Below are 144179 nucleotides of genomic sequence, written 5' to 3'. Positions count from 1 at the left end.
CTTCAGCAGGTCGATGAACTCCCTCCTATCAGCTTTCTCCGCCAGCATGTCCATCCCCTCCAGGTGAGACGAGAGGTTGACCTGCATCAGGAGGTGGAAGGAACAAGTGATGCAACAGGATGGAAGTGGTGAGGTTGAATGAAGGGTGAAGCTACTGCTAAAGACACTGAGCTGAGGTCCGTTCTGGCTGCCACCTCGGGCCGGGTCTGCCACCTCGGGCCGGGTCTGCCACCTCGGGCCGGGTCTGCCACCTCGGGCCGGGTCTGCCACCTCGGGCCGGGCTGCCACCTGCCTACCTAGCATCACCATATAGCCTACCTAGCTGCACCATGTAGCCTACCTACCTGCACCATGTAGCCTACCTAGCTGCACCATGTAGCCTACCTAGCTGGAACATGTAGCCTAACTAGCAGCACCATGTAGCCTACCTAGCAGCACCATGTAGCCTACCTAGCAGCACCATGTAGCCTACCTACCTGCACCATGTAGCCTACCTAGCAGCACCATGTAGCCTACCTAGCAGCACCATGTAGCCTACCTAGCAGCACCATGTAGCCTACCTAGCAGCACCATGTAGCCTACCTAGCTGCACCATGTAGCCTACCTACCTGCACCATGTAGCCTACCTACCTGCACCATGTAGCCTACCTACCAGCACCATGTAGCCTACCTAGCTGCACCATGTAGCCTACCTAGCTGCACCATGTAGCCTACCTACCTGCACCATGTAGCCTACCTACCTGCACCATGTAGCCTACCTACCAGCACCATGTAGCCTACCTAGCTGCACCATGTAGCCTACCTAGCTGCACCATGTAGCCTACCTACCTGCACCATGTAGCCTACCTACCAGCACCATGTAGCCTACCTACCAGCACCATGTAGCCTACCTAGCTGCACCATGTAGCCTACCTAGCTGCACCATGTAGCCTACCTACCTGCACCATGTAGCCTACCTAGCTGCACCATGTAGCCTACCTAGCTGCACCATGTAGCCTACCTACCTGCACCATGTAGCCTACCTACCTGCACCATGTAGCCTACCTAGCTGCACCATGTAGCCTACCTACCTACACCATGTCATCCAGACAGTTGAAGATGTATTTCCTGGCCTCCTTAGACTTGATGCCCATCTCAGCCTCGTGCTCTGAAGGAGTCTATTAAACACAGAAAATATTTATGTTACACTCCTCATATTCACAAGGCTCAATGTGTACCTTTATTAAACTTTATTTAACCTTTACTAAACTTTGCAAGTCAGTTAAGAACAAATTCTTATTTACAATGACGGCCTACCAGGGAACAGTGGGTTAACTGCCTTTTTCAGGGGTAGAACAACAGATTTTTTACCTTGTAACCACTAGGCTACCTACCGCCTCTCCCCTCTAACCACTAGGCTACCTGCCGCCTCTCCCCTCTAATCACTAGGCTACCTGCCGCCTCTCCCCTCTAACCACTAGGCTACCTGCCGCCTCTCCCCTCTAACCACTAGGCTACCTGCCGCCTCTCCCCTCTAACCACTAGGCTACCTGCCGCCTCTCCCCTCTAACCACTAGGCTACCTGCCGCCTCTCCCCTCTAACCACTAGGCTACCTGCCGCCTCTCCCCTCTAACCACTAGGCTACCTGCCGCCTCTCCCCTCTAACCACTAGGCTACCTGCCGCCTCTCCCCTCTAACCACTAGGCTACCTGCCGCCTCTCCCCCTCTAACCACTAGGCTACCTGCCGCCTCTCCCCTCTAACCACTAGGCTACCTGCCGCCTCTCCCCTCTAACCACTAGGCTACCTGCCGCCTCTCCTCTAACCACTAGGCTACCTGCCGCCTCTCCCCTCTAACCACTAGGCTACCTGCCGCCTCTCCCCTCTAATCACTAGGCTACCTGCCGCCTCTCCACTCTAACCACTAGGCTACCTGCCGCCTCCACTCTAACCACTAGGCTACCTGCCGCCTCTCCCTCTAACCACTAGGCTACCTGCCGCCTCTCCACTCTAACCACTAGGCTACCTGCCGCCTCTCCCTCTAACCACTAGGCTACCTGCCGCCTCTCCACTCTAACCACTAGGCTACCTGCCGCCTCTCCCTCTAACCACTAGGCTACCTGCCGCCTCTCCACTCTAACCACTAGGCTACCTGCCGCCTCTCCCACTCTAACCACTAGGCTACCTGCCGCCTCTCCCTCTAACCACTAGGCTACCTGCCGCCTCTCCCTCTAACCACTAGGCTACCTGCCGCCTCTCCACTCTAACCACTAGGCTACCTGCCGCCTCTCCCACTCTAACCACTAGGCTACCTGCCGCCTCTCCACTCAAACCACTAGGCTACCTGCCGCCTCTCCCTCTCTAACCACTAGGCTACCTGCCGCCTCCCCCTCTAACCACTAGGCTACCTGCCGCCTCTCCCCTCTAACCAATAGGCTACCTGCCGCCTCTCCCCTCTAACCAATAGGCTACCTGCCGCCTCTCCCCTCTAACCAATAGGCTACCTGCCGCCTCTCCCCTCTAACCAATAGGCTACCTGCCGCCTCTCCCTTCTAACCAATAGGCTAGGCTGTGTGTCTGGGAGATGTACCGGATCTAGTGGAGGAGGAAAGGAAGGAAGGAAGGAAGCAAGGAAGCAAGAAAGCAAGAAAGAAAGAAAGAAAGAAAGAAAGAAAGAAAGAAAGAAAGGAAGGAAGCAAGGAAGAAAGCAAGGAAGCAAGGAAGGAAGCAAGGAAGCAAGGAAGAAAGAAAGGAAGGAAGGAATTACACAATCGACTATCAACAGTTTGATATAGCTTGGTATATTACCATCATAACAGTTGAGGATAAAATAACAATGTGTTTGTTTGTGTGTCTGTAGCAGTACTAACCTGGTCGTACTCTGATGCACAGGGATAGAGGGGCCAGCCCAGGAACAGCTCAGCTATAACACAGCCCAGAGACCACATGTCTATAGCCTCACAGAACGGCAAGCCCAGGATAATCTCTGGAGCCCTGAGGAAGAAAACATAGAATTTATTATACCAAGACTGTAGTGGAATAACCACCTGGACTCATTATACCAAGACTGTTGTGGAATAACCACCTGGACTCACTATACCAAGACTGTAGTGGAATATCCACCTGGACTCACTATACCAAGACTGTAGTGGAATACCCACCTGGACTCACTATACCAAGACTGTAGTGGAATAACCACCTGGACTCACTATACCAAGACTGTTGTGGAATAACCACCTGGACTCACTATACCAAGACTGTTGTGGAATAACCACCTGGACTCATTATACCAAGACTGTAGTGGAATACCCACCTGGACTCACTATACCAAGACTGTTGTGGAATAACCACCTGGACTCACTATACCAAGACTGTTGTGGAATAACCACCTGGACTCATTATACCAAGACTGTAGTGGAATAACCACCTGGACTCATTATACCAAGACTGTTGTGGAATAACCACCTGGACTCATTATACCAAGACTGTAGTGGAATACCCACCTGGACTCACTATACCAAGACTGTTGTGGAATAACCACCTGGACTCATTATACCAAGACTGTAGTGGAATAACCACCTGGACTCACTATACCAAGACTGTTGTGGAATAACCACATGGATTCATTATACCAAGACTGTTGTGGAATAACCACCTGGACTCACTATACCAAGACTGTAGTGGAATAACCACATGGACTCACTATACCAAGACTGTTGTGGAATAACCACCTGGACTCACTATACCAAGACTGTTGTGGAATAACCACATGGACTCATTATATCAAGACTGTTGTGGAATAACCACCTGGACTCACTATACCAAGACTGTTGTGGAATAACCACCTGGACTCACTATACCAATACTGTTGTGGAATAACCACCTGGACTCACTATACCAAGACTGTTGTGGAATAACCACATGGACTCACTATACCAAGACTGTAGTGGAATAACCACCTGGACTCACTATACCAAGACTGTAGTGGAATAACCACCTGGACTCACTATACCAAGACTGTAGTGGAATAACCACCTGGACTCATTATACCAAGACTGTTGTGGAATAACCACATGGACTCACTATACCAAGACTGTTGTGGAATAAACACCTGGATATTTTGCAGTCTCAGATTCTCAAAAGGGGTGGGATAATTTACTTTTTATATGTGATTCACCTGTATATACACCAATGTCAGTCAAAATGTCAGAGATACCTGTACCATAATGTCAGATATACCTGTACCATAATGTCAGATATACCTGTACCATAATGTCAGATATACCTGTAATACCTGTACCATAATGTCAGATATACCTGTACCATAATGTCAGATATACCTGTACCATAATGTCAGATATACCTGTACCATAATGTCAGATATACCTGTAATACCTATACCATAATGTCAGATATACCTGTACCATAATGTCAGATATACCTCAAATCAAATCAAATCAAATTTATTTATATAGCCCTTCGTACATCAGCTGATATCTCAAAGTGCTGTACAGAAACCCAGCCTAAAACCCCAAACAGCAAGCAATGCAGGTGTAGAAGCACGGTGGCTAGGAAAAACTCCCTAGAAAGGCCAAAACCTAGGAAGAAACCTAGAGAGGAACCAGGCTATGTGGGGTGGCCAGTCCTCTTCTGGCTGTGCCGGTGGAGATTATAACAGAACATGGCCAAGATGTTCAAATGTTCATAAATGACCAGCATGGTCGAATAATAATAAGGCAGAACAGTTGAAACTGGAGCAGCAGCACAGTCAGGTGGAAGTTGAAACTGGAGCAGCAGCATGGCCAGGTGGACTGGGGACAGCAAGGAGTCATCATGTCAGGTAGTCCTGGGGCATGGTCCTAGGGCTCAGGTCAGTTGAAACTGGAACAGCAGCATGGCCAGGTGGACTGGGGACAGCAAGGAGTCATCATGTCAGGTAGTCCTGGAGCTCAGGTCCTAGGGCTCAGGTCCTCCGAGAGAGAGAAAGAAAGAGAGAAGGAGAGAATTAGAGAACGCACACTTAGATTCACACAGGACACCGAATAGGACAGGAGAAGTACTCCAGATATAACAAACTGACCCCAGCCCCCGACACATAAACAACTGCAGCATAAATACTGGAGGCTGAGACAGGAGGGGTCAGGAGACACTGTGGCCCCATCCGAGGTCACCCCGGACAGGGCCAAACAGGAAGGATATAACCCCACCCACTTTGCCAAAGCACAGCCCCCACACCACTAGAGGGATATCTTCAACCACCAACTTACCATCCTGAGACAAGGCTGAGTATAGCCCACAAAGATCTCCGCCACGGCACAACCCAAGGGGGCGCCAACCCAGACAGGATGACCACAACAGTGAATCAACCCACTCAGGTGACGCACCCCCTCCAGGGACGGCATGAGAGAGCCCCAGTAAGCCAGTGACCCAGCCCCTGTAATAGGGTTAGAGGCAGAGAATCCCAGTGGAAAGAGGGGAACCGGCCAGGCAGAGACAGCAAGGGCGGTTCGTTGCTCCAGAGCCTTTCCGTTCACCTTCCCACTCCTGGGCCAGACTACACTCAATCATATGACCTACTGAAGAGATGAGTCTTCAGTAAAGACTTAAAGGTTGAGACACCTAGAACAAGCATCTCTGTTTTGTCCGAGTTTAATAGTAGAAAGTTTGCAGCCATCCACTTCCTTATGTCTGAAACACATGCTTCTAGCGAGGGCAATTTTGAGGCTTCACCATGTTTCATTGAAATGTACAGCTGTGTGTCATCCGCATAGCAGTGACAGTTTACATTATGTTTTTGAATAACATCCTCAAGAGGTAAAATATATAGTGAGAACAATAGTGGTCCTAAAACGGAACCTTGAGGAACACCGAAATTTACAGTTGATTTGTCAGAGGACAAACCATTCACAGAGACAAACTGATATCTTTCCGACAGATAAGATCTAAACCAGGCCAGAACTTGTCCGTGTAGACCAATTTGGGTTTCCAATCTCTCCAAAAGAATGTGGTGATCGATATACCTGTACCATAATGTCAGATATACCTGTACCATAATGTCAGATATACCTGTACCATAATGTCAGATATACCTGTACCATAATGTCAGATATACCTATACCATAATGTCAGATATACCTGTACCATAATGTCAGATATACCTGTACCATAATGTCAGATATACCTGTACCATAATGTCAGATATACCTGTACCATAATGTCAGATATACCTGTACCATAATGTCAGATATACCTATTATACCTGTACCATAATGTCAGATATACCTGTACCATAATGTCAGATATACCTGTACCATAATGTCAGATATACCTGTACCATAATGTCAGATATACCTGTACCATAATGTCAGATATACCTGTAATACCTGTACCATAATGTCAGATATACCTGTACCATAATGTCAGATATACCTATACCATAATGTCAGATATACCTGTACCATAATGTCAGATATACCTGTACCATAATGTCAGATATACCTGTACCATAATGTCAGATATACCTGTACCATAATGTCAGATATACCTATACCATAATGTCAGATATACCTATACCATAATGTCAGATATACCTGTACCATAATGTCAGATATACCTGTACCATAATGTCAGATATACCTGTACCATAATGTCAGATATACCTGTACCATAATGTCAGATATACCTGTAATACCTGTACCATAATGTCAGATATACCTGTACCATAATGTCAGATATACCTGTAATACCTGTACCATAATGTCAGATATACCTGTACCATAATGTCAGATATACCTGTACCATAATGTCAGATATACCTGTAATACCTGTACCATAATGTCAGATATACCTGTACCATAATGTCAGATATACCTGTACCATAATGTCAGATATACCTGTACCATAATGTCAGATATACCTGTAATACCTGTACCATAATGTCAGATATACCTGTACCATAATGTCAGATATACCTGTACCATAATGTCAGATATACCTGTACCATAATGTCAGATATACCTATACCATAATGTCAGATATACCTGTACCATAATGTCAGATATACCTGTACCATAATGTCAGATATACAGTGCATTCAGAAACCTTGACTTTTTCCACATTTTGTTACGTTACAGCCTTATTCTAAAATGTATTAAATATAATATGCTCACCCATCCATACACAATACTCCATAACGACAAAGCAAAAAACAAGTTTGGATTTTTTTTGCAAATTTATTAAAAATAAACAGATGTAGTATCACATTTACATAAGTAAAAAAATAAATTACATGTTCATTCATTCATTAAAATTAATGTAATATCACATTTACATAAGTATACAGACTCTTTACTCAGTACTTTGTTGAAGCACCTTCGGCAGCGATTACAGCCTCGAGTCTTGTTGGGTTTGACCCCATCAATCTACACACAATATCTCATCTGGACAAACAGTCTTGTTGGGTTTGACCCCATCAATCTACACACAATATCTCATCTGGACAAACAGTCTTGTTGGGTTTGACCCCATCAATCTACACACAATACCTCATTTGGACAAAGAGTCTTGTTGGGTTTGACCCCATCAATCTACACACAATACCTCATCTGGACAAAGAGTCTTGTTAGGTTTGACCCCATCAATCTACACACAATACCTCATTTGGACAAAGAGTCTTGTTGGGTTTGACCCCATCAATCTACACACAATACCTCATCTGGACAAATAGTCTTGTTGGGTTTGATCCCATCAATCTACACACAATATCTTATCTGGACAAAGAGACTTGTTGGGTTTGACCCCATCAATCTACACACACTATCTCATCTGGACAAAGAGTCTTGTTGGGTTTGACCCCATCAATCTACACACAATACCTCATCTGGACAAAGAGTCTTGTTGGGTTTGACCCCATCAATCTACACACAATACCTCATCTGGACAAAGAGTCTCGTTGGGTTTGACCCCATCAATCTACACACAATACCTCATTTGGACAAAGAGTCTTGTTGGGTTTGACCCCATCAATCTACACACAACACCTCATTTGGACAAAGAGTCTTGTTGGGTTTGACCCCATCAATCTACACACAATACCTCATTTGGACAAAGAGTCTTGTTGGGTTTGACCCCATCAATCTACACACAATACCTCATCTGGACAAAGAGTCTTGTTGGGTTTGACCCCATCAATCTACACACAATACCTCATCTGGACAAAGCGAAAACAGGTTTTTAGAAATGTTTGCATATTCATTTAAAAAAATGTAAATAGAAAATATATACCTTATTTACATAAGTATTCAGACCCTTTGCTATGAGACTCGAAATTGAACTCAGGATTGTGTTGAAACACAGATCTGGGGAAGGGTATATTTCTGCAGCACTGAAGGTCCAAGAACACAGTGACCACCATCTGTCTTAAACGGGTTTAGAACCACCAAGACCTATAGCTGAATGTACAGAGCAAAGTACAGAGATCCTTGATGAAAACCTGCTCCAGAGCGCTCAGGACCTCAGACTGGGGCGAAGGTTCACCTTCCAACAAGTCAAGGACCCTGAGCACACAGCCAAGACAACGCAGGAGTGGCTTTGGGACAAGTCTCTGAATGTCCTTGAGTGGCCCAGCCAGAGCCCGGACTTGAATCCGATCGAACATCTCTGGAGAGACCTGAAAATAGCTGTGCAGCGACGCTCCCCATCCAACCTGACAGAGCTTGAGAGGATCTGCAGAGAAGAATGAGAGAAACTCCCCAAATACAGGTGTGCCAAGCTTGTAGCGTCATACCTGAGAAGACTTGAGGCTGTAATCGCTGCCAAAGGTGCTTCAACAAAGTACAGAGTAAAGGGTCTGAAGACTCATGTAAATGTGATATATACAGTACCAGTCAAAAGTTTGGACACACAGTAGTTATATCAGATGGTGTGTATAGACCATATGGACAAGGACAAGTGTGTGAAGTGGAAGTGGAGTTAGAAGGCCAGTAGGAGGAACCCTGTCCTCAGGCCTAAAAAACATATCCCAATTCCCCAGGGCAATGATTGGGAACATATGCCAGCAGCATACCACCCTGCATACCATGGCACTTATCGTAAGAGTAGGGTGTTAACCCGGTGTCTGGCTAAATTCCCAATCTGACCCTCAAACCATCACGGTCACCTAATAATCCCCAGTTTACAATTGACTCATTCATCCCCCTCGTCTCCCCTGTAACTATTCCCCAGGTCGTTGCTGCAAATGAGAACTTGTTCTCAGTCAATTTACCTGGTAAAATAACAGATAAATATTTTTAAAACTATTTTGTTAAGATTGTTTTTCCACTTTGACAGAGTATTGTGTAGATTGTTAACATCAACAACAAACAAACAAATTAAATCCGACTTTATAACAACAAAATGTAGAAAAAGTCCAGGCGTGTTTACACTTTCTGAAGGCACTGTAGACAGCTAGCTGAATCTGGTGTTAGGGCCGAATCCGGTGTTAGGGCTGAATCCGATGTTAGGGCTGAATCCGGTGTTAGGGCTGAATCCGGTGTTAGGGCTGAATCCGGTGTTAGGGCTGAATCCGGTGTTAGGGCTGAATCCGGTGTTAGGGCTGAATCTGGCGTTAGGGCTGAATCCGGTGTTAGGGCTGAATCTGGCGTTAGGGCTAATCAGGTGTTAGGGCTGAATCCGGTGTTAGGGCTGAATCCGGTGTTAGGGCTGAATCCGGTGTTAGGGCTGAATCCGGTGTTAGGGCTGAATCCGGTGTTAGGGCTGAATCCGGTGTTAGGGCTGAATCCGGTGTTAGGGCTGAATCCGTGTTAGGGGCTGAATCTGGTGTTAGGGCTGAATCCGGTGTTAGGGCTGAATCCGGTGTTAGGGCTGAATCCGGTGTTAGGGCTGAATCTGGCGTTAGGGCCTAATCAGGTGAACAGGCCACCCCCCTGACCTGTTCTCTGTATTGTTGTTTTGATAACAGCTAGCTAGTGTCCTCAAGATACCGGCACCTATCAACATAGTAAACATGCTGCATATACCGTTAGGATAGCCATCTATGATAGCCATCTATGATAGCCATCTATGATAGCCATCTATGATAGCCATCTATGATAGCCATCTATGATAGCCACAACAAACAATAAGGATATTCTCCATCCAAAACAGCTGCTCATCAGCTAGACCACCATTGCAATGTTTAGGCCAAGACAGTGAAACTTTCCAGAGGCAAATGTGAAACCAGCTTCTCTAACAAATCAAATAGTGTGATACTCTTTTAAGGGGGACATGATGTTGCGTTTTATATTTTAGTAAATTTAGCAGACACTCGCCTCCTATCTGAGCGACTTATAGTTAAATCAACATTTCACATTCATATAATAATGACATGATCTATGTGAATAGTAGTTAGCTTCTATTTCCATTCCTGCCTTACAATATAACTATAATAGTTGAAATGTAGATCAGAGCTAGTCAAGGCAGGCCGGTCATTTATATCGACATAGACATCTTGCTAACAGGTTTAGCTAAATGAACTACTTATCCCATTACAAACCTACTGTAACTTAGTTAGCTTGCTTGCTCGCTAGAAACGTAAACCTAGGAAAAACATCGTGTTTTAAAACAATCAACATACCTGATTTTTAATTCACAGTGTAATGTCAAAGATCAATACAGTAATGGGTTGAAATCCCACAGAGGAGAGTTGATGATCCATATTTAACATTAATAAGTATCTAGGCCTTCATTGTTGTCAACAAAACAGACACACACACACACACACACACACACACACTTAGGGAGGCGGTTCCGGTCGGGAAACAGTCAACTCGGGTTGTGATAACAAAATGAAATCAAAAGTAGTTACATAATTTTTAAAAATACAAATAAACGTATTTTCTTTCAACAAGAAATACTTTCTCCAAAAGCTACGGGAACAAACTGCGTAGTTTATCAGCTGCTAACGTGATGTATCAGGCGTAGAAAGCACTGTCATGGCTAGAAGGGATGAATATTTTGTGACCATGTATTTTTTCCTAGCGGGTTAGGATAATACCGAGGTAAAGCGAGTTTCAGGTTGGATATTCGACGGATATTCGCCTGTAGTTTTCTTCACGTCCACCAACAGGGACCGTCAACAAAGTGCCAAATCGAAATTTTTCACATTTCAATAGCTCTTTAACGATTACTCCTATAACTTTCAAAACTGGTTGTAGCTAACCCGATGGACACACATTGAACACACTTTTTTTTGTCGATTTACATCTCACACTATTTTAAATTATTGATTTACATTTCTGAATTTCAATAGCTCTTTGGTCATATGACCTACTGACTTCAAACAAGGTTCAGAATGTACACTCAGTGGGCCTACACATTGCACACCCTTTAGTTTGTCCATTTTCATTTCACACATTTTACATTAATTTATCAAACGTTCAAATTCCCATAGCTCCTTGGTCATGTGACCTACTGACTTCAAACAAGGTGCAGAATGTCGACTGACAACCCTTATATAGTCAGTGGACTATAGTTATTCCATTGTACTGGATCTTTTATATATTAGCATTTTACATACATTCACAAGTGTAATAATTTTTTATGACATACTGTGAAAAACTCTTGGCGTTTGGCTCTGTCACTTTCAGACATGTGCAGTGCAGACTGAAAGGGGAAGGGTAGCTCTTGACTTGAACCACAGGGGTTCTCTGTAAGGAGAGAGTAATCCAAAGGCACAGACACACCCTTGACTTTCAATGGGCACCGTTGACCTGTATGTATTCTCTCTGATTGGTCTCCGTGGTGCTTAGTCAATGGGAACTCCGTCTCTCCTGATTGGTCTCCGTGGTGCTTAGTCAATGGGAACTCCGTCTCCTGATTGGTCTCCGTGGTGCTTAGTCAATGTTAACTCCGTCTCTCCTGATTGGTCTCCGTGGTGCTTAGTCAATGGGAACTCCGTCTCTCCTGATTGGTCTCCTTGGTGCTTAGTCAATGGGAACTCCGTCTCTCCTGATTGGTCTCCGTGGTGCTTAGTCAATGGGAACTCCGTCTCTCCTGATTGGTCTCCGTGGTGCTTAGTCAATGGGAACTCCGTCTCTCCTGATTGGTCTCCGTGGTGCTTAGTCAATGGGAACTCCGTCTCTCCTGATTGGTCTCCTTGGTGCTTAGTCAATGGGAACTCCGTCTCTCCTGATTGGTCTCCTTGGTGCTTAGTCAATGGGAACTCCGTCTCTCCTGATTGGTCTCCATGGTGCTTAGTCAATGGGAACTCCGTCTCTCCTGATTGGTCTCCGTGGTGCTTGGTCAATGGGAACTCCATTGCCGGCCCCGTCATAAAGTTTTTACACAGTCTGGCAGCCTGACTAAAGTGCCAGAGGTATGATGAGAGACATCCTCCTTTTTATCTAAACCAGCCCCTTTTTTTACTGGAGTACACTAACCCCTAATTGGGGCTATTTTCTTAACACACAGTAGCAGTTTACCACATAAGAAGTCAAGAAGATCAAAAAGTAGAGTGTTGTAAGGGTGTATTACGTCCTGTGCTGGCCCCATTGTCATATCCATTCTGGATTCTGAGTGGTAAAATCACAGCTGAAAAATGCCTCTATGTATGTGGAATGTCCGTTCTACATGTAGTGTTGGTACATGGAATATTCCTCAACTGCATATATCATAAATTGCTATTGCAAATAGAAGTATAATGTTCAACAACTGACATTTTCAGATAATATTTTGACAATTCATTCTCTATTGTCATAGATTTGATGGAGCACTGTGATAGACAAATTTGTATGTTTAAGATAATGACTAAAGTATTCCACCCTGAAACCATACACAGTGGGGAGAACAAGTATTTGATGCACTGCCGATTTTGCAGGTTTTCCTACATACAAAGCATGTAGAGGTCTGTAATTTGTATCACAGGTACACTTCAACTGTGAGAGACGGAATCTAAAACAAAAATACAGAAAATCACATTGTGTACTTCATTTGCATTTTATTGCATGACATAAGTATTTGATACATCAGAAAAGCAGAACTTAATATTTAGTACAGAAACCTTTGTTTGCAATTACAGAGATCATACGTTTCCTGTAGTTCTTGACCAGGTTTGCACACACTGCAGCAGGGATTGTGGCCCACTCCTCCATACAGACCTTCTCCAGATCCTTCAGGTTTCGGGGCTGTCGCTGGACAAGCGCTCTACATGTATTCACTCTGTGATAGGGATCCTATTTGCTACTCTTATTATTCTCCTGTAAATGGTTCCGTACCTATAATTAAGGCTGTGTGTAGAACAGGGCATACAGGAAATGACTTCTACTAGATTATGGTGATAAGAAAATCAGCATACAGTTTTGGCCTGTGTATTTATTTGCCTATAAACTAATCAGAATTCCTTTATGTTTACATAAATAAAAGAGAATACTACAAAATGAGAAGATCCTGCCATGGAAAAGACGACTGGGTGGACATAAATTTAGCCCAAACAACTACCTCTTTCCCTACTGTATTTATTTATTTTGCTCCTTTGCACCTCATTATTTCTATCTCTACTTGCTATATTGTATTTACTTCGCCACCATGGCCTTTTTTTGCCTTTACCTCCCTTATCTCACCTCACTTGCTCACAATGTATATAGACTTATTTTTATACTGTATTATTGACTGTATGTTTGTTTTACTCCATGTGTAACTCTGTGTTGTTGTATGTGTCGAACTGCTTTGCTTTATCTTGGCCAGGTCGCAGTTGTAAATGAGAACTTATTCTCAACTGGCCTACCTGGTTAAATAAAGGTGAAATAAAGAAAGAAAGAAAGAAAGAAAGAAAGAAAGGGGAAAGGAGGGAAATAACTCCACCATGCAGCAGGACACCTTCAGCTGTGGGGTCTTTGTCATGTAGGTTTGATAGTTATATTTTCAATAATGAATGGTTACCTGTTATGGGACAATTAGGTCAAAAGCTATATTTTATTTTTTGGTGTAAATGGCCAAGGAAGATGCAAAACATCCTCAACATCCCCTCCCAAATTGATATGGAACCTTCAAAAACACATGGAGCAACTGCGAAAAGAAATGGCTGAGGATATACTAAAAATGTCTGGTATGTAACGACATTTAATTAATTCAAAGTAAATGTAAATTCTTTATTTTGATGTAGTTGTGGGATGTTCAGTTCAGGCCTATGATTCCAGAGTTCAGCAAACCCAACAACTGCTTCATGTGTGCCACTGATAAAGAACACAGATGTGACCCAAAGACTGTCTGTGTTTGTAACTTTATTTAACATGTTTATAATCTTTTTCAGACAATTTATTATATAACACAATGGATGGCTAATTCGTCATACGTCATACTGCGTTGATATTTGATATTATTTGAACGTTTTAAAAATGTATGTAAAATAGAGTGAGATGAAAATGGACAAACTCAAGGGTGTGCAATGTGTAGGCCCACTGAGAGAACATTCTGAACCTTGATTGAAGTCAGGTCACATGACCAAAGAGCTATTGAAATTAGAATGTTTGAACAATTCTTGTAAAAAAACGTGAGATGAATATGAACAAAATAGAAGGGTAGTCAGTGGACATTCGGAACCTTGTTAGAGTCAAGCAGGTCACATGACCAAGAAACTGGAAATTCAAATGTAAAAAGTTTTGTTTACGCTCCCTAACTAATTCAACGAGAATACAAAATTCTGCTCACATTTCCACATGTTTATTAGCTTTGAAAGCAAATTAATGTCCAAATCATGAAAATAAGACCTGTGCAATGTTATGCGCAAAATTTCCATCATGACACTTATTTGGAGTTCTGTGGCTTTATCAAACAAAACATACATGTATTGTGTAACATGAAGTCCTATGAGTGTCATCTGATGAAGATCATTAAAGGTTAGTGATTCATTTTATCTCTTTGTGCTTTTGTGACTCCTCTCTTTGGCTGGAAAAATGGCAGAGTTTTCTTTGGCTTGGTGGTGACCTAACATAATCGTTTGTGGTGATTTCGCTGTAAAGCCTATTTGAAATCGGATACTGTGGTGGGATTAACAACAAGATTACTTTTGAAACGGTATAAGATACATGTATGTTTGCAGAATTTTAATTATGAGATTTCTGTTTTGAATTTGGCTCTGCACTTTCACTGGCTGTTGTCATATCGATCCCGATTAACGGGATTGCAGCCCTAAGAAGTTTAACACTGATCACACTCTACGTTTTGAGTGTAGATATAAGTGTAGATATGAGTGTCCTTGTTCGATAGAGCCATTGTACGTCTTTTAGCAATGTTCCTGTTAGCGGATTCATTGCTAAATATACAAGCTGACTTATTTTTTCCCAGTGTCTGAAAGACTACATCTCATGTGAGGTGTTGCTTTGCGCTCTGGGCCACATCCCTCAAGGCAACACAATCCTTTGAGCAAAACTGAAAGAACTGACCAGACCACAATGACTTCAAGTGATTCCTCTCATCAACACCAATTTGACAATGGAGTTATTTTTTTGATGTTCTGTTTAGCTCCATGGTGACATTCAACCATAGATGCTTCAACCTGAATATAGCGAAGAGGATTCTAAACAAAGAGTTTGATTCAGCTAGAAGCTAAAGCTACAGCCGATGCCAGCACTCAAGACACCATATGACACATTTATTTTATTTAACTAGATAAATAAGTTAAGAACAAATTCTCATTTACAATGACAGCCCTACCCAATTACAGTGTTACAGTGGGGGAAATCTAATTATTTTTCTGTTTGCTAAATTAGGTAAGTATCTAGCTAACTAGCTAGCTAAGTTAGTTGAACAGCTACAGGTAGCCATATCTACGACAGAAAATAGAAGCGGTTTTACAAATCAGTGATCTTTTGTATCTTGATTGTTAAACCTTTTCTCTTTTTAGTTGTAGATATGGCTACTAAAAGATGCAATACAATGCTAGGTTTACCAGCAAACATTAGCACATGCCCGGAGTTGGCTAGCTAGTTAGCCTGCCACCTGCTAACTTGTCAAACACCACACCTCGCATTTGTAACTTGTTAGCAAACGTAAACATCAGCAACTGTAAATACTTTTACTAGCTAGCTATGTAGGGTTGCCATTGGTTATGGTTATGACCGTGGATGCATTTAATCTCACAAAATTATAGGCATAACGCAAGATAGGATTCAAAATAGACGTAAATAACAACTATTCGCTATCCAGCTAGCTCACCAACTTTACTCGCTAACAGTGAGGAGAAACAATAATAGAACAATTTACTGTTGTAAATCTGTCAAATTTATAAGTTGGTTTTACTATTAAAAAAATGGCCTAATAAGCAATGATCATACTATAAGGCCTGATAGACATGGCTGTAGTGAGATACTGTCTACCTACCTAAGTATATTTGTATGTTCTGGTCACTGTGCAAAGGTTGAAGGTTATGCCATATTTCTTTCTATTCGACAAGATATTGTTGTAAATGTAATCTCTGTCACTGTCACAGGAGGTTGGTGGCACCTTAATTGGGGAGGACGGGCTCGTGGTAATGGCCGAGCGGAATCAGTATGATGACATCATTTACATCAAACACCTCACCACGTCACAGCCCCCTCCTCACCACGTCACAGCCTCTTCCCCCACCACGTCACAGCTTCTTCCCCCTCCTCACCATGTCACAGCCTCTCCCCCTCACCATGTCACAGTCCCCCCCTCCTCACCACGTCACAGCCTCTTCCCCCACCACGTCACAGCCTCTTCCCCTCCTCACCACGTCATAGTCTCTCCCCCTACCACAACTATATAGACCATAATGAGGAGACAACAGTCTATATAGACCATAATGAGAGACAACAGTCTATATAGACCCTAATGAGGAGACAACAGTCTATATAGACCCTAATGAGGAGACAACAGTCTATATAGACCTAGTGAGGGACAACAGTCTATATAGACCATAATGAGGAGACAACAGTCTATATAGGCCTAATGAGGAGACAACAGTCTATATAGACCCTAATAAGGAGACAACAGTCTATATAGACCCTAATGAGACAACAGTCTATATAGACCCTAATGAGGAGACAACAGTCTATATAGACCTAATGAGGGGACAACAGTCTATAGACCTAATAAGGAGACAACAGTCTATATAGACCCTAATGAGACAACAGTCTATATAGACCCTAATGAGGAGACAACAGTCTATATAGACCCTAATGAGGAGACAACAGTCTATATAGACCCTATATAATCTTTGTGTTTAATATGTCTATTTTATGGCTCCTTTTTGGTTTGTTTTTCTTAACTTTTCTTGATAATTTTAGCCTTGAGGTGTCTGTCAGAGAAATAGGCAGCTCTGTTGTCCTGTGTGTGTCCCAATTGCTATCCTATTCCATAGATAGTGCACTGCTTTTGACCAGAGCCTTTGCCTTTAGAGTAGTGTACTATCAAATCAAATCAAAATCAAATCAAATCAAATCAAATTTTATTTGTCACATACACATGGTTAGCAGATGTTAATGCGAGTGTAGCGAAATGCTTGTGCTTCTAGTTCCGACAATGCAGTAATAACGAGCAAGTAATCTAACTAACAATTCCAAAAAAAACTACTGTCATACACAGTGTAAGGGGATAAAGAATATGTACATAAGGATATATGAATGAGTGATGGTACAGAGCAGCATAGGCAAGATACAGTAGATGATATCGAGTACAGTATATACATATGAGATAAGTATGTAAACCAAGTGGCATAGTTAAAGTGGCTAGTGATACATGTATTACATAAGGATGCAGTCGATGATATAGAGTACAGTATCAACGTATGCATATGAGATGAACAATGTAGGGTAAGTAACATTATATAAGGTAGCATTGTTTAAAGTGGCTAGTGATATATTTACATCATTTCCCATCGATTCCCATGATTAAAGTGGCTGGAGTAGAGTCAGTGTCATTGACAGTGTGTTGGCAGTAGCCACTCAATGTTAGTGGTGGCTGTTTAACAGTCTGATGGCCTTGAGATAGAAGCTGTTTTTCAGTCTCTCGGTCCCAGCTTTGATGCACCTGTACTGACCTCGCCTTCTGGATGGCAGCGGGGTGAACAGGCAGTGGCTCGGTGGTTGATGTCCTTGATGATCTTTATGGCCTTCCTGTAGCATCGGGTGGTGTAGGTGTCCTGGAGGGCAGGTAGTTTGCCCCCGGTGATGCGTTGTGCAGACCTCACTACCCTCTGGAGAGCCTTACGGTTGAGGGCGGTGCAGTTGCCATACCAGGCGGTGATACAGCCCGCCAGGATGCTCTCGATTGTGCATCTGTAGAAGTTTGTGAGTGCTTTTGGTGACAAGCCGAATTTCTTCAGCCTCCTGAGGTTGAAGAGGCGCTGCTGCGCCTTCCTCACGATGCTGTCTGTGTGAGTGGACCAATTCAGTTTGTCTGTGATGTGTATGCCGAGGAACTTAAAACTTGCTACCCTCTCCACTACTGTTCCATCGATGTGGATGGGGGTGTTCCCTCTGCTGTTTCCTGAAGTCCACAATCATCTCCTTAGTTTTGTTGACGTTGAGTGTGAGGTTATTTTCCTGACACCACACTCCGAGGGCCCTCACCTCCTCCCTGTAGGCCGTCTCGTCGTTGTTGGTAATCAAGCCTACCACTGTTGTGTCGTCCGCAAACTTGATGATTGAGTTGGAGGCGTGCATGGCCACGCAGTCGTGGGTGAACAGGGAGTACAGGAGAGGGCTCAGAACGCACCCTTGTGGGGCCCCAGTGTTGAGGATCAGCGGGGAGGAGATGTTGTTGCCTACCCTCACCACCTGGGGGCGGCCCGTCAGGAAGTCCAGTACCCAGTTGCACAGGGCGGGGTCGAGACCCAGGGTCTCGAGCTTGATGACGAGCTTGGAGGGTACTATGGTGTTGAATGCCGAGCTGTAGTCGATGAACAGCATTCTCACATAGGTATTCCTCTTGTCCAGATGGGTTAGGGCAGTGTGCAGTGTGGTTGAGATTGCATCGTCTGTGGACCTATTTGGGCGGTAAGCAAATTGGAGTGGGTCAAGGGTGTCAGGTAGGGTGGAGGTGATATGGTCCTTGACTAGTCTCTCAAAGCACTTCATGATGACGGATGTGAGTGCTACGGGGCGGTAGTCGTTTAGCTCAGTTACCTTAGCTTTCTTGGGAACAGGAACAATGGTGGCCCTCTTGAAGCATGTGGGAACAGCAGACTGGTATAGGGATTGATTGAATATGTCCGTAAACACACCGGCCAGCTGGTCTGCGCATGCTCTGAGGGCGCGGCTGGGGATGCCGTCTGGGCCTGCAGCCTTGCGAGGGTTAACACGTTTAAATGTCTTACTCACTTCGGCTGCAGTGAAGGAGAGACCGCATGTTTCCGTTGCAGGCCGTGTCAGTGGCACTGTATTGTCCTCAAAGCGGGCAAAAAGTTATTTAGTCTGCCTGGGAGCAAGACATCCTGGTCCGTGACTGGGCTGGGTTTCTTCCTGTAGTCCGTGATTGACTGTAGACCCTGCCACATACCTCTTGTGTCTGAGCCGTTGAATTGAGATTCTACTTTGTCTCTGTACTGGCGCTTAGCTTGTTTGATAGCCTTGCGGAGGGAATAGCTGCACTGTTTGTATTCAGCCATGTTACCAGACACCTTGCCCTGATTAAAAGCAGTGGTTCGTGCCTTCAGTTTCACACGAATGCTGCCATCAATCCACGGTTTCTGGTTAGGGAATGTTTTAATCGTTGCTATGGGAACGACATCTTCAACGCACGTTCTAATGAACTCGCACACCGTATCAGCGTATTCGTCAATGTTGTTGTCTGACGCAATACGAAACATCTCCCAGTCCACGTGATGGAAGCAGTCTTGGAGTGTGGAGTCAGCTTGGTCGGACCAGCGTTGGACAGACCTCAGCGTGGGAGCTTCTTGTTTTAGTTTCTGTCTGTAGGCAGGGATCAACAAAATGGAGTCGTGGTCAGCTTTTCCGAAAGGGGGCGGGGCAGGGCCTTATATGCGTCGCGGAAGTTAGAGTAACAATGATCCAGGGTCTTTCCACCCCTGGTTGCGCAATCGATATGCTGATAAAATTTAGGGCTGTGATTATAATCGAAGAGAATTCTCTTGGTAGATAATGCGGTCTACATTTGATTGTGAGGAATTCTAAATCAGGTGAACAGAAGGATTTGAGTTCCTGTATGTTTCTTTCATCACACCATGTCACGTTGGCCATAAGACATACGCCCCGCCCCTCTTCTTACCAGAAAGATGTTTGTTTCTGTCGGCGCGATGCGTGAGAAACCCGCTGGCTGCACCGCTTCGGATTGCGTCTCCCAGTTAGCCATGTTTCCGTGAAGCAGAGAACGTTACAGTCTCTGATGTCCTCTGGAATGCTACCCTTGCTCGGATTTCATCAACCTTGTTGTCAAGAGACTGGACATTGGCAAGAAGAATGCTAGGGAGTGGTGCACGATGTGCCCGTCTCCGGAGTCTGACCAGAAGACCGCTTCGTTTCCCTCTTTTTCTGAGTCGTTTTTTTTTTTGGTCGCTGCATGTGATCCACTCGGTTACACTGGTTGTAAGGCAGAACACAGGATCCGCGTCGCGAAAAACATATTCTTGGTCGTACTGATGGTGAGTTGACGCTGATCTTATATTCAGTAGTTCTTGTCGGCTGTATGTAAAGAAACCTAAGATGACCTGGGGTACTAGTGTAAGAAATAACACGTAAAAAAACAAAAAACTGCATAGTTTCCTAGAACGCGCAGAAAAATAACCATTAGAAACCAGCAGAAGACTTTGACAAAGATCCATCAGTCTCTTGTTCTGGTCCTTTAATGATAGGAATTCATTTGTGAGATACACCCACATTTCCTGCTTAATTATTTCACGTGAAATTGTATGTTTCGTTCATGGAATATATTAACCTGCTTCGCAGGCGATTTTAAAGAACACATGTTTGGTGGTTCTTTATACTTAGTGTTTGTTTGTGTGTGTCTGTTGTGCGTGCGTGGCACTTAGCTGACATGGTGAATAGACAAGCCTGTTTCACCTGGAATTTCCAGTTGAACAAAAAGTAGAGCCGTCATAAGTTGTCAATTGAAAAACAATCCGGTTTCAACAGGAGACTGTTCTCTAATTGACTGGTTAGGTGGGTTGTTGACAAGGTTTCCACTGAACTTGTGACTTGATTTTATTAGAAACACGTGACTTTAAAGTTAAAACAACACAGCAGCCTGAAACTCTCCTGATTGGTGTTTCATTCATCCATCAATTCATCAGATGTTTATGGTAAAACAACTGGACAGCCCACTCACTCATTAACACCTGACAATTCCATGGAGTCCTGGGATCCATATACACTATAAAAACCTCATTCACAATATACAGGTAAACAATATACTGTAAGATAAGTGAGTCATTAAAGGGTCATAGGAGAAGTTCAAAAAATTTCTTCCATTGAACTGTGTCTCTTATCTAGAAGAGATAACGCTCCATTGAACTGATTCTGTACATTAACACTACAATAACCAGGCACGTACACAGAGAGGGATCTACAAGTACACAGAGGGTTCTAAAGTCCACAGAGGTTCTAACAGTCCACAGAGAGGGTTCTATTAAAGCGTTCCACAAGGACACAGAGGGTTCTACAAGTACAAGTACACAGAGAGGTTCTACAAGTCCACAGAGAGGTTCTACAAGTCCCAGAGGGTTCTATTAAGCGTTCCACAAGGATCCTTGCCCGTTCATGCCAAAGTTGTGTCTAGTTGGCTGGATGTCCTTTGGGTGGTGGACCATTCATGATACACGGGAAACTGTTGAGGCGTGAAAAAGCAGCATTGCAGTTCTTGCACAAACCGGTGTGCTTGGCACCTACTACCATATCCGTTCAAAGGCACTTAACCTCCGTGGTCCTGGTACTGTGTCTAGTCCCAGCGTCCTCCGGGTCACCCTGTCCCGTCCTGGCTAAAGGCCCAATGTGCGCAAGTGTGACAGTAGGCGTGTGAACAGCCTTTGCAGATGTATTTCTTACCTGCAGCACACCGTGTGTGTCTTGAGTCCTTCTTGGGTGGGCAGAGCTGACACCTCTTCCTCTTACTTGCCCCGGTGGTGGCAGGGGCACGGGCGGGGCCTGGCTCTGTTGATCAGGAGCGCCGCCGCACTCTGTAGGACTTTGACAAGGGCTGACGCCGCCGGTGCGGGCAGATGCTGCCTTCTTTGGATCAGCGGCTTCACGAGTGCCTTTTGGCTGCTCGAGGAACACCCTGCGCTTGTTCACTTTGCCAGGCATCCAGTCAGGCTTGATCTCTCGCCATATGACAAAGGCGTTTGTAGGAGGACACGTCGAGGATGTTGTGGAAGACGACCAGGGAGCCAGGGCAGTCATCCTGTCTGCAGCTGTAGGTGCCCACCACCTTGTCTAGGTTGTCCACGCCGCCCTTGTTGCAGTTGTAGTCTAGGATGAGGGCCGGCTTCTTGTCGCGCGATCGCTGATGTGGCCCTCTGTGTGCAGCGTGCTCAAGAGTAGCACGTTCTTGTTTCTCTTTGCCCGTGGTAGGACACCAGAGTGGCGGTGGGCGTGAAGGCGAACCTGGAGGACAGGACCTGTCTGCCCCTGGACTCGAGCAGCGGGCGGAGCTCGGCCTTGTTCCTTCCTCACCGTGCCCACCATGGTGAGGTTCCTCTCGAGGAGCCGCTGGCCCAGGTCAGGAGGTGAAGAAGTTGTCGCAGGTGACGTTGCGACCGCTCAGGCCCGTTGTCAGATCGAGGACGATGCATCCCCTGGTTCTTCTCGGGGCCTCCGCCGCCTTTGCCGGTGTACACTTGCATCTTCCAAGCGTAGCTGGACTTGAGTGTCGCAGGCCACCCACGACTTGATGCCCATGTATTTGGCGGCTTGCTGGGGATGTACTGACGGAAGGGACAGCCCTTTTGGAAAGGGGACAAGACATTAGTGTGCTTTACCGTGGTGCAGCGGGTAGACAAAAGGGCCAACCGTTGTGTCACACACGCTCTGTATAGACATGTAAGCACATCGCACGCACGCACAAGCGCAAGCACAGTACCTCTGAACGGGACCAGTTGCTGCGTCCACCGTCACGTCGGGCCCCGGGTTGTAGAGGCCGGCAGCCGCCTCCCACAGGTCCCAGACCTCTCGTGGCTGCGAGTTTGTCCGTGGCGAGTCTGGCGGGTCTCGACTGGCGGTCGTCGAATCGCAGCAGCCTCGGTACCTGTGAAAGACCTGAGCGACATGGTGGCTCGGAACACGGTCCTGCCGCTCTCGGCGTCCCACAGGCTTGCCGCGGCCTCGCCCGGGACCTGTAGACGCCCGCTAGATCAGCAGCCCTAGGTAGGCGCGCAGGTCCGTGGCGTCCATGGGTCGCCAGCCGTCGCCGTATTTTCTGGCCCCGTGCAGGTTCGTCATTTCCACAATTATCCTTTCTATCGCCGGCGTGACAAACAGGTGGAAGGCGGGCGCGATGTCGCGGGCCTGCGTCGCGGCATAGGCCGTGGGGCCCGAGTCTGGTCCCGGCCTGGCGCGGCAGATCGCCAGGGGCCCGCGGTGGCGGCCGTAGGCCACGGGGGACCACTCGATTTTGCCGTTCTTCGACAGCAACGGCGGCTCCCGTCAGTCCGGGGCCGAGGGAGATCTCTTCCTCGTCGCGGTCCTCGGGCGGCTCTTCCTCGGGCTGCTGCTCTTCCTCAGAAGAGGAGAAGAGGCATCGTCGACCTCGCGACGCTCGGGGTTGTATTCCTCCCGTCTTCGTCTTCCGAAACCTCTTCCTCTTCCTCCTCCTGGCAATCAGTAGTCTTCTTGGTCCACGCTGGACAAGATCTGTTCTAGAACCTGCGCGGCCGTAAAACTCTTGCAGCCATAGCCGATCGGTGGAGCCGCCAGGTCCGCTGAGCTGCGGGAAGAGCGCACTTGGCACGGTTGGGCGCCCGGTCACTGTGTGTGTGTGTGTGTGTGTGTGTGTGTGTGTGTGTGGGTGCGGGTTGGTGTGGGTGGGCGCCGATGACAATATTAGTATCCTCTCTGTCGCAGGGGATACCGAGACCTGAAACTGCCAAGGCTCGCTTGCGCGCACCTGTGTAGCCCTGTGCAGTCGACCCAACCCCCAGCCGAGCAACAAGAACACTCGGCTGCTCTCTAGCACACAGCGGAGCACAGGTCCGGACCTGTGCAGCGGCCGGCTGGCTCTGCGCCTGACCCACGAGAGCAGAGCCCAGAGCCCAGAGCGCAGGCGGGTGAGCCCAGAGCACAGCCTCGCCACACTCGTAGACACTCTACTACGCGCGACGGCACACGCCTCGCCACTGGCTGGCAGGGTCGCTCTGACCCGAGAGCGCAGAGCACAGAGGACAGAGCACAGAGCACAGAGCGGTGAGCCCAGAGCACAGCCTCGCCACACTCGCAGACTCTACTTACGCTCAGAGGCACACGCCTCGCCAGTGGCTGGCACGGTCGCTCTGACTCGGGAGAGCAAGCGCAGAGCCCTGGAACACAGGGCCTGGGTCGCTCTGACCCGCGAGCCCAGAGCGCAACTACAACACTCGGCTGCTCTCTAGCACACAGCGGAGCACAGGTCCGGACCTGTGCAGCGGCTGGCTGGGTCGCTCTGACCCGCCAGCGCAGAGCGAGAGCCCTGGAAACACAGGACCTGGGTCGCTCTGACCCGCGAGCGCAGAGCGCAGAGCGGGAGCCCTCCACAGGACCTGGGTCACACTGACCCCAGGACCACGGGAGGGTTAAATATTTGGTCTTCTGAATGGCACAGGTATACAATCCACGTCTCAATTGTCTCAAGGCTTAAAAATCCTTCTTTAACCCGTCTCCTCCCCTTCATCAACACTGATAGAATTGGATGTAACAAGTGACATCAATAAGGGATCATAGCTTTCACCTGGATTCACCTGGTCAGTCTGTGTCCATGGAAAGAGCAGGTGTTCATAATGTTTTGTACACTCAGTGTAGACATGAACACCTGCCCTGAAAATGTCTCTACATGTTAAGGGAATTTTTATCAATGATGACTAATTATGTCTACATTTCAATCAGGACTGACTAGTCCAAATGCGATTATGTACTGTACATATATGCATTTTCTTTTTACTCCCATTCCCAATTGTATATAGTCAGGAGTTTAGTAACAATGACGGTCTGTTCCTTTGTACAAATGAATGAACTATCTCCAGATGGCAGGGACGGACTATCTCCAGACTGTCTAGAATGCTATCTACACTGACTGACCTTGGCTTCAGGCTCGAGAACTATAGGGCCTTTCTACCAGTGTCATGAAGAGATAAAACATGTAGAAAACGCTGACGTCATTTTCAGTTTATAACCTGTGGAAAAATGTGTATGTACCCAGTACTCTCTTGAATTAAACGCTGTTACCTGACTTTTAAGACCGGGGCTCTGTCCATTTCTTATAAAAATATTGGGTCTTACAAACCCTTCGAATGCATTGACAGAGTATTTAATTCTGATTGGGAAATAATACAGAGGAATTTAGAATTCCACTGACACTATGCAACCCTGGCAATTCTCCTGAAGTGTCCTACCATGCTATAGAAGTGACCTAGAAGTGTTTAACTCGTTCCATGGAACTTTCCTGCCTCACCTGAGAGTAGAGGAGGTGAGAGACCGCCCTTTCTGGGAAAATAACAAACAATTTAGTCTCCTTCCCCAAAGCTTAAAATAGAAGCACACACACTCTTCTCTCTCACACACAAAGTTTTGTCGTAGGATAGTTGGTCGCTGTGCTGAAAATCTTCCAGAACCTGTAAGTAAAATATTGTCTCATTGATAATGATAAAAGTGAAAAGGTTTGTCTATATCTGATAACTATGGATGCTATAAATGTGTGTGATATTTTTCAAGATATTTTTTCTTCATGGCTTATCAGAAAAACCTGACAGCCTGTTGATTTAAGATACGTTATCACATTAGATATGTTTACATAGTGCCAGTGAGGAAGTCAATGAGTCTAATTTAATTTAACATCTTAATGTCTTTTGCAGGTTCCTGACCTACGCTCCTAAGCACAGATCTAGGATCAGCTCATCCTCATCAAATCCAAACCAGGACCTTATTAAACCACAAGGGGAACACTAACCTCAGACCAGCGTTTAAACCCCACGTCTTCCTGCGAAGACACTGACTCTCCGTCCAGAATTCCTCTGCGCTCCAGCCGTCTGTCCATCCATCCATCCGTCCATCCATACATCCAGCCGTCCATCCATCCATCCGTCCATCCATCCACACCCCAGCCAGCCATGAGTCTGATGAGCGAGGACATGGAGTGCTGTGTCTGCCTCCAGCCCTACACTCGCAGGGAGAAGTTCCCTCGGATGCTCCACTGTAAGCACACATTCTGTGGGCTGTGCTTGCAGGCGATGTCCAGGCTCCAGAGCGGACTACTGACAGTCTGCTGCCCCCTGTGCCGTTGGATAACCTGCACCGAGCCCAGCCTCACCTTGTCGGGGTCGCTGTGGGTTAACACTGAGATCTGGGACCAGATACTAGACAGACAACAGGAAGAGGAGGAGGAGGAAGAGGAGGAAGAGTGGAAGGGAGCTAACAGACAGACACAGACCACTACACAGTACACATGGTGAGTACCCCAGGCAAAGGTGGATGGATTGATAGACTGATTTAGAAACCTGGAGAAAACTTCCTCTGTTCTCTGATCTTCCTAACATTTAGTTCTGTATCTTTTGGTCTCTCTCTCTCTCTCCTGTTTATTTCCCCCTTCTCTCCTGTCCTCTAGTTCTCCATCAAGGCATTGTGGCCTGAGGCTCAAACTACAGAATTTCCTGAGGAGGATGAAGCACAATGTACTGTAAACCGAGAAGACGAAGAGCAGAGAAAAAGAAGCCTGGATTTTCCCATTTCAGAGTAGGAGATACTCATTGAGTAATGAAGCGAATTCATAAAACAGGACCGACCGGTGATTTTCCATAATGAAGCAAGATTGAACCAATTATTCATATGCTTTGTGTTTGATTGACTTTGGGTATGTGTAATGTTCTCAGTCAACTTACCTGGTAAAATAAGGGTTAAATTATAATGTTAATAATAAAGGATGGATAGGTGGAGGAAATAAAAAATGAGATATTAAATGGATATTAAATGGATTGAGGAAAAGGAAGTTATGAATAGACAGACAGACAGACACACAGACAGACAGACAGACAGACAGACAGACAGACAGACAGACAGACAGACAGACAGATAGTCAGTTAAGAACAAACTCTTTTGATCAGGGCCGTGCTCCATCCACCCTGTTATCTAATCTAACCCCCATACATACCATTCCTTATATAGTATCCTACTTTTAGTCAGGGCCGTGCTCCATCCACCCTGTTATCTAATCTAACCCCCATACATACCATTCCTTATATAGTATACTACTTTTAGTCAGGGCCGTGCTCCATCCACCCTGTTATCTAATCTAACCCCCATACATACCATTCCTTATATAGTATACTACTTTTAGTCAGGGCCGTGCTCCATCCACCCTGTTATCTAATCTAACCCCCATACATACCATTCCTTATATAGTATACTACTTTTAGTCAGGGCCGTGCTCCATCCACCCTGTTATCTAATCTAACCCCCATACATACCATTCCTTATATAGTATACTACTTTTAGTCAGGGCCGTGCTCCATCCACCCTGGTATCTAATCTAACCCCCATACATACCATTCCTTATATAGTATACTATTTTTAGTCAGGGCCGTGCTCCATCCACCCTGTTATCTAATCTAACCCCCATACATACCATTCCTTATATAGTATACTACTTTTAGTCAGGGCCGTGCTCCATCCACCCTGGTATCTAATCTAACCCCCATACATACCATTCCTTATATAGTATACTATTTTTAGTCAGGGCCGTGCTCCATCCACCCTGTTATCTAATCTAACCCCCATACATACCATTCCTTATATAGTATACTACTTTTAGTCAGGGCCGTGCTCCATCCACCCTGTTATCTAATCTAACCCCCATACATACCATTCCTTATATAGTATACTACTTTTAGTCAGGGCCGTGCTCCATCCACCCTGTTATCTAGCCTAACCCCCATACATACCATTCCTTATATAGTATACTACTTTTAGTCAGGGCCGTGCTCCATCCACCCTGTTATCTAATCTAACCCCCATACATACCATTCCTTATATAGTATACTACTTTTAGTCAGGGCCGTGCTCCATCCACCCTGTTATCTAATCTAACCCCCATACATACCATTCCTTATATAGTATACTACTTTTAGTCAGGGCCGTGCTCCATCCACCCTGTTATCTAATCTAACCCCCATACATACCATTCCTTATATAGTATACTACTTTTAGTCAGGGCCGTGCTCCATCCACCCTGTTATCTAATCTAACCCCCATACATACCATTCCTTATATAGTATACTACTTTTAGTCAGGGCCGTGCTCCATCCACCCTGTTATCTAATCTAAGCCCCATACATACCATTCCTTATATAGTATACTACTTTTAGTCAGGGCCGTGCTCCATCCACCCTGGTATCTAATCTAACCCCCATACATACCATTCCTTATATAGTATACTACTTTTAGTCAGGGCCGTGCTCCATCCACCCTGTTATCTAGCCTAACCCCCATACATACAGTACATCAGAATGTTGTAGTTTCTCTTTCTCTTTCTACATATCTCCCGTTAATGACTAACTATTGTTTTTTTCCTCTCTTAGTTGGAAAAGAGGAGGGAGCTGTAGGATAACAAATATATTACGCTTTTATGTGACAGTTTGTATGACTCATTCAATTACAGGAAATGTTGCATACAAATGGTAGACCCAAAACACTGAGACACTAACCCTAGGACATGCTGTCTGTTTGTCTCTGTCTGCCTACCTGTCTCTCTGTTTGTCTGTCTATCTGCCTATATCTCTCTCTCTGTCTATCTGCCTGTCTCTCTCTCTGTCTCTCTGCCCGTCTCTCTGTCTCTGTCTATCAAAGCAAGTGAGGTAGATAATATATAAAGTGAATATATAAAGTGAAATAAACAATAAAAATTAACAGTAAACATCACACAAACAGAAGTTTCAAAACAATAAAGACATTACAAATGTCATATTATATATATATACAGTGTTTTAACAATGTACAAATGGTAAAGGACACAAGATAAAATAAACAAGCATAGATATGGGTTGTATTTACAATGGTGTGTGTTCTTCACTGTTTGCCCTTTTCTCGTGGCAACAGGTCACAAATCTTGCTGCTGTGATGGCACACTGTGGAATTTCACTGTAACGGTTTTCTAGTGGTGATGAAGGAGAGTCGGACCAAACTGCAGCGTGTCGATTGAGATTCATGTTTAATCAAATAAAGAAACACGAACACTACACAAAACAATAAACGTAATCGAAACAGCCTATCTAGTGCAAACTAACCGAGACTACACATAGGACACTAAGGACAATCACCCACGACAAACTCAAAGAATATGGCTGCCTAAATATGGTTCCCAATCAGAGACAACGATAAGCACCTGCCTCTGATTGAGAACCACTCCAGACAGCCATAGACTTTGCTAGATAACCCACTAAGCTACAATCCCAATACCACCACCAAAACCCCAAGACAAACACACCACAATTACAAAAACCCCATGCCACACCCTGGCCTGACCAAATACATAAAGATAAACACAAAATACTTTGACCAGGGCGTGACAGAACCCCCCTAAGGTGCGGACTCCCGAACGCACAACCTAAACCTGTAGGGGAGGGTCTGGGTGGGCATCTGTCCGCGGTGGCGGCTCTGGTGCTGGACGTGGACCCCACTCCATAATTGTCTTAGTCCACCTCCTTAGTGTCCCTTGAGTGGCGACCCTCGCCGCTAACCTTGGCCTAGGAAACCTAACAACGGGCCCCACTGGACTGAGGTAGCTCGGGACCGAGGGGAAGCTCGGGACCGAGGGGAAGCTCGGGACCGAGGGGAAGCTCAGGAGTGAGAGGAAGCTCAGGAGTGAGAGCTCAGGAGTGAGAGGAAGCTCAGGAGTGAGAGGAAGCTCAGGCAGGTTGATGGATCTACCAGATCCTGGCTGGCTGGTGGTTCCGGCAGATCCTGGCTGACTGGCACTTCTGGCGGATCCTGGCTGACTGGTGGATCCTGGCAGACTGGCGGATCCTGGCTGACTGGTGGATCCTGGCTGAATGGCGGATCCTGGCTGACTGGCGGATCCTGGCAGACTGGCGGATCCTGGCAGACTGGCGGATCCTGGCTGAATGGCGGATCTAACTGATCCTGGCAGACTGGCGGATCCTGGCCGACTGGCAGATCCTGGCCGACTGGCAGATCCTGGCCGACTGGCAGATCCTGGCCGACTGGCAGATCCTGGCACTGGCAGATCTGGCGAATCCTGGCAGACTGGCGGATCCTGGCAGACTGGCGGATCCTGGCAGACTGGCGGATCCTGGCGGATCCTGGCAGACTGGATCCTGGCAGACTGGCGGATCCTGGCAGACTGGCACTTCTGGCGGATCCTGGCTGACTGGCGGATCCTGGCAGACTGGCGGATCCTGGCAGACTGGCGGATCCTGGCAGACTGGCGGATCCTGGCTGACTGGCAGATCCTGGCCGACTGGCAGTTCTGGCGGATCCTGGCTGACTGGCGGATCCTGGCAGACTGGCGGATCCTGGCGACTGGCGGATCCTGGTGGCGGACTGGCGGTCTCTCCTGGCAGACTGGCCCTGGCTGACTGGCAGATCCTGGAACTGGCAGTTCTGGCGGATTGACTGGCGGATCTGGCCGACTGGCGGATCCTGGTTGACTGGCAGATCCTGGAACTGGCAGTTCTGGCAGATCCCGGCTGACTGGCGGATCTGGAAGAGTCTGATTGACTGGCAGATCTGGAAGAGTCTGGTTGACTGGCAGATCTGGAAGAGTCTGGTTGACTGGCAGATCTGGAAGAGTCTGGTTGACTGGCAGATCTGGAAGAGTCTGGTTGACTGGCAGATCTGGAAGAGTCTGGTTGACTGGCAGATCTGGAAGAGTCTGGTTGACTGGCAGATCTGGAAGAGTCTGGCTGACTGGCAGATCTGGAAGAGTCTGGCTGACTGGCAGATCTGGCGGCGCTGGGCAGCCTGGCGGCGCTGGGCAGACTGGCGACGCTGGGCAGACTGGCGGTGCTGGGCAGACTGGTGATGCTGGGCAGACTGGCGATGCTGGGCAGACTGACGGCGCTGGGCAGACTGGCGGCGCTGGGCAGACTGGCGGCACTAGCTGCTCCATATAGGCTGACAGCTCTGGCGGCTTCTTACAGACTGACAGCTCTGGCGGCTCCGTGCTGACTGGCTGCTCCTTGCAGCCTGGCAACTCCTTGCAGACTGACAGCTCCGTGCAGACTGACAGCTCCGTGCAGACTGACAGCTCTGTGCAGACTGACAGCTCCGTGCAGACTGACAGCTCCTTGCAGACTGACAGCTCCTTGCAGACTGACAGCTCCTTGCAGACTGGCTGCTCTATGCAGACTGACATCTCTGGCTGCTTCATGCAGACTGACAGCTCTGGCTGCTCCATGTAGGCTGACAGCTCTGGCGGCTCCGTGCAGACTGGCAGCTCCTTACAGACTGGCAGCTCCTTGCAGACTGGTAGCTCCGTGCAGGTTGGTGAATGAGGACCATTAAACAGAGAAATATGGACCTAGTAGACACTGTGAGTAGGTTGGTGAATGAGGACCATTAAACAGAGAAATATGGACCTAGTAGACACCGTGAGTAGGTTGGTGAATGAGGACCATTAAACAGAGAAATATGGACCTAGTAGACACCGTGAGTAGGTTGGTGAATGAGGACCATTAAACAGAGAAATATGGACCTAGTAGACACCGTGAGTAGGTTGGTGAATGAGGACCATTAAACAGAGAAATATGGACCTAGTAGACACCGTGAGTAGGTTGGTGAATGAGGACCATTAAACAGAGAAATATGGACCTAGTAGACACCGTGAGTAGGTTGGTGAATGAGGACCATTAAACAGAGAAATATGGACCTAGTAGACACCGTGAGTAGGTTGGTGAATGAGGACCATTAAACAGAGAAATATGGACCTAGTAGACACCGTGAGTAGGTTGGTGAATGAGGACCATTAAACAGAGAAATATGGACCTAGTAGACACCATGAGTAGGTTGGTGAATGAGGACCATTAAACAGAGAAATATGGACCTAGTAGACACTGTGAGTAGGTTGGTGAATGAGGACCATTAAACAGAGAAATATGGACCTAGTAGACACCATGAGTAGGTTGGTGAATGAGGACCATTAAATAGAGAAATATGGACCTAGTAGACACCGTGAGTAGGTTGGTGAATGAGGACCATTAAACAGAGAAATATAGACCTCGTAGACACCGTGAGTAGGTTGGTGAATGAGGACCATTAAACAGAGAAATATGGACCTAGTAGACACCGTGAGTAGGTTGGTGAATGAGGACCATTAAACAGAGAAATATGGACCTAGTAGACACCGTGAGTAGGTTGGTGAATGAGGACCATTAAACAGAGAAATATGGACCTAGTAGACACTGTGAGTAGGTTGGTGAATGAGGACCATTAAACAGAGAAATATGGACCTAGTAGACAAATCAAATCAAATCAAATCAAATTTTATTTGTCACATACACATGGTTAGCAGATGTTAATGCGAGTGTAGCGAAATGCTTGTTCTTCTAGTTCCGACAATGCAGTAATAACGAGCAAGTAATCTAACTAACAATTCCAAAAAAAACTACTGCCATACACAGTGTAAGGGGATAAAGAATATGTACATAAGGATATATGAATGAGTGATGGTAAAGAGCAGCATAGGCAAGATACAGTAGATGATATGAGGACAGTATATACATATGAGATAAGTATGTAAACCAAGTGGCATAGTTAAAGTGGCTAGTGATACATGTATTACATAAGGATGCAGTCGATGATATAGAGTACAGTATCAACGTATGCATATGAGATGAACAATGTAGGGTAAGTAACATTATATAAGGTAGCATTGTTTAAAGTGGCTAGCGATACATTTACATCATTTCCCATCAATTCCCATGATTAAAGTGGCTGGAGTAGAGTCAGTGTCATTGACAGTGTGTTGGCAGTATCCACTCAATGTTAGTGGTGGCTGTTTAACAGTCTGATGGCCTTGAGATAGAAGCTGTTTTTCAGTCTCTCGGTCCCAGCTTTGATGCACCTGTACTGACCTCGCCTTCTGGATGGCAGCGGGGTGAACAGGCAGTGGCCATGGTTGATGTCCTTGATGATCTTTATGGCCTTCCTGTAGCATCGGGTGGTGTAGGTGTCCTGGAGGGCAGGTAGTTTGCCCCGGTGATGCGTTGTGCAGACCTCACTACCCTCTGGAGAGCCTTACGGTTGAGGGCGGTGCAGTTGCCATAAGGCGGTGATACAGCCCGCCAGGATGCTCTCGACACCTGTAGAAGTTTGTGAATGAGTGCTTTTGGTGACAAGCCGAAATTCTTCAGCCTCCTGAGGTTGAAGAGGCGCTGCTGCGCCTTCCTCACGATGCTGTCTGTGTGAGTGGACCAATTCAGTTTGTCTGTGATGTGTATGCCGAGGAACTTAAAACTTGCTACCCTCTCCACTACTGTTCCATCGATGTGGATGGGGGGTGTTCCCTCTGCTGTTTCCTGAAGTCCACAATCATCTCCTTAGTTTTGTTGACGTTGAGTGTGAGGTTATTTTCCTGACACCACACTCCGAGAAATCACCTCCTCCCTGTAGACACTCGTGAGTGTTGGTAATCAAGCCTACCACTGTTGTGTCGTCCGAAACTTGATGATTGAGTTGGAGGCGTGCGTGGCCACGTAGGTGGGTGAACAGGGAGTACAGGAGAGGGCTCAGAACTAGCAGACCCTTGTGGGGCTCCAGTGTTGAGGATCAGCGGGGAGGAGATGTTGTTGCCTACCCTCACCACCTGGGGGCCCCGTCAGGAAGTCCAGTACCCAGTTGCACAGGGCGGGGTCGAGACCCAGGGTCTCATTAAACAGAGAAACTATGGTGTTGAATGCCGAGCTGTAGTCGAATGAACAGCATTCTCAATAGGTATTCCTCTTGTCCAGATGGGTTAGGGCAGTGTGCAGTGTGGTTGAGATTGCATCGTCTGTGGACCTATTTGGGTGGTAAGCAAATTGGAGTGGGTCAAGGGTGTCAGGTAGGGTGGAGGTGATATGGTCCTTGACTAGTCTCTCAAAGCACTTCATGATGACGGATGTAGTGCACCATGGGTAGTCGTTTAGCTCAGTTACCTTAGCCATTAAACAGGAACAATGGTGGCCCTCTTGAAGCATGTGGGAACAGCAGACTGGTATAGGGATTGATTGAATATGTCCGTAAACACATTGGTCTGCGCATGCTCTGAGACGCGGCTGGGGATGCCGTCTGGGCCTGCAGCCTTGCGAGAATTAACACGTTTAAATGTCTTACTCACTTCGGCTGCAGTGAAGGAGACCGCATGTTTCCGTTGCAGGCCGTGAAGTGGCACTGTATTGTCCTCAAAATAGCGGGCAAAAAGTTATTTAGTCTGCCTGGGAGCAAGACATCCTGGTTGACTGGGCTGGGTTTCTTCCTGTAGTCCGTGATTGACTGTAGACCCTGCCACATACCTCTTGTGGCTGAGCCGTTAAATTGAGATTCTACTTTGTCTCTGTACTGACGCTTAGCTTGTCTGATAGCCTTGCGGAGGGAATAGCTGCACTGTTTGTATTCAGTCATGTTACCAGACACCTTGCCCTGATTAAAAGCAGTGGTTCGTGCCTTCAGTTTCACAGAATGAAATACGGTTTCTGGTTAGGGAATGTTTTAATCGTTGCTAATGAGGACGACATCTTCAACAGAGTTCTAATGAACCTAGTAGACACCGTATCAGCGTTTCGTCAATGTTGTTGTCTGACCATTAAACAGAAAATCTCCCAGTCCACGTGATGGAAGCAGTCTTGGAGTGTGGAGTCAGCTTAAACGGACCAGCGTTGGACAGACCTCAGTAGGAGCTTCTTGTTTTAGTTTCTGTCTGTAGGCAGGGATCAACAAAATGGAGTCGTGGTCAGCTTTTCCGAAACCGGGAGGGGCAGGGCCTTATATGCGTCCATTAGAGTAACAATGATCCAGGGTCTTTCCACCCCGGTTGCGCAATCGATATGCTGATAAAATTTAGGAGTCTTGTTTTCAGATTAGCCTTGTTAAAATCCCCAGCTAGAATGAATGCAGCCTCCGGATAAATCGTTTCCAGTTTGCAGAGAGTTAAATAAAGTTCGTTCAGAGCCATCGATGTGTCTGCTTGGGGATATATACGGCTGTGATTATAATCGAAGAAATTCTCTTGGTAGATAATGCGGTCTTCATTTGATTGTGAGGAATTCTAAATCAGGTGAACAGAAGGATTTGAGTTCCTGTATGTTTCTTTCATCACACCATGTCACGTTGGCCATAAGAATGCCCCCGCCCGACTTCTTACCAGAAAGATGTTTGTTTCTGTCGGCGCTAGCGTGGAGAAACCCGCTGGCTGCACCGTAGGTTGCGTCTCTCCAGTTAGCCATGTTTCCGTGAAGCAAAGAACGTTACAGTCTCTGATGTCCCTCTGGAATGCTACCCTTGCTCGGATTTCATCAACCTTGTTGTCAAGAGACTGGACATTGGCAAGAAGAATGCTAGGGAGTGGTGCAATGTGCCCGTCTCATCTGAACAGAAGACCGGACCTAGTTTCCCTCTTTTTCTGAGTCGTTTTTTTTGGTGCTGCATGTGATCCATTAAACACTGGTTGTAAATATGGCAGAACACAGGATCCACCAAAAGTATTCTTGGTCGTACTGATGGTGAGTTGAAATGATCTTATATTCAGTAGTTCTTCTCGGCTGTATGTAAAGAAACCTAAGATGACCTGGGGTACTAGTGTAAGAAATAACACGTAAAAAAACAAAAAACTGCATAGTTTCCTAGGAACGCGAAGCGAGGCGGCCATCTCTGTCGGCGCCGGAAGTAAGACACCGTGAGTAGGTTGGTGAATGAGGACATTAAATAGAGAAATATGGACCTAGTAGACACTGTGAGTAGGTTGATGAATGAGGACCATTAAACAGAGAAATATGGACCTAGTAGACACCGTGAGTAGGTTGGTGAATGAGGACCATTAAACAGAGAAATATGGACCTAGTAGACACCGTGAGTAGGTTGGTGAATGAGGACCATTAAAAAGAGAAATATGGACCTAGTAGACACCGTGAGTAGGTTGGTGAATGAGGACCATTAAACAGAGAAATATGGACCTAGTAGACACCGTGAGTAGGTTGGTGAATGAGGACCATTAAACAGAGAAATATGGACCTAGTAGACACCGTGAGTAGGTTGGTGAATGAGGACCATTAAACAGAGAAATATGGACCTAGTAGACACCGTGAGTAGGTTGGTGAATGAGGACCATTAAACAGAGAAATATGGACCTAGTAGACACTGTGAGTAGGTTGGTGAATGAGGACCATTAAACAGAGAAATATGGACCTAGTAGACACCATGAGTAGGTTGGTGAATGAGGACCATTAAACAGAGAAATATGGACCTAGTAGACACCGTGAGTAGGTTGGTGAATGAGGACCATTAAACAGAGAAATATGGACCTAGTAGACACCTTGAGTAGGTTGGTGAATGAGGACCATTAAACAGAGAAATATGGACCTAGTAGACACCGTGAGTAGGTTGGTGAATGAGGACCATTAAACAGAGAAATATGGACCTAGTAGACACCATGAGTAGGTTGGTGAATGAGGACCATTAAACAGAGAAATATGGACCTAGTAGACACTGTGAGTAGGTTGGTGAATGAGGACCATTAAACAGAGAAATATGGACCTAGTAGACACCGTGAGTAGGTTGGTGAATGAGGACATTAAATAGAGAAATATGGACCTAGTAGACACCGTGAGTAGGTTGGTGAATGAGGACCATTAAACAGAGAAATATGGACCTAGTAGACACCGTGAGTAGGTTGGTGAATGAGGACCATTAAATAGAGAAATATGGACCTAGTAGACACTGTGAGTAGGTTGGTGAATGAGGACCATTAAACAGAGAAATATGGACCTAGTAGACACCGTGAGTAGGTTGGTGAATGAGGACCATTAAACAGAGAAATATGGACCTAGTAGACACCGTGAGTAGGTTGGTGAATGAGGACCATTAAACAGAGAAATATGGACCTAGTAGACACCGTGAGTAGGTTGGTGAATGAGGACCATTAAACAGAGAAATATGGACCTAGTAGACACCGTGAGTAGGTTGGTGAATGAGGACCATTAAACAGAGAAATATTGGACCTAGTAGACACCATGAGTAGGTTGGTGAATGAGGACCATTAAATAGAGAAATATGGACCTAGTAGACACCGTGAGTAGGTTGGTGAATGAGGACCATTAAATAGAGAAATATGGACCTAGTAGACACCGTGAGTAGGTTGGTGAATGAGGACCATTAAACAGAGAAATATGGACCTAGTAGACACCGTGAGTAGGTTGGTGAATGAGGACCATTAAACAGAGAAATATGGACCTAGTAGACACCGTGAGTAGGTTGGTGAATGAGGACCATTAAACAGAGAAATATGGACCTAGTAGACACCGTGAGTAGGTTGGTGAATGAGGACCATTAAACAGAGAAATATGGACCTAGTAGACACTGTGAGTAGGTTGGTGAATGAGGACCATTAAACAGAGAAATATGGACCTAGTAGACACCATGAGTAGGTTGGTGAATGAGGACCATTAAACAGAGAAATATGGACCTAGTAGACACTGTGAGTAGGTTGGTGAATGAGGACCATTAAACAGAGAAATATGGACCTAGTAGACACCATGAGTAGGTTGGTGAATGAGGACCATTAAACAGAGAAATATGGACCTAGTAGACACCGTGAGTAGGTTGGTGAATGAGGACCATTATTAAACAGAGAAATATGGACCTAGTAGACACCTTGAGTAGGTTGGTGAATGAGGACCATTAAACAGAGAAATATGGACCTAGTAGACACCGTGAGTAGGTTGGTGAATGAGGATAATTGTGTATATATACTAGTGGTATAATTAGGTTACCAATGTGATGGTGGTTAAGTGTACTATAAAACACTGGTTTACTGCTACATTCCCTGTCTCCAAATACCACGTCAAACTGTTTGGTGGATCTCATGTCTGTTTTATTTGTGTACGTTTCATTACAGGATGTGAGTTCTTGAATTGGTCACTAGGCTGTCTTGAAACCATGAGAAAGCTCTTCAAATAGCCAGACAGGTTGTGTCTGAAATGGCAACTATTCCTTATATGGTATACTACTTTAGACCAGGGCCCAACTAGTACAGTATATAGTATACTACTTTAGAACAGGGCCCAACTAGTACAGTATATAGTATACTTCTTTAGACCAGGGCCCAACTCAACTAGTACAGTATATAGTATACTACTTTAGAACAGGGCCCAACTCAACTAGTACAGTATATAGTATACTACTTTAGACCAGGGCCCAACTAGTACAGTATATAGTATAGTACTTTAGACCAGGCCCCAACTAGTACAGTATATAGTATACTACTTTAGACCAGGGCCCAACTAGTACAGTATATAGTATAGTACTTTAGACCAGGCCCCAACTAGTACAGTATATAGTATACTACTGTAGACCAGGGCCCGGCTAGTGCAGCATACTGTACAGGGATGCCATTTCAGACAGACGGCGATATGAATTGACACGTCTTGGGTTGTGTTCGTTGCCAGTCAATCAACCCATGAGCCAATCAGTTCAGTCCGGCGCCATGAGTCTTCCTAACTGTGCTGAGGCAGGGATTTAGAGACCAATATGTTTAGATATCCAAAAGACTTAGCTGACTAGTATAGCAACAACGCAACAGTCTATACAGCCCTTAATGAGGAGACAACAGTCTATATAGACCCTAATGAGGAGACAACAGTCTATATAGACCCTAATGAGGAGACAACAGTCTATATAGGCCCGAATGAGGAGACAACAGTCTATATAGACCCTAATGAGGAGACAACAATCTATATTGACCATAATGAGGAGACAACAGTCTATACAGACCTTAATGAGGAGACAAGAGTCTATATAGGCCTGAATGAGGAGACAACAGTTAATACAGACCCTAATGAGGAGACAACAGTCTATATAGACCCTAATGAGGAGACAACAGTCTATATAGGGCCTAATGAGGAGACAGTCTATAGAGTGCATTCAGAAACTATTCAGACCCATTGACTTTTTCCACATTTTGTTACATTACAGCCTTGTTCTAAAATTGATTAAATATAATATGCTCACCCATCTACACACAATTCTCCATAATGACAAAGCAAAATCAGGATTTATGACATTTTTTTGCAAATGTATTACAAATGGAAATATCACAATATGGAAATATCACAATATCATAAGTATTCAGAGCCTTTGATCACTACTTTGTTGTAGTATCTTTGGCAGCGATTACAGCCTCGAGTCTTGTTGGCTATGACTCTATAAGCTTGGCATGCCTGTGTTTGGGGAGTTTCTCCCATTCTTCTCTGCAGATCCTCTCAAGTTCTGTCAGGTTGATAAGGAATGTTGCTGCACAGCTTTTTTCTCTCCAGAGATGTTCGATCGACTTCATTCTGGGCTCTGGTTGGGCCACTCAAGGACATTCAGAGACTTGTCCAAAAGCTACTCCTGTGTTGTCTTGGCTGTGTGCTTAGGGTCCTTGTCCTGTTAGAAGGTGAACCTTCACCCCAGTCTGAGGTCCTGATCGCTCTGGACCAGGTTTTCATCAAAGATCTCTCTGTACTTTGCTCCGTTCATCTTTCCCTTGATCCTGACTTGTCTCCCACTTCCTGCTGCTGAAAAACATCCCAACAGCATGATGCTGCCACCACCATGCTTTACCGTAGGGCGTGACGCTTGGCATTCAGGCCAAAGAGTTCAATCTTGGTTTCATCAGACCAGAGAATCTTGTTCCTCATGGTCTAAGAGTCCTTTAGATGCCTTTTGGCAAACTCCAAGCGGGCTGTTATGTGCCTTTTTACTGAGGAGCGGCTTCTGTCTGGTCGCTCTACCATGAAGGCCTGATTTGGTGGAGTGTTGCAGAGATGGTTGTCCATCTGGAAGGTTCTCCCATATCCACAGAGGAACTCTGGAGCTCTGTCAGTGACCATCGGGTTCTTGGTCACCTCCATGACCAAGGTTCCCCCCCCCCCGATTGCTCAGTTTGGCCTGGTGGCCAGCTCCAGGAAGAGTCTTGGTGGTTCCAAACTTCTTCCATTTAAGAATGGATGGAGACAACTGTGTTCTTGGGGACCTTGAATGCTGCAGACATTTTTTGGTACCCTTCCCCAGATCTGTGCCTCGACACAATCCTGTCTCGGAGATCTACGGACAATTCCTTCGACTTCAAGGCTTGATTTTTTGCTCTGACATGGCCTATCAACTGTGGGACCTTTATATTGAGATCCAAGAAGGCAGTCAGACGTCTTTGTCCTTCGTCTTGTCATGTATGTATCTTTTTACATATTTTTCTTCGCAAAACTTTTTTACGTGTTTTTCTTAACCTTCAAAAAACTCTCCTGCAACCCGCCTCACCCAATGTGGTGTGGATCTGTTTTTTCTGAAGTATTTTTATTTACCTTGGAAGCAGAATCCCCCGACAGATTCTAGCCAGCTCACTAACTACTAGCTAGTAGTCAGCTAACCACTGCTAGCGGTCATCAGCTAACCTTTAGCTCAGAAAGCTCTCGCCAGTTTGTACAACTCAAAACAGAGCATACCGGACCTATTTTCTCTCCGCATCCCAGGATTCCAAGCTCTGGGACATCACAGGTAGCTGCTATCCGAGTGACTACTGCTCCTTTTACTCTCTGTCCCTAACGCACTAGACGACCAATTTTGCTAGCCTTTAGCCTTACCCTCATCCTACTCCTCCTCTGTTCCTCGGGTGATGTGGAGGTTACCCAGGCCCTGCGTGTCCCCAGGCACTCTCATTTGTTGGCTTCTGTAATCGAAAAAAGCCTTGGTTTCAAGCATGTTAACATCAGAAGCCTCCTCACCAAGTTTGTTTTACTCACCCTGATGTCCTTGCTGTGTCTGAATCCTGGCTTAGGAAAGCCACCAAAAATTCGGAGATTTCCAAACCCAACTACAACATTTTCAGTCAAGATAGAACTGCCAAAGGGGGAGGAGTTGCAATCGATTGCAGAGATAGCTTGCAAAGTTCTGTCATACTAACAGGAACAAACCTAAATCCGTAAACATGAGCACCCTCATAGATATTATCCTGACCAACTTGCTCTCGAAAAACACCTCAGCTGTTATTAATCAGGATCTCTCTAAGCAATCATTGCCTCATTGCCTGCATCCGCGGTCAAACTACCACCCCTCATCACTGTCAAACGCTCCCTAAAACACTTCTGCGAGCAGGCCTTTCTAATTTACCTGGCCCGGGTATCCTGGAAGGATATTGACCTCATCCCGTCAGTCGAGGATGCCTGGTCGCTTTTTCAAACAGAAATTTGCATCCTGTAGCTCTAACTCCTAAAAGTTTTTGGACACTGTAAAGTCCATGGAGAACAAGAGCACCTAATCCCAGCTATCCACTGCATTGATGCTAGAGCTTCTTAAGGATGATGCAAAATACTGTTCCCATGAAGGAACAGCACTCAGCGGATTTCAGAGCGCCACCTATAGTTTTTGATAAAACTCATAATTTCATGAAACTTTCATTAAAATACACATTCAAGGTAGTGAATTAAAGCTACACTCGTTGTGAATCTATCCACCAAGTCAGATTTGTAAAATGCTTTTTGGAGAAAGCATGAGAAGCTATTATCTGATAGCATGTACCCCCAAAATACTGCAACGTCACCTAACACGACAGATTTTGCGGTAGACGGCACTACCCAAAACGCATAAATAAAATATAAAACATTCATAACCTTTGACCATCTTCTTTGTTGGCACTCCTTGATGTCCCATAATCAATATTGGGTCTTTTTTTCGATTAAATCGGTCCATATATAGCCTAGATATCGATCTATGAAGACTGTGATAAACGGAAAAAAATAGCGTTTCATAACGTAACGTCATTTTTTTAAATTAAAAAAGTTGACGATAAACTTTCACAAAACACTTCGAAATACTTTTGTAATGCAACTTTAGGTATTAGTACACGTTAATAAGCGATAAAATTCATCAGGAGGCAATGTAAATGCTATAGGCGACCGTCTGGAAAAAATGACCGGAAAAAACTCGACCAAAACATCCTGTTTCAGGTCGGAGGGAATCGGTTCCCTTGGGTCGGTTCGACCAAGAATCAAATCCGAATCAAATGAGAAGACTCTATACATCCTGTGGAAGCTGTAGGTACTGCAACCTCGGCCTCATTTAATACGGTTCACCTTTAACAATACCTGGAAGTGGCGCATGGATATTTATTTCCACTTTCAGTGATCAGATTTTCCTGCGCTTTTCGATGAAACAGACGTTCTGTTATAGTCACAGCCGTGATTTAACCAGTTTTAGAAACGTCTGAGTGTTTTCTATCCACACATACTAATCATATGCATATACTATATTCCTGGCATGAGTAGCAGGGCGCTGAAATGTTGCGCGATTTTTAACAAAAAGCTGCGAAAATTCGCAGCCTCCCTAACAACACGGTCACCACACGGCTGGCCATGTTCCCTCCTGGCCACCCCAACCCCAGCCAACAGCTCTGCACCCCCCGCAGCTACTTGCCCAAGCCTCCCCAGATTCTCCTTCACCCGAATCCAGATAACAGATGTTCTGAAAGAGCTGCAAACCTTGACCCGTACAAATCAGCAGGGCGAGACAATCTGGACCCTCTCTTTCTAAAACTATCTGCCGCCATTGTTGCACTCTCTATTAGCAGTCTGTTCAACCTCTCTTTTGTATGGTCCGAGATCTCTAAAGATTGGAAAGCTGCTGCGGTCATCCCCCTCTTAAAAAGGGGGTGACACTCTAGACCCAAACTGTTACAGACCTACATCCATCCTGCCCTGCCTTTCTAAAGTCTTCGAAAGCCAAGTTAAGAAACAGATCACTGACCATTTCGAATCCCACTGTACCTTCTCCACTGTGCAATCCGGTTTCCGAGCTGGTAATGGGTGCACCTCAGCCACGCTCAAGGTACTAAATGATATCATAACCGCCATCGATAAAAGACAGTACTGTGCAGCCGTCTTCATCGACCTGTCCAAGGTTTTCAACTCTATCAATCACCGTTTTCTTATCGGCAGACTTAATAGCCTTGGTTTCTCAAATGACTGCCTCGCTTGGTTCACCAACTACTTCCCAGACAGAGTTCAGTGTGTCAAATTGGAGGGCCTGTTGTCCGGACCTTTGGCGGTCTCTATGGGGGTGCCACCGGGATCAATTCTCGAGCCGACTCTTTTCTCAGTATATATCAATGATGTCGCTCTTGCTGCGGGTGATCCCTGATCCACCTGTTCCACCTGTAATTGGATCCTATTCCATATGTTCCATATGTAGTCCACTACTTTTGACCAGAGCCTTTGCCATGAAAGTAGTGCACTATGTAGGGAAAAGGGTGCCATTCAGGACAGAGTCCCTGTGTTACCCAACTGTCATATAAAATAATAATGTATTTGTTAACCTACAGCTCCACTCCTCTTTTCCAACTAAGAGAGGAAAAAACGGTAGTTAATCATTAACGGGAGATATGTAGAAAGATAAACTTCAACATTCTGAAACAGGTGTGTATGTATGGGGGTTAGATTAGATAACAGGGTGGATGGAGCACGGCCCTGACTAAAAGTAGTATACTATATAAGGAATGGTATGTATGGGGGTTAGATTAGATAACAGGGTGGATGGAGGACGGCCCTGACTAAAAGTAGTATACTATATAAGGAATGGTATGTATGGGGGTTAGATTAGATAACAGGGTGGATGGAGCACGGCCCTGACTAAAAGTAGGATACTATATAAGGAATGGTATGTATGGGGGTTAGATTAGATAACAGGGTGGATGGAGCACGGCCCTGACTAAAAGTAGTATACTATATAAGGAATGGTATGTATGGGGGTTAGATTAGATAACAGGGTGGATGGAGCACGGCCCTGACTAAAAGTAGTATACTATATAAGGAATGGTATGTATGGGGGTTAGATTAGATAACAGGGTGGATGGAGGACGGCCCTGACTAAAAGTAGGATACTATATAAGGAATGGTATGTATGGGGGTTAGATTAGATAACAGGGTGGATGGAGCACGGCCCTGATCAAAAGTAGGATACTATATAAGGAATGGTATGTATGGGGGTTAGATTAGATAACAGGGTGGATGGAGCACGGCCCTGACTAAAAGTAGGATACTATATAAGGAATGGTATGTATGGGGGTTAGATTAGATAACAGGGTGGATGGAGCACGGCCCTGACTAAAAGTAGTATACTATATAAGGAATGGTATGTATGGGGGTTAGATTAGATAAGAGGGTGGATGGAGCACGGCCCTGATCAAAAGTAGTAGGAGGACTTCCTAAAAAACCCACTTCGGTACAGCTACGACCAGAAATGACTTTCGTAGCTGGTTAGGAGAGCTAACCCTAAGCCTTTTCCTAACCTTAACCTCATTCCCCTTACCTGTAACGTTAATTCCCCGAACATGCTGCATAAATTCTCCTAACCTGCAACGAAGAATTCAATTCCGGTTATTGCTTTAACAAAGTGATGTGTTTTTAGGGAATCTCATATGCAAGAATATCTGAAACATGATTAGACAGAGAGTGATTTCAGTCATGTACACATCAAAACCAAGGACAGTGGAATGTTTAGGGTTTGTTTTGTGTTTTAGGAAATAGTAGTGTAGAATGTGAAGTGAATTAACACCCCCAACTCTATTTGGGGTCCATAAATAGTTGGATATCAGACAGTTACTTTCCTAATGTATTGATAATAATAAGCAATTTCACAACTCTAAGACAGGGTTATTTTAAAGTGGATGTATTTATTAACCAATAAATATAATTCCAGTATAAAAAACCTGCTCTTCAAACAGAACAGATGAATTAAACATGTACAATGAGGATAAACAAATCAAACATCCCTGGTTTGGGGGACTGGAAATGATGCAGACAAGTACATTGATAAAAGAATCAATCTGCAATATTAAAGCTGTTCTAAAATGATGTCATAATAAATACTAAACCTCCACTTCCTTCACGCAGTAATACACCTTTTATCAAATCATTAAACATTATTATAAACATTGATCACAGTATATTGTATTGTACACAGCACACATTGTACAGCACACAGTCTCTAACCTTCACCCCTCTATCTATCTATCTATCTATCTATCTATCTATCTATCTATCTATCTATCTATCTATCTATCTATCTATCTATCTATCTATCTATCTATCTATCTATCTATCTATCTATCTATCTATCTATCTATCTATCTATCTATCTATCTATCTATCTATCTATCTATCTATCTATCTATCTATCTATCTATCTATCTATCTATCTATCTATTCAATCCAATTCAATTCAATTCAAGGGGCTTTATTGGCATGGGAAACGTGTTAACATTGCAAAAGCAAGTTAGGTAGATAATATACAAAAGTGAAATAACCAATAAAAATTAACAGTAAACATTACACATACAGAAGTTTCAAAACAATAAAGACATTACAAATGTCATATTATATATGTGTACAGTGTACAGTGTTGTAACAATGTACAAATGGTTAAAGTACACAAGGGAAAATAAATAAGCATAAATATCTGTCTGTCTGTCTGTCTGTCTGTCTGTCTGTCCGTCCGTCCGTCCGTCCGTCCGTCCGTCCGTCCGTCCGTCCGTCCGTCCGTCCGTCCGTCTGTCTGTCCGTCTATTCATAACTTCCTTTATCTTTCTTTCTTCCTCAATCCATTTAATATCTTATTTTTTATTTCCTCCACCTATCCATCCTTTATTATTAATATTATAATTTAACCCTTATTTTACCAGGTAAGTTGACTGAGAACATTACACATACCCAAAGTCAATCAAACACAAAGCATCTGAATAATTGGTTCAATCTTGCTTCATTATGGAAAATCACCGGTCGGTCTTGTTTTATGAATTAGCTTCCTTACTCAATAAGTATCTCCTACTCTGAAATGGGAAAATCCAGGCTTCTTTTTCTCTGCTCTTCGTCTTCTCGGTTTACAGTACATTGTGCTTCATCCTCCTCAGGAAATTCTGTAGTTTGAGCCTCAGGCCACAATGCCTTGATGGAGAACTAGAGGACAGGAGAGAAGGGGGAAATAAACAGGAGAGAGAGAGAGAGAGAGAGAGAGAGAGAGAGAGAGAGAGAGAGAGACCAAAAGATACAGAACTAAATGTTAGGAAGATCAGAGAACAGAGGAAGTTTTCTCCAGGTTTCTAAATCAGTCTATCAATCCATCCACCTTTGCCTGGGGTACTCACCATGTGTACTGTGTAGTGGTCTGTGTCTGTCTGTTAGCTCCCTTCCACTCTTCCTCCTCTTCCTCCTCCTCCTCTTCCTGTTGTCTGTCTAGTATCTGGTCCCAGATCTCAGTGTTAACCCACAGCGACCCCGACAGGGTGAGGCTGGGCTCGGTGCAGGTTATCCAACGGCACAGGGGGCAGCAGACTGTCAGTAGTCCGCTCTGGAGCCTGGACATCGCCTGCAAGCACAGCCCACAGAATGTGTGCTTACAGTGGAGCATCCGAGGGATCTTCTCCCTGCGAGAGTAGGGCTGGAGGCAGACACAGCACTCCATGTCCTCGCTCATCAGACCCATGGCTGGCTGGGGTGTGGATGGATGGATGGATGTACGGATGGATGGATGGACAGCTGGAGCGCAGAGGAATTCCGGACGGAGTGTCAGTGTCTTCGCAGGAAGACGTGGGGTTTAAACGCTGGTCTGAGGTTAGTGTTCCCCTTGTGGTTTAATAAGGTCCTGGTTTGGATTTGATGAGGATGAGCTGATCCTAGATCTGTGCTTAGGAGCGTAGGTCAGGAACCTGCAAAAGACATTAAGATGTTAAATTAAATTAGACTCATTGACTTCCTCACTGGCACTATGTAAACATATCTAATGTGATAACGTATCTTAAATCAACAGGCTGTCAGGTTTTTCTGATAAGCCATGAAGAAAAAAATATCTTGAAAAATATCACACACATTTATAACATCCATAGTTATCAGATATAGACAAACCTTTTCACTTTTATCATTATCAATGAGAGACAATATTTTACTTACAGGTTCTGGAAGATTTTCAGCACAGCGACCAACTATCCTACGACAAAACTTTGTGTGTGAGAGAGAAGAGTGTGTGTGCTTCTATTTTAAGCTTTGGGGGAGGAGACTAAATTGTTTGTTATTTTCCCAGAAAGGGCGGTCTCTCACCTCCTCTACTCTCAGGTGAGGCAGGAAAGTTCCATGGAACGAGTTAAACACTTCTAGGTCACTTCTATAGCATGGTAGGACACTTCAGGAGAATTGCCAGGGTTGCGTAATAACATTTTCAGGGCAGGTGTTTATGTCTACAAAGGGCAAGTACACTGAGTATACAAAACATTAAGAACACATGCTCTTTCCTTGACATAGACTGAGTGTACAAATGGTGTTCCTAATGTTTGGTACACTCAGTGTAAGTTCAGTTTATGACGGATCAATATTTGAAGGGGAATTTTCACTAGAGAGGGGGAAGCACTTGTACAACCCTTTTTGTGGACTTGTAGATCCTATCTGTGGACATGTCCTATCTGTGGACTTGTAGATCCTACCTGTGGACTTGTAGATCCTACCTGTGGACTTGTAGATCCTACCTGTGGACTTGTAGATCCTACCTGTGGACTTGTAGATCCTACCTGTGGACTTGTAGATCCTCTCTGTGGACTTGTAGAACCCTGTCTGAGGACTTGTAGAACCCTCTATGTGGCCTTGTAGAACCCTCTCTGTGTACTTGTAGATCCTCTCTGTGGCCTTGTAGAACCCTCTCTGTGGACTTGTAGAACCCTCTCTGTGGCCTTGTAGAACCCTCTCTGTGGACTTGTAGAACCCTCTGTGGACTTGTAGAACCCTCTGTGGACTTGTAGAACCCTCTCTGTTGTGGAACGCTTGTAGAACCCTCCTGTGGACTGTTAGAACCCTCTGTGGACTTGTAGAACCCTCTCTGTGCCTGGATCCCTACGTGCCTGGTTATTGTAGTGTTAATGTACAGAATCAGTTCAATGGAAGCCAAACCTCTTCTAGATAAGAGACACAGTTCAATGGAAGAAGTTTTTTGAACTTCTCCTATGACCCTTTAAAGACTCACTTATCTTACAGTATATTGTTTACCTGTATATTGTGAATGAGGTTTTTTATAGTGTATATGGATCCCAGGACTCCATGGAATTGTCAGGTGTTAATGAGTGAGTGGGCTGTCCAGTTGTTTTACCATAAACATCTGATGAATTGATGGATGAATGAAACACCAATCAGGAGAGTTTCAGGCTGCTGTGTTGTTTTAACTTTAAAGTCACGTGTTTCTAATAAAATCAAGTCACAAGTTCAGTGGAAACCTTGTCAACAACCCACCTAACCAGTCAATTAGAGAACAGTCTCCCTGTTGAAACCGGATTGTTTTTCAATTGACAACTTATGACGGCTCTACTTTTTGTTCAACTGGAAATTCCAGGTGAAACACGCTTGTCTATTCACCATGTCAGCTAAGTGCCACGCACGCACAACAGACACACACAAACAAACACTAAGTATAAAGAACCACCAAACATGTGTTCTTTAAAATCGCCTGCGAAGCAGGTTAATATATTCCATGAACGAAACATACAATTTCACGTGAAATAATTAAGCAGGAAATGTGGGTGTATCTCACAAATGAATTCCTATCATTAAAGGACCAGAACAAGAGACTGATGGATCTTTGTCAAAGTCTTCTGCTGGTTTCTAATGGTTATTTTTCTGCTTTCTGAAGTCATGAGTAAGCTGCACACTAAAACAACGTGAGCTAAATGACAGTAAATGATGAGTAATTCTGTTAGCCAGGGACGGTAACCAGCTCTACCGTCAGCCCTGTTTGGTAACACAGGGACTTTGTCCCAAATGGAACACTATTCCCTACATAGTACACTACTCTAAAGGCAAAGGCTCTGGTCAAAAGCAGTGCACTATCTATGGAATAGGATAGCAATTGGGACACACGCAGGGACAACAGAGCTGCCTATTTCTCTGACAGACACCTCAAGGCTAAAATTATCAAGAAAAGTTAAGAAAAACAAACCAAAAAGGAGCCATAAAATAGACATATTAAACACAAAGATTATATATAGGGTCTATATAGACTGTTGTCTCCTCATTAGGGTCTATATAGACTGTTGTCTCCTCATTAGGGTCTATATAGACTGTTGTCTCATTAGGGTCTATATAGACTGTTGTCTCCTTATTAGGGTCTATATTAGGGTCTATATAGACTGTTGTCTCCCTCATTAGGGTCTATATAGACTGTTGTCTCCTCATTAGGGTCTATATAGACTGTTGTCTCCTCATTAGGGTCTATATAGACTGTTGTCTCATTAGGGTCTATATAGACTGTTGTCTCCTTATTAGGGTCTATATAGACTGTTGTCTCCTCATTAGGGCTATATAGACTGTTGTCTCCTCATTAGGTCTATATAGACTGTTGTCTCCTCATTAGGGTCTATATAGACTGTTGTCTCCTCATTAGGGTCTATATAGACTGTTGTCTCCTCATTAGGGTCTATATAGACTGTTGTCTCACTCATTAGGTCTATATAGACTGTTGTCTCCTCATTATGGTCTATATAGACTGTTGTCTCCTCATTAGGGTCTATATAGACTGTTGTCTCCTCATTATGGTCTAGACTGTTGTCCCCCTCACTAGGGTCTATATAGACTGTTGTCTCCTCATTAGGGTCTATATAGACTGTTGTCTCCTCATTACTGTGGTCTATATAGACTGTTGTCTCCTCATTATGTCTATATAGACTGTGTGGGTCTATATAGTTGGGGGGGGAGAGACTATGACGTGGTGAGGAGGGGAAGAGGCTGACGTGGTGAGGGGAAGGGCTGTGACGTGGTGAGGAGAGGCTGGTGGGGGGAGGCTGTGACATGGTGAGGAGGGGGAAGAGGCTGTGACGTGGTGGGGGAAGAGGCTGTGGGTGGTGAGGAGGGGGGGGCTGTGACGTGGTGAGGTGTTTGATGTAAATGATGTCATCATACTGATTCCGCTCTGGCCATTACCACGAGCCCGTCCTCCCCAATTAAGGTGCCACCAACCTCCTGTGACAGTGACAGAGATTACATTTACAACAATATCTTGTCGAATAGAAAGAAATATGGCATAACCTTCAACCTTTGCACAGTGACCAGAACATACAAATATACTTAGGTAGGTAGACAGTATCTCACTACAGCCATGTCTATCAGGCCTTATAGTGTGATCATTGCTTATTAGGCCATTTTTTTTAATTGTAAAACCAACTTATAAATTTGACAGATTTACAACAGTAAATTGTTCTATTATTGTTTCTCCTCACTGTTAGCGAGTAAAGTTGGTGAGCTAGCTGGATAGCGAATAGTTGTTATTTACGTCTATTTTGAATCCTATCTTGCGTTATGCCTATAATTTTGTGAGATTAAAATGCATCCACGGTCATAACCATAACCAATGGCAACCCTACATAGCTAGCTAGTAAAAGTATTTACAGTTGCTGATGTTTACGTTTGCTAACAAGTTATAAATGCGAGGTGTGGTGTATGACAAGTTAGCAGGTGGCAGGCTAACTAGCTAGCCAACTCCGGGCATGTGCTAATGTTTGCTGGTAAACCTAGCATTGTAGCTTGCACTTTAGTAGCCATATCTACAACTAAAAAGAGAAAAGGTTTAACAATCAAGATACAAAAGATCACTGATTTGTAAAACCGCTTCTATTTTTTGTCGTAGATATGGCTACCTGTAGCTGTTCAACTAACTTAGCTAGCTAGTTAGCTAGATACTTACCTAATTTAGCAAACAGAAAAATAATTAGATTTCCCCCACTGTAACACTGTAATTGGGTAGGGCTGTCATTGTAAATGAGAATTTGTTCTTAACTTATTTATCTAGTTAAATAAAATAAATGTGTCATATGGTGTCTTGATGCTGGCATCGGCTGTAGCTTTAGCTTCTAGCTGAATCAAACTCTTTGTTTAGAATCCTCTTCGCTATATTCAGGTTGAAGCATCTATGGTTGAATGTCACCATGGAGCTAAACAGAACATCAAAAAAAATAACTCCATTGTCAAATTGGTGTTGATGAGAGGAATCACTTGAAGTCATTGTGGTCTGGTCAGTTCTTTCAGTTTTGCTCAAAGGATTGTGTTGCCTTGGAGGGATGTGGCCCAGAGCGCAAAGCAACACCTCACATGAGATGTAGTCTTTCAGACACTGGGAAAAAATAAGTCAGCTTGTATATTTAGCAATGAATCCGCTAACAGGAACATTGCTAAAAGACGTACAATGGCTCTATCGAACAAGGACACTCATATCTACACTTATATCTACACTCAAAAACGTAGAGTGTGATCAGTGTTAAACTTCTTAGGGCTGCAATCCCGTTAACGGGACAATATGACAACAGCCAGTGAAAGTGCAGAGCGCCAAATTCAAAACAGAAATCTCATAATTAAAATTCTGCCAACATACATGTATCTTATACCGTTTCAAAAGTAATCTTGTTGTTAATCCCACCACAGTGTCCGATTTCAAATAGGCTTTACAGCGAAATCACCACAAACGATTATGTTAGGTCACCACCAAGCCAAAGAAAAACTCTGCCATTTTTCCAGCCAAAGAGAGGAGTCACAAAAAGCACAAAGAGATAAAATGAATCACTAACCTTTAATGATCTTCATCAGATGACACTCATAGGATTTCGTGTTACACAATACATGTATGTTTTGTTTGATAAAGTTCATATTTATATCAAATAATCTGAGTGTACATTGGCGCGTTACTAGTTCCAGAAACATCCAGTGATTTTGCATAGCCACATCGATTCAACAGAAATACTCATCATAAATGTAGATGATAATACAAGTTATACACATGGAATCATAGATATAATTATAGATACACCTCTCCTTAATGCAACCGCTGTGTCAGATTTTTTAAAAAACGTACGGAAAAAGTAAACCATGCAATAATCTGAGACGGCGCTCAGAAAAATAATCAAATTAGCCGCCATGTTGGAGTCAACAGAAACCAGAAATCACATTATAAATATTCCCTTACCTTTGATGATTTTCATCAGAATGCACTCCCAGGAATCGCAGTTCCACAATAAATACTTGTTTGTTCGATAATGTCCGTTATTTATGCCCAAGTAGCTACTTTTGTTAGCGCGTTAGGTACACATATCCAAATGCTCGTGCAGGTTGAGCATTACTTCGGACAAAAACGTAAAAAAGTTATATTACAGGTCGAAGAAACATAGCCAGTGTGATCAGTATAACATAGAGCCTTTTAGTGTGATCAGTAGAGCCTTATAGTGTGATCAGTAGAACATAGAGCCTTATAGTGTGATCAGTATAATATAGTCTTGAAGAAATGCCACAAAGCAGGACTACATTATTTATTTTCAGATCTCACCCCCTAAATCAATACACCGGAAGCTGTCATAGGGTGCATCATTCAGCATGCGACGCCCAGACCTGCCTTCCTCCTGGGCAATTATGTGTGAAACACATCTCACTGACCTAGAAATGACCTAGAAATGCCTCAGACATGATGAAAACAAGCCCAGGGTGAGATTCCTCATACAGAATATATATATATATATATATAGCATTTCATGATCTGACATAATGGTAGCCTACCTTTTGGGTTTTACTTGTAAGCCTTTGCGTGAACAGAGCGCAATGAGCAAAACAAACAGACTGGGAATGCCCATCACTAACTTTGGAACCAATCATTAAGGTGTTTTTGTTTGAATCACGTGAATGTGACCAAAGACATGACTCAAACAGGAAACAACTTTTGCCCGCGATTCACATCTACACTGAACAACAATTATAAATGCAACATGTAAAGTGTTGGTCCGATGTTTCATGAGCTGAAATAAAAGACACCAGAAATGTTCCATACAAATGTATGTTATGTTAATATGTTAAATAAATGTTCCATACACACAAAAAACATTATTTATCTTAAATTTTGTGCACACATTTGTTTACATACAATTGGTATGGACAGGCATAAGTTACGGACAACGAACACAATGTGCCTTTTGTCGATGGCAATTTTAATGTACAGAGATACCGTGATGAGATCTTGAGGCTCATTGTCGTGCCATTCATCCGCCACCATCACCTCATGTTTCAGCATGATAAAGCACGGCCCCATGTCGCAAGGATCTGTACACAATTCCTGAAAGCTGAAAATGTCCCAGTTCTTCCATGGCCTTACATTACTCACCAGACATGTCACCCATTGAGCATGTTTGGGATGCTCTGGATCGACGTATACCACAGACACACAGACAGCGCTTCCAGTTCCCGCCAATATCCAGCAACAGATAGCTGTATTCCCAGTAATATGAAAACCATAGATTAGGGCCTAATGAATTTATTTTAATTGACCGATACATGAACTGTAAGTCAGTAAAATGTTTTAAATTGTTGCATGTTGCATTTATATTTGTTTCTATATATGTTCTGACCATGACAGTTTACAATCTAAAGTAACACCAAGTAATTTAGTCTCCTCAACTTGAATGTTGCATGTATGCATTTGTTCAGTGTAGCAGGCTATAGAGAAATGCATGTGATATTTGAGGCTCTCTCTCACTAACTGATTGGAAACACAAGCATAGATTTCAGTTTGAGAGTGTGATATGAGGGTTGGACATGTGTTTATTTCCACGTTATAAAAATAACATTATTTTTTTTAAACAATGGCAGCACCACCATGTTAACGGTCGATTAGATTCATTAAGGTCCCCGTTAGCCGACGACAATGGAGACAGCTTGTCTTACTGGGGGTCTGACACATAATGAATAAATACATTACAGAGTAAATACTTCACAATTTACACACGTTTAAAAACAGTAACATGTAGTGTGTGTATTTGTGTGCATCTATCAGTTACACGTGTCAGTACATACACATAACAAGTAGGTCACATAGGGGAGAGGCGCTGTGCCACGAGCTGTTGTTTTATTTGGTTTTTGAAACCATAATTCCGATCTGAGCCTTTTCATTTCGGAAAAACGACATTAGTGTCCGACTTTCGGCTGTTGCCCCATCTCTGACTTCACTCCTCCTCGACTTTCGTCTACATTCAGTTGCATATCCTTACCGCTCAAACTCCCAATAGTGTTCACCTGTCGGCGCATCAGGATTAAACTGCATATGACGTCCCACTTTTCTCTGACTTCACTCTACCTGCAGAGGATGTGATGCAATGGAGCGCTCATCATTTATGCTGATATCATTTCGTGGCGCTCGACCAATGAGAAGTCTCCACTTTCACCACCTGCTAGGAAGACAATTCTATCGTTCTTCACCCTCCGTTTAACAACGAACTTCCCAAGTGTGTTCAACCATTATCAAGGCATTGTTTCTCACTGGCATCGGACACGAAACTATTCAGTTGTGTCGTTTCTGTGGGTTGAAATTGCACCAGGATTGTTCTTCAGAATTGTTATCGGCGCGAATATAATTGTCGAAGATTTCCAAAGTGGCGCAGTAAGGAAGGTGGTATGTATCCTGTAGCGACTGGCTACGATCCTACTCGCTGTGACGGGGAAACATTGTAGCAACATTGCATGCATTCTTGTGTTGCGTAGCAGTTGTTGGGATTTGGATTACGTTGCCCCGATCTACTTTCAGTTGTAAAACAAACGTTTTCCGACGTTAAATGAATTGTGACTAATGATTTCCTGATATGGGCGAATACACAGTACCATTACTTGTTTGTATATCTAAATAGAAGTTAAAGAAACTGCAAAACTAAGTCTTACGCTTTATGTAGCCTATAAAGTATTGCCACAGATATCTAAAATCTTCCGTCCTGTGTTCATTATTAGTTCCATGGAAATAATTAATTATAATTCATTATTATTTCCATAATAATAATTCCTATTATAGACTTGAACTCCCTTTAGCGCCTACTGTGGTCTTCTTCCCGGGTAGTTGAGGAGCTTCGTTCTCTGATCTGGTCCGAGTTCAGTTTCGATAGCAACAACATTGTCTCACCATCAATCGATTCTAGTAAAAAATGTCAATTCTGAAACCGCTTACCTTTAGTCCTACTCAGTAGTGACCCCTCATTCAGGGAAGGTAGAGCCCCACTTTTGTTCACCTTTTTCGTTTTTTTTTTGTGTGTTGCCTGTTTTGCATGTTATTTTGGCATTAATACGTGTTACACATCAGTTTGCAAACAATGTAGAAAAAAAACAAACAAAATAATTGCGTTAATAATAAAGCCACATGCAAACATGGTCTATTTTCCTTTCATGAGTAAGGCATCTCCAAAATGCAAGTGTTTCAGCCGAGCTCAGTGCCTTTTGTGGTGGTGGGGCAGCCAGTAGAAAATACAGAGCTTAGGGGTTGGTAATGTTCAAAAGTTGTGCCGGGATTGGCTCAGTGTTCTGTCACTGACGGGGGACACTACGTCACTGCCAAGTCTAAGGGTAGAGCTCGAAAATTGAATAAGCATGCAGTCAGATTTCTTTATGGTCCTTAATATAGATAGAAAATTGCTGCATTCTAAATCAATCTGATCTTTCTTCTTCAGGTTGTTGTGAAGAATGGAAAGGCCCTTGGATGTTCTGTCAAGAGCTGCGTCGTTAGTGTATGCGGATGATGAGAAACGTAAGTTGGCCCTGACTCCCTGGCCCTGACTCCCTGGCCCTGACTCCCTGGCCCTGACTCCCTGGCCCTGACTCCCTGGCCCTGACTCCCTGGCCCTGACTCCCTGGCCCTGACTCCCTGGCCCTGACTCCCTGGCCCTGACTCCCTGGCCCTGACTCCTGGCCCTGACTCCCTGGCCCTGACTCCCTGGCCCTGACTCCCTGGCCCTGACTCCCTGGCCCTGACTCCCCCTGACCCTGGCCCTGACTCCCTGGCCCTGACTCCCTGGCCCTGACCCTGGCCCTGACCCTGGCCCTGACTCCTGGCCCTGACGCCCTGGCCCTGACGCCCTGGCCCTGACGCCCTGGCCCTGACGCCCTGGCCCTGACGCCCTGGCCCTGACGCCCTGGCCCTGACGCCCTGGCCCTGACGCCCTGGCCCTGACGCCCTGGCCCTGACGCCCTGGCCCTTGCTTGGAAAATACATAAATGTGATTCTCTTGATGACAACATATGGGCTGTTTTCCTAAAGAAGTTAAATCTGCTTCATGTTTTGGTTTCCTTGCCCGATACTAATGAATTCCGCAATTCTGGTATTGTCCCGGCCCTACCCGTTACCCCTAGCCTACCTTGGCCCTACCCTAGCCATACACTTCTCCAACCCTGGCCTTATCCATACCCTGGCTTTACCCCTACCCTTATCCTGCCATACCCTGGCCTTATCCCTTCCCTTCAACCCTATCCCTTGGGCCTACAGTCACTCCTCATGGCTGTCTCAACACATAATCAAGCTTTAATTCTGTCTGGTTGAAAATCCCTTCTAATATTAAGCAGCAGCAAATCCTAGACTGAGTTAAGAGTAGAGTACGGGCATGTAGTCTGGCTAGACTGAGTTAAGAGTACGGGCATGTAGTCTGGCTAGACTGAGTTAAGAGTACGGGCATGTAGTCTGGCTAGACTGAGTTAAGAGTACGGACATGTAGTCTGGCTAGACTGAGTTAAGAGTAGAGTACGGGCATGTAGTCTGGCTAGACTGAGTTAAGAGTACGGGCATGTAGTCTGGCTAGACTGAGTTAAGAGTACGGGCATGTAGTCTGGCTAGACTGAGTTAAGAGTACGGGCATGTAGTCTGGCTAGACTGAGTTAAGAGTACGGGCATGTAGTCTGGCTAGACTGAGTTAAGAGTACGGGCATGTAGTCTGGCTAGACTGAGTTAAGAGTACGGGCATGTAGTCTGGCTAGACTGAGTTAAGAGTACGGGCATGTAGTCTGGCTAGACTGAGTTAAGAGTACGGGCATGTAGTCTGGCTAGACTGAGTTAAGAGTACGGGCATGTAGTCTGGCTAGACTGAGTTAAGAGTACGGGCATGTAGTCTGGCTAGACTGAGTTAAGAGTACGGGCATGTAGTCTGGCTAGACTGAGTTAAGAGTACGGGCATGTAGTCTGGCTAGACTGAGTTAAGAGTACGGGCATGTAGTCTGGCTAGACTGAGTTAAGAGTACGGGCATGTAGTCTGGCTAGACTGAGTTAAGAGTACGGGCATGTAGTCTGGCTAGACTGAGTTAAGAGTACGGGCATGTAGTCTGGCTAGACTGAGTTAAGAGAAGAGTACGGGCATGTAGTCTGGCTAGACTGAGTTAAGAGTACGGGCATGTAGTCTGGCTAGACTGAGTTAAGAGTAGAGTACGGGCATGTAGTCTGGCTAGACTGAGTTAAGAGTAGAGTACGGGCATGTAGTCTGGCTAGACTGAGTTAAGAGTACGGGCATGCAGTCTGGCTAGACTGAGTTAAGAGTAGAGTACGGGCATGCAGTCTGGCTAGACTGAGTTAAGAGTAGAGTACGGGCATGCAGTCTGGCTAGACTGAGTTAAGAGTAGAGTACGGGCATGCAGTCTGGCTAGACTGAGTTAAGAGTAGAGTACGGGCATGCAGTCTGGCTAGACTGAGTTAAGAGTAGAGTACGGGCATGTAGTCTGGCTAGACTGAGTTAAGAGTACGGACATGTAGTCTGGCTAGACTGAGTTAAGAGTACGGGCATGCAGTCTGGCTAGACTGAGTTAAGAGTACGGGCATGCAGTCTGGCTAGACTGAGTTAAGAGTACGGGCATGCAGTCTGGCTAGACTGAGTTAAGAGTACGGGCATGCAGTCTGGCTAGACTGAGTTAAGAGTACGGGCATGCAGTCTGGCTAGACTGAGTTAAGAGTAGAGTACGGGCATGCAGTCTGGCTAGACTGAGTTAAGAGTACGGGCATGCAGTCTGGCTAGACTGAGTTAAGAGTAGAGTACGGGCATGCAGTCTGGCTAGACTGAGTTAAGAGTAGAGTACGGGCATCCAGTCTGGCTAGACTGAGTTAAGAGTAGAGTACGGGCATGCAGTCTGGCTAGACTGAGTTAAGAGTAGAGTACGGGCATGCAGTCTGGCTAGACTGAGTTAAGAGTACGGGCATGCAGTCTGGCTAGACTGAGTTAAGAGTAGAGTACGGGCATGCAGTCTGGCTAGACTGAGTTAAGAGTAGAGTACGGGCATGCAGTCTGGCTAGACTGAGTTAAGAGTAGAGTACGGGCATGCAGTCTGGCTAGACTGAGTTAAGAGTAGAGTACGGGCATGCAGTCTGGCTAGACTGAGTTAAGAGTACGGGCATGCAGTCTGGCTAGACTGAGTTAAGAGTAGAGTACGGGCATGTAGTCTGGCTAGACTGAGTTAAGAGTAGAGTACGGGCATGTAGTCTGGCTAGACTGAGTTAAGAGTAGAGTACGGGCATGCAGTCTGGCTAGACTGAGTTAAGAGTACGGGCATGCAGTCTGGCTAGACTGAGTTAAGAGTAGAGTACGGGCATGCAGTCTGGCTAGACTGAGTTAAGAGTAGAGTACGGGCATGCAGTCTGGCTAGACTGAGTTAAGAGTAGAGTACGGGCATGTAGTCTGGCTAGACTGAGTTAAGAGTAGAGTACGGGCATGCAGTCTGGCTAGACTGAGTTAAGAGTAGAGTACGGGCATGCAGTCTGGCTAGACTGAGTTAAGAGTAGAGTACGGGCATGCAGTCTGGCTAGACTGAGTTAAGAGTACGGGCATGCAGTCTGGCTAGACTGAGTTAAGAGTACGGGCATGCAGTCTGGCTAGACTGAGTTAAGAGTATGGGCATGCAGTCTGGCTAGACTGAGTTAAGAGTAGAGTACGGGCATGTAGTCTGGCTAGACTGAGTTAAGAGTACGGGCATGCAGTCTGGCTAGACTGAGTTAAGAGTACGGGCATGCAGTCTGGCTAGACTGAGTTAAGAGTAGAGTACGGGCATGTAGTCTGGCTAGACTGAGTTAAGAGTAGAGTACGGGCATGTAGTCTGGCTAGACTGAGTTAAGAGTAGAGTACGGGCATGCAGTCTGGCTAGACTGAGTTAAGAGTACGGGCATGCAGTCTGGCTAGACTGAGTTAAGAGTAGAGTACGGGCATGTAGTCTGGCTAGACTGAGTTAAGAGTAGAGTACGGGCATGCAGTCTGGCTAGACTGAGTTAAGAGTAGAGTACGGGCATGTAGTCTGGCTAGACTGAGTTAAGAGTACGGGCATGCAGTCTGGCTAGACTGAGTTAAGAGTACGGGCATGCAGTCTGGCTAGACTGAGTTAAGAGTAGAGTACGGGCATGCAGTCTGGCTAGACTGAGTTAAGAGTAGAGTACGGGCATGTAGTCTGGCTAGACTGAGTTAAGAGTAGAGTACGGCATGTAATCTGGCTAGACTGAGTTAAGAGTACGGGCATGTAGTCTGGCTAGACTGAGTTAAGAGTAGAGTACGGGCATGCAGTCTGGCTAGACTGAGTTAAGAGTACGGGCATGCAGTCTGGCTAGACTGAGTTAAGAGTACGGGCATGTAGTCTGGCTAGACTGAGTTAAGAGTACGGGCATGTAGTCTGGCTAGACTGAGTTAAGAGTAGAGTACGGGCATGTAGTCTGGCTAGACTGAGTTAAGAGTACGGGCATGCAGTCTGGCTAGACTGAGTTAAGAGTAGAGTACGGGCATGTAGTCTGGCTAGACTGAGTTAAGAGTACGGGCATGCAGTCTGGCTAGACTGAGTTAAGAGTACGGGCATGCAGTCTGGCTAGACTGAGTTAAGAGTAGAGTACGGGCATGCAGTCTGGCTAGACTGAGTTAAGAGTACGGGCATGCAGTCTGGCTAGACTGAGTTAAGAGTACGGGCATGCAGTCTGGCTAGACTGAGTTAAGAGTAGAGTACGGGCATGTAGTCTGGCTAGACTGAGTTAAGAGTAGAGTACGGGCATGCAGTCTGGCTAGACTGAGTTAAGAGTAGAGTACGGGCATGCAGTCTGGCTAGACTGAGTTAAGAGTAGAGTACGGGCATGCAGTCTGGCTAGACTGAGTTAAGAGTAGAGTACGGGCATGCAGTCTGGCTAGACTGAGTTAAGAGTAGAGTACGGGCATGTAGTCTGGCTAGACTGAGTTAAGAGTAGAGTACGGGCATGTAGTCTGGCTAGACTGAGTTAAGAGTACGGGCATGTAGTCTGGCTAGACTGAGTTAAGAGTACGGGCATGCAGTCTGGCTAGACTGAGTTAAGAGTACGGGCATGTAGTCTGGCTAGACTGAGTTAAGAGTAGAGTACGGGCATGCAGTCTGGCTAGACTGAGTTAAGAGTAGAGTACGGGCATGTAGTCTGGCTAGACTGAGTTAAGAGTAGAGTACGGGCATGCAGTCTGGCTAGACTGAGTTAAGAGTAGAGTACGGGCATGTAGTCTGGCTAGACTGAGTTAAGAGTAGAGTACGGGCATGCAGTCTGGCTAGACTGAGTTAAGAGTAGAGTACGGGCATGTAGTCTGGCTAGACTGAGTTAAGAGTACGGGCATGCAGTCTGGCTAGACTGAGTTAAGAGTAGAGTACGGGCATGCAGTCTGGCTAGACTGAGTTAAGAGTACGGGCATGCAGTCTGGCTAGACTGAGTTAAGAGTAGAGTACGGGCATGCAGTCTGGCTAGACTGAGTTAAGAGTACGGGCATGTAGTCTGGCTAGACTGAGTTAAGAGTACGGGCATGTAGTCTGGCTAGACTGAGTTAAGAGTATAGTACGGGCATGTAGTCTGGCTAGACTGAGTTAAGAGTACGGGCATGTAGTCTGGCTAGACTGAGTTAAGAGTACGGGCATGTAGTCTGGCTAGACTGAGTTAAGAGTATAGTATGGGCATGTAGTCTGGCTAGACTGAGTTAAGAGTAGAGTACGGGCATGTAGTCTGGCTAGACTGAGTTAAGAGTACGGGCATGTAGTCTGGCTAGACTGAGTTAAGAGTATAGTATGGGCATGTAGTCTGGCTAGACTGAGTTAAGAGTACGGGCATGTAGTCTGGCTAGACTGAGTTAAGAGTACGGGCATGTAGTCTGGCTAGACTGAGTTAAGAGTATAGTATGGGCATGTAGTCTGGCTAGACTGAGTTAAGAGTAGAGTACGGGCATGTAGTCTGGCTAGACTGAGTTAAGAGTACGGGCATGCAGTCTGGCTAGACTGAGTTAAGAGTACGGGCATGCAGTCTGGCTAGACTGAGTTAAGAGTAGAGTACGGGCATGCAGTCTGGCTAGACTGAGTTAAGAGTACGGGCATGCAGTCTGGCTAGACTGAGTTAAGAGTACGGGCATGCAGTCTGGCTAGACTGAGTTAAGAGTAGAGTACGGGCATGCAGTCTGGCTAGACTGAGTGAGGAGTAGAGTACGGGCATGCAGTCTGGCTAGACTGAGTTAAGAGTAGAGTACGGGCATGCAGTCTGGCTAGACTGAGTTAAGAGTAGAGTACGGGCATGCAGTCTGGCTAGACTGAGTTAAGAGTAGAGTACGGGCATGCAGTCTGGCTAGACTGAGTTAAGAGTAGAGTACGGGCATGTAGTCTGGCTAGACTGAGTTAAGAGTAGAGTACGGGCATGCAGTCTGGCTAGACTGAGTTAAGAGTAGAGTACGGGCATGCAGTCTGGCTAGACTGAGTTAAGAGTAGAGTACGGGCATGCAGTCTGGCTAGACTGAGTGAGGAGTAGAGACGGGCATGCAGTCTGGCTAGACTGAGTGAGGAGTAGAGACGGGCAGTCTGGCTAGACTGAGTGAGGAGTAGAGACGGGCAGTCTGGCTAGACTGAGTGAGGAGTAGAGACGGGCATGCAGTCTGGCTAGACTGAGTGAAGAGTAGAGACGGGCATGCAGTCTGGCTAGACTGAGTGAAGAGTAGAGACGGGCATGCAGTCTGGCTAGACTGAGTGAGGAGTAGAGACGGGCATGCAGTCTGGCTAGACTGAGTGAAGAGTAGAGTACGGGCATGCAGTCTGGCTAGACTGAGTGAGGAGTAGAGACGGGCATGCAGTCTGGCTAGACTGAGTGAGGAGTAGAGACGGGCAGTCTGGCTAGACTGAGTGAGGAGTAGAGACGGGCATGCAGTCTGGCTAGACTGAGTGAAGAGTAGAGACGGGCATGCAGTCTGGCTAGACTGAGTGAAGAGTAGAGACGGGCAGTCTGGCTAGACTGAGTGAGGAGTAGAGACGGGCAGTCTGGCTAGACTGAGTGAGGAGTAGAGACGGGCAGTCTGGCTAGACTGAGTGAAGAGTAGAGACGGGCAGTCAGGCTAGACTGAGTGAAGAGTAGAGACGGGCAGTCTGGCTAGACTGAGTGAAGAGTAGAGACGGGCAGTCTGGCTAGACTGAGTGAAGAGTAGAGACGGGCAGTCTGGCTAGACTGAGTGAAGAGTAGAGACGGGCAGTCTGGCTAGACTGAGTGAAGAGTAGAGACGGGCAGTCTGGCTAGACTGAGTGAAGAGTAGAGACGGGCAGTCTGGCTAGACTGAGTGAGGAGTAGAGACGGGCAGTCTGGCTAGACTGAGTGAAGAGTAGAGACGGGCAGTCTGGCTAGACTGAGTGAAGAGTAGAGACGGGCAGTCTGGCTAGACTGAGTGAAGAGTAGAGACGGGCATGTAGTCTGGCTAGACTGAGTGAAGAGTAGAGACGGGCATGTAGTCTGGCTAGACTGAGTGAAGAGTAGAGACGGGCATGCAGTCTGGCTAGACTGAGTGAAGAGTAGAGACGGGCATGCAGTCTGGCTAGACTGAGTGAGGAGTAGAGACGGGCATGCAGTCTGGCTAGACTGAGTGAGGAGTAGAGACGGGCATGTAGTCTGGCTAGACTGAGTGAAGAGTAGAGACGGGCAGTCTGGCTAGACTGAGTGAAGAGTAGAGACGGGCATGTAGTCTGGCTAGACTGAGTGAAGAGTAGAGACGGGCATGTAGTCTGGCTAGACTGAGTGAAGAGTAGAGACGGGCAGTCTGGCTAGACTGAGTGAAGAGTAGAGACGGGCATGTAGTCTGGCTAGACTGAGTGAAGAGTAGAGACGGGCAGTCTGGCTAGACTGAGTGAAGAGTAGAGACGGGCATGTAGTCTGGCTAGACTGAGTGAAGAGTAGAGACGGGCATGTACTCTGGCTAGACTGAGTGAAGAGTAGAGACGGGCATGTACTCTGGCTAGACTGAGTGAAGAGTAGAGACGGGCATGTAGTCTGGCTAGACTGAGTGAAGAGTAGAGACGGGCATGTAGTCTGGCTAGACTGAGTGAAGAGTAGAGACGGGCATGTAGTCTGGCTAGACTGAGTGAAGAGTAGAGACGGGCATGCAGTCTGGCTAGACTGAGTGAAGAGTAGAGACGGGCAGTCTGGCTAGACTGAGTGAAGAGTAGAGACGGGCAGTCTGGCTAGACTGAGTGAGGAGTAGAGACGGGCAGTCTGGCTAGACTGAGTGAAGAGTAGAGACGGGCATGTACTCTGGCTAGACTGAGTGAAGAGTAGAGACGGGCATGTACTCTGGCTAGACTGAGTGAGGAGTAGAGACGGGCATGTACTCTGGCTAGACTGAGTGAGGAGTAGAGACGGGCATGTACTCTGGCTAGACTGAGTGAAGAGTAGAGACGGGCATGTAGTCTGGCTAGACTGAGTGAAGAGTAGAGACGGGCATGCAGTCTGGCTAGACTGAGTGAAGAGTAGAGACGGGCAGTCTGGCTAGACTGAGTGAAGAGTAGAGACGGGCAGTCTGGCTAGACTGAGTGAGGAGTAGAGACGGGCAGTCTGGCTAGACTGAGTGAAGAGTAGAGACGGGCATGTACTCTGGCTAGACTGAGTGAAGAGTAGAGTACGGGCATGTAGTCTGGCTAGACTGAGTGAAGAGTAGAGACGGGCATGTAGTCTGGCTAGACTGAGTGAGGAGTAGAGTACGGGCATGTAGTCTGGCTAGACTGAGTGAGGAGTAGAGTACGGGCATGCAGTCTGGCTAGACTGAGTGAAGAGTAGAGTACGGGCATGCAGTCTGGCTAGACTGAGTGAGGAGTAGAGTACGGGCATGTAGTCTGGCTAGACTGAGTGAGGAGTAGAGACGGGCATGTAGTCTGGCTAGACTGAGTGAGGAGTAGAGTACGGGCATGTAGTCTGGCTAGACTGAGTGAAGAGTAGAGACGGGCATGTACTCTGGCTAGACTGAGTGAAGAGTAGAGACGGGCATGTAGTCTGGCTAGACTGAGTGAAGAGTAGAGTACGGGCATGTAGTCTGGCTAGACTGAGTGAAGAGTAGAGACGGGCATGTAGTCTGGCTAGACTGAGTGAGGAGTAGAGACGGGCATGTAGTCTGGCTAGACTGAGTGAGGAGTAGAGTACGGGCATGTAGTCTGGCTAGACTGAGTGAGGAGTAGAGACGGGCATGTAGTCTGGCTAGACTGAGTGAGGAGTAGAGACGGGCAGTCTGGCTAGACTGAGTGAGGAGTAGAGTACGGGCATGTAGTCTGGCTAGACTGAGTGAAGAGTAGAGACGGGCATGTAGTCTGGCTAGACTGAGTGAGGAGTAGAGACGGGCAGTCTGGCTAGACTGAGTGAGGAGTAGAGTACGGGCATGTAGTCTGGCTAGACTGAGTGAGGAGTAGAGACGGGCATGTAGTCTGGCTAGACTGAGTGAGGAGTAGAGACGGGCATGTAGTCTGGCTAGACTGAGTGAGGAGTAGAGACGGGCATGTAGTCTGGCTAGACTGAGTGAGGAGTAGAGACGGGCATGTAGTCTGGCTAGACTGAGTGAGGAGTAGAGACGGGCATGTAGTCTGGCTAGACTGAGTGAGGAGTAGAGACGGGCATGTAGTCTGGCTAGACTGAGTGAGGAGTAGAGACGGGCAGTCTGGCTAGACTGAGTGAGGAGTAGAGACGGGCAGTCTGGCTAGACTGAGTGAGGAGTAGAGACGGGCAGTCTGGCTAGACTGAGTGAAGAGTAGAGACGGGCAGTCTGGCTAGACTGAGTGAGGAGTAGAGACGGGCAGTCTGGCTAGACTGAGTGAGGAGTAGAGACGGGCATGTAGTCTGGCTAGACTGAGTGAGGAGTAGAGACGGGCATGTAGTCTGGCTAGACTGAGTGAGGAGTAGAGACGGGCAGTCTGGCTAGACTGAGTGAGGAGTAGAGACGGGCAGTCTGGCTAGACTGAGTGAGGAGTAGAGACGGGCAGTCTGGCTAGACTGAGTGAAGAGTAGAGACGGGCAGTCTGGCTAGACTGAGTGAAGAGTAGAGACGGGCATGTAGTCTGGCTAGACTGAGTGAGGAGTAGAGACGGGCATGTAGTCTGGCTAGACTGAGTGAAGAGTAGAGACGGGCAGTCTGGCTAGACTGAGTGAGGAGTAGAGACGGGCAGTCTGGCTAGACTGAGTGAAGAGTAGAGACGGGCAGTCTGGCTAGACTGAGTGAAGAGTAGAGACGGGCATGTAGTCTGGCTAGACTGAGTGAGGAGTAGAGACGGGCATGTAGTCTGGCTAGACTGAGTGAGGAGTAGAGACGGGCATGTAGTCTGGCTAGACTGAGTGAAGAGTAGAGACGGGCAGTCTGGCTAGACTGAGTGAAGAGTAGAGACGGGCAGTCTGGCTAGACTGAGTGAAGAGTAGAGACGGGCAGTCTGGCTAGACTGAGTGAAGAGTAGAGACGGGCAGTCTGGCTAGACTGAGTGAAGAGTAGAGACGGGCAGTCTGGCTAGACTGAGTGAAGAGTAGAGACGGGCAGTCTGGCTAGACTGAGTGAAGAGTAGAGACGGGCATGTAGTCTGGCTAGACTGAGTGAAGAGTAGAGACGGGCAGTCTGGCTAGACTGAGTGAGGAGTAGAGACGGGCATGTAGTCTGGCTAGACTGAGTGAAGAGTAGAGACGGGCAGTCTGGCTAGACTGAGTGAGGAGTAGAGACGGGCATGTAGTCTGGCTAGACTGAGTGAAGAGTAGAGACGGGCAGTCTGGCTAGACTGAGTGAGGAGTAGAGACGGGCATGTAGTCTGGCTAGACTGAGTGAAGAGTAGAGACGGGCAGTCTGGCTAGACTGAGTGAAGAGTAGAGACGGGCAGTCTGGCTAGACTGAGTGAAGAGTAGAGACGGGCAGTCTGGCTAGACTGAGTGAAGAGTAGAGACGGGCATGTAGTCTGGCTAGACTGAGTGAGGAGTAGAGACGGGCATGTAGTCTGGCTAGACTGAGTGAGGAGTAGAGACGGGCATGTAGTCTGGCTAGACTGAGTGAAGAGTAGAGACGGGCATGTAGTCTGGCTAGACTGAGTGAGGAGTAGAGACGGGCATGTAGTCTGGCTAGACTGAGTGAAGAGTAGAGACGGGCAGTCTGGCTAGACTGAGTGAAGAGTAGAGACGGGCAGTCTGGCTAGACTGAGTGAAGAGTAGAGACGGGCATGTAGTCTGGCTAGACTGAGTGAAGAGTAGAGACGGGCAGTCTGGCTAGACTGAGTGAGGAGTAGAGACGGGCATGTAGTCTGGCTAGACTGAGTGAAGAGTAGAGACGGGCAGTCTGGCTAGACTGAGTGAAGAGTAGAGACGGGCATGTAGTCTGGCTAGACTGAGTGAAGAGTAGAGACGGGCATGTACTCTGGCTAGACTGAGTGAAGAGTAGAGACGGGCATGTAGTCTGGCTAGACTGAGTGAAGAGTAGAGACGGGCAGTCTGGCTAGACTGAGTGAAGAGTAGAGACGGGCATGTAGTCTGGCTAGACTGAGTGAGGAGTAGAGACGGGCAGTCTGGCTAGACTGAGTGAAGAGTAGAGACGGGCATGTAGTCTGGCTAGACTGAGTGAGGAGTAGAGACGGGCAGTCTGGCTAGACTGAGTGAAGAGTAGAGACGGGCATGTAGTCTGGCTAGACTGAGTGAAGAGTAGAGACGGGCATGTAGTCTGGCTAGACTGAGTGAGGAGTAGAGACGGGCATGTAGTCTGGCTAGACTGAGTGAAGAGTAGAGACGGGCATGTAGTCTGGCTAGACTGAGTGAAGAGTAGAGACGGGCATGTAGTCTGGCTAGACTGAGTGAGGAGTAGAGACGGGCATGTAGTCTGGCTAGACTGAGTGAAGAGTAGAGACGGGCATGTAGTCTGGCTAGACTGAGTGAAGAGTAGAGACGGGCATGTAGTCTGGCTAGACTGAGTGAAGAGTAGAGACGGGCATGTAGTCTGGCTAGACTGAGTGAGGAGTAGAGACGGGCATGTAGTCTGGCTAGACTGAGTGAGGAGTAGAGACGGGCATGTAGTCTGGCTAGACTGAGTGAGGAGTAGAGACGGGCATGTAGTCTGGCTAGACTGAGTGAGGAGTAGAGACGGGCATGTAGTCTGGCTAGACTGAGTGAGGAGTAGAGACGGGCATGTAGTCTGGCTAGACTGAGTGAGGAGTAGAGACGGGCATGTAGTCTGGCTAGACTGAGTGAGGAGTAGAGACGGGCATGTAGTCTGGCTAGACTGAGTGAGGAGTAGAGACGGGCAGTCTGGCTAGACTGAGTGAGGAGTAGAGACGGGCATGTAGTCTGGCTAGACTGAGTGAGGAGTAGAGACGGGCATGTAGTCTGGCTAGACTGGGTTAAGAGTAGAGACGGGCATGTAGTCTGGCTAGACTGAGTGAGGAGTAGAGACGGGCATGTAGTCTGGCTAGACTGAGTGAGGAGTAGAGACGGGCATGTAGTCTGGCTAGACTGAGTGAGGAGTAGAGACGGGCATGTAGTCTGGCTAGACTGAGTGAAGAGTAGAGACGGGCATGTAGTCTGGCTAGACTGAGTGAAGAGTAGAGACGGGCATGTAGTCTGGCTAGACTGAGTGAAGAGTAGAGACGGGCATGTAGTCTGGCTAGACTGAGTGAAGAGTAGAGACGGGCATGTAGTCTGGCTAGACTGAGTGAAGAGTAGAGACGGGCATGTAGTCTGGCTAGACTGAGTGAAGAGTAGAGACGGGCATGTAGTCTGGCTAGACTGAGTGAGGAGTAGAGACGGGCATGTAGTCTGGCTAGACTGAGTGAGGAGTAGAGACGGGCATGTAGTCTGGCTAGACTGAGTGAGGAGTAGAGACGGGCATGTAGTCTGGCTAGACTGAGTGAGGAGTAGAGACGGGCATGTAGTCTGGCTAGACTGAGTGAGGAGTAGAGACGGGCATGTAGTCTGGCTAGACTGAGTGAGGAGTAGAGACGGGCATGTAGTCTGGCTAGACTGAGTGAGGAGTAGAGACGGGCATGTAGTCTGGCTAGACTGAGTGAGGAGTAGAGACGGGCAGTCTGGCTAGACTGAGTGAGGAGTAGAGACGGGCATGTAGTCTGGCTAGACTGAGTGAGGAGTAGAGACGGGCATGTAGTCTGGCTAGACTGGGTTAAGAGTAGAGACGGGCATGTAGTCTGGCTAGACTGAGTGAGGAGTAGAGACGGGCATGTAGTCTGGCTAGACTGAGTGAGGAGTAGAGACGGGCATGTAGTCTGGCTAGACTGAGTGAGGAGTAGAGACGGGCAGTCTGGCTAGACTGAGTGAGGAGTAGAGACGGGCATGTAGTCTGGCTAGACTGAGTGAGGAGTAGAGACGGGCATGTAGTCTGGCTAGACTGGGTTAAGAGTAGAGACGGGCATGTAGTCTGGCTAGACTGAGTGAGGAGTAGAGACGGGCATGTAGTCTGGCTAGACTGGGTTAAGAGTAGAGACGGGCATGTAGTCTGGCTAGACTGAGTGAGGAGTAGAGACGGGCATGTAGTCTGGCTAGACTGGGTTAAGAGTAGAGACGGGCATGTAGTCTGGCTAGACTGAGTGAGGAGTAGAGACGGGCATGTAGTCTGGCTAGACTGGGTTAAGAGTAGAGACGGGCATGTAGTCTGGCTAGACTGAGTGAGGAGTAGAGACGGGCATGTAGTCTGGCTAGACTGAGTGAGGAGTAGAGACGGGCATGTAGTCTGGCTAGACTGAGTGAGGAGTAGAGACGGGCATGTAGTCTGGCTAGACTGAGTGAGGAGTAGAGACGGGCATGTAGTCTGGCTAGACTGAGTGAGGAGTAGAGACGGGCATGTAGTCTGGCTAGACTGGTGAGGAGGAGTAGAGACGGGCAGTCTGGCTAGACTGAGTGAGGAGTAGAGACGGGCATGTAGTCTGGCTAGACTGAGTGAGGAGTAGAGACGGGCATGTAGTCTGGCTAGACTGGGTTAAGAGTAGAGACGGGCATGTAGTCTGGCTAGACTGAGTGAGGAGTAGAGACGGGCATGTAGTCTGGCTAGACTGAGTGAGGAGTAGAGACGGGCATGTAGTCTGGCTAGACTGAGTGAGGAGTAGAGACGGGCAGTCTGGCTAGACTGAGTGAGGACTAGAGACGGGCATGTAGTCTGGCTAGACTGAGTGAGGAGTAGAGACGGGCATGTAGTCTGGCTAGACTGGGTTAAGAGTAGAGACGGGCATGTAGTCTGGCTAGACTGAGTGAGGAGTAGAGACGGGCATGTAGTCTGGCTAGACTGGGTTAAGAGTAGAGACGGGCATGTAGTCTGGCTAGACTGAGTTAAGAGTAGAGTACGGGCATGTAGTCTGGCTAGACTGAGTTAAGAGTAGAGTACGGGCATGTAGTCTGGCTAGACTGAGTTAAGAGTAGAGTACGGGCATGCAGTCTGGCTAGACTGAGTTAAGAGTAGAGTACGGGCATGCAGTCTGGCTAGACTGAGTTAAGAGTAGACGGCTGTAGCTCAACACTCCCAGCAGGGAAAATATGCTGTTCTTTCTTTTCAAAAGTGTCATAATTTAGCTGCTGAGAGAAGAGTTGTTTCTTTTCGATGTAATTTTATTAACCTCTGTAGGGGAGTTGGTCTGTGTTTTCATTGACATTTTAAGGGAAACATGTTTTTAACATTGCCAAAGCAAGTGAACTAGATAATACAGTAAATATTGTCTTAACAGTAAACATTAAACTCACAAAAGTTCCAAAAGAATAAAGACATTTCAAATGTCGTATATGTACATTATTGTAACGATGTGCAAATAGTTAAAGTTCAAAAGGGAAAATAAATAAAGATAAATCTGGGTGGTGTTTGTTCTTCACTGGTTGACTTTTTCTTGTGGCAACAAGTCACACATCTTGCTGCTGTGACGTCACACTGTGCTATTTCACCCAATAGCTATGGGAGTTTATCAAACTATAATTATTACACAAATAATTCACCATTTTAGATATCTTGTGTAATCTGAAGGAAATATGTCTGTCTAATAGGGCCATACATTTGGGCAGGAGATTAGGAAGTGCAGCTCAGTTTCCACCTCATTTTGTAGGCAGTGTGCAGTGTTCTCTTGCTAGTTGTTCTGTGTGGAGAGATTGGAGTCTATGGAAGGCTATTCACAAATACTATTGGAGTAGGAGTGCTGATCTCAGACCAGTTTTGCCTTTTAGTTCATAATGAATAAGACAGGGTGGGACCTGATCCTAGGTCAGCACTACTGCTACTGGTGCTATAGATTGTAATGAATTAGACTGGGGGTGGGACCTGATCCTAGATCAGCACCACTACCCAGACTCTTTGTGAATAGGTACCATTGTCTTCAGTGGTAAGTGTTTTAATCTGTCAGATCAGGCCTGGCATCATGTAGCTCGTTTCCCATCCTGTGTTGAGTGTCTGCTTTACCATGCTGTTCTCTCTGCTTTACCATGCTATTCTCTCTGCCTTACCATGCTGTTCTCTCTGCTTTACCATGCTATTCTCTCTGCCTTACCATGCTATTCTCTCTGCCTTACCATGCTATTCTCTCTGCCTTACCATGCTGTTCTCTCTGCTTTACCATGCTGTTCTCTCTGCCTTACCATGCTATTCTCTCTGCCTTACCATGCTATTCTCTCTGCTTTACCATGCTATTCTCTGCCTTACCATGCTATTCTCTGCTTTACCATGCTATTCTCTCTGCCTTACCATGCTATTCTCTCTGCTTTACCATGCTATTCTCTCTGCTTTACCATGCTATTCTCTCTGCTTTACCATGCTATTCTCTCTGCTTTACCATGCTATTCTCTCTGCCTTACCATGCTATTCTCTCTGCCTTACCATGCTATTCTCTCTGCCTTACCATGCTATTCTCTCTGCTTTACCATGCTATTCTCTCTGCTTTACCATGCTATTCTCTCTGCCTTACCATGCTGTTCTCTCTGCCTTACCATGCTATTCTCTCTGCCTTACCATGCTATTCTCTCTGCCTTACCATGCTATTCTCTCTGCCTTACCATGCTATTCTCTCTGCCTTACCATGCTATTCTCTCTGCCTTACCATGATGTTCTCTCTGCTTTACCATGCTATTCTCTCTGCCTTACCATGCTGTTCTCTCTGCTTTACCATGCTATTCTCTCTGCCTTACCATGCTATTCTCTCTGCCTTACCATGCTGTTCTCTCTGCTTTACCATGCTGTTCTCTCTGCCTTACCATGCTATTCTCTCTGCTTTACCATGCTGTTCTCTCTGCCTTACCATGCTATTCTCTCTGCCTTACCATGCTATTCTCTCTGCCTTACCATGCTATTCTCTCTGCCTTACCATGCTATTCTCTCTGCTTTACCATGCTATTCTCTCTGCCTTACCATGCTATCCTTCTGCTTTACCATGCTGTTCTCTCTGCTTTACCATGCTGTTCTCTCTGCTTTACCATGCTATTCTCTCTGCCTTACCATGCTATTCTCTCTGCCTTACCATGCTATTCTCTCTGCCTTACCATGCTATTCTCTCTGCCTTACCATGCTGTTCTCTCTGCTTTACCATGCTGTTCTCTCTGCTTTACCATGCTATTCTCTCTGCCTTACCATGCTATTCTCTCTGCTTTACCATGCTATTCTCTCTGCTTTACCATGCTGTTCTCTCTGCTTTACCATGCTGTTCTCTCTGCTTTACCATGCTATTCTCTCTGCCTTACCATGCTATTCTCTCTGCTTTACCATGCTATTCTCTCTGCCTTACCATGCTATTCTCTCTGCTTTACCATGCTGTTCTCTCTGCCTTACCATGCTATTCTCTCTGCCTTACCATGCTATTCTCTCTGCTTTACCATGCTATTCTCTCTGCTTTACCATGCTGTTCTCTCTGCTTTACCATGCTATTCTCTCTGCCTTACCATGCTATTCTCTCTGCCTTACCATGCTGTTCTCTCTGCCTTACCATGCTATTCTCTCTGCCTTACCATGCTATTCTCTCTGCCTTACCATGCTGTTCTCTCTGCTTTACCATGCTATTCTCTCTGCCTTACCATGCTGTTCTCTCTGCCTTACCATGCTATTCTCTCTGCCTTACCATGCTATTCTCTCTGCCTTACCATGCTATTCTCTCTGCCTTACCATGCTGTTCTCTCTGCCTTACCATGCTATTCTCTCTGCCTTACCATGCTATTCTCTCTGCCTTACCATGCTATTCTCTCTGCCTTACCATGCTATTCTCTCTGCCTTACCATGCTGTTCTCTCTGCCTTACCATGCTGTTCTCTGCCTTACCATGCTGTTCTCTCTGCCTTACCAAGCTGTTCTCTCTGCCTTACCAAGCTGTTCTCTCTGCCTTACCATGCTGTTCTCTCTGCCTTACCATGCTGTTCTCTCTGCCTTACCATGCTGTTCTCTCTGCCTTACCATGCTGTTCTCTCTGCCTTACCATGCTGTTCTCTCTGCCTTACCATGCTGTTCTCTCTGCCTTACCATGCTGTTCTCTCTGCCTTACCATGCTGTTCTCTCTGCCTTACCATGCTGTTCTCTCTGCCTTACCATGCTGTTCTCTCTGCCTTACCATGTTATTCTTTGTGTATCGGTGAGCCACTATTCTGGCCTTCAAAAATAAAGGCAAAAAGGCCTTAAGGTGTTGGTTTTAAATGGCAAACAATAAATATCCCAGTTGCTGAATGTCTCCTCTACTTGTTTCAGTTGTCTCCTCTACTTGTTTCAGTTGTCTCCTCTACTTGTTTCAGTTGTCTCCTCTACTTGTTTCAGTTGTCTCCTCTACTTGTTTCAGTTGTCTCCTCTACTTGTTTCAGTTGTCTCCTCTACTTGTTTCAGTTGTCTCCTCTACTTGTTTCAGTTGTCTCCTCTACTTGTTTCAGTTGTCTCCTCTACTTGTTTCAGTTGTCTTCTCTACTTGTTTCAGTTGTCTCCTCTACTTGTTTCAGTTGTCTCCTCTACTTGTTTCAGTTGTCTCCTCTACTTGTTTCAGTTGTCTCCTCTACTTGTTTCAGTTGTCTCCTCTACTTGTTTCAGTTGTCTCCTCTACTTGTTTCAGTTGTCTCCTCTACTTGTTTCAGTTGTCTCCTCGGGTTCGTACACCTTGGTTGGAGAGAGTGGTACTGCTGCTACCATGTGTCTCTCTGGGTCCCTCATGTCCCCCTGCTCTCTACAATACCATGTGTCTCTCTGGGTCCCTCATGTCCCCCTGCTCTCTACAATACCATGTGTCTCTCTGGGTCCGTCCCCCTGCCCTCTACAATACCATGTGTCTCTCTGGGTCCCTCATGTCTCCCTGCTCTCTACAATACCATGTGTCTCTCTGGGTCCCTCATGTCCCCCTGCTCTCTACAATACCATGTGTCTCTCTGGGTCCCTCATGTCTCCCTGCTCTCTACAATACCATGTGTCTCTCTGGGTCCCTCATGTCTCCCTGCTCTCTACAATACCATGTGTCTCTCTGGGTCCCTGATGTCTCCCTGCTCTCTACAATACCATGTGTCTCTCTGGGTCCCTCATGTCTCCCTGCTCTCTACAATACCATGTGTCTCTCTGGGTCCCTCATGTCTCCCTGCTCTCTACAATACCATGTGTCTCTCTGGGTCCCTCATGTCCCCCTGCTCTCTACAATACCATGTGTCTCTCTGGGTCCCTCATGTCTCCCTGCTCTCTACAATACCATGTGTCTCTCTGGGTCCCTCATGTCCCCCTGCTCTCTACAATACCATGTGTCTCTCTGGGTCCGTCCCCTGCCCTCTACAATACCACGTGTCTCTCTGGGTCCGTCCCTCGTGTCCCCCTGCTCTCTACAATACCACGTGTCTCTCTGGGTCCGTCCCTCGTGTCCCCCGCTCTCTACAATACCACGTGTCTCTCTGGGTCCGTCCCTCGTGTCCCCCTGCTCTCTACAATACCACGTGTCTCTCTGGGTCCGTCCCTCGTGTCCCCCTGCTCTCTACAATACCATGTGTCTCTCTGGGTCATGGCAGCTTATTCCCCAGGGGTCCGGGTCAAAAGTAGGGCTCTGTATAGGGTTCCATTTGGGACGTAGCCTCTGTGAGCCGTCTTCTCATGTCCCCTGTATTAGCGGTGGTGAGGGCACCACTGGTCTTCTCATGTCCCCTGTATTAGCGGCGGCGAGGTCTTCTCTTGTCCCCTGGATTAGCGGCGGCGAGGTCTTCTCTTGTCCCCTGTATTAGCGGCGTCGAGGTCTTCTCATGTCCCCTGTATTAGCGGCGGCGAGGTCTTCTCATGTCCCCTGTATTAGCGGCGGTGAGGTCTTCTCATGTCCCCTGTATTCGTGGCGGCGAGGTCTTCTCTTGTCCCCTGGATTAGCGGCGGCGAGGTCTTCTCTTGTCCCCTGGATTAGCGGCGGCGAGGTCTTCTCTTGTCCCCTGGATTAGCGGCGGCGAGGTCTTCTCATGTCCCCTGTATTAGCGGCGGCGAGGTCTTCTCATGTCCCCTGTATTAGCGGCGGTGAGGTCTTGTCATGTCTCCTGTATTAGCGGCGGTGAGGTCTTCTCATGTCCCCTGTATTGTTGGTGGTGAGGGCACCACTCTGGTCTTCTCATGTCTCTTGTATTAGTGGTGGTGAGGTCTTCTCATGTCCCCTGTATTAGTGGCGGTGAGGTCTTCTCATGTCCCCTGTATTAGTGGCGGTGAGGTCTTCTCATGTCCCCTGTATTGTTGGTGGTGAGGGCACCACTCTGGTCTTCTCATGTCTCTTGTATTAGTGGCGGTGAGGTCTTCTCGTGTCCCCTGTATTAGTGGCGGTGAGGTCTTCTCATGTCCCCTGTATTAGTGGCGGTGAGGTCTTCTCATGTCCCCTGTATTGTTGGTGGTGAGGGCACCACTCTGGTCTTCTGTATTGTTGGTGGTGAGGTCTTCTCATGGCCCCTGTATTGGTGGTGGTGAGGGCCCCACTCTGGTCTTCTCATGGCCCCTGTATTAGTGGTGGTGAGAGCACCACTCTGGTCTTCTCATGTCCCCTGTATTGATGGTGGTGAGGGCATCACTCTGGTCTTCTCATGTTCCCTGTATTGGTGGTGGTGAGGGCACCACTGGTCTTCTCATGTTCCCTGTGTTAGTGGTGGTGAGGGCACCACTTGTCTTCTCATGTTCCCTGTATTGTTGGTGGTGAGGGCACCACTGGTCTTCTCATGTTCCCTGTATTAGTGGTGGTGAGGGCACCACTGGTCTTCTCATTTTTCCCTGTATTGGTGGTGGTGAGGGCACCACTGGTCTTCTCATGGCCCTTGTATTGGTGGTGGTGAGGGCACCACTCTGGTCTTCTCATGGCCCTTGTATTGGTGGTGGTGAGGGCACCACTGGTCTTCTCATTTTCCCTGTATTGGTGGTGGTGAGGGCACCACTTTGGTCTTCTCATGGCCCTTGTATTGGTGGTGGTGAGGGCACCACTGGTCTTCTCATTTTCCCTGTATTGGTGGTGGTGAGGGCACCACTCTGGTCTTCTCATGGCCCTTGTATTGGTGGTGGTGAGGGCACCACTCTGGTCTTCTCATGGCCCTTGTATTGGTGGTGGTGAGGGCATCACTCTGGTCTTCTCATGTCTCCTGTATTGATGGTGGTGAGGGCCGTAATCTGTGAGCTGTCAGAGCAGCTATACTGTTATACTGCTATACTATGCTATACTGCTACACTACACTATACTGCTACACTACACTATACTGCTACACTATGGTATACTGCTATACTGCTACACTACACTATACTGCTACACTATGGTATACTGCTATACTACTACACTATACTGCTACACTATGCTACAGTATGCTATACTGCTACACTATGCTATACTGCTACACTATGCTATACTGCTATACTGCTACACTATGCTATACTGCTACACTATGCTATACTGCTACACTATGCTATACTGCTATACTGCTACACTATGCTATACTGCTACACTATGCTATACTGCTATACTGCTACACTATGCTATACTGCTACACTATGCTATACTGCTATACTGCTACACTATGCTATACTGCTACACTATGCTATACTGCTACACTGCTATACTGCTATACTGCTACACTATGCTATACTGCTATATTGCTACACTATGCTATACTGCTACACTATGCTATACTGCTATACTGCTACACTATACTGCTACACTATGCTATACTGCTATACTGCTACACTATGCTATACTGCTACACTATGCTATACTGCTACACTATTATACTGCTACACTCTGCTATACTGCTACACTATGCTATACTGCTATACTGCTACACTGCTACACTATGCTATACTGCTACACTATGCTATACTGCTATACTGTTATTCTACATTGCTACACTGCTACATTGCTACACTGCTACACTGTTATTCTACATTGCTACACTGCTACATTGCTACCCTGTAATTCTACACTGCTACACTGTTATGCTACACTGCACTAACTGGATCAGTCAGGATACTGTCACTATTCCCTATAAGTAAACCCATGGGCACAATACAAGCTCCTGTGTTTGTTAGGATACTGTCACTATTCCCTATAAGTAAACCCATGGGCACAATACGAGCTCCTGTGTTTGTTAGGATACTGTCACTATTCCCTATAAGTAAACCCATGGGCACAATACAAGCTCCTGTGTTTGTTAGGATACTGTCACTATTCCCTATAAGTAAACCCATGGGCACCATACAAGCTCCTGTGTTTCTTAGGATACTGTCCACTATTCCCTATAAGTAAACCCATGGGCACCATACGAGCTCCTGTGTTTGTTAGGATACTGTCCACTATTCCCTATAAGTAAACCCATGGGCACAATACGAGCTCCTGTGTTTGTTTTGTATGATCAGTGTTTATAGTGAGGTTGTTGTATGTGAGCTGGAATCCCCCGACGTTTCTCTGATCAACTGCGTCATTGAGACTGTACTGATGAGGGCTAAAGTAGGACGGTGTTCTCAGACCCTGCTGTAGCCAGACTTTTATCCTTTGTGTGTTTCTGTTCTGGACCATCTAGAGCAGGTTTTCCTCTGGGTGAAAGGGTTTGGGCAGGGGGGTTGGGGGTCTCCGCCCCGGATCATTTTTATGTAGAAGGACTGAGAAGCTTAGTTCTGGCAATAAAATTGAAAAAAGTACATTCTACTCTTAAATGAATGAAAATAAAATTGCTGTCAACATCTAAAATATAATTTCCATCTCCATAAATTAGCCCAATAACATATGGGATCATACATATATCCTATGCATGGCCCATATTATCAGGTATGCTAGTAGCAATATGCATGATCACCTGTAGCCCAAATAATAACAGCAACTGGATAAATAGGCAACCCCAGATCTATCTGCATTTACCCTATTGAGCTAATCATTAGCTAGATCCCAAATGTAATTTTTGAACTAGTTTGGATCATATTGATGATTTTTGTGTCCCAAAACTTGGAGTGTTTTAAAATTTTAGTTTAAGTTTTAATGTTATGTGGACCAGTACAGTGAAATGCCTTTCTTGCTCAAAACCCAACAATGCAGTAATCAATGTAGGACTAAAAACAACAGGGTAGAACAAAAGCACATGGGGAAATAACTAAGAAATAAGTAGGCTTATCTTTTTAGGGTTACTTGGGGTAAATCGCCACCCAGGGTAACACACATTTCTCACAGAAACCAATTCATGTCACATGCTTTTCCCCAACATTTTCCCTGGTTGCCACTACTCTTGCTCAACTATACATGTCATGTCTCATCCCAATTGAAGTCTTCCACCTGCGCTGCAGACAAGTGTTCTCAGACCTGTATGTATCCAGGCGTACCTTAACGCTACAAAATACGTGCCATTTAGCAGACACCTTTTAAAAATCCAAAGCCACTTAGTGCCTAAATATTTTACTTATGGGTGGTCCCGGGAATCGAACCCACTATCAATGCAAAGGGTGGCTATTTTGAAGAATCTCAAATATAAAATATATTTAGATTTTGTTGAACACTTTTTTTTTGGTTACTACATGATTCCATATGTTATTTCATAGTTTCGATATCTTAACGATTATTCTACAATGTAGAAAATAGTACAAATAAAGAGAAACTCTTGAATGAGTAGGTGTCCAAACTTTTGACCGGTATAGTATGTAAAGTGGTTGAAACCATATGTAATTTGAAGACCAAACTGTTTTGTAGTAGGACGGCTGTTGTCAGGCCTTCAGTGTTGTAGTGTTGTCAGACAGTGTTGTAGTAGGACAGCTGTAGTCAGGCCTTCAGTGTTGTCAGACAGTGTTGTAGTAGGACAGCTGTAGTCAGGCCTTCAGTGTTGTCAGACAGTGTTGTAGTAGGACAGCTGTTGTCAGGCCTTCAGTGTTGTAGTGTTGTCAGACAGTGTTGTAGTAGGACAGCTGTAGTCAGGCCTTCAGTGTTGTCAGACAGTTGTCAGACAGTGTTGTAGTAGGACAGCTGTAGTCAGGCCTTCAGTGTTGTCAGACAGTGTTGTAGTAGGACAGCTGTTGTCAGGCCTTCAGTGTTGTAGTGTTGTCAGACAGTGTTGTAGTAGGACAGCTGTAGTCAGGCCTTCAGTGTTGTCAGACAGTGTTGTAGTAGGACAGCTGTTGTCAGGCCTTCAGTGTTGTAGTGTTGTCAGACAGTGTTGTAGTAGGACAGCTGTTGTCAGGCCTTCAGTGTTGTAGTGTTGTCAGACAGTGTTGTAGTAGGACAGCTGTTGTAGTGCTGTCAGACAGTGTTGTAGTAGGACAGCTGTTGTCAGGCCTTCAGTGTTGTAGTGCAGTCAGACAGTGTTGTAGTAGGACAGCTGTTGTAGTGCTGTCAGACAGTGTTGTAGTAGGACAGCTGTTGTCAGGCCTTCAGTGTTGTAGTGCAGTCAGACAGTGTTGTAGTAGGACAGCTGTTGTCAGGCCTTCAGTGCTGTCAGACAGTGTTGTAGTAGGACAGCTGTTGTCAGGCCTTCAGTGCTGTCAGACAGTGTTGTAGTAGGACAGCTGTTGTCAGGCCTTCAGTGCTGTCAGACAGTGTTGTAGTAGGACAGCTGTTGTCAGGCCTTCAGTGTTGTCAGACAGTGTTGTAGTAGGACAGCTGTAGTCAGGCCTTCAGTGTTGTAGTGTTGTCAGACAGTGTTGTTGCCAGGCTTTTATCCTTTTTGTGTGTGTGGTTTTGGCCCACCCAACACTGCTCTAGTTATTCTAGCTGCTCTGTGACTATAGCCTAAACAGTGTTGTCATTTCTGGCTGTATAAGATGGAGGGCTGTAGTGTTGTCAGGGAAAGAACATATCTGTTCCCAAGGAAGTCCGATGTTATTCTTTCCTGTCTAAGACTAAGGGGAGGTTTTCTGTTAATTGTTTCCCTGGTGTAACACAACACACAGCAACCTCTTTCCTGTGTGGAAGTGTCCTAACCAGTCAACCTTCAGTTAGAAATATATTATAAACACAAAACATGCCTCTCTGGTATGTAGAATAAGGAATCACTTCAGCTCTGTTCATTGGATTTCTATACTGAGCAACAATACAAATGCAACAGTCCCATGTTTCATTTCTCCTTTGCTGTTTCTGTCTTGGCCTGGCTTCCCAGTCGGAGCCAGGCCCACGCATGGCTGCACCCCTGCCCAGTCATGTGAAATATATAGATTAGGGCCAAATTAATTTATTTCAATTGACTGATTTCCTTTTATGAATTGTATCTCAGTAATATCTTTGACATTTTTGCATTTTATATTTTTGTTCAATATATACAATCTATTGTACCTCAACTTTTACCTATTGACCGTAGTCCTGCTCTGGCTCTGGCTTGGTATCCCTCTGCCATTGCAGTATATCACAACTCTGATGTGATGGCACGTTCCACCATCTACCTGCAGACAGGGATTCATATACATGTGAACTTTAAGTACCAGTATGTGCACTGGAACCCAGGTCTGCTTGTCTGTCTGTCTGTCTGATACCGCTCAGTTTGGGCGATTTCAACGGCAGCATGACCCCAAAAATATTTTTGGTATCTCGGAATGTTCTGGCAATTCTCACATAGAAACTTCAGGAAGGATGTTAGACATGCTTTACATTTGTATTAAACAATTTTTTTTTTTATCACGATGCAAGCATCATTTAAGGCAGTTTAAAAAAATAAAAAAATACAGACTTCTTGGCGTCATTATACTCCTTGTAGTGTGCTTTAGAATTTGGAGTCGGTCTATAATCTGAAATACACTTTCACATTTTTATTCAACATTAAAAGAGACCAGGGAGTTTACATGACGCCTGTGCAAGGGCGGCAGTAAAATATATATTTTTGTCATGACGTTGGCCTGGGGGGTAGGTTTATGACAGTCATAAATACCTCTTACCCCTCCCCCTTTTTCCTCTCTCTACCCTACTGAGGTTACATTTGCAAAACCCCTTGGTTAACATAGAGATTCTGGAATATCAGAAGGTGGGGGGAAATGAACTATATTCTGGTAATCCGACTAATTGAACATATGCGGTGGTACTTAATGAATATGATGTCAGTTCGGTTGTCATCTGAGACATTCTCATCAATGATGAGATGACATAAACCATAAACTCGAAAGTGGAAAGTCTACACATCAGAGTTATCGGATTCACATGTAATTGTTGTTCAATTTTAAATGTTTGAATATGAAATTATTGGTGAGGGGATAAAATGTGATTTTAACTTCTAAAATGTGAGATGTGGGTTTTCATAAGTTAGGGCTGCTCACTCAGTGGCCCGCCCACGTGAAGAGACAGAGGTTGTAAACTATGAAACACACCCATTTTCCTTTTCCAAATGGGTGGTAATTTAGAATGCATAAGATACTGTATTTACGATAGCACAGCTTCTTCCCTTTGTTCCTCAGTCTTCCCGCTCCTTCACTCAACCCAGACCCTTTTCTTTTGTGTAACCAGCTGTCATATCTGTTCCGCCCGCTAGGGACGCTTTCCTATGACGTAAAGAATTATCTAGGCATAATTCATTCTTTGTATATGTAATTCTGTGTGATTAGTTAGGTATTTTAGTAAATAATCCATTAAACCCAATTTTGCATTGCTGATTCAAATTGTTAGCCAGGGTTCTTGCAGATAACTAAGAATTTACAACTTTCAGATGAGACTGAATTAAGGTGACGATTGATATTGACTGCTATTGATTTAAAATATTACTAGGTCTTTAAGAGTTTATTCGGAAGATAGCAGCTCTATAAATATTATTTTGTGGTGCCCGACTCTGTAGTTAATTACATTTACATGATTAGCTCAATCAGTTAATATTAATTACGTAGCAATTATTTCATAGAATAGCATGTCATATCACTTAATCTTGCATAGCCAAAGACACGGCATATATATGGGGTCAATGATATTGCCAACTGTTCAGCAGTCTTATGGCTTGGGGGTAGAAGCGGTTTAGACTTGGCGCTCCAGTACCTCTTTCCCGTGTGGTAGCAGAGAGAACAGTCTGACTTCGGTGGCTGGAGTCTTTGAACATTTTTAGAGCCTTCCTCTGACACCGCCTGGTATAGAGGTCCTGGATGGCAGGAACCTTGACCCCTGTGATGTACTGGGCAGTACACACTACCCTCTGTAGAGCCTTGCGGTCGCATGCTGAGCAGTTGCCATGCCCTCGTGTTTGGACCATGATAGTGGACACCAAGGAACTTGAAGCACTCGGCCAGCTCCACTACAGCCTTGTCGATGTGAATGGGGTCTTGCTCGGTCCTCCGTTTCCTGTAGTCCACTATCAGCTCCTTGGTCCACCACATTGCCAGGTTTCTGACCTACTCCCTATACATTTACATTTTTACATGTTAGTCATTTAGCAAATGCTCTTATACAGAGTGACTTAGTTACTGCATTCATCTTAAGATGGCTAGGTGGTACAACCACATATCACCGTGGGTCAAGTGGATCGAGGTGAGGGGGATTATTTAAGGTACAGTTTATTGAGGTAGGCTTTCAGATGTTTTGGAAGTAGTGCAGGGACTCTGCTGTCCTAGCTTCAGGGGGAAGCTGGTTCCACCATTGTGGTGCAAGGACAGAGAAAGAGCTTGGACTGGGCTGAGCAGGAGCTGCCCCACTGTAGGGGTGGGAGGGCCAAGAGACCTAAGGTGGCAGAACGGGAGTGCTCGGTTTGGGGTGTAGAGTTTGGGGCAGGGAGGGACAGTTCCTCTTGCAAGCTTCGACTGGAAGCCAGTGGAGTGTGGAACAGGGTGACATGAGAGAACTTGGGAAGGTTGAAAACCAAACCAACCACCGTCGTGTCGTCGGCTAACTTAATGATGGTGTTGGAGTCGTGCATGGCCACGCAGTCATGGGTACAGGAGGGGACTAAGCACGCACCTCTGAGGTGCAACTATCATGGATACCTAGGGAAACCCAGCTGCGAGCTGCCCAGTATGTCTACCAGACGAGCTAAATGCCTGCTATTATTATAAAACAAAATATTTCATCTTTATTTAACCAGGTATATATATATACATATGTATATATATAACCATAACCCTTTATTTAACCAGGTATGTATATATATAACCCTAACCCTTTATTTAACCAGGTATTTATATATATATAACCCTAACCCTTTATTTAACCAGGTATTTATATATATAACCCTAACCCTTTATTTAACCAGGTATTTATATATGTATCTATAACCCTAACCCTTTATTTATAAATACACTGCTCAAAAAAATAAAGGGAACACTTAAACAACACAATGTAACTCCAAGTCAATCACACTTCTGTACCACTTCTGTGGTACTTCCTGTATATAGCCATGTTATTACCTGGTACTCCCTGTATATAGCCATGTTATTACCTGGTACTCCCTGTATATAGCCATGTTATTACCTGGTACTTCCTGTATATAGCCATGTTATTACCTGGTACTCCCTGTATATAGCCATGTTATTACCTGGTACTTCCTGTATATAGCCATGTTATTACCTGGTACTAGCCTGTATATAGCCATGTTATTACCTGGTACTCCTGTATATAGCCATGTTATTACCTGGTACTTCCTGTATATAGCCATGTTATTACCTGGTACTCCTGTATATAGCCATGTTATTACCTGGTACTTCCTGTATATAGCCATGTTATTACCTGGTACTTCCTGTTATTATAGCCATGTTATTACCTGGTACTCCCTGTATATAGCCATGTTATTACCTGGTACTCCCTGTATATAACCATGTTATTACCTGGTACTCCCTGTATATAGCCATGTTATTACCTGGTACTCCTGTATATATTACCTGGTACTTCCTGTATATAGCCATGTTATTACCTGGTACTCCCTGTATATAGCCATGTTATTACCTGGTACTCCCTGTATATAACCATGTTATTACCTGGTACTTCCTGTATATAGCCATGTTATTACCTGATACTCCCTGTATATAGCCATGTTATTACCTGATACTCCCTATATATAGCCATGTTTCTTTTACGCGTTATTCATTTTGTATTTAGTCCTTGTCACTATTTCATTTTTGTTATTAAATGTTTTATCTCAACTCTGCATTGTTGGGAAAGGACCCTTAAGTAATCATTTCATTGTTAGTCTACACCTGTTGTTTACGGCACATGTGACAAATAAAATGTGATTTGATGTGTGTTGTCGTGTGTCTGTCTGGTCGGGAGCTATGTCTGACTGAATTACAAAACACCACTTGTATTTTGTTGAACCATACTTGAGTCTCCCACACAATCCAAACGATGCTGTTTAGAATACGCTGTGACCGAAATGCCAGTGCTTTAAAAAACAATGTGTTGTCATTTTTGTTCTAAACAAAGTGCTGTCCTTTCTATGAGTTGCTGTGTATTGTTTCTGCTCCCCAGTTGTTTCTCAGATCTCCCACCTCCCTTAAATGTAGAACTCAAACTAACACTGAACTCCCATCAGCTGTAGACAGCTGTAGAACCTGTAGAACACTGATCCCATTCAGAATGTAGAACTCATCCAGCTGTAGAACACTGATCCCATTCCTGTAGAACTCTCCATCACAGCTGTAGAACACTCCCATTCAGAATGTAGAACTCTCCATCAGGACAGCTGTAGAACACTGATCCCATTCAGAATGTAGAACTCTCCATCAGGACAGCTGTAGAACACTGATCCCATTCAGAATGTCTCCAGACACTCTTTCCATCAGGACAGCTCACCCCATTCCTCTCCATCACCCCTTCCCATTCAGAATGTACCCCTCCATCCCACCTCCCTTAAATCCAAACTAAAGAAAACTGTTCTCATTGGTTATCTGAGCTGAGTCCATTGTCTCATGTTTCACTGATCCCATTCTGTGAAGAATGTAGAACTCTCCATCAGGACAGCTGTAACACTGAATTCAGAATGTAGAACTGGACAGCTGTAGAACACTGATCCCATTCCCATTCAGAATGTAGAACTCTCCATCAGGACAGCTGTAGAACACTGATCCCATTCAGAATGTAGAACTCTCCATCAGGACAGCTGTAGAACACTGATCCCATTCAGAATGTAGAACTCTCCATCAGGACAGCTGTAGAACACTGATCCCATTCAGAATGTAGAACTCTCCATCAGGACAGCTGTAGAACACTGATCCCATTCAGAATGTGTAGAACACTCCCATTCCTCTCCATCAGGACAGCTCATTCAGAATGGACAGCTGTAGAACACTGATCCCATTCAGAATTCAGAATGAATGAGAACTTTCCATCAGGACAGCTGTAGAACACTGATCCCATTCAGAATGTAGAACTCTCCATCAGGACAGCTGTAGAACACTGATCCCATTCAGAATGTAGAACTCTCCATCAGGACAGCTGTAGAACACTGATCCCATTCAGAATGTAGAACTCTCCATCAGGACAGCTGTAGAACACTGATCCCATTCAGAATGGAGAACTCTCCATCAGGACAGCTGTAGAACACTGATCCCATTCAGAATGTAGAACTCTCCATCAGGACAGCTGTAGAACACTGATCCCATTCAGAATGTAGAACTCCCATCCATCAGGACAGCTGTAGAACACTCCCATTCAGATCCCCATTCAGAATTCAGAATGTAGAACTCTCCATCAGGACAGCTGTAGAACACTGATCCCATTCAGAATGTAGAACTCTCCATCAGGACAGCTGTAGAACACTGATCCCATTCAGAATGTAGAACTCTCCATCAGGACAGCTGTAGAACACTGATCCCATTCAGAATGTAGAACTCTCCATCAGGACAGCTGTAGAACACTGATCCCATTCAGAATGTAGAACTCTCCATCAGGACAGCTGTAGAACAGAATGTAGAACTGAGCTGTAGAACACTGATCCCATTCAGAATGTAGAACTCTCCATCAGGACAGCTGTAGAACACTGATCCCATTCAGAATGTAGAACTCTCCATCAGGACAGCTGTAGAACACTGATCCCATTCAGAATGTAGAACTCTCCATCAGGACAGCTGTAGAACACTGATCCCATTCAGAATGTAGAACTCTCCATCAGGACAGCTGTAGAACACTGATCCCATTCAGAATGTAGAACTCTCCATCAGGACAGCTGTAGAACACTGATCCCATTCAGAATGGACAGCTAGAACTCTCCATCAGGACAGCTGTAGAACACTGATCCCATTCAGAATGTAGAACAGCTGTAGAACTCCATTCAGGACAGCTGTAGAACACTGATCCCATTCAGAATGTAGAACTCTCCATCAGGACAGCTGTAGAACACTGATCCCATTCAGAATGTAGAACTCTCCATCAGGACAGCTGTAGAACACTGATCCCATTCAGACTGTTGGCTGCTTGGACTATTGTCTTCTCTGGTGGGTTAGGAGACGACAACACGCTGTCTGTAGGCCTGTAATTGGACTGGCACTGCCCATCATAATAGAACTGGACCAGTCTCAGTGAGTTAGTTCAAAATAAATTTCAGCCTAGTATTTCTGTCAATTTTTTATATTTTTTATTTCACCTTTATTTAACCAGGTAGGCTAGTTGAGAACAAGTTCTCATTACTGCGACCTGGTCAATATAAAGCATAGCAGTGTGAACAGACAACACAGTTGAACAACACTTTAGACAAGTACATTTAATCTCTGTTTTTCCACAATTCCTGACATTTAATCCTAGTAAAAATTCCCTGTCTTAGGTCAGTTAGGAACACCTCATTTTAAGAATGTGAAATGTTAGAATTATAGTAGAGAGTGATTTTCTTTCAGCTTTTATTTCTTTCATCACATTCCCAGTGGGTCAGAAGTTTACATACACTCAATTAGTATTTGGTAGCATTGCCTTTAAATTGGTTAACTTGGGTCAAATGTTTCGGGGAGCCTTCCACAAGCTTGCCACAATAAGTTGGGTGAATTTTGGCCCATTCCTCCTGACAGAGCTGGTGTAACTGAGTCAGGTTTGTAGGCCTCCTTGCTCACACACACTTCAGTTCTAATACCTTGACATTGTTGTCCTTAAGCCATTTTGCCACAACTTTGTAAGTATGCTTGGGGTCATTGTCCATTTGGAAGACCCAGTCTCCTTCCTGAGCGGTATGACGGATGCGTGGTTCCATGGTGTTTATACTTGCTTATTATTGTCAAGCAAAGAGGCACTGAGTTTTAAGGTAGGCCTTGAAATACATCCACAGGTACACCTCCAATTGACTCAAATTATGTCAATTAGCCTATCAGAAGCTTCTAAAGTCATGACATAATTTTCTGGAATTTTCCAAGCTGTTTAAAGGCACAGTCAACTTAGTGTATGTAAACCTCTGACCCACTGGAATTGTGATACAGTGGAATAATCTGTCTGTAAACAATTGTTGGAAAAATGAAAAACTTGTGTCGTACACAAAGTAGATGTCCTAACCGACTTGCCAAAACGATAGTTTGTTACCAAGACATTTGTGGAATGGTTGAAAACGTGTTTTAATGACTTCAACATAAGTGTATGTAAACTTCCAACTTCAGCTGTATGTGGTTAGAGTGGTTTGAGCGTTGAGGCCATCACCAAGAAGTTGAATCCCCCGAGCTGACAAGGTAAAAAAAATGTGTCGTTCTGCCCCCTGAACAAGGCAGTTAACCCACTGTTTCCAGGTAGGCAGTCATTGTAAAACAAAATTTGTTCTTAACTAACATGTATTTAAGGGCAGAGAGACAGAGAAACAAGGTTAGTAGTCTACTTGAACATCAACACTTTTTATGCAGATGGGAAGATTGGATTGTTGATAGTTATTTAAAACGACACAGTGATTGTGACCGTACTAGACAGTAGTGTGATTATTTTACTGTACACACTTTTCAGTTAAATGCATTGTTGTTAAACTGACCAGTGTGACCAGGTGTCCCCCTTTCCTAAACAGGGTGGACAGGACTGTACTGTCTGTCGTAGTGTAAACAGGGTGGACAGGACTGTCTGTCGTAGTGTAAACAGGGTGGACAGGACTGTCTGTCGTAGTGTAAACAGGGTGGACAGGACTGTCTGTCGTAGTGTAAACAGGGTGGACAGGACTGTCTGTCGTAGTGTAAACAGGGTGGACAGGACTGTCTGTCGTAGTGTAAACAGGGTGGACAGGACTGTCTGTCGTAGTGTAAACAGGGTGGACAGGACTGTCTGTCGTAGTGTAAACAGGGTGGACAGGACTGTCTGTCGTAGTGTAAACAGGGTGGACAGGACTGTCTGTCGTAGTGTAAACAGGGTGGACAGGACTGTCTGTCGTAGTGTAAACAGGGTTTTCGAGTTTTCTTATGTATGACGCTACAAGCTTGGCACGCCTGCATTTGGGGAGATTCTCTCATTCTTCTCTGCAGATCCTCTCAAGCTCTGTCAGGTTGGATGGGGAGTGTCGCTCCACAGCTATTTTCAGGTCTCTCCAGAGATGTTCGATCGGGTTTGAAGCCTGGTCTCTGGCTGGGCCACTCAAGGACATTCAGAGAGTTGTCCTGGTGCCACTCCTACGCTGTCTTGGCTGTGTGCTTAGGGTCGGTATCCTGTTAGACTGGGGCGAAGGTTCACCATCTGAGGTCCTGATCACTCTGGACCAGGTTTTCATCAAGGATCTCTCTGTACTTTGCTCTGTTCATCTTCCCCTCCGTCCTCTCCCAGTTCCTGCTGCTGAGATACATTCCATGATGCTGCCACCACCACAAACACATCCCCACAGCATGATAATGCGACCACCATGCTTCACCGTAGGGATGGTGCCAGGTTTCCTCCAGATGTGACGCTTGGCATTCAGGCCAAAGAGTTCAATCTTTGTTTCATCAGAGCAGAGAATCTTGTTTCTCATGGTCTGAGAGTCCTTTAGGTGTCTTTTGGCAAATACCAAGCGGGTCACTCTACCATAAAGGCCTGATTGGTGGAGTGCTGCAGAGGTGGTTGTCCTTCTGGAAGGTTCTCCCATCTCCACAGAGGAACTCTAGAGCTCTGTCAGAGTGACCATCGGGTTCTTGGTCACCTCCCTGACCAAGGCCATCCTCCCCTGATTGCTCAGTTTGTCCGGTGGTTCGTAAAATTAAGAACAATGGAGGTGTGTTGAATATGTTGAAGATAAATACACAACTCAGAGACGAGAGGTCAAAAGGACCAGAAGTCCATAAAGTAATAACGAAAGTGTTTTTTCTGTAATAAGGTCAATGGTTCAGAGACATGAGAGGAATATGTCTTCTGAAATTGGATACTTATTAATTGGCCATTGGCTTGTTTTTTTGCAAGGAATTCTAATTGGTCAACCACAGGCTAAGGGCTGGGTTATAAAACGACACGCTGTCCCTTTGTTCTGGGGAGAGAACCACTGGAGAGAATCACTGAGGACAGGCGAGACCATCTACCTCTCTGTATGAGTTGTCCTCTCTGAATAAACATGATTTGCTTTGGGGTCTGTGTGTATTAAAGAATAACATAAATTGCTAACGGAGGCCATTGTGTTCTTGGGGACATTCAATGTTGCAGACATTTTTTGGTACCCTTCCCCAGATCTGTGCCTCGACACAATCCTGTCTCCGAGCTCTATGGATTCTACAATTCCTTCGACCTCATGGCTTGGTTTTTATTTTGGGACCTTGTATAGACAGGTGTGTGCCTTTCCAAATCATGTCCAATCAATTGAATTTACCACAGGTGGATTCCAATCAAGTTGTAGAAACATCTCAAGGATGATCAATGAAAAATAGCAGAGCCAAGGACAACATACATTTCTAGCTGAAGGTCAGGCAAGAGAGAACAATAGGAGGGTACGGAAACACAGAGACCCCACGACGGACCAAACCAAAATATACAGAACTTATACAATCAAGTTTATTTACAATATAGATATGAAAAAGTGTTTGCACACAACAACAAAAAATAAGATTAGCTATGCATCTGTATTGAAATAATAAGCATACTCTGAATTGTGATTATTATGAAATGATTAACATCCCCTCTTGACATGGCCTATTTGGTCCTTGTGTGCAATTTGGTGCATAATCTAGGAAGTAGTGATTCTGTTCCACTAGAGGGCAGCACAGCATCACTGTACATAGTAAGATATTTGGGTAATGCCAGGGCATTGTTTTGTTTTTCTCTCTCTCCTATCAAAACAAGAAATACTGTTGTATTTGGAGATTTGAGTAGTGGATTTTGAAGGACAGTTGTACCATACAGAATTATAGTAGCCAAACTGTCTTCATGAAAACCACCGTTCTGTAAGTCACAGTTAATATCCGTATGTTTGTAAGAAGGAACTAGGTTAAATGTATTCTGAATACAGTTCTCGTTGCATGTTATTTTCGTCAAGACAGCACTATTTCCTGTCTCCCAAATGATGTAGTAGCCCCTCCTTGTTTTTAGTCTCTCTCCCACCCTCTCTGCCCTCTTTTCCTCTCCCCTCTCTCCTCCTCTCCCCTCTCTCCTCCTCTCCCCTCCCCGGCCCTGCCTTGGCTCTGCATTTGGAAGGCTGATCTTCTGTGAAAAAAATCCCTGACATTTGAGTCTCTCCCGGGATTTACCGAGCATGCCCAGTGTTCGCCCTCTCCTCGGAGGAAACGGGTGTAGATTGGAGTCGGACGGAGCCAAGCCTGCTGCGTGTCAGTGCGACTTTACAGCTGGCTGTAAGGTTAGGAGCAACTGGCGCTAGCTACACTCTTTTCTTGTCCCAACAAATACTTTTTATATCTTTACAAGTATTTAAAAAACTCCCTAGGATTTTTATCGGGAAGTATTTTTTTTTCAACGTTTTTCTTTGATTCGAGGAGTTTATTTGCGCGTAGAAAAGTTGAGTTGAAGTCTGAGCAGTTTAGCAGCTCCGTGTGGTCGACTCCTCCACGTCAAGTCGAGCTCTGGTCGCAATCCTTTTTCTTTGCGACTCGGTTGGAAGCAAAAAAAGCTGGTCTTTTAAATGCTTGTTAGGAAAATGGATCTGTTGAGCTATCAGTACCTGGACAAAATGAACAACAACATCGGAATACTTTGCTACGAAGGTAAACTATGTTTATTTACGCGATCCATTGTCAACATATGTAACATTGCTGCTTACTTTGTCACCTATAACAGGGATTTAATACTTCTTGATGAGGGGGGGGGCAAAAAAAGGGTCTACCTCCCCACATCTATACCCACATCTATACCCACATCTACACCCACATCCATATCTACATCTATATCCATATCCACATCTATATCCATATCCACATCTATATCCACATCCACATCTACACCCACACCTACATCCATACCCACATCTACACCCACATCTATACCCACATCTACACCCACACCCACATCTATACCCACATCCATATCCACATCTATACCCACATCCACATCTATACCCACATCCATATCCACATCTATACCCACATCTACACCCGGTCTGCCTATACCCCACCATCTCTATACCCATCATCTATACCCACATCTACACATCTATACCCACATCCATATCCACATCTATATCCATATCCACATCTATATCCATATCCACATCTATATCCATATCCACATCTATATCCATATCCACATCTATATCCATATCTGCATCTATATCCATATCCACACCCACATCAATACCCACATCTACACCCACATCCATACCCACATCTATACCCACATCCACATCCATCCACCCACATCCATACCCACATCTATATCCACATCCATACCCACATCCATACCCACATCTACACCCACATCCATACCCACATCTATACCCACATCCATATCATCATCCATATCCCCCACATCCATACCCACATCCATACCCACATCCCCACATCTACCCACATCCACCATCTATACACCCACATCCCACATCTATACCCACATCCATATCCACATCTACACCCACATCCACATCTATACCCACATCCATATCCACATCTATACCCCACACATCTACACCCGCATCTATCTACCCACATCCATATCCACATCTATCTACCCATCCATCCATATCCACATCCATATCCACATCCATATCCACATCCATATCCCACATCTATACCCACATCCATATCCACATCTATACCCACATCCACATCTATCTACCCACATCTATATATCCACATCTATACCCACATCCACATCTATACCCACATCTATATCCACATCCACACCCACATCCACACCCACATCTACGCCCGCATCTACACCCATCTATACCCACATCTATACCCACATCTATACCCACATCCATACCCACATCCATATCCACCACATCCATATCCACATCCATATCCACATCCATATCCCACATCCATATCCACATCCATATCCACATCCATATCCACATCTATACCCACATCCACATCTATACCCACATCTATATCCACATCTATACCCACATCCACATCTATATCCACATCCACACCCACATCCACACCCACATCTACGCCCGCATCTACACCCGCATCTATACCCACATCTATACCCATACATGCAGTCAGAGCCGGACCTATCCTTTTGGGGGCCCTAAGTGATATTTAGTTGCCCCCCCCAGCTTGAGAGAAACATTTAAGCACCCCCCCTTACAGTGGAGAGAAATGTGCGTTTTAGAGTACATTTCCTGCAATTGTACACAGTTTAGCAATGGGGCATAGATAAAATGTTGTAGTTTTTAAAGCAAGTGTGCTTCAATTCAACACATTTTTGCCATTGGGGCGGAGAGAAGATATTGCAATTTTACAACTCATTTAATTTTGTCTCATGGGGGAGGAGAGATGTTTGCAGTTTTTAATATGGTAACGACTCACAACCAAATTTCAAAATTACACAAAATGAACATGTGTTCTACTATTCTAACTCTCAAAAGTAAGTTCAGACCCTGACTGAGTTCCCCATTGGCAGCCGGTTGCCCATCCCAGGCCTATACATTGTAGCATCTGTTTTCAAGTTTAAATGTCTTGCTGCCTAAGTTCTCCTAACCTGCTACGAAAAGGTATATTCCAGTAAAACCTGTGGTGGGATGGTTTACCTGTGGTGGGATGGTTTACCTGTGATGGGATGGTTTACCTGTGGTGGGATGGTCTACCTGTGGTGGGATGGTCTACCTGTGGTGGGATGGTCTACCTGTGGTGGGATGGTCTACCTGTGGTGGGATGGTCTACCTGTGGTGGGATGGTCCTGTGGTGGGATGGTGTACCGTGGTGGGATGGTGTAGTGGTGGGATGGTCTACCTGTGGTGGGATGGTCTACCTGTGGTGGGATGTTTATGGTCTACCTGTGGTGGGATGGTTTACCTGTGGTGGGATGGTTTACATGGTTTACCTGTGGTGGGATGGTGTACCTGTGGTGGGATGGTCTAATACATTTAAACTTAGTTTTAAACTTAGTTTTTCACAATTCCTGGTATTTAATCCTGGTAAAAAATCTGAATTTTGAATTTTGGCCCATTCCTCCTGACAGAGCTGGTGTAACTGAGTCATGTTTGTAGACCTCCTTACTGACACACACTTTTTCAGTTCTGCCCACAAATGTTCTGTAGGATTGAGGTCAGGGCTTTGTGATGGCCACTCCAATACCTTGACTTTGTTGTGCTTAAGCCATTTTGCTACAACTTTGGAAGCATGCTTGGGGTCATTGTCCATTTGGGAGACCCATTTGCGACCAAGCTTTCACTTGGACTCAAGACTGATGTCTTGAGATGTTGCTTCAATATATTCACATAATTTTCCTGCCTCATGATGGCTTCGATTTTGTGAAGTGCACCAGTCCCTCCTACAGCAAAGCACCCCCACAACATGATGCTGCCACCCCCGTGCATCACGATTGGGATGGTGTTCTTCGGCTTGCAATCCTCCCCCTTTTTCCTCCAAACATAATGATGGTCATTATGGCCAAACAGTTCTATTTTTGTTTCATCAGAGCAGAGGACATTTCTCCAAAAAGTACAATCTTTGTCCCCATGTGCAGTTGCAAACCGTAGTCTGGCTTTTTATGGCGGTTTTGAAGCTGTGGCTTCTCCCTTACTGAGCAGCCTTTCAGGTTATAACAATATAGGACTTGTTTTACTGTGGATATAGATACTTTTGTACCTGTTTCCTCCAGCATCTTCACAAGGTCCCTTGCTGTTGTTCTGGGATTGATTTGCACTTTTCGCACCAAAGTACGTTCATCTCTAGGAGACAGAACGTTTCTCCTTCCAGAGCGGTATGACGCCTGCGTGGTCCCATGGTGTTTATACTTGCGTACTATTGTTTGTACAGATGAACATGGTACCTTCAGGCATTTGGAAATTGCTCCCAAGGATGAACCAGACTTGTGGAGGTCTGCCATTTTTTTCTGAGGTCTTGACTGATTTCTTTTGATTTTCCCATGATGTCAAGCAAAGAGGCACCGAGTTTGAAGGTAGGCCTTGAAATACATCCACAGGTACACCTCCAATTGACTCAAATTATGTCAATTAGCCTATCAGAAGCTTCTAAAGCCATGACATCATTTTCTGGAATTTTCCTTTTTTTAAAGGCACAGTCAATTTAGTGAATGTAAACCTCTGACCCACTGGAATTGTGATACAGTGAATTATGAGTGAAATAATCTGTCTGTAAACAATTGTTGGAAAAATGAGTGAGTTTTAAAGACTCCAACCTAAGTGTATGTAAACTTCCGACTTGGTGAATTGGTCTACCTGTGGTGAGTGGTCTACCTTGTCTGCCTGTGGTGAATGGTGTACCTGGTCTGCCTGTGGTGAATGGTGTACCTGGTCTGCCTGTGGTGAATGGTGTACCTGGTCTGCCTGTGGTGAATGGTGTACCTGGTCTGCCTGTGGTGAATGGTGTACCTGGTCTGCCTGTGGTGAATGGTGTACCTGGTCTGCCTGTGGTGAATGATGTACCTGGTCTACCTGTGGTGAATGGTGTGCCTGTGGTGAATGGTGTGCCTGTGGTGAATGGTCTACCTGTGGTGAATGGTCTGTCTGGTCTACCTGTGGTGAATGGTCTGTCTGGTCTACCTGTGGTGAATGGTGTACCTGTGGTGAGTGGTCTGCCTGGTCTACCTGTGGTGAATGGTGTACCTGTGGTGAATGGTCTGTCTGGTCTACCTGTGGTGAATGGTCTGTCTGGTCTACCTGTGGTGAATGGTGTACCTGTGGTGAGTGGTCTGCCTGTGGTGACCATTCAGACTGATATTTCTTCCATGCTTTCTTTACTGGGCTCAACATGATCTCGCTCTCTCTGGTCTCTTCTCCCTCTGTCTCTGATCTCGCTCTCTCACTCTCTCCTCTCTGTTCTCTCTCTCTGGTCTCTGGTGTGTCTCTCTCTCTCTGGTCTCTCTGGTCTCTCTCTCTCTCTCTGTTCTCTCTCTGGTGGTCTCTGGTGGTCTCTCTCTCTCTCTGGTCTCTCTCTCTCTCTGGTCTCTCTCTCTCTCTGGTCTCTCTGGTCTCTCTCTCTGGTCTCCCTCTCTCTGGTCTCTGGTCTCTCTCTCTCTGGTCTCTCTCTGCTCTCTCTGGTCTCTCTGGTCTCTCTCTCTGGTCACTTTGGTGTCTCTCTCTCTCTGATCTCTCTCTCTCTCTGGTCTCTCTCTCTCTGGTCTGTTTATCTCTCTTTGGTCTCTCTCTCCCTCTCTTTGGTCTCTCTCTCTCTGGTCTCTCTCTGGTCTCTCGCTCTCTCTCTGGTCTCTCTCTGGTCTCTGGTCTCTCTCTCTGGTCGCTCTGGTGTCTCTCTCTCTCTCTGGTCTCGCTCTCTCTCGCTCTCTGGTCTCTCGCTCTCTGGTCTCTCTCTCTCTGGTCTCTCTCTCTCTCTCTGGTGTGTCTGTCTCTGGTCTCTATCTCTCTGGTCTCTCCCTGGTCTCTCTCTCTGTGGTCTCTCTGGTGTCTCTCAATTCAATTCAAGGGGCTTTATTGGCATGGGAAACGTGTTAACATTGCCAAAGCAAGTGAAGTACATATAAAATAAATTAACATTACACTCACAGAAGTTCCAAAAGAAGACATTTTAAATGTCACATTATGTGTATATATATATATATATATGTATATCTATTTACCGTGTTGTAACGATGTGCAAATAGTTAAAGTACAAAACGGAAAATAAATAAACATAAATATGGGTTGTATTTACAATGGTGTTTATTTTTCACTGGTTGACCTTTTCTTGTGGCAACAGGTCACAAATCTTGCTGCTGTGATGACACACTGTGGTATTTCACCCAGTAGATATGGGAGTTTTTCAAAATTGGATTTGTTTTCGAATTCTTTGTGGATCTGTGTAATTTGAGGGAAATATGTCTCTCTAATATGGTCATACATTGGGTAGGAGGTTAGGAAGTGCAGCTCAGTTTCCACCTCATTTTGTGGGCAGTGAGCACATAGCCTGTCTTCTCTTGAGAGCCATGTCTGCCTACGGCGGCCATTCTCAATAGCAAGGCTATGCTCACTGAGTCTGTACATAGTCAAAGCTTTCCTTAAGTTTGGGTCAGTCACAGTGGTCAGGTATTCTGCCACTGTGTACTCTCTGTGTAGGGCCAAATAGCATTCTAGTTTGCTCTGTTTTTTTGTTAATTCTTTCCAATATGTCAAGTAATTATCTTTTTGTTTTCTCAATATTTGATTGGGTCTAATTGGTCTCTCTCTGGTCTCTTCTCTCCCTCTCTCTCTCTGGTCTCTTCTCTCTCTTGCTCTCTGTCTGTCTCTCTCTCTCTCTCGCTCTCTCTCTGGTCTCTTCTCTCTCTCTCTGGTCTTCGCTCTCTGGTCTCCCAGTCTCTCTTATCCCTCTCTCAATTCAATTCAAGGGCTTTATTGGCATGGGAAACATGTGTTAACATTGCCAAAGCAAGTGAGGTAGATAATATATAAAGTGAAATAAACAATAAAAATTAACAGTAAACATTACACATACAGAAGTTTCAAAACAATAAAGACAATACAAATGTCATATTATATATATATACAGAGTTTTAACAATGTACAAATGGTTAAAGGACACGATAAAATAAATAAGCATAAATATGGGTTGTATTTACAATGGTGTTTTTTCTTCACTGGTTGCCCTTTTCTCGTGGCAACAGATCACAAATCTTGCTGCTGTGATGGCACACTGTGGAATTTCACCCAGTAGATATGGGAGTTTTTCAAAATTGGTTTTGTTTTCAAATTCTTTGTGGATCTGTGTAATCTGAGGGAAATATGTCTCTCTAATATGGTCATACATTGGGCAGGAGGTTAGGAAGTGCAGCTCAGTTTCCACCTCATTTTGTGGGCAGTGAGCACATAGCCTGTCTTCTCTTGAGAGCCATGTCTGCCTACGGCGGCCTTTCTCAATAGCAAGGCTATGCTCACTGAGTCTGTACATAGTCAAAACTTTCCTTAATTTTGGGTCAGTCACAGTGGTCAGGTATTCTGCCGCTGTGTACTCTCTGTGTAGGGCCAAATAGCATTCTAGTTTGCTCTGTTTTTTGTTAATTCTTTCCAATGTGTCAAGTAATTATCTATTTGTTTTCTCATGATTTGGATGGGTCTCATTGTGCTGCTGTCCTGGGGCTCTGTAGGGTGTGTTTGTGAACAGAGCCCCAGGACCAGCTTGCTTAGGGGACTCTTCTCCAGGTTCATCTCTCTGTAGGTGATGGCTTTGTTATGGAAGGTTTGGGTTTCGCTTCCTTTTAGGTGGTTGTAGAATTTAACGGCTCTTTTCTGGATTTTGATAATTAGTGGGTATCGGCCTAATTCTGCTCTGCATGCATTATTTGGTGTTCTACGTTGTACACGGAGGATATTTTTGCAGAATTCTGCATGCAGTCTCAATTTGGTGTTTGTCCCATTTTGTGAAGTCTTGGTTGGTGAGCGGACCCCAGACCTCACAACCATAAAGGGCAATGGGCTCTATGACTGATTCAAGTATTTTTAGCTAAATCCTAATTGGTATGTTGAAATTTATGTTCCTTCTGATGGCATAGAATGCCCTTCTTGCCTTGTCTCTCAGATCGTTCACAGCTTTGTGGAAGTTACCTGTGGCGCTGATGTTTAGGCCTAGGTATGTATAGTTTTTTTGTGTGCTCTAGGGCAACAGTGTCTAGATGGAATTTGTATCTGTGGTCCTGGTGACTGGACCTTTTTTGGAACACCATTATTTTGGTCTTACTGAGATTTACTGTCAGGGCCCAGGTCTGACAGAAACTGTGCATAAGATCTAGGTGCTGCTGTAGGCCCTCCTTGGTTGGTGACAGAAGCACCAGATCATCAGCAGACATTTGACTTCGGATTCTAGTAGGGTGAGGCCGGGTGCTGCAGACTTTTCTAGTGCCCGCGCCAATTCGTTGATAATAATGTTGAAGAGGGTGGGGCTTAAGCTGCATCCCTGTCCACCCCACGACCCTGTGTGAAGAAATGTGTGTGTTTTTTGCCAATTTTAACCGCACACTTGTTGTTTGTGTACATGGATTTTATAATGCCGTATGTTTTACCCCCAACACCACTTTCCATCAGTTTGTATAGCAGACCCTCATGCCAAATTGAGTCGAAGGCTTTTTTGAAATCAACAAAGCATGAGAAGACTTTGCCTTTGTTTTGGTTTGTTTGGTTGTCAATTAGGGTGTGCAGGGTGAATACATGGTCTGTTGTACGGTAATTTGGTAAAAAGCCAATTTGACTTTTGCTCAGTACATTGTTTTCATTGAGGAAATGTACAATGCTGTTAATGATAATGCAGAGGATTTTCCCAAGGTTACTGTTGACGCATATTCCACGGTAGTTATTGGGATCAAATTTGTCTCCACTTTTGTGGATTGGGGTGATCAGTCCTTAGTTCCAAAGAGCTAAGGATGATGTTAAAGAGTTTTAGTATAGCCAATTGGAATTTGTTGTCTGTATATTTGATCATTTCATTGAGGATACCATCAACACCACAGGCCTTTGTGGGTTGGAGGGTTTTTATTTTGTCCTGTAACTCATTCAATGTAATTGGAGAATCCAGTGGGTTCTGGTAGTCTTTAATAGTTGATTCTAAGATCTGTATTTGATCATGTATATGTTTTTGCTCTTTATTCTTTGTTATAGAGCCAAAAAGATTGGAGAAGTGGTTTACCCATACATCTCCATTTTGGATAGATAATTCTTTGTGCTGTTGTTTGTTTAGTGTTTTCCAATATTCCCAGAAGTGGTTAGAGTCTATGGATTCTTCAATTACATTGAGCTGATTTCTGACATTCTCTCTCTCTCTCTCTCTCTCTCTCTCTCTCTCTCTCTCTGGTCTCTCTCTCTCTCTCTGGTCTCTCTCTCTCTGTGGAACGAATCCATCCTCTCATATCCTGTAGTCTAGTTTCTGTGAATCCATACTGTAGTCTAGTTTGTCTGTGAATCCATACTGTAGTCTAGTTTGTCTGTGAATCCATCCTCTCAGATCCTGTAGTCTAGTTTGTCTGTGAATCCATCCTCTCAGATCCTGTAGTCTAGTGTCTGTGAATCCATCCTCTCAGATCCTGTAGTCTAGTTTGTCTGTGAATCCATCCTCTCAGATCCTGTAGTCTAGTTTGTCTGTGAATCCATCCTCTCATATCCTGTAGTCTAGTTTCTGTGAATCCATACTGTAGTCTAGTTTGTCTGTGAATCCATCCTCTCAGATCCTGTAGTCTAGTTTGTCTGTGAATCCATCCTCTCATATCCTGTAGTCTAGTTTGTCTGTGAATCCATCCTCTCAGATCCTGTAGTCTAGTTTGTCTGTGAATCCATCCTCTCAGATCCTGTAGTCTAGTTTGTCTGTGAATCCATCCTCTCAGATCCTGTAGTCTAGTTTGTCTGTGAATCCATACTGTAGTCTAGTTTGTCTGTGAATCCATACTGTAGTCTAGTTTGTCTGTGAATCCATCCTCTCATATCCTGTAGTCTAGTTTGTCTGTGAATCCATCCTCTCAGATCCTGTAGTCTAGTTTGTCTGTGAATCCATACTGTAGTCTAGTTTGTCTGTGAATCCATCCTCTCAGATCCTGTAGTCTAGTTTGTCTGTGAATCCATACTGTAGTCTAGTTTGTCTGTGAATCCATCCTCTCAGATCCTGTAGTCTAGTTTGTCTGTGAATCCATACTGTAGTCTAGTTTGTCTGTGAATCCATACTGTAGTCTAGTTTGTCTGTGAATCCATCCTCTCATATCCTGTAGTCTAGTTTGTCTGTGAATCCATACTGTAGTCTAGTTTGTCTGTGAATCCATCCTCTCAGATCCTGTAGTCTAGTTTGTCTGTGAATCCATCCTGTAGTCTAGTTTGTCTGTGAATCCATCCTGTAGTCTAGTTTGTCTGTGAATCCATCCTCTCAGATCTTGTAGTCTAGTTTGTCTGTGAATCCATACTGTAGTCTAGTTTGTCTGTGAATCCATACTGTAGTCTAGTTTGTCTGTGAATCCATCCTCTCAGATCCTGTAGTCTAGTGTCTGTGAACAGCGTGCTGACTGGGCTGGCTTCCCGGGACAGGAGAATGTAATTAAAATAGCTCTGGTGTAAAATAAATCATCAGACAATCAACACACTTTAAATCCCGCAGCATGTCCACTTCCTGGTTTGTGTGAAAGGTCCTGGTTGGTTGAATGTGGATACTCAGCTGATCCTTCCACCGTTGGAAATCTCCTTAGTAAGCAGCATGCTGGATGGACTTTGGTTGGTGTGTGTGTGTGTGTGTGTGTGGGGGGTTGTTGTTAAGGTCCCATCAGATCCCCTATAGTCCAGCAACCTCAGCAGAGTCAATTGAGTCCAGACAGTCAGTGTGTCAGTCTGGTTGAAATGGACCTACCACTAGCAGAGTCTGTTGAGTCCAGACAGTCAGTGTGTCAGTCTGGTTGAAATGGACCTACCACTAGCAGAGTCTATTGGGGGGTTAACTGGTCTGTTAGGAGGGTTAACTCTGGTCTGTTAGGAGGGTTAACTCTGGTCTGTTAGGAGGGTTAACTCTGGTCTGTTAGGAGGGTTAACTCTGGTCTGTTAGGAGGGTTAACTCTGGTCTGTTAGGAGGGTTAACTCTGGTCTGTTAGGAGGGTTAACTCTGGTCTGTTAGGAGGGTTAACTCTGGTCTGTTAGGAGGGTTAACTCTGCCAGTCTGGTCTGTTAGGAGGGTTAACTCTGTTCTGTTAGGAGGGTTAACTCTGTTCTGTTAGGAGGGTTAACTCTGTTCTGTTAGGAGGGTTAACTCTGGTCTGTTAGGAGGGTTAACTCTGGTCTGTTAGGAGGGTTAACTCTGGTCTGTTAGGAGGGTTAACTCTCTGTTAGTCTGTTCTGTTAGGAGAGTTAACTCTGGTCTGTTAGGAGGGTTAACTCTGTTCTGTTAGGAGGGTTAACTCTGGTCTGTTAGGAGGGTTAACTCTGGTCTGTTAGGAGGGTTAACTCTGGTCTGTTAGGAGGGTTAACTCTGGTCTGTTAGGAGGGTTAACTCTGTTCTGTTAGGAGGGTTAACTCTGGTCTGTTAGGAGGGTTAACTCTGGTCTGTTAGGAGGGTTAACTCTGTTCTGTTAGGAGGGTTAACTCTGGTCTGTTAGTTAGAGGGTTAACTCTGGTCTGTTAGGAGGGTTAACTCTGCCAGTCTGGTCTGTTAGGAGGGTTAACTCTGGTCTGTTAGGAGGGTTAACTCTGCCAGTCTGGTCTGTTAGGAGGGTTAACTCTGCCAGTCTGGTCTGTTAGGGGTTAACTCTGCCAGTCTGTTATGTTAGGAGAGTTAACTCTGCCAGTCTGTTATGTTAGGAGGGTTAATTCTGGTCTGTTAGGAGAGTTAACTCTGTTCTGTTAGGAGGGTTAACTCTGGTCTGTTATGAGGGTTAACTCTCGGTCTGTTAGGAGGGTTAACTCTGTTCTGTTAGGAGGGTTAACTCTGTTCTGTTAGGAGGGTTAACTCTGTTCTGTTAGGAGGGTTAACTCTGTTCTGTTAGGAGGGTTAACTCTCAGTCTGTTAGGAGGGTTAACTCTGGTCTGTTAGGAGGGTTAACTCTGGTCTGTTAGGAGAGTTAACTCTGTTCTGTTAGGAGGGTTAACTCTGTTCTGTTAGGAGGGTTAACTCTGTTCTGTTAGGAGGGTTAACTCTGGTCTGTTAGGAGAGTTAACTCTGTTCTGTTAGGAGGGTTAACTCTGGTCTGTTAGGAGGGTTAACTCTGTTCTGTTAGGAGGATTAACTCTGTTCTGTTAGGAGGGTTAACTCTGGTCTGTTAGGAGGGTTAACTCTGCCAGTCTGTTCTGTTAGGAGGGTTAACTCTGCCAGTCTGTACTGTTAGGGGGTTAACTCTGCCAGTCTGGTCTGTTAGGAGGGTTAACTCTGGTCTGTTAGGAGGGTTAACTCTGGTCTGTTAGGGGGGTTAACTCTGCCAGTCTGGTCTGTTAGGAGGGTTAACTCTGCCAGTCTGGTCTGTTAGGAGGGTTAACTCTGCCAGTCTGTTATGTTAGGAGGGTTAACTCTGGTCTGTTAGGAGAGTTAACTCTGTTCTGTTAGGAGGGTTAACTCTGGTCTGTTATGAGGGTTAACTCTCGGTCTGTTAGGAGGGTTAACTCTGTTCTGTTAGGAGGGTTAACTCTGTTCTGTTAGGAGGGTTAACTCTGGTCTGTTAGGAGGGTTAACTCTGGTCTGTTAGGAGGGTTAACTCTGGTCTGTTAGGAGGGTAAACTCTGGTCTGTTAGGAGGGTTAACTCTGGTCTGTTAGGAGGGTTAACTCTGGTCTGTTAGGAGGGTTAACTCTGGTCTGTTAGGAGGGTTAACTCTGGTCTGTTAGGAGGGTTAACTCTGCCAGTCTGTTCTGTTAGGAGAGTTAACTCTGGTCTGTTAGGTTAGGTTTGACTCTGGTCTGTTAGGAGGGTTAGGGGGTTAACTCTGCCAGTCTGTACTGTTAGGGGTTAACTCTGCCAGTCTGTGCTGTTAGGGGGTTAACTCTGCCAGTCTGTGCTGTTAGGGGGTTAACTCTGCCAGTCTGTACTGTTAGGGGGTTAACTCTGCCAGTCTGTACTGTTAGGGGGTTAACTCTGCCAGTCTGTACTGTTAGGGGGTTAACTCTGCCAGTCTGGTCTGTTAGGAGTGTTAACTCTGCCAGTCTGTACTGTTAGGGGGTTAACTCTGCCAGTCTGGTCTGTTAGGAGGGTTAACTCTGGTCTGTTAGGAGGGTTAACTCTGGTCTGGTCTGTTAGTAGGGTTAACTCTGGTCTGTCAGTAGGGTTAACTCTGGTCTGTTCTCTGGGGGGGGTTAACTCTGGTCTGTTAGGAGGGTTAACTCTGGTCTGTTAGGAGGGTTAACTCTGGTCTGTTAGGAGGGTTAACTCTGGTCTGTTAGGAGGGTTAACTCTGCCAGTCTGGTCTGTTAGGAGGGTTAACTCTGGTCTGTTAGGAGGGTTAACTCTGCCAGTCTGGTCTGTTAGGAGGGTTAACTCTGCCAGTCTGTTATGTTAGGAGGGTTAACTCTGCCAGTCTGGTCTGTTAGGAGGGTTAACTCTGGTCTGTTAGGAGGGTTAACTCTGGTCTGTTAGGAGGGTTAACTCTGCCAGTCTGGTCTGTTAGGAGGGTTAACTCTGGTCTGTTAGGAGGGTTAACTCTGCCAGTCTGGTCTGTTAGGAGGGTTAACTCTGCCAGTCTGTTATGTTAGGAGGGTTAACTCTGGTCTGTTGTTAGGAGGGTTAACTCTGGTCTGTTAGGAGGGTTAACTCTGGTCTGTTAGGAGGGTTAACTCTGGTCTGTTAGGAGGGTTAACTCTGCCAGTCTGTTCTGTTAGGAGAGTTAACTCTGGTCTGTTAGGAGGGTTAACTCTGGTCTGTTAGGAGGGTTAACTCTGTTCTGTTAGGAGGGTTAACTCTGGTCTGTTAGGAGGGTTAACTCTGCCAGTCTGGTCTGTTAGGAGGGTTAACTCTGCCAGTCTGGCCTGTTAGGAGAGTTAACTCTGTTCTGTTAGGAGGGTTAACTCTGGTCTGTTAGGAGGGTTAACTCTGGTCTGTTAGGAGGGTTAACTCTGGTCTGTTAGGAGGGTTAACTCTGGTCTGTTAGGAGGGTTAACTCTGGTCTGTTAGGAGGGTTAACTCTGCCAGTCCGGTCTGTTAGGAGGGTTAACTCTGCCAGTCTGTTCTGTTAGGAGGGTTAACTCTGGTCTGTTAGGAGGGTTAATTCTGCCAGTCTGGTCTGTTAGGAGTGTTAACTCTGCCAGACTGTACTGTTAGGAGTGTTAACTCTGCCAGTCTGTACTGTTAGGGTGGTTAACTCTGCCAGTCTGTACTGTTAGGGGGGTTAACTCTGCCAGTCTGTGCTGTTAGGGGGTTAACTCTGCCAGTCTGTACTGTTAGGGGGTTAACTCTGCCAGTCTGTACTGTTAGGGGTTAACTCTGCCAGTCTGTACTGTTAGGGGGGTTAACTCTGCCAGTCTGGTCTGTTAGGAGGGTTAACTCTGTTCTGTTAGGATTGTTAACTATGGTCTGTTAGGATTGTTAACTATGGTCTGTTAGGGGGGTTAACTCTGCCAGTCTGGTCTGTTATTTCAGTGCCTTTATAGCTTTTCTAGGATGTTTCTGTCATGTAGGTTGTTAAAAACCCTGTGAGCTACTGGACAACATCTCTATAAATCTCCTAGTAGCTCTGCTCGGCTCCTCACCAGTATATCTGTTGGCACAAACATGCTGGACTGCGTTGGATGGCAGTTTATTCTCGTCGTTTTCACTTTTATAGGATGTTGTTTTTGCCCTGTAGTTTATTCTTATAACGGTGACATAATGGCACTTTAAATGTTTTGTTCACGTTTGGCTTCAGAGAATGTAATGTTGTTGTTCTTCATTAAAAAATAACCAACACGTTTATTTCACCTTTTACCTTTTATTTAACCAGGTCGGCCAGTTGAGAACAAGTTGTCATTTACAACTGCGACATGGAGCGACATGGAGCGACATGGTGCGACACAAACAACAGAGTTACACATAAACAAACGTACAGTCAATAACACAATAGAAAAATCTATATACAGTGTGTACAAATGTAGAAGATTACAGAGGTAAAGGCAATAAATAGGCCATAGAGGCGCAATTCTTGGACTCCTGTTGTTGTGATGATAGAAAAAGGTCTGTGTTTATTTCTAAATGTGTATTGAACAGAGACAGGAAGAGGGGTGGACAGGGTTAACTACACTACTAACACTACACACTTCTGAAGGAGTGGTTGAGATAATTGAGGCTGAATGTTCCAATCCCAAATGGCACCCTTTTCTCCCTTTTCTCCCTTTTCTCCCGTGGGGGCCCCCGGTTAACAGTAGTGCACTATGTAGGGAATATGGTGCCTTAAGAGATGGAGGCTGTGATTTCCTCTTATTGCAGACAATCAAGTGACTAGATGCATTTTTTTCACTTCTGTTATCAATTATCAGTTAATCATCTCTCACCATCTCTGACTGTTCTCACCATCTCTGACTGTTCTCACCATCTCTGACTGTTCTCACCATCTCTGACTGCTCTCACAATCTCTGACTGTTCTCACCATCTCTGACTGTTCTCACCATCTCTGACTGTTCTCACCATCTCTGACTGCTCTCACAATCTCTGACTGTTCTCTCTGGTCGTTCTCACCATTTCTGACTGTTCTCACCAACTTTGACTGTTCTCACCATCTCTGACTGTTCTCTCTGGTCTTCTCTCCATCCCTCTGACTGTTCTCTCTGGTCGTTCTCATCATCTCTGACTGTTCTCTCTGGTCTTTCTCACCATCTCTGACTGTTCTCTCTGGTCGTTCTCACCATCTCTGACTGTTCTCTCTGGTCGTTCTCACCATCTCTGACTGTTCTCTCTGGTCATTCTCAGCACCTCTGACTGTTCTCTCTGGTCATTCTCACCATTTCTGACTGTTCTCTCTGGTCATTCTCACCATCTCTGACTGTTCTCACCATCTCTGACGGTTCTCTCTGGTAGTTCTCACCATCTCTGACTGCTCTCACTCTGTGTTCTCTGGTTATTCTCCCACTGGTCATTCTCACCATCTCTGACTGTTCTCTCTGGTCATTCTCACCATTTCTGACTGTTCTCACCATCTCTGGTCATTCTGTCCACCTCTGACTGTTCTCACCACCTCTGACTGTTCTCACCATCTCTGACTGTTCTCTCTGGTCGTTCTCAGCACCTCTGACTGTTATCACCTATGCTGGCTTATAGATGATACAGCTGAGTCTCTCCTCTCTCTTTGTTCTCCTCTCTTTCTGACTGTTCTCCATTCTCTCTCCATCTTTCCTCCTCTCTCCCTGTTATCACCTCCTCTTGATACAGCTGAGTCTCTCCTCTCTCTCTCTCTCTCTCTCTCTCTCTCCTCTCTCTCTCTCTCTTCTCTCTCTCTCTCTCATCCTCTTTCCATCTCTCTTTCTCTCTCTCTCTCTCTCTCTCCTCTCTCTCTCTCTCTCTCCTCCTCTCTCTCTCCTCTCTTTCCTATCTCTCTCTCTCCTCTCTCTACCATCCTCTCTCTCTCTCTCTCTCTCTCTCTCTCTCTCTCTCTCTCTACTCTCTTTCCTACTCTCTCTCCATCTTTCCTCCTCTCTCCCTCTTACCATCCTCTCTCTCTCCTCCTCTGTCTTTTTCTTCATCTATTACCATCCTCTCTCCTCCTCTCTCTCTCCTCCTCTCTATCCCTTTCTTTCTTATTCTCTCTCCTCTCTTTCCTGTTCTATGCTATTTATTTCTCCTTTGAGGAGACTATAAAGACTGTTTCCTGTTTGTATCTCAGCAGAGGACTTCTGAAATAATTTCCATCAGAAATGACTTGTCCTTTTCAGCTGACTGATTGACTGCAAAAGAGCAGACTCACTCACTCCACTCTGATAAGCCAGTAGTGATAATAGCTGGGCCAATCGATGTTTGAACTGCAGGTCGTAACATGCAGGTCTAGCTGAGTGATTGACTGACACACACACACACACACTTGGGTTAGTCGATGTCAATCTTTCTCCTATCATGATTGTGTACCCATAAAACATTTTGACATAGAATGCTTTAGTCCCTCGAATAGCACGACATTCAACTTGGCGATTCATGACAGAACCTGAATAAAACCACGGAGAGCCTTCAGTCATGCTCATCGTTTATGGAACGGAGAGCGAGCAGGGAATTTAAAAACCGCTAGATGTAATATTCTCAGCCATTTCCTGTTCTAATTCTAATAGTTTGCCTAATTTCAGTTTGCGACAAAACAAGTCTAGTGTAGAGAATCATTGTACCATCTAAACCTCTGTGGGAATATATTTTCCATAAGAACATTTTAAAACTTATTTTTAGCTGTTTATGAAGCTGGAAAGGAAAAGACGCGAAACTAAACCTTTGGAACGGGAAGCATAGAAATTACGCTCATAGAACAGTTCTATCGCTGCTTAGACTTGATAGTCACATACCTCTATCACATTTCTATCACATTTCTATGTGAATGTTTTCAGCTTCTAGCAGAATGCCCGTGCATCAGAGAGTGAAACCATGTTTTATGACGAGACATTCTGCTGTGGTGGACTTGTCCATTTCTGTCTGGTCTTCATTTCTCTCTTGTCTTCTGTGGACTATGTAACATATTGATTGGAATCGGCAAATTTAATCTGAATGCCACTGTGCTGTGTCCTGTCTACTGTCCTGTCTGCTGTCCTGTCTACTGTCCTGTCTACTGTCCTGTCTGCTGTCCTGTCTACTCTCCTGTCTACTGTCCTGTCTGCTGTCCTGTCTGCTGTCCTGTCTGCTGTCCTGTCTGCTGTCCTGTCTGCTGTCCTGTCTACTGTCCTGTCTGCTGTCCTGTCTACTGTCCTGTCTACTGTCCTGTCTACTGTCCTGTCTACTGTCCTGTCTGCTGTCCTGTCTGCTGTCCTGTCTGCTGTCCTGTCTGCTGTCCTGTCTACTGTCCTGTCTACTGTCCTGTCTACTGTCCTGTCTGCTGTCCTGTCTACTGTCCTGTCTGCTGTCCTGTCTGCTGTCCTGTCTACTGTCCTGTCTGCTGTCCTGTCTGCTGTCCTGTCTGCTGTCCTGTCTGCTGTCCTGTCTACTGTCCTGTCTACTGTCCTGTCTGCTGTCCTGTCTGCTGTCCTGTCTGCTGTCTACTGTCCTGTCTGCTGTCCTGTCTACTGTCCTGTCTACTGTCCTGCTGTCCTGTCTACTGTCCTGCTGTCCTGTCTACTGTCCTGTCGTGTGCCTGTCTACTGTCCTGTCTACTGTCCTGTCTGTACTGTCCTGTCTAAAACCTGGAAGAAACCTAGAGTGGAACCAGGCTACTGTCCTGTCTACTGTCCTGTCTACTGTCCTGGAGATCTAACAGAACATGGCCAAGATGTTCAAATGTTCTAAATGTCCTGTCTACTGTCAGAACTGTCTGACTGTCCTGCTACAGTCCTGTCTGAAACTGTCCTACTGTCCTGTCTACTGTGGACTGCCGTGTCATCTGTCTACATCATGTCCTGTCTACTGTCCTGTCTACTGTCCTGTCTACTGTCCTGTCTACTGTGTCCTGTCTACTGTCCTGCCTTGTGCTGTCCTGCCGTGTCCTGTCTACTGTCCTGCCGTGTGCTGTCTACTGTCCTGTCTACTGTCCTGTCTACTGTCTGTCTGCCTGTGTGCTGTCTACTGTCCTGTCCTGTCTACTGTCCTGTCTACTGTCCTTCCTTGTGCTGTCTACTGTCCTGCCTGTCCTGCTGTCCTGTCGTGTCCTGTCTACTGTCCTGCCTGTCTACTGTGCTGTCTACTGTCCTGTCTGTCTACTGTCCTGCTGTCTACTGTCCTGTCTACTGTCCTGTCTACTGTCCTGTCTACTGTCCTGTCTGCTGTCCTGTCTGCTGTCCTGTCTGCTGTCCTGTCTACTGTCCTGTCTACTGTGCTGCCGTGTCCTGTCTACTGTCCTGTCTACTGTCCTGTCTACTGTCCTTCCTTGTGCTGTCTACTGTCCTGCGTTGTGCTGTCTACTGTCCTGCTGTCTACTGTCCTGTCTACTGTGCTGTCTACTGTCCTGTCTACTGTCCTGTCTGTCTGTCCTGTCTACTGTCCTGTCTGCTGTCCTGCCGTGTGCTGTCTACTGTCCTGTCTACTGTCCTGTCTACTGTCCTTCCTTGTGCTGTCTACTGTCCTGTCTTGTCCTGTCTACTGTCCTGTCTGTGTCCTGTCTGTGTCCTGTCTACTGTGCTGTCTGCTGTCCTGTCTGCTGTCCTGTCTACTGTCCTGTCTACTGTCCTGCCTACTGTCCTGTCTACTGTCCTGCCGTGTGCTGTCTACTGTCCTGTCTACTGTCCTGCCCTGTGCTGTCTACTGTCCTGCCCTGTGCTGTCTACTGTCCTGCCCTGTGCTGTCTACTGTCCTGTCTACTGTGCTGTCTACTGTCCTACTGTCCTGTCTACTGTCCTGTCTACTGTCCTGTCTACTGTCCTGCTGTCTACTGTCCTGTCCTGTCTGTCCTGTCTACTGTCCTGTCCCTGTGCTGTCTACTGTCCTGTCTACTGTCCTGTCTACTGTCCTGTCTACTGTCCTGTCTACTGTCCTGCCGTGTCCTGTCTACTGTCCTGTCTGTCTACTGTCCTGTCTACTGTCCTGCTACGTGTCCTGTCTGTCTGTCCTGCCGTGTCCTGTCTACTGTCCTGCCGTGTCCTGTCTACTGTCCTGTCCTGTCCTGTCCTGTCTACTGTCCTGTCTACTGTCCTGTCTACTGTCCTGCCGTGTCTGTCTACTGTCCTGTCTACTGTCCTGTCTACAGTGTCTGTCTACTGTCCTGCCGTGTCCTGTCTACTGTCCTGCTGTCCTGTCTACTGTCCTGCCGTGTCCTGTCTACTGTCTGTGTCTACTGTCCTGTACCTGATATCTCAAAGTCTACTGTCCTGCAATGCAGGTGTCACTGTCTACTGTCCTGAAAGGCCAAAACCTGTCCTGAGAGGAACCAGGCTACTGTCCTGCCGTGTCCTGTCTGGCTGTCCTGGAGTGTAACCTGTCCAAGATGTTCAAATGTCCTAAATGCCAGTGTCCTGTCTACTGTCAGAACTGTCTGAAACTGTCCTGCACAGTCAGGTGGACTGTCCTGGAGCAGCAGTGTCCTGTCTACTGTCCTGCCGTGTCATCATGTCTACTGTCCTGCCTGTCCTGTCTACTGTCCTGTCTACTGTCCTGTCTACTGTCCTGTCTACTGTCCTGCCGTGTCCTGTCTACTGTCCTGCCTTGTCCTGTCTGCTGTCCTGTCTACTGTCCTGCCGTGTCCTGTCTACTGTCCTGCCGTGTCCTGTCTACTGTCCTGTCTGTCTGTCCTGTCCTGTCCTGTCTAGTGTCCTGCCGTGTCCTGTCTACTGTCCTGTCTACTGTCCTGCCGTGTCCTGTCTACTGTCCTGTCTACTGTCCTGTCCGTGTCCTGTCTACTGTCCTGCCTGTCTACTGTCCTGCCGTGTCTACTGTCCTGTCTACTGTCCTGTCTACTGTCCTGCCGTGTCCTGTCTACTGTCCTGTCTACTGTCCTGTCTACTGTCCTGCCGTGTGCTGTCTACTGTCCTGCCGTGTCCTGTCCTGCTGTCTACTGTCCTGTCTACTGTCCTGTCTACTGTCCTGCCCTGTCCTGTCTACTGTCCTGCCGTGTGCTGTCCTGCCGTGTCCTGTCTACTGTCCTGCCGTGTCCTGTCTACTGTCCTGCCGTGTCCTGTCTACTGTCCTGCCGTGTGCTGTCTACTGTCCTGCTGTCTACTGTCCTGTCTACTGTCCTGCCGTGTCCTGTCCTGTCTACTGTCCTGCCGTGTCCTGTCTACTGTCCTGCCGTGTCCTGTCTACTGTCCTGCCGTGTCCTGTCTACTGTCCTGCCGTGTCCTGTCTACTGTCCTGTCTACTGTCCTGCCTACTGTCCTGTCTACTGTCCTGCCCTGTCCTGTCTACTGTCCTGTCTACTGTCCTGCCGTGTCCTGTCTACTGTCCTGTCTACTGTCCTGCCGTGTCTGTCTACTGTCCTGCCGTGTCCTGTCTACTGTCCTGCTGTCCGTGTCCTGTCTACTGTCCTGCTACTGTCGTGTCCTGTCTACTGTCCTGCCGTGTCCTGTCTACTGTCCTGCCTGTCCTGTCTACTGTCCTGCCGTGTCCTGTCTACTGTCCTGCCGTGTCCTGTCTACTGTCCTGTCTACTGTCCTGCCGTGTCCTGTCTACTGTCCTGCCGTCTACTGTCCTGCCGTGTCCTGTCCTGCTGTCCTGTCTACTGTCCTGTGTGCTGTCCTGCCGTGTCCTGTCTACTGTCCTGCCGTGTCCTGTCTACTGTCCTGCCGTGTCCTGTCTACTGTCCTGTCTACTGTCCTGTCTACTGTCCTGTCTACTGTCCTGCCGTGTCCTGTCTACTGTCCTGTCTACTGTCCTGTCCTGTCTACTGTCCTGCCGTGTCCTGTCTACTGTCCTGTCTACTGTCCTGTCTACTGTCCTGTCTACTGTCCTGTCTACTGTCCTGCCGTCTACTGTCCTGCCGTGTCCTGTCTACTGTCCTGTCTACTGTCCTGTCTACTGTCCTGCCGTGTCCTGTCTACTGTCCTACCGTCCTGTCTACTGTCCTGCCGTCTACTGTCCTGTCTACTGTCCTGTCTACTGTCCTGTCTACTGTCCTGCCGTGTCCTGTCTACTGTCCTGCCGTGTCCTGTCTACTGTCCTGTGTCTGTCTGTCCTGCCGTCTACTGTCCTGCCGTGTCCTGTCTACTGTCCTGCTGTGCGCTGTCCGACTCCCCTTTCCTGCGCGGCTCCAGTCAAGTTCAAATAGGCTAATAGGCTAAACCATCGTCGTCAGCATGGTCTGTCGATGATAGTGACATTATTATATCGCCTAACACACACACACACACACACACACACACACACACACACACACACACACACACACACACACACACAGCTAGTAAGATCTGTTCTGAAGGTCTATGAAAGCGTTTCCTCAAACTCAGTCCTCGGGACCACAAGACGTGCGAGGTTAGCATTACACAGCTGAATCAAATTAATCAACTAATCATCAAGCTTTAATTGTTTGAATCAGCTGTGTAGTGTTAGACCAGCATTTTGGTGTTTACCCTATGTCTCCTCAGGCCTTGTCTCCTCAGGCCTTGTCTCCTCAGGCCTTGTCTCCTCAGGCCTTGTCTCCTCAGGCCTCAGGCCTCGTCTCCTCAGGCCTCGTCTCCTCAGGCCTCGTCTCCTCAGGCCTCGTCTCCTCAGGCCCCGTCTCCTCAGGCCCCGTCTCCTCAGGCCCCGTCTCCTCAGGCCCCGTCTCCTCAGGCCCCGTCTCCTCAGGCCCCGTCTCAGGCCCCGTCTGGCCCCGTCTCATCTGGCCCCGTCTCCTCAGGCCTTGTCTCCTCAGGCCTCGTCTCCTCAGGCCTCGTCTCCTCAGGCCTCGTCTCATCCGGCCTCGTCTCCTCAGGCCTCGTCTCATCCGGCCTCGTCTCATCCGGCCTCGTCTCACCCGGCGTCGTCTCACCCGGCGTCGTCTCATCCGGCCTCGTCTCATCAGGCCTCGTCTCATCAGGCCTCGTCTCATCAGGCCTCGTCTCATCAGGCCTTGTCTCAGGAGCATGACAGAAAGGATGACATCAGCCCGGGGCCCGTAATAATCAAACATCAAACATCTGGTCCAGGATCAGGGCCCTATAAGTATCTATAAGACAAAACTGATCCTAAATCAGCACTGTCCCTGGTCTGGCCAGTGTCAGGGCAACTGGGTCCTGCCTCCATCTCGGTCCCCTCCGCCTCGCAGATTGTCACGTGACCCGGTGACAGGATAGAAATAAACAATCCATTTATGCTCAGGGGGCCACATGTGTCTGTCTCTCTCTGTCCCGGTCCAGACTAAGGCCTGCAAGGCAGCAGGCAGCTCAGTTATTTTGGAGCTCTGAAGAAGCCTGGAACACACGTCCTGTCTATTCCAGCCTGGCTGTCTTGTCTTCCCTGACATTTTCAACCCCTCCCTGTCCGAGTCTGTAATACCAACATGCTTCAAGCAGACCACCATAGTCCTTGTGCCCAAGAACACCAATGTTACCTGCCTAAATGACTACCGACCCGTAGCACTCACGTCTGTAGCCATGAAGTGCTTTGAAAGGCTGGTCATGGCTCACATCAACACCATTATCCCAGACACCCTAGACCCACTCCAATTCGCATACCTCCTTAACAGATCCACAGATGATGCAATCTCTATTGCACTCCACACTGCCCTTTCCCACCTGGACATAAGGTACACCTACATGAGAATGCTGTTCATTGACTACAGCTCAGTGTTCAACACCATCAAAGCTGTAGGCACTGATTAGTGTTATTTTAGAAAATATTTTATTGACAAAATACTTGCATTTTGTCCTTCCACTTTTTAGTATTTTGTGTAGATCGTTGAGAATAAATGACAAATCCTGACTGTTTACTACAGTACCGTGGTCCAGACTGTTTACTACAGTACCGTGGTCCAGACTGTTGTTTACTACAGTACCGTGGTCCAGACTGTTGTTTACTACAGTACCGTGGTCCAGACTGTTTACTACAGTACTGTGGTCCAGACTGTTTTTACTACAGTACCGTGGTCCAGACTGTTTTTACTACAGTACCGTGGTCCAGACTGTTGTTTACTACAGTACCGTGGTCCAGACTGTTGTTTACTACAGTACCGTGGTCCAGACTGTTTACTACAGACTGTGGTCCAGACTGTTTACTACAGTACCGTGGTCCAGACTGTTGTTTACTACAGTACCGTGGTCCAGACTGTTGTTTACTACAGTACCGTGGTCCAGACTGTTTACTACAGTACCGTGGTCCAGACTGTTGTTTACTACAGTACCGTGGTCCAGACTGTTGTTTACTACAGTACCGTGGTCCAGACTGTTGTTTACTACAGTACCGTGGTCCAGACTGTTGTTTACTACAGTACCGTGGTCCAGACTGTTGTTTACTACAGTACCGTGGTCCAGACTGTTGTTTACTACAGTACCGTGGTCCAGACTGTTGTTTACTACAGTACCGTGGTCCAGACTGTTGTTTACTACAGTACCGTGGTCCAGACTGTTGTTTACTACAGTACCGTGGTCCAGACTGTTGTTTACTACAGTACCGTGGTCCAGACTGTTGTTTACTACAGTACCGTGGTCCAGACTGTTTACTACAGTACCGTGGTCCAGATTGTTTACTGTTCCAGACTACTACAGTACCGTGGTCCAGACTGTTGTTTACTACAGTACCGTGGTCCAGACTGTTGTTTACTACAGTACCGTGGTCCAGACTGTTTACTACAGTACCGTGGTCCAGACTGTTGTTTACTACAGTACCGTGGTCCAGACTGTTGTTTACTACAGTACCGTGGTCCAGACTGTTGTTTACTACAGTACCGTGGTCCAGACTGTTTTTACTACAGTACCGTGGTCCAGACTGTTTACTACAGTACCGTGGTCCAGACTGTTTACTACAGTACCGTGGTCCAGACTGTTTACTACAGTACCGTGGTCCAGACTGTTTACTACAGTACCGTGGTCCAGACTGTTTACTACAGTACTGTGGTCCAGACTGTTTACTACAGTACCGTGGTCCAGACTGTTGTTTACTACAGTACCGTGGTCCAGACTGTTGTTTTGTACCTGGTCCAGACTGTCAGCTGGGGATTTGAGACTGTTGTTTACTACAACCTTGGTCCAGACTGTTACTAGTCCAAGACTGTTTACTAACCACTGGTCCAGACTGCTACACTGGTCCAGACTGTTGTTTTGTACCTTGTCAGCTCGGGGAGAACTTTGAACAACCTTCTTACTAGTCCAATGCCTAACCACTGTTCTACACCGCCCCCAGTAGAACTGTTCTACACCGCCTACTGTTCTACACCGCCTACTGTTCTACACCGCCTACTGTTCTACACCGCCTACTGTTCTACACCGCCTACTGTTCTACACCACCTACTGTTCTACAGACCAAGCTTTCTCACTGTAGACAGTAAGTTTCAGTGAGTTGTACGGCCCCATGCCTAGCTTGACATTGTGCCTTTACCGTACTGTTAAGGTGAACACTATTGTTTAGGTGAGCACTTGGCTCTGCATTGTTTTGGTGAAGATCATTTTGTGAATGCGATTGGAATGGGCTTTGAAATGTTTGTGTAACGGTGACATAGTGCTCAGTAAGTCTTTCCAGAGTTGACTGAGTGTAACATTGGGGTAAAGTCTTCTAGTGGAAAGTCCCCATCTGTACCTAGTGCCACCAGTAGTTTTCCAGTCTCCCTTCCTGCCGTCCTCACACTCTCCCTGGTCTACTGTACTCTGGGAGCTACTGGCCGGGAAGGAAGGAACAACGTACAAGATTTATTTTAACCTGTTTGTTCAAACATTACATTTCAACCAGTTTTCCTCCTGACACGTAAATGCCAGAACATTCACACCATTCAGCCAAGTGTTGAATTTGACAATATTTACAAGAAGTTAGCTACTTTTTAAATTTCTTACAACGTGTTTTTTAACTTTTGAGCACACTAATAAAGTTTTCACAGATTCTTCACGGTCGTGTAATTAGACACGTCCCAAATGGCATCCTATTTACTAGTGAACAAATATATACAGTTATGTACAATATGCAATATTATTTTTGGACGATATTATATAGATATTTGACTCGTGTTATTATTTTTTTGCTACTGTAGTAGGTAGCGTTAACTAGCTCTAGCATTTTGTTTTTTCTCCTGACTGGTCAAAACTGTCATTTTTTTCTGTCGTCTTTCTGCAGAATACTGCCCTACTGTACTATCAACGGTTGGTTCATATAAACCATATTCAATGAATCCTCGTGAAAGTTAGGTTTAAAAAAAAAAAAAGCTTTGGGTCTTAAATCGCAGTTTGGAATTAAATCCAAATTAAAATTTGACAGAAAAAAAACACATGTTCTTGAAGAACAGTGTAGATGCAAAGTTTGGTAACCGAATGAGGGTTTGTGCCGTTTGTGTTGTTTGTGCTGTTTGTGCCAGTCTCAGCATCATTCTGTCACTGTGGAATTGCTTTTCCCCTGGGAGGCATCTGTTTTGATGCAGGTCAGAATGTTGGAGATAGAAATGTCATTAGTACAAGTTCCTGTCATTAGTACAAGTTCCTGTCATTAGTACAAGTTCCTGTCATTAGTACAAGTTCCTGTCATTAGTACAAGTTCCTGTCATTAGTACAAGTTCCTGTCATTAGTACAACTTCCTGTCATTAGTACAAGTTCCTGTCATTAGTACAAGTTCCTGTCATTAGTACAAGTTCCTGTCATTAGTACAAGTTCCTGTCATTAGTACAACTTCCTGTCATTAGTACAAGTTCCTGTCATTAGTACAAGTTCCTGTCATTAGTACAAGTTCCTGTCATTAGTACAAGTTCCTGTCATTAGTACAACTTCCTGTCATTAGTGTACAAGTTCCTGTCATTAGTGTACAAGTTCCTGTCATTAGTACACAATTTTCCTGTCATTAGTACACAAGTTCCTGTCATTAGTACAACTTCCTCCCCATTTGATGCCTTCTATATGTTGTGTGTTTCTCTCCGTACAGGCGAGGCAGCGCGTCGAGGTGATCCCATGATGCACCAGTCCATGTCCTTGTCATCGTCTGGCGTCTCCAACCATAGCCACCGGACGGGCCATCCACCCATCAGCCCCAGCAAGAGGAAGCATAGCCGTAGTCTCAGCACAGGACAGGACCAACAAGACAATGATGACCAAGACTATGACAACCAACACGTGGCCAAGATGAGCCGGCTGTTTGCTGCACAGTTGTAAGTAGATACTCACACACACACACACACACACACACACACACACACACATACACATACACACATACACACACAGATAAAGTGACAGATGACGTTTGTTTTGGCTCCACATGCATTGTGACATCGTAATGGAATGTCCAATTTTCCAAATGTATCACATATGACATCTTGGGGAAGTGTTTTGCACTTTTGAAAGCTGAATAATTGCTACAAAGGGAATTCACTCTGTGTTCAGGGTGCTGTGCCATGTGAGAAATGCACAGGACAGGTAGCCACAGTGTTTTGCCGCAGGTACAGCCGACCGGCAAAAACATGTTTTAAAAAAAATATATATATTTGTGGAATCAAAGTATCAATATAATATCATCCAAAAATTATCTCTGTACGTAACTGTTTAGAGTTTCCCCCTCCTTTTCTAGTAGCCACAGTAGCTAGCTAGCGCTCCATCAGATGGATTCCCGTGTGGCTGAGCAGGCAGCTACGCTAGCTAGCTAGCGCCCCATCAGATGGATTCCCGTGTGGCTGAGCAGGCAGCTACGCTAGCTAGCTAGCGCCCCATGCTGCAGATTCCTGGATGCCTGAGAGAGAATGTGCTGCCTGGATGTTGGTATTTCTCTACTGGGATCTGCTGCTCAGTCTGAGGCCCGGGATTCTTCACATACCATGCCTGTGATTGGAGCACATGTCTGGGCAGAGGAGGCTGGTCATGCCCTCCCTCCATGCTTGGTCATGGGCTGTATCTGAAAGGGTACCATATCCCCTATATAGTTCTCTCTGGTCTAAATGGTCTGATGTAGTGCATTATCAAGGGGATTGGCTGCTGTTGTGGAGGGCCCTAGCTCACATAACTCACATTCCTCCCTGCCCTCCCCTCTACTCCCCTGCCTGCCTGCCTGCCTGCTTGCCATCCCCTGCCTGCCTCCCTGCCCTCCCCTCTACTTCCCTACCTGCCTGCCTGCCTTGTGGCAACAGTTTGGGGAAAGCCATTTCCTGGTTCAGCATGACAATGCCCCAGTGCGCAAAGCGAGGTCCATACAGAAATGGTTTGTCGATCGGTGTGGAAGAACTTGACTGGCCAGCAGAGAGCCCTTACCTCAACCCCATCAAACTCCTTTGGGATAAATTGGAACGCCGACTGTGAGCCAGCCTAATCGCCCAACATCAGTGCTCGACCTCAACAATGCTCTTATGGCTGACTGGAAGCAAGTCCCAGCAGGAATGTTCCAACATCTAGTGGAAAGTCTTCCCAGAAGAGTGGAGGATGTTATAGCAGCAAAGGGGGGACAAACTCCATATTAATACCCATGATTTAGGAATTAGATATTTGACAGTGTCCACATACATACACCTGCCACTATGCCACTTTGCTACTATGCCACTATGCCACTATACCACTATACCCTGCCACTATGTCACTATGCCACTATACCACTATGACACTATGCCACTATGCCCTGCCACTATGCCACTATGCCCTGCCACTATGTCACTATGCCTCTATACCACTATGCCACTATGCCACTATGCCCTGCCACTATGCCACTATGCTACTATGCCACTATGCCACTAAGCTACTATGCTACTATGCCACTATGCTACTATGCCACTATGCTACTATGCCACTATGCTACTATGCCACTATGCCACTATGCCCTGCCACTATGCCACTATGCCCTGTCACTATGCCACTATGCCCTGCCACTATGCCACTATACCACTATGTCACTATGCTACTATGTCACTATGCTACTATGTCACTATGCTACTATGCCACTGTCATTATGCCACTATGCCCTGCCACTATGCCCTGCCACTATGCCCTGCCACTATGCCCTGCCACTATGCCACTGTGCCCTGCCACTAAGCCCTGCCACTATGCCACGATGCCCTGCTAATATGCCACTATGCCACTATACCACTATACCCTGCCACTATGTCACTATGCCACTATACCACTATGTCACTATGCCCTGTCACTATACCACTATGCCCTGTCACTATACCACTATGCCACTATATATATATATATATATATATATATATATATCTATCTATATATATATATACAGACAACTAAAGCGAGAAACAGAGCTTAAGCAAACTTTGTACGTGAATGTCATTTTACTTCACAAAATGCGTGGCTCCTTGCGTTACGTAGTCCTGCCGACTAGAGAATGACCGGTATGGAGGTCAAGGAGGGGCGATGGTCAATATTTTATGCCGATTAATAAATATAGTTAAACTTGAAAAATATTGATGAGAAATGTCCCCCCGTCGGGACAGTCATGTATGTATTAACACGAGTTGTACAACCATACAATCAATTTGACTTTTTGGTTTTAACAATCTTTAACTACATAACGTAATGGTAAATGTCTTGATAAGATGGGTGACGGCAAAGTCCTACTCACAATAAAGGACAAATCCTAATCAATAGGACTGTGCATAGAGTTATTGACTTGGTTTCAGCGGTCGATGAGACGACAGATGACAATCTGTTTCACTTGAATTTAAAGATAGCTTGGACTTGGTTTAGCTGGGCAACCTATTTTGCATCGACAACTAAATATAATCTCGGCGAATGTTCCACAAAAATAAGTCAAGCAACATTGCAGCCTTTTTTAAATCCACCCCCTCCCCCTTCAAAATTTTTTATTTTGTTTAGAAGTAATAACTACCCGATTCTAGGCTATTTTGAAATGGTATTTGCTGTATCACCGAGAGAAAAAATGATGACATTCTATTTGTTTTTTGCTGATATGGAACCAAATGCATTCAAGCAGCATATCAAACTGGGGAGATGTTGTAGGTTTCACTGGCAAGTACACAAATATTTGCCTTGGCATATTATTTAAATATAAATGATTTCACATGGAGGAGATGTGGGAAGCAAAAAAAGTTAGCTTGCTTGCTGTTTTTAGCCGGCTAGCTAGAAAGCTGCTCGCAGAGTAACCAGCAAGATGCTAGCAGAGTAACCAGCAAGATGCTAGCAGAGTAACCAGCAAGATGCTAGCAGAGTAACCAGCAAGATGCTAGCAGAGTAACCAGCAAGATGCTAGCAGAGTAACCAGCAAGATGCTAGCAGAGTAACCAGCAAGATGCTAGCAGAGTAACCAGCAAGATGCTAGCAGAGTAACTAGCAAGATGCTAGCAGAGTAACCAGCAAGATGCTAGCAGAGTAGCCAGCAAGATGCTAGCAGGGTAACCAAAATAACAGTTGTGGTGATCCTCTCTACCTACAGTCGTGGCCAAAAGTTTTGAGAATGACACAAGTAGCCAGCAAGCTGCTAGCAGAATAGCCAGCAAGATGCTAGCAGAGTAGCGAAGTAGCCAGCAAGCTGCTAGCAGAGTAGCCAGCAAGCTGCTAGCAGAGTAGCCAGCAAGCTGCTAGCAGAGTAGCCAGCAAGCTGCTAGCAGAGTAGCCAGCAAGCTGCTAGCAGAGTAGCCAGCAAGCTGCTAGCAGAGTAGCCAGCAAGCTGCTAGCAGAGTAGCCAGCAAGATGCTAGCAGAGTAGCCAGCAAGATGCTAGCAGAGTAGCCAGCAAGATGCTAGCAGAGTAACCAATACTCCAGAATGTTATGAAGAGTGATCAGATGAATTGCAGTTAATTGCAAAGTCCCTCTTTGCCATGCAAATCAAATCAAATCAAATGTATTAATATAGCCCTTTGTACATCAGCTGATATCTCAAAGTGCTGTACAGAAACCCAGCCTAAAACCCCAAACAGCAAGCAATGCAGGTGTAGAAGCACGGTGGCTAGGAAAAACTCCCTAGAAAGGCCAAAACCTAGGAAGAAACCTAGAGAGGAACCAGGCTATGTGGGGTGGCCAGTCCTCTTCTGGCTGTGCCGGGTGGAGATTATAACAGAACATGGCCAAGATGTTCAAATGTTCATAAATGACCAGCATGGTCGAATAATAATAAGGCAGAACAGTTGAAACTGGAGCAGCAGCACGGTCAGGTGGACTGGGGACAGCAAGGAGTCATCATGTCAGGTAGTCCTGGGGCATGGTCCTCCGAGAGAAATTAAATTAATTGAAAAAATAACATTTCCACTGCATTTCAGCCCTGCCACAAAGGGACCAGCTGACATGTCAGTGATTCTCTCGTTAACACAGGTGTGAGTGTTGATGAGGACAAGGCTGGAGATCACTCTGTCATGCTGATTGAGTTTGAATAACAGACTGGAAGCTTCAAAAGGAGGGTGTTGCTTGGAATCATTGTTCTTCCTCTGTCAACCATGGTTACCTGCAAGGAACATGTGCCATCATCATTGCTTTGAACGGGCTTCACAGGCAAGGATATTGCTGCCAGTAAGATTGCACCTAAAACAACCATTTCTCAGATCATCAAGAACTTCAAGGAGAGCGGTTCAATTGTTATGAAGAAGGCTTCAGGTCGTCCAAGAAAGTCCAGCAAGCGCCAGGACCGTCTCCCAAAGTTGATTCAGCTGTGGAATTGGGGCACCAGCAGTACAGAGCTTACTCCGGAATGGCAGCAGGCAGGTGTGAGTGCATCTGCACGCACAGTGAGGCGAAGACTTTTGGAGGATGGCCTGGTGTCAAGAAGGGCAGCAAAGAAGCCACTTCTCTCCATGAAAAATATCAGGGACATACTGATATTCTGAAAAAGGTACAGGTATTGGACTGCTGAGGACTGGGGTAAAGTCATTTTCTCTGATGAATCCCCTTTCCGATTGTTTGGGGCATCTGGAAAAAAGCTTGTCCGGAGAAGACAAGGTGAGCGCTACCAACAGTCCCCTGTCATGCCAACAGTAAAGCATCCTGAGGCCATTAATGTGTGGGGTTGCTTCTCAGCCAAGGGAGTGGGCTCACTCACAATTTTGCCTAAGAGCACAGCCATGAATAAAGAATGGTACCAACACATTCTCCGAGAGCAACTTCTCCCAACCATCCAGGAACAGTTTGTTGACAAACAATGCCTTTTCCAGCATGATGGAGCACCTTGCCATAACTAAGTGGCTCGGGGAACAACACATTGATATTTTGGGTCCATGGCCAGGAAACTCCCCAGACCTTAATCCCACTGAGACCGTGTGGTCAATCCTCAAGAGGCAGGTGGACAAACAAAACCCCACAAATTCTGACAAACTCCAAGCATTGATTATGCAAGAATGGGCTGCCATCAGTCAGGATGTGGCCCAGAATTTAATTGACAGCATGCCAGGACGGATTGCAGAGGTCTTGGAACAGAAGGGTCAACACTGCAAATATTCACTCTTTGCATCAACTTCATGTAATTATGAATAAAAGCCCTTGACACTTATGAAACACTTATAATTATACTTCAGTATCCCATGGTAACATCTGACAAAAATATCTAAAGACACAGAAGAAGCAAACTTTGTGGAAATTAATATTTGTGTCGTTCTCAAAACTTTTGGCCACAACTGTATAGTTATATGTTTTGCATGGCACCTGATCGTCTAGCTGAACAGCAAATAGGCTATCGTTAGCTCACCCGGCCTGTGCTGAGTGACAGTTTGCTGGTCCAATCAGAGGACCGAGTATACATTTCACAAGCCAATCTGTCAAAGGTATTTTTTTTTTGTTTTTTTTTTTTTGGAAGGGCGATTCTGCGATGACTGTCTCTGGCTGCATAGAGAGTAAAGCCATGGAGTCTGGCTGCATAGAGAGTAAAGCCATGGAGTCTGGCTGCATAGAGAGTAAAGCCATGGAGTCTGGCTGCATAGAGAGTAAAGCCATGGAGTCTGGCTGCATAGAGAGTAAAGCCATGGAGTCTCTGGCTGCATAGAGAGTAAAGCCATGGAGTCTCTGGCTGCATAGAGAGTAAAGCCATGGAGTCTGGCTGCATAGAGAGTAAAGCCTTGGAGTCTGGCTACATAGAGAGTAAAGCCATGGAGTCTGGCTGCATAGAGAGTAAAGCCATGGAGTCTGGCTTCATAGAGAGTAAAGCCATGGAGTCTCTGGCTTCATAGAGAGTAAAGCCATGGAGTCTGGCTGCATAGAGAGTAAAGCCATGGAGTCTGGCTGCATAGAGAGTAAAGCCATGGAGTCTGGCTGCATAGAGAGTAAAACCATGGAGTCTGGCTGCATAGAGAGTAAAGCCATGGAGTCTCTGGCTGCATAGAGAGTAAAACCATGGAGTCTGGCTGCATAGAGAGTAAAACCATGGAGTCTCTGGCTGCATAGAGAGTAAAACCATGGAGTCTGGCTGCATAGAGAGTAAAACCATGAGTCTGGCTGCATAGAAAAAGCCATGGAGTCTCTGGCTGCATAGAGAGTAAAACCATGGAGTCTGGCTGCATAGAGAGTAAAGCCATGGAGTCTGGCTGCATAGAGAGTAAAACCATGGAGTCTCTGGCTGCATAGAGAGTAAAACCATGGAGTCTCTGTGCCACAAATTTAGTGATAAAACGTTACCAAACCTGGCCAGATAATTTAAAGTCAGTCTCAAGTCATTGTCGAGACTTGAGGCTACAAGTTTAATCAAATGTGTAACTCGATTCCACAAGTCTGCTATTCAGGGTTCTAGGAACAAAATGGAACAGAGTACAATGTTACACTGTCATGTTACAAAGGTGCACGTTGCCAAGTGAGGAGAGGCATCAACAGGAGGGAATACTACAGAGACAGAGCGGCGGGCCGTAGCAGGCTTCCAGCCCACAGAGAGGCGGGCCGTAGCAGGCTTCCAGCCCACAGAGAGGCGGGCCGTAGCAGGCTTCCAGCCCACAGAGAGGCGGGCCGTAGCAGGCTTCCAGCCCACAGAGAGGCGGGCCGTAGCAGGCTTCCAGCCCACAGAGAGGCGGGCCGTAGCAGGCTTCCAGCCCACAGAGAGGCGGGCCGTAGCAGGCTTCCAGCCCACAGAGAGGCGGGCCGTAGCAGGCTTCCAGCCCACAGAGCGGCGGGCCGTAGCAGGCTTCCAGCCCACAGCCGCCTGACTCTTACAGGATAAGGGCTCCTTGTTTTCAGATAGAAATTGGTCCTCGGTTGCCGTCTGACTTGAACTACAGTCATGAACAGTGCAGTTTTAAAAAAATGATTCAACAAGGGTCCATTTACAGTGGATGTAGAGTGGATCTGAAGCACAACTGACCAGGGAGGGAAATATTACCCTCGTTTCCACATTCCAGGGTTTTGGGACAAAAGTAACTTGTTTTATTTTGTCCCTCGCCCTGCCCCTATCCCCCCCAGACCCAGGTCTGTCTTTCATACGACTGACTAGCACAGGGAGAGAGAGATAATATCTAGGTGCACCCAAGCATGAGGTGTCAAGTAGCAGCTAACACACACACACACACGGCTCCAGAGTAATGCCACGTCAATAACACACACACACACAGAGAGAGAGACACACACACACACAGACAGGCACAGACAGAGAGACAGACACACACAGAGAGAGAGACAGAGAGACACACACAGACAGACACACACACAGAGACAGAGACAGACACACACACAGACAGACAGAGAGACAGACACACACACACACACACACAGAGAGACAGACAGAGACACACACACAGACAGAGAGACACACACACACACACACACACAGACAGAGAGAGAGACAGAGACACACACACAGACAGAGAGACAGACACACACACACACAGACAGAGAGACAGACACACACACACACACACAGACAGAGAGAGAGACAGAGACACACACACAGACAGACAAAGAGACAGACACACACACACACAGACAGAGAGAGAGACAGAGACACACACACACACACAGACACACACACAGAGAGACAGACACACACACACACAGACAGAGAGACAGAGACACACACACAGAGACAGACAGAGAGAGAGACAGAGACACACACAGACACACACACACAGAGACAGACACACAGAGAGACAGAGACACACACACACAGACAGACACACACACACGCAGACAGACACACACACACACAGAGAGACAGACACACACACAGAGAGACAGACACACACACAGAGAGACAGACACACACACAGAGAGACAGACACACACACAGAGAGACAGACACACACACAAAGAGACAGACACACACACACAGAGAGACAGACACACACACAGAGACAGACGCACACACAGAGAGACAGAGACACACAGACATATGGCTCCAGAGTAATTCCACGTCAATCACATAAATGAAAATGTACCTAATCAGTAAAAACAACACTGTTAACCACAATAATTTTCTGATCTGAAACTTTTATTTGTTGTACATAATGTCCTCTGACATCATTTTCTATGACTTGAAAATAGACTTCTTGACATCAAGAAAGATTTCTACATTTCTACTTTAACGAGTCGGCATCTCTGGATGTTCCGCTTACCCCGGACCAGGCCCTGATCCCCCGGGACTCTAAAGAGGAAGCGACGGTGAAAGAGGCAGGCGAGGCGGCATCCTGACGAGACGACGTTGGCGAGCAAATTAACCGCCTCTACTCTCACTTCTGTTGGCGAGCGTAGAGTCACTAGAGAACAAACTAGATGAGCTCTGTTCCAGACTATCCTATCTACAGGACCTGTAATATTCTATGTTTCTCAGAGTTGTGGCTGAACAAGGACGTGGATAATATACAGTACCAGTCAAAAGTTTGGACACCTACTTATTGAAGGATTTTATTCATTTTTTTTACTATTTTCTACATTGTAGAATAATAGTGAAGACATCAAAACTATGAAATAACACATGGAATCATGTAGTAACCAAAAAACTGTTAAACGAATCAAAATATATTTTAGATTCTTTAAAGTAGACACTTTTTGCCTTGACAGTTTTGCACACTCTTGGCATTCTCAACCAGCTTCACCTGGAATGCTTTACCAACAATCTTGAAGGAGTTCCCACATATGCTGAGCACTTGTTTGCTGCTTTTCCTTCACACTGCGGTCCAACTCATCCCAAACCACCTTAATTGGGTTGAGGTTGGATGCTTGTGGAGGCCAGGTCATCTGATGCAGCTCTAATGAACTTATACTCTGCAGCATAGGTAACTGTCATGGATGCCATGGTTGCACTTAGTTTGAAGATGTAATCCAGAGATTTCTGTGTGTTCTCTTTTCAAATCCATCTGCATATTAGCAATCAAATGCCAAAATTTGCTCCAGCTCTTCAGCTATCAGACTCTAATTCCACTGATTTCAAAACTCGGTCCTCCAGAAAGTGGAGAGCAACACTGAAGCAGTTTTAATACGTGATGTCTTTCTAAAAAGCTGCATTAGACAGGATTGCCTACACATACTGATCATTTACAGATGGCGTACAGTAGACCACATACTGATCATTTACAGATGGCGTACAGTAGACCACATACTGATCATTTACAGATGACGTACAGTAGACCACATACTGATCATTTACAGATGGCGTACAGTAGACCACATACTGATCATTTACAGATGGCGTACAGTAGACCACATACTGATCATTTACAGATGGCGTACAGTAGACCACATACTGATCATTTACAGATGGCGTACAGTAGACCACATACTGATCATTTACAGATGGCGTACAGTAGACCACATACTGATCATTTACAGATGGCGTACAGTAGACCACATACTGATCATTTACAGATGGCGTACAGTAGACCACATACTGATCATTTACAGGCGGCGTACAGTCAGCCCACATACTGATCATTTACGGACGGCGTACAGTAGACCACATACTGATCATTTACGGACGGCGTACAGTAGACCACATACTGATCATTTACGGACGGCGATACAGTAGACCACATACTGATCATTTACGGACGGCGTACAGTAGACCACATACTGATCATTTACGGACGGCGTACAGTAGACCACATACTGATCATTTACGGGCGGCGTACAGTAGACCACATACTACATTTACAGGCGGCGTAGACCACATACTGATCATTTACGGGCGGCGTACAGTAGACCACATACTGATCATTTACGGACGGCGTACAGTAGACCACATACTGACCATTTACGGACGGCGTACAGTAGACCACATGCTGATCATTTACGGACGGCGTACAGTAGACCACATGCTGATCATTTACGGACGGCGTACAGTAGACCACATGCTGATCATTTACGGGCGGCGTACAGTAGACCACATGCTGATCATTTACGGACGGCGTACAGTAGACCACATGCTGATCATTTACGGACGGATCGTACAGTAGACCACATGCTGATCATTTACGGACGGTAGACCACATACAGTAGACCACATGCTGATCATTTACGGACGGACGTCACAGTAGACCACATACTGATCATTTACAGATGGCGTACAGTAGACCACATACTGATCATTTACTGATGGCGTACAGTAGACCACATACTGATCGTTTACAGATGGCGTACCAGTTTGTTAATAAAATCTAGTGGAAGGCGTAGGAAGTGCGAACAGATCCATATCTTACTGGGATGTGAATAGGTGATGAGTTGAAAATCAACCAGCCCCAGAATTTCCACTTCCTGCTTGGAAGTTTGCCTGCCCTATGAGTTCTGTTATACTCCCAGACATAATTCAAACAGTTTTAGAAACTTCAGGGTGTTTTCTATCCAATAGTAATAATAATATGCATATATTAGCATCTGAGACAGAGTAGGAGTCAGTTCACTATGGGCACACAATTCATCCAAAGTGAAAATGCTGCCCCCTATCCCTAATAGGTTAGGCACATGAAGGTTCACATGTTCCAGAAGGCATTTCTGACAACAAAAAAAACGTATTTTCGTAATTATTGTTTTTTTAAATGTTCAAATGTCACTCCTGTGAAGTAATGATACGCCTAGTTTCCTGAAACGAGTCACATTTTGTTACGTTAAAGCCTTTATTCTAAAAATAGATTTAAAAAATAATAATTCTCATCCATCTACACAACCAGCCGCTAAGTTTTTGTCACGTTCAGTGAAATGCCTTTCGTCCTTGCTTTACGATGTTTCATGCTCTGTTTCATCTGACGCTTCTGATCTCTGCTCCAACAGTAGACATCAATCAGTCTTCTGTCTTGATGTTATGGATTTCTCTGTCTGTTACCCCCCACCGCCTCTCTCCAGTCTTGGAATGAATCACAAGACCAGTTTCTTTAGGACATCTGTGTACATTGGACAATAAATATTTTATCATCTTCTCTCTGCAGAGGCAAGCCTTCCAATGGCGACTTCCGTAGTACTAAGGACCGTCGTGACTGTAGCCGCAGCCCCATGGAGCGAGCCGCCACCCCCTCCATGGTTCTCCATGTCAACCACCACCTTTATGGCCCCCACCACCACATGCCCAGCCTGGCCATGGACCAGCCTCTCGCCCTGACCAAAAACAACATGGATGCCGCCCGTACCTTTGTCATCTCACCAACCGTCAGCCCTGTGGAACGCCAGCAGGTTAGACTCAAGACGAACACACACACTTTCAGGGCATAAGAATATGCAGGTAACACGTTGTCTTCAAAACCCCATGCCAAGTCCACGTTGTCTTCAAAACCCCATGCCAAGTCCACGTTGTCTTCAACACCCCATGCTAAGTCCACGTTGTCTTCAACACCCCATGCTAAGTCCACGTTGTCTTCAACACCCCATGCTAAGTCCACGTTGTCTTCAACACCCCATGCTAAGTCCACGTTGTCTTCAACACCCCATGCTAAGTCCACGTTGTCTTCAACACCCCATGCTAAGTCCACGTTGTCTTCAACACCCCATGCTAAGTCCACGTTGTCTTCAACACCCCATGCTAAGTCCACGTTGTCTTCAACACCCCATGCTAAGTCCACGTTGTCTTCAACACCCCATGCTAAGTGCACGTTGTCTTCAACACCCCATGCTAAGTCCACGTTGTCTTCAACACCCCATGCTAAGTCCACGTTGTCTTCAACACCCCATGCTAAGTCCACGTTGTCTTCAACACCCCATGCTAAGTCCACGTTGTCTTCAACACCCCATGCTAAGTCCACGTTGTCTTCAACACCCCATGCTAAGTCCACGTTGTCTTCAACACCCCATGCTAAGTCCACGTTGTCTTCAACACCCCATGCTAAGTCCACGTTGTCTTCAACACCCCATGCTAAGTCCACGTTGTCTTCAACACCCCATGCTAAGTGCACGTTGTCTTCAACACCCCATGCTAAGTGCACGTTGTCTTCAACACCCCATGCTAAGTCCACGTTGTCTTCAACACCCCATGCTAAGTCCACGTTGTCTTCAACACCCCATGCTAAGTCCACGTTGTCTTCAACACCCCATGCTAAGTCCACGTTGTCTTCAACACCCCATGCTAAGTCCAGGTTGTCTTCAACACCCCATGCTAAGTCCAGGTTGTCTTCAACACCCCATGCTAAGTCCACGTTGTCTTCAACACCCCATGCTAAGTCCAGGTTGTCTTCAACACCCCATGCTAAGTCCAGGTTGTCTTCAACACCCCATGCTAAGTCCTGAACGTGTTTTGTTTGATTTCTTTGTGTTTGTTTAGAATCGTCCATCAGTGATAACGTGCGCTCCAGCCAAAAACCGGAACTGTAACCTGCCTAACAACTACAATAGACCAGCCTGCAACTGTAAGTAGCATCATATATATTATACCATACTGCTACAGTAGACCAGCCTGCAACTGTAAGTAGCATCATATATATTATACCATACTGCTACAGTAGACCAGCCTGCAACTGTAAGTAGCATCATATATATTATACCATACTGCTACAATAGACCAGCCTGCAACTGTAAGTAGCATCATATATATTATACCATACTGCTACAGTAAACCAGCCTCCAGACACAAGTCATCAGATGAGCCCTATGCTGCCTGTAGACTCCAACTGGGACCACATAAGGGTCCTAGATTTGGTTTGGGATTAGAGTGAAGTTAGATGGATGTTAGAGCCCCGCCTGTCTGGATGTTAGAGCCTGTCTGGATGTTAGAGCCCCGCCTGTCTGGATGTTAGAGCCCCGCCTGTCTGGATGTTAGAGCCCCGCCTGTCTGGATGTTAGAGCCCCGCCTGTCTGGGGTTAGAGCCCCGCCTGTCTGGATGATAGAGCCCCGCCTGTCTAGATGTTAGAGCCCCGCCTGTCTGGGGTTAGAGCCCCGCCTGTCTGGGGTTAGAGCCCCGCCTGTCTGGGGTTAGAGCCCCGCCTGTCTGGGGTTAGAGCCCCGCCTGTCTGGGGTTAGAGCCCCGCCTGTCTAGATGTTAGAGCCCCGCCTGTCTGGATGTTAGAGCCCCGCCTGTCTGGATGTTAGAGCCCCGCCTGTCTGGATGTTAGAGCCCCGCCTGTCTGGATGTTAGAGCCCCGCCTGTCTGGATGTTAGAGCCCCGCCTGTCTGGATGTTAGAGCCCCGCCTGTCTGGATGATAGAGCCCCGCCTGTCTGGATGTTAGAGCCCCGCCTGTCTGGATGTTAGAGCCCCGCCTGTCTGGGGTTAGAGCCCCGCCTGTCTGGATGTTAGAGCCCCGCCTGTCTGGGGTTAGAGCCCCGCCTGTCTGGGGTCAGAGCCCCACCTGTCTGGATGTTAGAGCCCCGCCTGTCTGGATGTTAGAGCCCCGCCTGTCTAGATGTTAGAGCCCCGCCTGTCTAGATGTTAGAGCCCCGCCTGTCTAGATGTTAGAGCCCCGCCTGTCTAGATGTTAGAGCCCCGCCTGTCTAGATGTTAGAGCCCCGCCTGTCTAGATGTTAGAGCCCCGCCTGTCTAGATGTTAGAGCCCCGCCTGTCTAGATGTTAGAGCCCCGCCTGTCTAGATGTTAGAGCCCCGCCTGTCTAGATGTTAGAGCCCCGCCTGTCTGGATGTTAGAGCCCCGCCTGTCTGGGGTTAGAGCCCCGCCTGTCTGGGGTTAGAGCCCCGCCTGTCTGGGGTTAGAGCCCCACCTGTCTAGATGTTAGAGCCCCGCCTGTCTGGGGTTAGAGCCCCGCCTGTCTGGGGTTAGAGCCCCGCCTGTCTGGGGTTAGAGCCCCGCCTGTCTGGGGTTAGAGCCCCGCCTGTCTGGGGTTAGAGCCCCGCCTGTCTAGATGTTAGAGCCCCGCCTGTCTGGATGTTAGAGCCCCGCCTGTCTGGGGTTAGAGCCCCGCCTGTCTAGATGTTAGAGCCCCGCCTGTCTGGGGTTAGAGCCCCTCCTGTCTGGATGTTAGAGTTATAGCCCTGTCCTTTCTTTTCTCTTCCAGCCAACTCTGCGTGTGTTGACCCGGTGATCGAGGAGCATTTCCGTCGCAGCCTGGGGAGGAACTACAAGCAGCCGGAACCCGTCTCTAACTCTGTGTCCATCACCGGCTCTGTGGACGACCATTTCACCAAGGCCTTAGGAGAAACCTGGCTGCAGATCAAAGCCAAAGGAAGCTCCTCCTCCTCCTCCTCCTCCTCCTCCCCTGACTCCTCCCCCAACAGTCACATGGTCAACCACAGCCACTCTCCATCCATTGTGTCCTGATGGGAGGGGCTTAGAGCCAGCTAAAACCCGCCCCCCTGCCCCATCCCTTCATCACTGTAACACCACAGGTTAAAACCGCCCTGCTGGAGAGTTACTGGCTAGGCAGGGTGTATTCATTTAGCTCCAGCCCTGTTGTAACTAACACCTGATGCATCTAATCAAGGTCCCGATGAACAGCTGATGTAGAAGAATCAGTCATATTCATGAGGTCACCAAACTTGTTTTAATTTTGTGTTGCAAAATATTTAGTTATAGTGTGCACTAACAAATACGACCACAGGTGTGTTTCAGAGCAGGGCTGGAGGAAAACCCTGCGCGTCCAATGTCTCTCCTTCCAGGAAGAGGGTTGGCCTTGTTCCCTGGTGTAAGACTACCCTGCATGATGTAACCCCGTAGAGAGCTGTGCCTGTAGCTAGGGATATAGCCATGTATATAACCATGGAGTAAAAGGGAAGCATTTTCTTTTCTCTACGTTTTGACTTTTGTCCTTTATTTAGTTTTGAATTGACTTTTTATGTAGAAGTAGGTTTTGCGTACTTCTTTCTGCTTGTGTTATTGGACGGCTGAGATTTTGAAGAGAAAAGCTGAGTGGGAAACGGTTTGTTTCTGTGAACAATGAGATGTACGGATTCAAAATAGAGACGCATCCCAACCAACCACATGCCTTCGTTACCAAAGAGAACTCTGATGCAAATCTGTTACCTCCTTTAAAAAAAAAGAAAATGCATTTTATTTCCCCCATCTTTTAGTTTGCTCCCTCACCCCTCCACCCCTACTTTCCTCTCCCTCACCCCTACTTTCCTCTCCCTCACCCCTACTTTCCTCTCCCTCACCCCTACTTTCCTCTCCTTCTTTCCTCTCCCTCACCCCTACTTTCCTCTCCCTCACCCCTCCACCCCTACTTTCCTCTCCCTCACCCCTCCACCCCTACTTTCCTCTCCCTCACCCCTCCACCCCTACTTTCCTCTCCCTCACCCCTCCACCCCTACTTTCCTCTCCCTCACCCATCAACCCCTACTTTCCTCTCCCCTTTTCTTCTCCCCCTTTCTTCTCCCCTACTTTCCTCTCCCCCTTTCCTCTCCCCTACTTTCCTCTCCCCCTTTCCTCTCCCCTACTTTCCTCTCCCCTACCCCCTTATAGCTCTTCTGTCTCTCTCTCTGCGGCACGTTGGTGTGGTAGGTAGATTATGTCTCCTCTCTCTGCGGCACTGTGGTGTGGTAGGTAGATTATGTCTCTCTCTGCAGCACTGTGGTGTGGTAGGTAGATTATGTCTCTCTCTGCAGCACTGTGGTGTGGTAGGTAGATTATGTCTCTCTCTGCGACACTGTGGTGTGGTGGGTAGAGGTAGATTATGTCTCTCTGCGGCACTGTGGTGTGGTAGGTAGATTATGTCTCTCTCTGCGGCACTGTGGTGTGGTAGGTAGATTATGTCTCCTCTCTCTGCGGCACGGTGGTGTGGTAGGTAGATTATGTGTCCTCTCTCTGCGGCACGGTGAGGTGGTAGGTAGAGTACATCTCCTCTCTCTGCGACACTGTGAGGTGGTAGGTAGAGTACATCTCCTCTCTCTGCGACACTGTGAGGTGGTAGGTAGAGTACATCTCCTCTCTCTGCAACACTGTGGTGTGGTAGGTAGATTATGTCTCTCTCTGCAGCACTGTGGTGTGGTAGGTAGAGTACATCTCCTCTCTCTGCAGCACTGTGGTGTGGTAGGTAGAGTACATCTCCTCTCTCTGCAACACTGTGGTGTGGTAGGTAGATTATGTCTCTCTCTGCAGCACTGTGGTGTGGTAGGTAGATTATGTCTCTCTCTGCGACACTGGTGTGGTAGGTAGATTATGTTTCTCTCTGCGGCACTGTGGTGTGGTAGGTAGAGGTAGATTATGTCTCTCTCTGCGGCACTGTGGTGTGGTAGGTAGATTATGTTTCTCTCTGCGGCACTGTGGTGTGGTAGGTAGAGGTAGATTATGTCTCTCTCTGCAGCACTGTGGTGTGGTAGGTAGATTATGTTTCTCTCTGCAGCACTGTGGTGTGGTAGGTAGAGTAGATTATGTCTCTCTGCGGCACTGTGGTGTGGTAGGTAGATTATGTCTCTCTGCGGCACTGTGGTGTGGTAGGTAGAGGTAGATTATGTCTCTCTGCGGCACTGTGGTGTGGTAGGTAGATTATGTTTCTCTCTGCGGCACTGTGGTGTGGTAGGTAGAGGTAGATTATGTCTCTCTGCGGCACTGTGGTGTGGTAGGTAGATTATGTCTCTCTCTGCAGCACTGTGGTGTGGTAGGTAGATTATGTTTCTCTCTGCAGCACTGTGGTGTGGTAGGTAGAGGTAGATTATGTCTCTCTGCGGCACTGTGGTGTGGTAGGTAGATTATGTCTCTCTGCGGCACTGTGGTGTGGTAGGTAGAGGTAGATTATGTCTCTCTGCGGCACTGTGGTGTGGTAGGTAGAGGTAGATTATGTCTCTCTGCGGCACTGTGGTGTGGTAGGTAGAGGTAGATTATGTCTCTCTCTGCAGCACTGTGGTGTGGTAGGTAGATTATGTTTCTCTCTGCAGCACTGTGGTGTGGTAGGTAGAGGTAGATTATGTCTCTCTGCGGCACTGTGGTGTGGTAGGTAGATTATGTCTCTCTGCGGCACTGTGGTGTGGTAGGTAGAGGTAGATTATGTCTCTCTGCGGCACTGTGGTGTGGTAGGTAGATTATGTTTCTCTCTGCGGCACTGTGGTGTGGTAGGTAGAGGTAGATTATGTCTCTCTGCAGCACTGTGGTGTGGTAGGTAGATTATGTCTCTCTCTGCAGCACTGTGGTGTGGTAGGTAGATTATGTTTCTCTCTGCAGCACTGTGGTGTGGTAGGTAGAGGTAGATTATGTCTCTCTGCGGCACTGTGGTGTGGTAGGTAGATTATGTCTCTCTGCGGCACTGTGGTGTGGTAGGTAGAGGTAGATTATGTCTCTCTCTGCGGCACTGTGGTGTGGTAGGTAGATTATGTTTCTCTCTGCGGCACTGTGGTGTGGTAGGTAGAATTTTGCTCTCTGGTTTAATTGGTCAAGTAAAAGTAGTGCTTACAGAATAAGGTGGATATTTTGTTTTTAAATAGCTGGTATCTATTCATGTTTATTAGACATTTCAATCTTATTACAAGTTACATTGTTTTTGTTTTATATATTTGTTTTCTGCAATAACAACATCCGTTGTAGCTGCATTTACTGCTGGTCCAGTTAGACTCCATGTTAATATGTAGTATTCTTCAGTTCTCTCTGGTAGCAACCAGCTAGCGACACAGAGGACAGCCTCCGGACAGGCCTTCTGTACTCTTCTATATGATCAGTTTAGATTCTAATCTATAACAATAATATGTTTTCTGTAACGTTACCGTAATCGTTCTATAGCGTTATTGATAATCCCTGGATGCTACTGCGTTTTTTGTTCTGCATGACTGAAAATGGAATTAACGCAACAAACCAGCCGGCGAGATCGACCCAGAGTCGACCTTTTATCAGAACCTTCTTTTTCTTTCTGTCCACTAGTTTTTTTTTAAATGTTGTGTTTTTCATGTCGTTGTTGTTTCTACTTCTCTGATGAACAACTGTGGGTGTGTAGCGGAATGCATCTTATGAGCACAAGATGTTGAAAATAAGTCTTTCAAACTATTTTGCTCACTGGGTAGATAGGCAGCTGCAGCTTGTGAAACGAACTTGTTTTACTAACTCCTGTACCAAGGCAGCAGACATTCCTTCCTATAGGGAACCTAGGACAGGTGTTGCATTCATATCAGTATTAGTATAGCTACTAACTTAGTAACAGAAAGGTGGTGATTTAGTGTTGCAACATTCCGGAAACATTCCCTGAAAATTCCTTGATTTTTTTCCGGAAAATCCTGGTTGGAAAATCCACAAATCTTCCAAACAACCAGAATTGATAGAAAACCTGAGAATTTTGGGGGATGTAACCGTAAGGTGCAAATCTAGTGGTGAAGGTGACAGAACATGGTTAAAGCTTAAGGGTTGATGAAGCACTGTCTATACAGCTCTTATATGCCCTTACATTCCATCATCCCAAGTCAAATCTATAGTTCCTGTAACTACACCAAGGCTACACGTCCTACATGGAACCCTATTCCCAATGTAAAGCTTCACACTTTGTCTGGCCACATTTAGTGCATAACGATTAGGGATGTCATTAGGGACGGAGCCTAAACCATATTCTCTCAGAGACCGGATCCAGCTGAACCTAAACCATATTCTCTCTGAGACCGGATCCAGCTGAACCTAAACCATATTCTCTCAGAGACTGGATCCAGCTGAACCTAAACCATATTCTCTCAGAGACCGGATCCAGCTGAACCTAAACCATATTCTCTCAGAGACCGGATCCAGCTGAACCTAAACCATATTCTCTCAGAGACTGGATCCAGCTGAACCTAAACCATATTCTCTCAGAGACCGGATCCAGCTGAACCTAAACCATATTCTCTCAGAGACCGGATCCAGCTGAAACTAAACCATATTCTCTCAGAGACCGGATCCAGCTGAACCTAAACCATATTTTCTCAGAGACCGGATCCAGCTGAAACTAAACCATATTCTCTCAGAGCTGATCCAGCTGCTAGTCAGTTGATGTTATTATTATTGACTTTAATCTGAGTTCAGATTTAAACAAAAACTAATGTATAGTTCTTCAAAGATGACTGGTTGATTTTCACATTGTACTTTCGGTAAATGTTATGAGAGAACTAAAACGTTGATAATGTCCTTTAAAAGAATGATCAATTATAATGTGCATGAACAGAAAGGGAAGAGGTGTAGTGTCCAGAGGTCATTTCGTTATAAAAACGCGTCACTAGGGTCGCACATTTCCGGTGACCTGGGAATTATTATTTTTTTGGAAAGCTACCAGAATTTTTCAAAAACATTTGGAGGCTCTCACTCATTCTGCTATGGCAACACAATGCCCTACACGCTGTAGGAAAATCACTTAATAAAAAAACAACTTTTTATATATAGTTAATTATGAGACCATCATTACGCTGTGCGTAACGATTGTACAGAGAAAATTGTAGGTATTTTTTGAGGATCAATTTGTTTAATGACATGTAGCTATTTAATTTTCCCCCTTTTTTTTGTTTGTGTATAAAATAAATGTTTTAAAAAGTTGATCTTTTTTTTTGTTTTTAGAGTTGTTCTTTTAAAAGGTTAAAGTGCAGGAACACAGTAATAATATAAACACTGCGTTGATGATAGCCACTTGTGTATTATGACGCATAATGTGTATAATGCTGAATCAAGGCTACTCAGCAGATACTCTACAAAAGGTATATCCCAAATGACAGTCTCTTCCCTTTATAGTACACTACCAGAGGACAAAAGTAGTGCACTAAATAGGGAATTGGGGGGTCATTCGGGACAGTGATTTTTTTTTTGAGACTATCTTTGTCGTCCATCTTGTTTGTGAGATCCGAACACTACTGTATTAGTCATGTTATTTAATGGTAGATCACAGGAAGACTGGCTGTGTGCTTCTAAATCAACAGCTGTGTCCTAAGTAGCACCCTTCTCTCAAAAGTAGTGCACTATACAGGGAATATACCGTTGAAGTCAAAAGTTTACATACACCTTAGCCAAATATATTTAAACTCAGTTTTTCCACAATTTCTGAAATTTAATCCTCGTAAAAAATTCCCCGGTCAGTTAAGTCTTATGTCTTGAGATGTTGCTTCAATATATCCACATAATTTTCCCCCCTCATGATGCCATCTATTTTGTGAAGTGAACCAGTCCCTCCTGCAGCAAAGCACCCCCACAACATGGTGCTGCCACCCCCGTGCTTCACGGTTGGGATGGTGTTCTTCGGCTTGCAAGCATCCCCCTTTTTTCCTCCAAACATAACGATGGTCATTATGGCCAAACAGTTCCATTTGTTTCATCAGAGCAGAGGACATTTCTCCAAAAAGTACCATCTATGTCCCCATATGTAGTTGCAAACCGTAGTCTGGCTTTTTTATGGCGGTTTAGGAGCAGTGGCTTCTTCCTTGCTGAGTGGCCTTTCAGGTTATGTCGATATAGTACTCGTTTTACTGTGGATGTAGATACTTTTGTACCTGTTTCCTCCAGCAACTTTACAATGTCCTTTGCTGTTGTTCTGGGATTGATTTGCACTTTTCTCATCAAAGTACGTAAAAACACATTCTGAGGTCTTGGTTGATTTCTTTTGATTTTCCCATGATGTCAAGCGAAGAGGCACTGAGTTTGAAGGTAGGCCTTGAAATACATCCACAGGTACACCTCCAATTGACTCAAATTATGTCAATTAGCCTATCAGAAGCTTCTAAAGCCATGACATTTTCTAGAATTTTCCAATCTGTTTAAAGGCACAGTCAACTTAGTGTATGTAAACTTCTGACCAACTGGAATTGTGATACAGTGAATTATAAGTGAGATAATCTAAAACAGATAGTTGGAAAAATGACTTGTGTCATGCACACACTAGATGTCCTAACCAACTTGCCAAAACTAATTTGTTAACAAGACATTTGTGTAGTGGTTGAAAAATGAGTTTGAATGACTCCAACCTAAGTGTATGTTAAATTCTGACTTCAACTGTATTCCCTGACAAAGGTAATGCATTATGGGAATCGGGTCCCACTGACACACACAACTTTCAAGCTGCATCAACATTGTAAAACCTAGTACTATGTTGTAGTACTATGTAGTAGTACTGTAGTACTGTAGTACTACTATGTAGTAGTACTATGTAGTAGTACTGTAGTACTATGTAGTAGTACTGTAGTACTATGTATTGTACTCTCCAAACTGTAAAATCTTTATTAAACCTTAATTTTGTGGCCTTGTTTCTCCAATTGAAAAAGTTTTTGTACTTAAGTCAATGAACAATAAAGTGCTCTGAAACGGCAAGTCTCAGTCTGGTCACTGTTATTATCAATAATTTATTAATGAATAATTAATTAATTTATCTTCTTTCTACGTTATTAATGTTCTTATTATACACTACCGTTCAAACATTTGGAAATGTCCTTGTTTTTGAAAGCACATTTTTGTTGTTCATTAAAATAACATCAAATTGATCAGAAATATAGACATTGTTAATGTTGTAAATGACTATTTTAGCTGGAAATAGCAGATTTTTTAAGGGAATTTCTACATAGGCGTAAAGAGGCCCAATGAATGAAGGCTATTCCATGCGAGAAATTGCCAAGAAACTGAAGATCTCGTACTGTGTTCATAGAACAGCGCAAACTGGCTCTAACCAGAATAGAAAGAGGAGTGGGAGGCTCCGGTGCACAACTGAGCAAGAGGACAAGTACAGTAGAGTGTCTAGTATAAGAAACAGGCGCCTCACAAGTCCTCAGCTTGCAGCTTCATTAAATAGTACCCGCAAAACACCAGTCCCAACGTCAACAGTGAGGAGGCGACTCTGGGATGCTGGCCTTCTAGGCAGAGTTGTAAGGAAAAAGCCATATCTCAGACTGGCCAATAAAAAGAAAATATTAAGATGGGCAAAAGAACACAGACACTGGACAGAAGAACTCTGCCAAGAAGGCCAGAGTCGCCTCATCACTGTTGACTGGTGTTTTTTATGTGTACCATTTCTGAGGTTGGTAACTCTAATGAACTTATCCTCTGCGGTAACTCTGGGTCTTCCTTTCCTGTGGCAGTCCTCATGAGAGACAGTTTTATCATAGAGTTTTATGATTATGATTTTATGATTTTTGCAACTGCACCTGAAGAAACTTTCAAAATTATTGAAATGTTCTGCATGGATTGACCTTCATGTCTTAAAGTAATGATGGACTGTCATTTCTCTTTGCTTATTTGAGCTGTTCTTGCCATAATATGGACTTGGTCTTTTACCAAATAGGGCTACCTTCTGTATATCACCCCTACCTTGTCACAACACAACTGACTGGCTCAAATGCATTAAGAAGGAAAGAAATTCCACAAATGAACTTTTCAAAAGGCACACCTGTTAATTGAAATGCATTCCAGGTGACTACCTCGTGAGCTGATTGAGAGAATGCCAAGAGTGTGCAAAGCTGTGAAGGCAAGGGTGGCTACTTTGAAGAATCTCAAATATAAAATATATTTTGTTTTGTGCGTTCTGAGATGTTATGCACACCACTCTGTACTTGGAGAACACCTGCACTTTCCATGACATATCTTTCACCTGGATTCACCTGGTCAGTCTATGATCCCTTATTGATGTCACTTGTTAAATCCACTTCAGTCAGTGTAGATGAAGAGGAGGAGACGGGTTATAGAAGGATTTTTAAACCTTGAGACATGGATTGTCTTAGTGTGACATTCAGAGGGTGAATGGGAAAAGACAAAATATTTAAGTATGGTAGTACCATAGTGCCAGGTGCACCGGTTTGTGTCAAGAACTGCAACGCTGCTGGGATTTTCAGTTTCCTGTGTGTATCAAGAATGGTCCACCACCCAAAGGACATCCAGCCAACTTGACACGACTCCAATACACAGTTAACATGGGCCAGCATTTGATTCTTTGTAGAGTCCGTCCTTTGAAAAATGGAGGCTTTTCTGAGGGCAAAGAGGGGTGCAACTCAATATTAGGAATGTGTTTTAATGTTTTGTACACTCAGTAAAGGTCAAATACATTCCCTGCAACTGTAATAATGTAGCTGTGAGTCGGGAAGCAACGTTTTAATGAAACAAACAAAAACCAAGAACGAGACAATTCCATTAGGCTACAGACCGGTACACAAGAATACAGACCGGTACACAAGAATACAGACCGGTACACAAGAATACAGACCGGTACACAAGAATTACAGACCGGTACACAAGAATACAGACCGGTACACAAGAATACAGACCGGTACACAAGAATACAGACACAAGAATACAGACAAGAATACAGACCGGTACACAAGAATACAGACCGGTACACAAGAATACAGACCGGTACACAAGAATTACAGACCGGTACACAAGAATACAGACCGGTACACAAGAACACAGACCGGTACACAAGAACACAGACCGGTACACAAGAATACAGACCGGTACACAAGAATGACACAAGAATACAGACCGGTACACAAGAATACAGACCGGTACACAAGAATACAGACCGGTACACAAGAACACAGACCGGTTACAGACCGGTACACAAGAATACAGACCGGTACACAAGAATACAGACAGAATACAGACCGGTACACAAGAACACAGACCGGTACACAAGAATACAGACCGGTACACAAGAATGACAGACCGGTACACAAGAATACAGACCGGTACACAAGAATACAGACCGGTACACAAACACAGACCGGTAACACAGAACCAGACCGTACACAAACACAGACCGAATACAGACCGGTACACAAGAACACAGACCGGTACACAAGAATACAGACCGGTACACAAGAACACAGACCGGTACACAAGAATACAGACCGGTACACAGAGAACACAGACCGGTACACAAGAATACAGACCGGTACACAAGAATACAGACCGGTACACACTAACACAGACCGGTACACAAGAACACAGACCGGTACACAAGAATACAGACCGGTACACAAGAATACAGACCGGTACACAAGAAATACAGACCGGTACACAATAATTACAGACCGGTACACAAGAATAATACCAACTGATGAGTGAACATAAGCACCAGCTGTCAGAGCAGCTCACAGATTACTGCACCTGTACATAGCCCATCTATAATTTAGCCCAAACAACTATCTCTCCCCCTACTGTATTTATTTATTTATTTTTGCTCCTTTGCACCCCATTATTTCTATTTCTACTTTGCACATTCTTCCACTGCAAATCTACCATTCCAGTGTTTTACTTGCTATATTGTATTTACTTTGCCACCATGGCCTTTTTGCTTTTACCTCCCTTATCTCACCTCACTTGCTCACATTGTATTTTGACTTATTTTTCTACTGTATTATTGACTGTATGTTTGTTTTACTCCATGTGTAACTCTGTGTTGTTGTATGTGTCGAACTGCTTTGCTTTATCTTGGCCAAGTCGCAATTGTAAATGAGAACTTGTTTTCAACTTGCCTACCTGGTTAAATAAAGGTGAAATAAAATAAAAAAATAAAAATAAGAGAGTAACCTAAAGAGGAGGAAATGATAAAGGTAATGGAGTCCAGGTGTGAATCATAAAGATTAACAGGTGCGCGTAATGATGAGTCCAGGTGTGCGGAATGATGAGTCCAGGTGTGCGTAATGATGAGTCCAGGTGTGCGTAATGATGAGTCCAGGTGCACGTAATGATGAGTCCAGGTGTGCGTAATGATGAACCCCAGGACCGGTGGTTAGTATTCCGGCCTACGACGGTCTGCAGGAGAAGATGTGACCGTAACGTATCTGAAAGGCTGAAATCAATCCCTGTAACATATCTGAAAAGCAATACATTCCCTGTAACGTATCTGAAAGGTTAACTGAAAAAGAGCCAATTGAGCCAACGTACAGTGAGCTGGTTCATATCAGGACAATTTAAATAAGTCTGGGAAACAAAAAAGGATGACTACAAAGACTCAGGTGAAACTGAAAGTAATTTTATCATTTCAAATGGTCATCATTAGGCTTGAGCAATATACCTTGAGCAATATACCTTGAGCAAAATACCTTGAGCAATACCGTCCCAAAAATACCAATAGCTTTTATTTTATTTTTTGGGAAGGCCTAAAGCTTTGTGTGTTACACCACTCCTTATTACTTTAAGTTAATTTAATGTGTCACATAGATCGTTATCTCCAGCTATGCAATGTGGTTTGCTAACTTGCTAGTAGCTAAGTGGTTGATTACAGCAGAGACATTCGATCATGGATCCAGATCAAATCCCTTCCAAGATCCAGATCAAATCCCTTCCAAGATCCAGATCAAATCCCTTCCAGGATCCAGATCAAATCCCTTCTAGGATCCAGATCAAATCCCTTCCAGGATCCAGATCAAATCCATTATAGGATCCAGATCAAATCCCTTCCAGGATCCAGATCAAATCCCTTCCAGGATCCAGATCCCTGTTTTATAGTAGTTTGTGCTTGCATGAGCCGCGATGTCTGTCCTTGCAAGTACTTTGTTCGCACGTGTGTGTCCAAGGGGGTTTCCTGTACAGTTTTCCTTGTTACAGCAGTGAACTGACTTTAAGTGGAGGGGGGGGGGTAGCATTTTAAATGTTATTAGCCACTATAAAAATTACATCACCGGTAAGATTGTTTTGCAACTTTCTGATGATACCTTCACTTGGGCTCTCTGGTGGTGCAACGGTCTAAGGAACTACATCTCAGAGCTAGAGGCGTCACTACAGACTCTGGTTCGATTCCGGGCTGTATCACAACCGGCCGTGATCGGGATTCCCAATGGGCGGCGCAGAATTCGCCCAGCGTCGTCCGGGTTAGGGGAGAGTTTGGCTGGGGTAGGTCGTTATTGTCGTCATTGTAAAATCCAACTGTGTTCTGTTCTAGAACTCTGATGATTCCGTCATCCTCCTCCTCATCACTCACGTCCCAGATTTAGAGACAATAAAAACAAACATCAGATGAACTGCTGATATGGAGGAAGAGAGAGAGGAAGAGGTTGAAGGACAGGTTTGCTTCCACTTCAAAGAGACGCACAGTAATCGCCAAGGTCTATACAGCCCGGTACAAAGAACTAACAGAGGCCTTTGACAGACACCGAGGCACACAGGTCTTCCCTGTGTGCCTCCCACACGTGGTCTTCCCATAGGACTGCCAGTAAACAACTCTGGAGCATTCTGGCATTCTTCACATTCCCACTTCCTTCAGACGCAATTCACATGCCTCAGAACACTGTATGGAATGTAACACACACACACACACACGGAGACACCTGAAAATGGAAATGTGATTTCAGGGCACTGAACTGCAGCCCAAATTGCACCCTATTCCCTATATAGTGACTAGCCTATAGTGCACTACTTTCGATGGGCCCTATGTTGGGCATAGGGGGGCATTTGGGACTCATTCAGAGACCACATAAACATTGGTCATAAATAGTGTGTTTGAACAGGATCACGTGAGTCTATGGGTTAAACACATAGAGTTTGGAGTGCCAAGTTCTAGTAGCTTCCAGACCTGGGTTTACATACTGTTTCAAATCATTTACATGTTTTTTATTGAGCTTGCATGCTGCAATGTAACCAATAGAAATGTCCCAAAAGTGCAAACCCCGCCTACCTGACTCTCCAAGGCAGGCTTGAGGAAATGCTCAATGTACTTAAAAGAGTTCAAATACTATTGGTACCTGGTCTGGTAACTATATCACCACCGGGAAAAGTGTGTGTGTGTGTGTGTGTGTGTGTGTGTGTGTGTGTGTGTGTGTGTGTGTGTGTGTGTGTGTGTGTGTGTGTGTGTGTGTGTGTGTGTGTGTGTGGGTGTGTGGGCGAGTGCGGTAGGTCTAGTAACTAAAGTTAGGCACCACTGGAGAGACTCGAGGCTGTGTGTCTGAGAACCACACAGAAAGCCCTTTTCATCCCTGACTGTGGTTTTAGCATGACGGCTCTGCCTTGTTTTTCAAGAGGGAGTCTGCCAGAGAGAGACTGTAATTATATACGTTATTATTTTAAATACAGCCTACGTACGGAGTGGGCCTTTTTAAAGAGCGGCCTCAAGAACAGCAGAATAAAATAATTGAGATGGGCTTGTAAAATGTGGACATGATTCTCTCAGGAGGGCTGCCACTGTTCTGATAATTGAACTACGAGAAACTCCTATCACTTTTACTTGCTGTAGAACTCTCCTCTGTTTTGATGCTTGCTATAGGGTTCTAATTCTGTTTTGATGCTTGCTATAGGGTTCTAATTCTGTTTTGATGCTTGCTATAGGGTTCTAATTCTGTTTTGATGCTTGCTATAGGACTCTAATTCTGTTTTGATGCTTGCTATAGGACTCTAATTCTTTTTTGATGCTTGCTATAGGACTCTAATTCTGTTTTGATGCTTGCTATAGGGTTCTAATTCTGTTTTGATGCTTGCTATAGGGTTCTAATTCTGTTTTGATGCTTGCTATAGGACTCTAATTCTGTTTTGATGCTTGCTATAGGACTAATTCTGTTTTGATGCTTGCTATAGGGTTCTAATTCTGTTTTGATGCTTGCTAAGGAAGAGGTGTAGAGGCAGGTAGCCTAGAGTGGTTAGAGTGTAGAGGTGGTAGGTAGCCTAGTGGTTAGAGTATAGAGGAGGCAGGTAGCCTAGAGTGGTTAGAGTGTAGAGGTGGTAGGTAGCCTAGAGTGGTTAGAGTGTAGAGGTGGCAGGTAGCCTAGAGTGGTTAGAGTGTAGAGGTGGTAGGTAGCCTAGTGGTTAGAGGGTAGAGGTAGCCTAGTGGTTAGAGTGTAGAGGTGGCAGGTAGCCTAGTGGTTAG

At 45.7% G+C, this 144179-nt stretch overlaps 3 protein-coding genes and 1 long non-coding RNA gene across 8 annotated transcripts; 3 read left to right on the top strand and 1 right to left on the bottom strand.

Moving 5' to 3' along the window:
• The first annotated feature begins 25639 nt into the window (after nucleotides 1-25639).
• Nucleotides 25640-28418, top strand: LOC121840690 (RING-H2 finger protein ATL7-like). The gene is made up of 3 exons (XM_042305529.1): nucleotides 25640-25728; nucleotides 25967-26559; nucleotides 26716-28418. The coding sequence occupies exons 2-3, from the start codon at nucleotides 26222-26224 to the stop codon at nucleotides 26789-26791; spliced, it is 414 nt and encodes a 137-aa protein (XP_042161463.1). The 5' UTR covers nucleotides 25640-25728; nucleotides 25967-26221; the 3' UTR covers nucleotides 26792-28418.
• A 17405-nt stretch (nucleotides 28419-45823) lies between these two features.
• On the bottom strand, nucleotides 45824-47416 carry LOC112262744 (RING-H2 finger protein ATL7). The gene is made up of 3 exons (XM_024438486.2): nucleotides 47288-47416; nucleotides 46486-47046; nucleotides 45824-46297 (listed from the first exon to the last, which is right to left on the bottom strand). The coding sequence occupies exons 2-3, from the start codon at nucleotides 46821-46823 to the stop codon at nucleotides 46222-46224; spliced, it is 414 nt and encodes a 137-aa protein (XP_024294254.2). The 5' UTR covers nucleotides 46824-47046; nucleotides 47288-47416; the 3' UTR covers nucleotides 45824-46221.
• Nucleotides 47417-54572: 7156 nt separating this feature from the next.
• On the top strand, nucleotides 54573-131638 carry LOC112239327 (transcription cofactor vestigial-like protein 4). Of its 2 annotated transcripts, XM_042329671.1 has the most exons (6): nucleotides 54573-54791; nucleotides 55831-55907; nucleotides 116181-116403; nucleotides 127529-127769; nucleotides 128851-128935; nucleotides 130533-131638. In XM_042329671.1, the coding sequence occupies exons 2-6, from the start codon at nucleotides 55844-55846 to the stop codon at nucleotides 130793-130795; spliced, it is 876 nt and encodes a 291-aa protein (XP_042185605.1). In that variant the 5' UTR covers nucleotides 54573-54791; nucleotides 55831-55843; the 3' UTR covers nucleotides 130796-131638. The 2 variants fall into 2 exon arrangements, with proteins under 2 accessions (XP_042185605.1, XP_042185600.1); XM_042329666.1 differs by lacking the exons at nucleotides 54573-54791; nucleotides 55831-55907 and adding an exon at nucleotides 90177-90770.
• Nucleotides 131639-131839: 201 nt separating this feature from the next.
• On the top strand, nucleotides 131840-135946 carry LOC112239328. Of its 4 annotated transcripts, none has more exons than XR_006084511.1 (4): nucleotides 131840-132292; nucleotides 132335-132831; nucleotides 132954-133486; nucleotides 133526-135946. It is a non-coding gene; the product is annotated as an uncharacterized LOC112239328 (long non-coding RNA). The 4 variants fall into 4 exon arrangements; XR_006084512.1 differs by having other exon boundaries at nucleotides 131840-132831; nucleotides 132954-133236; nucleotides 133325-133486; XR_006084510.1 differs by having other exon boundaries at nucleotides 131840-132669; nucleotides 133036-133486.
• Nucleotides 135947-144179: the final 8233 nt, after the last annotated feature.

The sequence above is a fragment of the Oncorhynchus tshawytscha genome, linkage group LG02 (assembly GCF_018296145.1).
Source record: "Oncorhynchus tshawytscha isolate Ot180627B linkage group LG02, Otsh_v2.0, whole genome shotgun sequence".
Classification (NCBI taxonomy): Eukaryota; Metazoa; Chordata; class Actinopteri; order Salmoniformes; family Salmonidae; genus Oncorhynchus; species Oncorhynchus tshawytscha.
Note: the sequence above shows the minus strand (reverse complement) of the source record. Positions and strands in the feature narration are given on the sequence as shown.

Excerpts from the sequence above, each read along its gene's own strand:
- LOC121840690 (XM_042305529.1), top strand. The coding sequence starts at position 26,222 with ATGAGTCTGATGAGCGAGGACATGGAGTGCTGTGTCTGCCTCCAGCCC. Across the intron at positions 26,560-26,715 it reads ACCACTACACAGTACACATG|TTCTCCATCAAGGCATTGTG; the intron begins GTGAGTACCCCA and ends CCTGTCCTCTAG.
- LOC112262744 (XM_024438486.2), bottom strand. The coding sequence starts at position 46,823 with ATGGGTCTGATGAGCGAGGACATGGAGTGCTGTGTCTGCCTCCAGCCC. Across the intron at positions 46,298-46,485 it reads ACCACTACACAGTACACATG|TTCTCCATCAAGGCATTGTG; the intron begins GTGAGTACCCCA and ends CCTGTCCTCTAG.
- LOC112239327 (XM_042329666.1), top strand. The coding sequence starts at position 90,689 with ATGCTTGTTAGGAAAATGGATCTGTTGAGCTATCAGTACCTGGACAAA. Across the intron at positions 116,404-127,528 it reads CGGCTGTTTGCTGCACAGTT|AGGCAAGCCTTCCAATGGCG; the intron begins GTAAGTAGATAC and ends TTCTCTCTGCAG. Across the intron at positions 127,770-128,850 it reads GCCCTGTGGAACGCCAGCAG|AATCGTCCATCAGTGATAAC; the intron begins GTTAGACTCAAG and ends GTGTTTGTTTAG.